Source organism: Argiope bruennichi, chromosome 7 (genome assembly GCF_947563725.1).
Source record: "Argiope bruennichi chromosome 7, qqArgBrue1.1, whole genome shotgun sequence".
Lineage (NCBI taxonomy): Eukaryota > Metazoa > Arthropoda > Arachnida > Araneae > Araneidae > Argiope > Argiope bruennichi.
The window spans coordinates 72,946,977-73,091,155 of NC_079157.1; the positions used below are offsets into that span (position 1 = coordinate 72,946,977).

A 144,179-nucleotide genomic window follows, 5' to 3' on the forward strand; every position below is an offset into this window, starting at 1 on the left:
CGATGATAGTTTATTTCTTCACATATGTTTAACCCTTTGCACTCTTATGGCTCCTCTCAGGCACCATTCAAGACGATGCATCATTTTGAGATTTTATGTATTTATTTAAAATTTGGATTGTTAGTAACACCTACAAAAGGAACTACTACTACTTGAAAGACTTCCACTTAAAACAATTATATATATTTATTTTTCGAAACGATAAAAAAAAGTTTTTATATTAGGTGAATAATTATGCATCGAATTACTTTTCGGAGTGCAAAGGTAAACTTTCTGTTCTTGGCGATTAATATAAACTTTTGTCTCTTACTAGAAACTTCAAAGCTTTTCAACAATATATCGTTTAGATTTGAATATTATTTTTCAAAAATACTAAATTATTCGATAGCTATATAAACATTACCTATGGTTGCTTCAATATGTAATATGGGTGGATCCTAGCACAGCCCACCTCTTGGCGTCTTTTTGAATTCTCGCCAAACGAGTGGCGATAACGTCGCCAATGTGGCAACATAGTCGAATTTTCTTAAATGTATTTTTATTTTATTTTATTTTTTATTATTTATTTATTATTATTTCTGGCCTTCAAGTATCGTTTTTTAATTGAAAAATAATAAAAATAACAAATATTCAATTAGTAGTCAACTTGACGAGATTTCAAATAAGTCGCCAAGAGGTGGGCTCATCTAGGATTTTACCTGTAATATTTCATTTTTACTTTATTGTATACGAAATACAGAGAAGATATTGTAATCGCCAAAAAAAAACTAAAACTCGAGATTTGGCGAATCTCCACGTTTTAGACCTTCCTGAATTCCAAAAACACATTTTTGGCATTATGGCTGCGACAAAGACAACTCAAAACCGCTATGAGTTCTATGAAAACATTTTATTTAGAATATATTTATTTAATTGGAAAATATCAGTGGCGGATTTCCGACGAGGCAGTAATCTAGGACCACTGGCTGAGAGGGAGTCGCTAACAAGTCCATTTAAAAGATATTAATAATTTAATTTACAAATAACTTAAATTATTAAAAATGCAAATTCTATTAATTATAAAATATTTGGATATAATCAACACTTTAACGAGTATAAGTGTTCAGATCTATCCTTTAATTGCGTCTATTTAGTCGTGACGGTGTTTATAAACACGCGTGTCTACTAGTATCGTGTACAAACATAGAGGTAACCCCACAATAAATAATAAAATTAATCTAACACAAATCATTAACGTTTTGATTCAGTTAAAAATGTAGTAATTTTCTAAACTGAATTGATTAATTTATTAAAAAAAGAAACTCGTATTTTGCATTACTTAAGATTCAAAATGTTTAAATCCGCACCTTTTAAAGACGGTACACATTTTTTGATTCTTAATTACATGATATAAGAAACTAGCAAAAGCTTGAGAACTAGATTACATATAATTTCCGCGTCTTCATTCCTATAATTTTTTTCATTCATTTTTTTTTTTTTTTTAGATGAAAATGATCTGAACCAATTGAACATCCCACTGTAACTGAGTTGTCAAGAGTTTTTCAGCTGCGCCAACGCACGAAGACATAACGTTCTAATAAAGAAAATACCACTAACGTCACTCGGTTAGACCATTGATTTCCAAAATACCATTCCATACATTCAAGCATATGCTCATAGTTTAATACTGTTGAGTAAAGAAAAAGAAAAATATAATAAAAACCGCGCGGCGCCATTGAATCGTATATGAATCGTAAAGTATTTTTTTCTCTCATCCGGGGATGAAGGGGGTTTCATATAAAACCTAAAAAAAGAAAAGAAAAATCAAAACACACCAAGAAATCTCTAGATACGGTTAGGGAGTGGCTTCGGTGATACACGTGTCCAATGATATCTTTTGTTTATTTATTCACTGCTTCGATTGCTATGTTTCGTTCTGAAGAGCAGATGTAAAAGTCGAACGTCAAAGAATGAAAACGATTCGCGGCAGATCTGGAAAAGAAATCGTCTGTTTAAGAGCATGATTGTTCCGACGGATAATTATAGAATTGGTGCGAAAAATGAATATAAATTCGTCCAGGAAAATGGGCAAAGAAAATACGGACCCCCTATACGTTGGAGTGGATCCCCACCTCCGAAGGGGTGCGAGATTTTCATCGGAAAGTTGCCAAGAGATGTTTATGAAGACGAACTGATGCCACTTTTCGAACAGATTGGTCCCATTTATGAGTTTAGATTGATGATTGATTTTAGTGGCACTACTAGGGGTTTTGCTTTTGCTATGTACACTAATAAAGAGGACGCTAGAAAGGCAATTTCTCAATTGAATGGGTACGAAATTCGTCCGAACAAAAAAATAGGTGTTCTGCTGTCGGTGGACAATTGCAAATTATTTGTTGGCGGCATTCCCACCAGTAAAACTGGAGATGATGTCTTTCGAGAAATAAGTTTTCTCACAGAAGGTGTGATGAAAGTTTGTGTTTTGCCTTGCCCGTATGATCATTCGAAAAACCGCGGTTTTGCGTTTGTTGAGTACGAGTCGCATCGGTATGCGTCAATTGCCAGAAGAGTTCTGTGTTCGGGTAAGCTTTTTAATAAGGCCATAACAGTGGATTGGGCAGATCCTGAACCTGAAATAGATGAAGAGAGTTTAAAAGAGGTAAGATGCTTTATTAATTAATTTTAAATTATCAGTAACTTAAGGGAAGAAGTTTTACCTATAGAATTAATAAACCAAATATTTATTAGTTATTGATTATCAGTTACTATAATCTTTTATTCATATGTTAATATTTCAGAATAAACATCCACCTGATATCCAAACAGTTCAAGGATTATGTCATTTAAAAACCTACATGTATCTTTTGATTCAAACATAAGATGAATTGGTAAAATAATACTTTTAAATTGTATAAAGAAAAATAAAATTTAATGTTGTTACTTAATACAATGTTTGGTGTCTTAGGTAAGAAAAAAGTCTATATTCTTGCTTTTTTTTTATTACAAATTGTAAATACATTTGTTAAAATTCCGTTGATTACCTTATCTCATTGATTAAATCTAAGGGAAAAATGTTTTTACAAGTTAAATACAATTTTGTGATGGTGTATCTAAATGATGAGATACTGTTACTTGAGAAACCTAAATAAAATGTTCAAGTCATTTTTATTTCCTTCGTTCTATGTCTGTAAAAGAGTTAATGATCTTGCTTTGACGTGATATGAAGTCATTTAATATGTTGTTTATATGCAGAATATGTGAATAGATTATTATATTTTTATAATGTGAATTGCTGTTCACAATGTTAAAAATTTCAATATAATTGCGAGCATCTCTATTACGAAGATTTTCAATTCAAATGATTGAGTAATTAAATACTTACATTGATCTCTAAAATTTCCTATCAATATGATGTGAAAATGTTGTTCATAAATGTAATTTATTTTGCCTTAATACGAAATCAGGATTTTGATTTGAAGACTTGTGTCATGTTGATAATTTTACTGTTGTGATTTTTTTTGTTAAATTTATATGCTATTTTATTGAGACTGACAATTTTTTAAAATTTAAATTGCGATTGCCTTAAATATAGTATTATTACTTACTTTATGAATTATTTGCCATCTTGGTGAACAGTTCACTCGCCGGGAGGTTCAAAAAATTTCAAAAATATGTTTCAATTGTCTTATTATTTAAAATTTCACATAATATTCCAATGTAAAATATATTTAAACATCCAATTTTGATAGATGTATAATTCATACTTATTTAGGGATCCTGCATAATTCTGATACACTCACTACATTGTACTGATACACTATGATTCAGACTATTTTAGAAGCTTTGCACCGTTCATTTCATTAAGTTATACATTTACCTAATTTTATATCTATATTTTTAAATTATAATGGAATGATCGCACTTTAAAAAATTTTCGTTATGATTTAATTCTGAAAACTTTTAAGTACAACGAAATTTCATAAATTTTATTAAAAGCACACATTATAATGATTGATACCTATTCGGCATCGAAAAAATAAGCCGAATCTATAGTATTGGCTACAGTATTATATTTAATTCAATTTTGATCATCAACATAAATGAATATCAGTTTTAAGTCTTAATAGCAGCAAAAATCGGTTGGAGTTTCATTTCAACAATGAAACATATTGTTGCAAAACACACTTTAAATGTTTTTAAAAATTAAATATTGGAAAAAAAAATTATACTGCAAAAAATGAGTAACATGGGGAAGATATTTTTTTGAATTATTGGATGATGTAAAAATCATTTTTGTGTTTTAATATTTTTTGGATGTTATTACAGGAAAATCAATAAATTTCGCGTATTTTTTCATGAATGAACATTCTACAAACACACGAACTGTAAATATTATTAACAACTGTTACCTGACATTTTTTTTTGTATAAAAAGCAGTGTTTTCTAGTTGTTTTTCAGATCCATTTTTTTTTTTTTAATTTGGCATTTTTAGAAATACGCTGTGTTTTATGGTCCTGTCAGCAATGAAGGGACATATTTTTCATGTAATGTGATGCAAGATTGTTATTGTATAAGAACATAACTAATGCTAAATTGTGTGAATTAATAGTGACAAAATTTCCCGACGTAAGAAAGTTAAGCTAAAAAAAAAAATTAATCCAAGTTAAAATCTAAACGTCTTAATTCCGTTAGTTGATATTCTGAAAAAATAGCAGGAAAATTATTAAATGAATTTTACATTTCCTATAATTAGTTGTCATATTTTTCATTTCATTGAAGTTGTAGCGACAGTTGAAAGAACAATTCCGAATTTAAATTTTGAATTATTCAGAATTAATATAGTTATATTTCATATTAAAAAATATGATGTGATTTTTAATATTAGAAAACTTTTTACGTCATTTGTTTATATATAACTTTGTTGCCGTATTCCTTTTAAATACCCATATAAACTTCAAATAATTTGTTCATCGAATATCTGTGGACTGAAAATATGTATTGATCCAATTTATGTGAGAGGAATGTGATAAACTGGAACAATAACAGATAGCTGATTCACTATAATAATCATGTTAAATTATACCAAATTTTTCAGATTTTTATCGAAATATTCACATTATTTATTTATGCTGTTGTTTAAATATGTATGGAATACGGTGATTATTTATGCTGTTATTTAAATATATGTTATTAACCCTTATAGTTCCATTTTTTACTAATATTATGTTAAAATATTTTTAGGCTTGAAATTAGAATAAGAAAACGGATTCATTTAGCTTATTAGATAAACTTAATTTGATTAATGAATTAATTTGGTTAATTAATAATTATCAAATAAAGACATAACATTTTGTGTAAAATAAAGAACTAAAGCATCTAAGTTAGTCTTTCTAAAAAAATATGTCAAAACTTATGCCAACCTATATAAATTCATACAAAGATTGATAAATTTGGTGGGAAGCATACTTCCTACGGCCCTAGAAAAGGTTAAGCTATATATGCAATTGAAATATATATTGGATATGAGGAGTAGTCAAAAAATTAGTGTGACTGCTTAAGAAAATAAAACAAGATCAGAATTTTACAATAACTTCATCTTAAAATTCCTAATAAAATTTACTTTTCTGAGCAATCACCCATTATTTAAACATTTGTCGAAGCTTGGCATAATTTTTTTTCTTCTGCAAAGAAAACCCGTTCAATTATCTCAGAAATTGTCGCAGTTTTATTTCAAGCTCAGCATCATTAATATCTTTATGTCCATTCTCTCCTGTTACACCACTTCGCGATAACTTGACGTGACAAAGCATTTTCATCCTTCATGCATTTGACAATTGTTTGCAGTACAGTTACAGTTTTACTCGCTAAAAACGAATTAGTGCACGTTTTTCCAATTTGAACTTCACTTGCAGCAAGTGGAACTTATTTAGAAATAATCATCAGACAAACTTATACTGTCAGATCGTTAGACAAACTAATAATACTACATGAAAGCCGCTAGCTCGCACGATAGGGACAGATATCTGAAATGTTTCCATGAAATTTAATCAAAATGGCCTTTCACTTAAAATTTTTACAAATAAGTGGAATTAACTTTTTAACTGACCTGTAAAATTTTTTTATAAAATATGTTATCCTTTTTATGAAATAACGGATGAAGTCGATAACGTATATCATAAAACTAACAATTCCACTCTTGAAAATAATTATAAGGTAAAATTAATTTATTAATTTGTAAATTTTGTACTATACAGTTATATTATGAAATCAGAATTTAATAAAAACAGTAGGATAGCATGTTATTTAATAAATAAGGATAAATAATTATAAACTATTTTTGAGGATAAATAGTTATAAATAAGGTGAAACGTTATTTAATAATCTTTAATAAATAACGTTTTTCTCATGATGTGCTATGTGCGACATGACATACTGTTTCACTTTAAAATTCGCAATGGATTGGATTTCAAAATTATTTTAGCAGCGCTCATTTTACATGAACATTATTTCACTTCAACTCTTTTTACGAATAAATAAATATATAACTGTTAGTTTTTTTCACATTTACATCATGAAGGAATAGTTTAAATCTTTACTTTTTTTTATAGGCATCTTTTACAGAATTCGACAGGTTATTGTTTTATATACAGGTTAGTTTAATGATTTAAATAATTAAAAAAGTTGAAACATTACTGAGAGATTACCATGTTATTTTACATTTATATTGTATATTTATGAAATGAAATAACAAGATCTTTTGTGGACTAACTGATTTATACTTGCAATACTTTTTATTACAAATTGTTACTCGGATTAAAATTCAAATTTTCTTACAAGAACTGAATGAAATTAAGGTGTTCAATTTTTAAAATTTTGTCTACAAAAAATTATTATCCGTATCTGGTAACTATATCAATTGTATTTACAATCATTTACGGCAATACTTCATCAATAATTGTAATTACAATTGTAAATTTATTGTTATAGAAACTGTAATAATAATAATAATAATTAAAAACAGACAGCAGTATGCATTTTAATAGAACCTTTTTTTAAAAAGAAATTGTTGCATTGAAAGTTATTCAAAAAAGTGTTAATTACCAGATGCGGTATCAGCTGCTTTCGTTGTTAATGTAGTTTCAAGTATGCTTATATATTTGTGCATTTTTTTATATCTGGATTACTAAAAATATTCATTAGGGTACTTATTTAAACTCTCACAGAATTTTTTTTTCTTAATCTGTAAAATTATATTCCGCCTTCCCATTATCGAAAGATAGCAAAATATGACGGTTCGGCAAATTATTAACCTGTCGTGGTTTGTTAGAAATAGCGACATTCGCAAAGATCTTAGCCTTGCTACGTTAAAAAATTTCCATAAAAAAAATATCAACAAAATTCTTTGATAAATTGGATAGAATTGACAACATTGTTATTAAAAAAATTGAACCATATAACCCCGAGCTTTCTGAAGAATGTTAAGAGACAGCCTTAACTTATGAAACTTTTCTTAGTTTTACCACGCCGGCATGACTCCTAACCGATTTTGCTGAAAACACTCTTTGTAAAATTCTGCCTTTTTTCACGAAACATTGTTAATATTTTACTATTACCACGCATTGTATTTACTAGTAACTATCTTAATGCACAAGCACTTGCTAAGTAATTTCCATGCTTTGTCCGTACCATTACCATCTTTACCATCGTAGGTAACCCCCCGGGGGGGGGGCACCTCGAAATGAGGATGAGATGCTTCCGGCATGGTGGTTGGATCTCGCCACCTTGGAGGGTACATTAATAGGTGGGGGGATCTGACTCCTCCTATCGATGACGGGACGTACTTTTTTCGGGGAGGGTTGTACCGTGGCCGGTGACGGTCCTTAGGACTCAACCACAGTTCCCGCCAATGTTGCTGTTGCGGCGGTCCGTTCATTCAATGTTATGGTTTAAATCCGTGTGCCTTCGTGGCGGGTCGGAGAGTTAGATGATTGACTTACCATCGTAGGTTAAGAACTTGGAGCTCGAGAACTCCGTGTCCCATTCCTCAAATTGGCACTCATTAGATTATCTAATATTACTATTCATGAGGAAAGAACGATTTCAGCTTTAATGTATATTTCATCCTTTATTTTTTTTAATGTGTATGTTGTATGCGAAATAAATCACCATTCGAATGGTTAAAGTATTAACTGTAATTAATTCTTAAAAATTTAAAGTAATATTTTGAAAATTTTAATGGATATTTTTTTCTGATTCACGGAAAATATCTTTAAGCTCATTTTGAAGCTAATAAAAATTACAAAAAACATAAAACACCGCGCTTTTTTTTTTTTTTTTTTTTTTTTTGAATTACGAAATGCTTTGCTGTTGACTGAAACGTTCATAAAGAGTTAAATATGAATACTATAAATTGTTCTTTCCTTTCTTCCTTCTAAATTATGCTTATAAATAATTAAAAAAAAATAAAGTCGAAGAAAAAAAGGAATTTATTTATCTTTTGCCATGGCGCCTTATAGTCGTCAAAACAATACCATGATATCGGATGTGAAAGATACATAAATAAGATTGTTGTCGAATTGTGTTTTTAAATATGCAATGCACTTGGACTTTTTTTATTATTTAATGTGAATGAATCAGATACTATTTATAAATATGAGCGGATGTTTTTTAGTATGAAAATGATTTTTTAGAATAACAATATTTCTGTAAATTGCTCTGCACATGATTAAAATCATCAAGAATGGACTTACCGACACGTTTTTCAATAATTTATATTAAATGTACTTGAGTATTTTTTAACCATATGCCATTGACGAAAAAGTAGTAATGAAAAAGGATATTTTGGATTAGCGATTAATCGCTGGAATATGGTCACTGCAAAAACAGCAGAAAAGCTAATTTGTATTTTGAACTATTTTTTTCGACCGATTAAACTCAAAATTGGACGCAGAACAACAATTTTAGCAACAAAGTCATGCACCAAATTTCATATGTTAAAGACGGTGCGTTTTTGAGTTATCCCAATTGCATGTTTATGGAAGTACTGATAGGCAGACGGTCAACCCTTGAACGGATTTGGTTTCAGATCTGATGCACTTTAATTGAATCTGAGTACTTAAGTTCATCCATATAGCTCTCCCTGTGTTTGTTAATGATTGCGTTAACTTATATTTCGATAGTCAAGACCATATATACCAATTTTCATACATCTAGCTTGAAACATTTCTGAGTTACTGACAGAGTTTATGGACTTAATTGTAAAAAGTGTTTTTCGGACCCAAGGATGTCTGGAATGTGGAAATTAGCCAAAATCTTGGATTTGAATTCCTTGACGATTGCAGTACTTTCTCTTTTATTTCCTTCATATACGAAGTAGTATAAAATTACTCGGCATTCTTCAGAGCAAATCTGATATGTTATTGCTTCTTGGATAATGTGTTCTAAGAAAAAGACTTTCAAAATTTAAAGTAGGTTTTGAATCAAAATTAATCAGAAATGTGACCTTTTTCACTCTATAACTCCGAAACATATCGACACTATTTTTGCACTCTTTTAAATTCAAATTAGGTTTTATTTTTTTGTTTTATTTCCCTACAGTTGTTTTCAAATTTTAATAAATTTCTCAACTATTTTTAAATATATTTTGCCACAGTGGATTGTTTTAGTTACTGCGTTATACACGTGTGCTTTGAAAAGATACTTATACATTTTTGGTACATCTAATCCTACTATATATATATATATATATATATATATATATATATATATATATATATATATATATATATATATAATATAAAGCTAACGTCCGTGGAACAGAAATCGCTTATATTACTTAATATTAAATGACAGCAATCAAATTCAAAGAGACCGCCATATGACAGACGCTACATTGAACGTTTTCACAGCAAAATGTAATTCAAGCTGCGCGTAATTATTTAATGAACTATAAAATATTATTAGAAACGTATGGGAAAGTATGTCATTAAAAACTCCATTGATTCAGAGATAAGAATATGTAAAAAGAAAAATCAAAATAATAGAGATAACATTCAAACAATGTTAAAATAGACCCAACAGATTAATAAAATTTGTGGTTTGTCTGTAGAAATTGATATTCATATATTTAAAAACTATTATCTTGTTTTATTAAATATCTTTTACATTAACGTAAAATTAAAAAAAAAAAACATGTTTAATAATATCACTTTCATCTTCCTACAATTTTTCTTTACTTTTAATAATTTTTTTTAATATAATTTGGGTTATATTGTTTTGGTGACATACTAACTCATCCATCGAAACCCTCAATCGTGTGCGATTTTGTCAGTGTTTAAATTAATAATCAAAATAATTGCTTTCTTTGGACATAAACGCGGAAGTAGTATTTTCGCTTCGTTTTTATTTCGTAACATAGTATATACTTCTTACTTTGCACTCACAATATTTACAATAGATTCATTCGATTAAAATCATGTCTTCCAGTCGTTTCAAATAATAATTTGAAATTTTAAAAAGGTGCATTCCATATAAATAGTTTAACAGTCTTAAAAAAATTTATTAGCTGAGCCAACAAGCTGTTTGCCAAAAACTGCTAACTTAAAATAAATTGTAAAATTAAAATATAGACTAATTCTGAAGTATCATACTGCGAAGTTCTGGATTCGAATCTTATTTACTTTTTTTTCTTTTCAAAATCAGCGAAAATAAAAATAAAACATTTCATAGACCTGCAAAACTATTCCTCGAAAATAAATATATGGTTAGCAAGTATTTATATATAAAATAAGTTATAATGAACAGTTATAATAAATAGTTTTATATAAGTTATATATAAAATGTTTATTATATAAAGTGTTATCTAGAAAGAAACTGCATTAAATCGTCAGTGAAAAAGACGTATTAATGATGTCTAAAGCGGCGTTCCTACGACCTGTCCAGACGGCAGATGAGGCACGCGTTCTCCCTTCGACCCCTCTTGTGGTTTTCTGGGGTGCTTTGATGTTTGTCCAGTTTAATTGTCGGTAAACTAGACAGGCATCAAAGCACCCCAGAAAACCGCAAGAGGGGCTCAAGGGAGGAACGCGTGACCCGTCTGAAGATCCCCCGGTCGTAGGAACGCCGCTTTGCATTCCAAATTAGCTGGAACAGTTCCGGCATTGGACTGTTAGTTCTTCCTCATTAAAAAAGTGCGGGGTTAGGCTTTTTATGATTTTAGATTCATCTTTTAATGTAGTAATAATCTACATATTAGTAATAAAATCCTTTTTAAATGAATCGTGTAAATGATCATTAACTTAATTTTTTAGTTTAGTTACTATGTTAAAATGTATATGCTTTTTATTTATATTTTATGACTCAAGATGGTGCTGTAAGCGCCATCGTATACAATTATAATCAAGCAGACTCTTGATGTTTATATATATTTACCAAATTAGAGTGATAGAAGATATAAGAGCTTCGCCGATTATGCTTAACGATGAATTATTTATTATCAAATGATTTTATAATTCATAAAGAATTATACATTTATTACAAATATAGTTATCTTACAACTAGATCATCAATATTCTTTAATGGATTTGCGGATGTCCATTACTCAGTCTTGTGGCTTTGGATGGCTCCCTTACTGAAAATTCAGAAATGTTTTTCAATAAAATTTCAGAGTTTTTTCCATTGTCAGGATTGATTTTCAAAAGTAATCTAAAATTCGTTTAAACGTTTAAAAAAAAATTTGCGAATAAATAGTAATGTTCAAAAAATTTTGAAAAAGCATTTTGTAATACTTTTTAAAGGTTACTGCTACTGAAAATTCAGAAATGTCTTTCAATAAAATTTCAGAGTTTTTTCCATTGTCAGGATTGATTTTCAAAAGTAATCTAAAATTCGTTTAAACGTTTAAAAAAAAATTGCGAATAAATAGTAATGTTCAAAAAATTTTGAAAAAGCATTTTGTAATACTTTTTAAAGGTTACTGCTACTGAAAATTCAGAAATGTCTTTCAATAAAATTTCAGAGTTTTTTCCATTGTCAGGATTGATTTTCAAAAGTAATCTAAAATTCGTTTAAACGTTTAAAAAAAAATTTGCGAATAAATAGTAATGTTCAAAAAATTTTGAAAAAGCATTTTGTAATACTTTTTAAAGGTTACTGCTACTGAAAATTCAGAAATGTCTTTCAATAAAATTTCAGAGTTTTTTCCATTGTCAGGATTGATTTTCAAAAGTAATCTAAAATTCGTTTAAACGTTTAAAAAAAAAAATTGCGAATAAATAGTAATGTTCAAAAAATTTTGAAAAAGCATTTTGTAATACTTTTTAAAGGTTACTGCTACTGAAAATTCAGAAATGTCTTTCAATAAAATTTCAGAGTTTTTTCCATTGTCAGGATTGATTTTCAAAAGTAATCTAAAATTCGTTTAAACGTTTAAAAAAAAATTGCGAATAAATAGTAATGTTCAAAAAATTTTGAAAAAGCATTTTGTAATACTTTTTAAAGGTTACTGCTACTGAAAATTCAGAAATGTCTTTCAATAAAATTTCAGAGTTTTTTTCCATTGTCAGGATTGATTTTCAAAAGTAATCTAAAATTCGTTTAAACGTTTAAAAAAAAATTTGCGAATTAATAGTAATGTTCAAAAAATTTTGAAAAAGCATTTTGTAATACTTTTTAAAGGTTACTGCTACTGAAAATTCAGAAATGTCTTTCAATAAAATTTCAGAGTTTTTTCCATTGTCAGGATTGATTTTCAAAAGTAATCTAAAATTCGTTTAAACGTTTAAAAAAAAATTTGCGAATAAATAGTAATGTTCAAAAAATTTTGAAAAAGCATTTTGTAATACTTTTTAAAGGTTACTGCTACTGAAAATTCAGAAATGTCTTTCAATAAAATTTCAGAGTTTTTTCCATTGTCAGGATTGATTTTCAAAAGTAATCTAAAATTCGTTTAAACGTTTAAAAAAAAATTTGCGAATAAATAGTAATGTTCAAAAAATTTTGAAAAAGCATTTTGTAATACTTTTTAAAGGTTACTGCTACTGAAAATTCAGAAATGTCTTTCAATAAAATTTCAGAGTTTTTTCCATTGTCAGGATTGATTTTCAAAAGTAATCTAAAATTCGTTTAAAAGTTTAAAAAAAAATTTGCGAATAAATAGTAATGTTCAAAAAATTTTGAAAAAGCATTTTGTAATACTTTTTAAAGGTTACTGCTACTGAAAATTCAGAAATGTCTTTCAATAAAATTTCAGAGTTTTTTCCATTGTCAGGATTGATTTTCAAAAGTAATCTAAAATTCGTTTAAACGTTTAAAAAAAAAAATTGCGAATAAATAGTAATGTTCAAAAAATTTTGAAAAAGCATTTTGTAATACTTTTTAAAGGTTACTGCTAAAATTTTGCCATCCTGATGCTTAAAATGTAAAGAAGAAATATTCCTGTCTTTTTTTTTTTAATTTGAAAGTGCTTCGAATCATGCTTATATCTACATTATCCACTAGGAAGATTATCCAACTTTTAAATAAATTAAAAGCATGATTTAAATTTTTGAAAAATTTAAAGCAGTGTTCTTATTTTTGTAAAATATTTTAAATGTATTTTACAATAATAAATTTCATATTTTATGTAACATTGAAATTGCTTTCATTTTTGCTGCTAATATTTCAGCCTGGCTTTTTTACCATTTTTGATGACTTTCTTGTAATTAAGTTTATGAAATTTTATTGTACTTGCAATTAAGGTGCAATTTCCGGATCAAGGAATGATTAAAAATTTTTTTAATGCGCCCATTTTTAATAATGCTGTTTTTTTCATAATAATAATATTTACAAAACAGTGCATAACATAATGAATAGAATAATCTGAGGCTTTTAAAATTATGTCTTCAAAAATTTGAATTTTAAAACTATTTCACTTATGAAGCTCTTAATACCATGTTTCGTTGAATATTTAATTGAAATTTTTAGCAACCATTAACCAAGGTGAATGAAGTGATCGTCAAAGGCGACTAATTAATATTAAAAAAAAAGACATATAACACGAAATTTAATGATAATTTAAATTTGGGCATTAATTATCGATATTTTGCCTCAGCTATTTTCGGAAATTGAGGCAGAGAAACATTAAGAACACTCTTAATTTTTAATTAATTTAAATTTTTAAAAAAGAGTCGCTTTAAGGGCACCTTTTCTCTTTCTAAAAATATTTGCACAGTCTATGGGACGACGAAACCCAAACATTTCCTTTTATAAGTATAGATTCTTGATCTTTTAATTTATATTTGCTTTATTTGCAGAAATAACTTTTAATTTGGATATATTTGTCCTTGTGAAAAAGCAACTACTCTACATAATCCTTTAATGTTTATTCAAGATAAAATTGTGAGATTGTAGATATGAAACGCTCCAATTATAGATGGAAATATATAATACTTCAACAGTATTATTATGTAGTAATCATTTCTTTGAAAAAGTTTTGTGGTTGAAGTAACGATGGGATCGATGATTGTATTAATGTTTCATTAATTTCAAAGAACAAAGTCAATAAAATAAACTTTACAAGACTGAGAGAAAAAAAAAAGTATGGTAGCAACGCGTATGTAACTAACCTCTTGTAGTAATGGTATACATATATTAGAGAAAATCAATACATAAATTATTGATTTTTTGGGCTACAACTCAAATGATTGTCAATTTAGTAAATTAAAAACTTGTTTGATTTGAATTATCTGGCAGGAAAAAAAAAGCATTTTTTAATTTCGCTGATTTGTTTCGATCAGTGTTGTTACCAATCTCTAATAACACACACAATTTTTTTTTTTAATTTTCTGATTTGTTCAGATTGATGAGTTTTTAAATTATATGAAAGAGAAAATATCTGTTATATATTCATCATCTCTTTGTTTAAATTAGTCATAAAAGCTGTATTTGGAATCGAAGCTGCTCTTTGGGACTTACTTCAAATATATTTATGTTAGTTTAACTGATAAGATGTTCAAATGAAAAGCGGTTATTACTAGTTGATTATGTAATCTTTTTTCATATCATGGCTTGGACAGAATCGAAGAAAAGTAAACGAAATGAATGCGATGAAATACTGCTGATTCTGAATTCTTTTTTGATAGTAGGGATACCATGTTCTGATGAAAGTCCTTCGAAGTTAAAAATTGTCCTAAATAAGTTACTAAGCGCATTCTATCATATCGCCTCAATTTACATTATAATTATTAACACATACTATATTTTTATAAATAATTTTGAAAGCGAAAACTTGACAACAAGTTCCAACTTTTTGTTGGTCACTTTCTTACGACTCTATTTGATAATCAAAAGAAGAACTATTGTTGAAGTGTTTTTGAAGCTACAATTATTACATTCCACGTATAGAAGATGCAAATGGAAATCTTACAAATGGTGGATCATTTTAGCTGTTCTTGTCAGCTATTCGACCGGAATGATTTTATTATTATCCTTCATATTTGATGAGCCAGAACAAAAAAATGAAAGGATGAAATTTTTCATGTTTGGTTACTCTATTCTTGGAGATTACTATAATTACTACGCATTTTTATCATCCCTTGTGGTGGCGGCAAATTCATTTATTTTAATGATAACAAAGACATTAACTTTTGTATTGGTTTGTTTCATTTATAAATATTTGTCCTGCATAATATCCGATTTCAAAAAAGAAATTGTTTCATACTACCCCAACACAACTCCTCAAATAAGTCATAAAATCGCTCAATCTTTTAAACACCTGTCATTTATCACGAGTAATATCGATCAAGCGATATCTCCCTTAGTTTTTGGTTTGTTATGTTTGTTTATGCTTCAGATTCTAGTTTTAACGTCGTTTTTTATGAAACAGAGAATTCTCTCACAAATTATTTTTGGGGCGTGTCTTGGTGTTCTTCTCATTTTGAAACTTTTCTTTCTGGTCATCTTTGGTTCAAAGGTACATGAAGAGTTTGTTGAAGTTCGAACAGCCATTTTCACCTCTCCACTTGCGGATGAACGAATTCATGACAATTTGTCGTCAGTGTTAAATCACATTTCTCTCTGTCAGCTGGTAAATACCTTGATGGACAAGACAAGCATGACTGCGATGGGAATAATCAAAATAGAAAAGGGTGTAATCCTTTCTGCTTTATGTGCTTTCATTACGTATAGTGTATTGTTGACGCAAGTTTATGGAAAATAACTACATTTTTTCTCTAGAATCATTTATTCAAACACGTTACACACGAATTAGATGCCTAAACTTCCCGCTTTAAGCTTGATTGTCTGTCGCGAACTTTTCTAAAAATTGGAATTAAATTTAATTGCCCTAAATTTTATATATTATTAAATAGGCATGGAATAGTATCTAAATAGTTCTAATATCTAAAAGAAAGAGTCTGTGAATGTGTATGTCGACACATATATGTAATGATGTCTCTTAATCTAATTTAAATCCTAAATAATTTCCTAATTTTTATTTTAATTTAGCCCATATTAACTTCATTCTAAAATGATCTCTTATTTCCTGATCCAATTCCCACTTTGTATTTAATTATTTTAAACACGCGCTGTAAAAAACTGCTCACTTCAGTATTTTCCCACGCTCCGAGTGAAGGGATAAAATTCCTTAATGCTTGGCACATTCTTTTAAAGATATTTAAATTTCCCTTTCCTAATACTACACGTGTCAAAGAAATCCCTAACAAAATTTCTTACTAAAAGCCATTGAAGGGAAAATTTCGGTCTTTTTTTTTTGCACTTGTGTCTCGATGTAGACGAACGTCAGTTTGATCATCGCTTCTTGTAAATAATATGTCTCCTGGATGAAATAAATCGAAGTTTTAAAATTTTCAAAACTTTCTTCTATTCCTCCACGCAACTGCTAAATAATGTTTACATATTTATTTTGGAAGATGAGAGTGTGCACTTCAAAGTAGCTTCTTTTGGAAATTTCAGTTAGTTAACAAGTTTAAGTAAAATTTTAAGGTTTTCCTTCCCTAACTTCCATACAAATTCAGTTTATGCGCAGTTTAAATAAATTCTTTTAAATGAACACGAATGATTGTCACGCAGATTTTCTTGAATATGAACTGTTTTTTAAAAATACTTTTCTTGTCTAATTTACAATATGAAATTCGAACCTTTTCATTATTTTATCAGATATTTAATCGTGTTATATTTCTTTCTTTGTTGAAACTTTAAGGAGAATAATTCTGCTAATTTTTTACACAGTTTACTTGAAGAATCAGGAAAGGGTTTTATATAACCTCAAAAAGGACAATTTATAGCTTGAGATAAATACCAAGAGACAAGTTTTTAATGAAACCATGATGTCCTGGGACTCGCCTTCATTAATTGAACTTTTACCATGTTGAGAGAATCATGATCTTCAAGCTAAGTATACGAGGTATAATTTAAATCAAACACGACCCATGTTTCCAGCGAACCTATTTGATGTCAAAGACAACTAATTTTAAAGTTAAAAAAAAAAATCTTAAATTCACTTTAGTAAATGATTTAGATATTTTGAGATTCGATAGGTCTTCTCTGCCACTGTAAAAACAAAAACTTGCATTTAATGCATTGATTGAACTAGTAGATTGAATAAATGTTTGTAAATACCAGCAGAAATATCGTCGTCACCCTTCAAAAAAGAAAAGCATTGCTAAGCAAAATGCTTTAAGAAAATCTACTTTATGAAAGAGAATGTACTTTTTTTGGATAATGAAAATAGCACCAGTGAGTCGCAATAAGTTTTTTAACTTTTTTCATTCTTGACTGATACAGGCAATATACATGGAGAAGACTCATAGGCATTGAAACAAAAACTCAGACACATTTTTAAAATCTAAAATAACTGTTACTAAATAATCCGAGCGAAGTATGTTTCGGGAAATCATAATGGTGGACGCTACTCGTAACTAATGTCGGACCTCTCTCGCTCGTCTGACTCGAACTATCGCTTGATCTTACCTGTCTTTTTTCACCGGATAACACTATTAAAAGTGTTTGCACATCAAATCAGCAACATATATAAATATAATCTGGCGTTGTATCACGCTAACATATGAATAAAGCAAAAATATTTCATCAAATTAAAAATATTTATCAGTGCGATTACTGTTTTGTTTCAAAAACTTCGAAGACCAGACTGTGGACGGCAAAAAATCTATCATAAGCTCAGCAGTAATCATAAGCTGAACAATATATAGACCTGATATAATCACAAGCAGTAAGTTACTATCAGGGCATAGCCATCAACTCTGGAATCTAGATAACATTTGCAGGATTTTAAGTCTTTTCGTTTTTAAGTTGCATTGAGCCGTGGCTTTTTGAGGCTATCTATAAAGCCAGAATTAGAAATATTCCAATCAATTTTAAATTTGAAGAGTTAACAATTTTAACTCCACAATGTTTTAAACACATTTATTTACTAAACAAAAATAGGGTTTTGGAATTCTTAACGTATGAACAGAGTCCTGTCGCTTCAGAAACTTAAAAGAGATAAACCTACCATCATCTTGAATCGCTGCATTCTAATTTTAGTGAAGAGTATACATAGTTTTGCTCATATTGCGCTTTGGATTTTGTAAAGGCAACACATCAAAAGTAATTGATTAGACTAAATGAAGAAGGGGATGATAAATTTTATTGATCTGCAACATATTTATGCATTCATCAAACTAACGCCATGATATTACCGATGGAATTCATAGAAAATGAAACTTTGTAACAGTTGGAATAGGTTGTAGCCATTTTTGATTCAACTTCTAGAGATGTCTTCAGAAACTATATGTTATAATGTAAAAATATGGAGAAATGCTTATCTTTTCCTAATTAACATTCAGCTGTTAGTTTAAAAATGTCCCCCAAAATGTTTATTTTAATCTCTGGAGGATGACTAACTTTCACTAAATAATTGATTTATGACAAAAGAAATAAAGAATAAGTAATGCGCTTTAAGTGCGAAGCGTAAATTATAGCTAATGTGATTAGAATTTACGAAAAAAAATCGTTCAATAGTAATGGGATATTAAAGCTTGCATTTCTAAATATTCTTTGATTAGGGAATACTGTTCAGATTTGCAATTTCATCACCATTTTTCACCCTATTTATGCACTATTCCAGCATGCGCACTAAATTATTTTCGAATAATTCTGTTATCGAGATTCGATTTTATACTTAATACTCTATCGACGTGAGTTGAGATGTCATGGAAGGACAAGCGATATTTATCTTGAATACCTTAAAGTGATATATTTTTTTTATGGAAGTGAAAGCTACTGTTCCACAACGGATTCTGAGACGACCACATTTCGAAGACTCCATCTCATTAAGGAGTGAGACGCCGAACGATGAGTGCATTTCCGGTATTACCTTTGACCTTGGACTTACCCTATTAGATACTAATAACCGTAAATGTAAACATCTCCTTTCATCTTTCCTTTCACCCCTATTTTGACGGATTAAACCCACCCTAAAGCATGCGCAAATGCTCGGAGGGTTTTACAATCCGTTGCTGAACAGTAATTTTATGTTAGTAGAAGAAATAGATTTTGAAATGATTGCAGGAAATGCTGCAGTTCCAAGAGCCAATACTGAAGACATTTGTTTAAATGAGTTCCAAAAGTATACCATAATGCTTTTTTTACATGTAGGATATCTCTTTGTGATTCAGTGATTAATTTCTTAACCGTTAAAAACAAGCATTACTCCCAGATAAAAAAAAAAAAAAAGCTATTTAAAATATAATAAAGAATTATATTCTATGTGATGTTCATTCAGTAACTGCTTTTTAAAAAATTAGAAAATCTAAATTTTTATGTAGTTTTTCCCAGTCCTATTAGTCATTAGTAAAATATTCAAATTGCACTATCATTTTAACAAATAAAACAATTTTATTTCAAACAAACTCCTTTACTATCAAAATTATTTGTTATAAAGCTTTGAATTTCACTTTTTAGATCAAACAGCTGCTACTTCAAGCGTATCTTGGCCTTTAATTAGATGATATTAAGATGATGAAATGTAACCCAATTTATATCTCCTGTGTTCACAAGCCCATAAAGAACTTAGATAAGAAATAACAATAAATTGTAGTTGCTTATATTAAAAAGCAAAAGGCAATTTATTATAATAACAGATTTTTAAAAGGGAGAATTATGAGTTAATATTCAGTTATTTGGGATATTGACTGCAAATATTGCTGAGCCCATTTCCTAACAGTTCAGTCAGAACGTTTTAAAACCTTAAATTAATAGTAATCTGTAAAATTCACAATGGCTGAAGGAAAATTATCCATCCTATTTTTGCTTTCCATAGAAAAATTATACGAGGACTTAAATATGAGATAGATAACTGATAATTTTATTGGAATTTTAGTGGGAAAAAAGTTAAATATATTAGTTTCTTAGTTTCGTTTAAATATATTTGTTAAATTATATATATATTCTTTTTTTTATTAATATTGATGATTTAATGATTATTTAGACAAGAATAAATAATGTATATATTTCTTTCTTGTAATAAAATTTTTATTTAATTGCTCACTTTTTGTTTTGTTTTGTTAGTCCTAATCTTTGATATGTCCAATCTGCAAAATCAAAGTGTGTGACTATACTGATGAAAAATCCATACAGCATCGCATTGCCACTTAATGCAGTCTTGAAACTTTTGTAATGACTTCTCTCGCTTAAGAGTTGAGAAAAAAAGATTTTTTTTATGATCTTCAAATCGCAGATCATGTTGCGCAATGATTAAAAAGTAGTCTGGATGTAAGCTACAAAAAAATATATATATACTGTGCCATTTTCGCAGTTTTCGTCCGTACAGGATCAGTCATGAAACTGCATGCAATGGAAATTAATTTTGAAATATTTAGAAATATTTAAATCCAGAGTAATCATTAATATATTTGAAATAATTCGACACCCCTCCCCCCAAAAAACCCCATTCTGCTCTGTATATATTATCAATTTTCGTCTACCCCAATCCCGATTTTCGAGAGAAATCTCAAAAACTGTAGTTGATTGTATAAATTCTCTTTAGAGAAAAAAATCGATAGAATTCCAGTCACACTCACTGCACGGATTTCGTCACTTTTTATTACATTTGGAAACCCATAACCCCTGTATATGCATCTATGTCTGCTCCTCCTTCACCTGGTCGCTGTTTTTAGGAGAAAGCGACAACGCATTTCATTTTCTATTAAGTAAAAACTTCGATACAAAACCCCCAAACATAGCCACTATACCGATTTCGCTCATTTTTCTTTCTTTTGGACGTTTTTCATATTTAGATGTATCATCAATGGTCACATGCCCTACCAACTCCCAGTTTTGAGATATGTAAATAACATAGCCCCCTTATTGAACAACTAGATTGATTTCGCCAATTAATTTCCTCACTTTGCTTGCATAGTTAATCAGTCAGAGTTGTCTATGTTTAACATACGAATATGATTTTAAAGTGTATTTTCATTTGCCGAGATAAGATGTAATTCATCAAAGTTGGTCACCGAAAGTAGATGGGTGGAGCATTTTATTCAACTTCAGGATAAAAACTGGGCCTGTCGCGAGTGATTTGTTATGTGTGATCACATTTTCTTTAATAGAATTGCGTTTCCCCCTCTCACGGTGTGAATTTTGAGTGACCAATACAACGGGTCCATAACGGTACATAAAAAACATTAAATATAACTGTAATATCGCTTGCAGTGGTAAAATAGAAAAAGGAATCTTAATTTATTTGTATACGAGTAATAAATATTTGTTGAAGAGTTGTTTAATCCTTTTTATCATCACGTAATTTGCCTCTCTGCGACTCAATTTATAAAAGAAAATGGTGCGCGCGTGTCTTTGCGGTATCCAGAAAAATCTTACTTTCTTATTTGGAGTATAAGTATTCGCATTGGTTATTCAGTTCAAGCTCCATTTTAAAAATTTAATTTAAAATTAAATTGGTTTAATGTTTTAAACTGTTTTTTATATAAATTTTTGCACATATTTTCGTTAATATTGTTTCTGATGATTTTAGAGAGAGAAAAAAAAATCTCCACACCTGCGAAGAGAATTTAACAATAGAAGTTTCACTCTAATAAGGCAGTAGCTTCCGTATGACAAATTCATTTAACGCTAATGCTGTGTTCCATTTTCGTCAGATTTTGAAGTTTAGTCAAGAGCAAATGTCCGTAGAGGAGTTTCTTGCGAAAGAGAACCATGCGTTATAAATTATAAATTGTGTTATTATTGTCACGTAGATACTTTAGTTTGGAACTCAATGACACACACAAGAAGTAGAGCTAAACCAATTTCTTAACTCAACTCTGAACTGAGAACAAACACAGTGACGACAAATTTTCTGCTTTTATACTAGCAGAGAAAGTTCCAGAATACTTTTCTGGAGACAGTAAGAAAAGTCCAGAACACTTGTCTGGTAAACTAAAGAAATGGCCAGAATCTTTTGGAACATGAAATAAAGGGAAACATAAAATCAAGAAATTAGATATTTACAGAAACTGTGAATCGGATTGTCTCTAGCGGAATTCTCACTCACTATTTCTTGATTATCAGATCAGTGCTATGACCATTCGGCCAGGGATAGTCGACTGCCTCTTTTCATTGCGGCATTATAAAAATATTTTTTTTTAAATGCATAGCATTATCTTATTTTACATTGATACCTTTGGAGAACATTGTTTCTCTTATAAAGTGTTACGAGTAAGATCCAGGAAATATATAAATATGCAGGTGTGCATATATTGTAAATAGTATTATGCTCATTAAGTGACTTTCCTCTGTGTAATAAATAATTTTGAAAGCTAAAATAACAATTATACATTCATATATTAAATTAAGAGTAATAATTATACATTCAAGATTCAAATTTTGTTATCCTTTTCAAATTTTTTTTAAGTATAATTCAATTTTATTCTCAGTTAAAACACGAACAATCAATATATATATTTTAAATTAAATGAGTTTCAGAATAGTCCAAACTTTCATGGGGGGATGCAGAGGATTTTATATCTTGACTGACTTGGTAGAGTGCCAAATGAGAAGTAAGGTTTCAAGAATCATGAGAGAGAAATAAAACGAAAATAAAATAACGGAAATTGTTTTGATATTTTTAATTTAAAAAAAAATTAGCGAATGTCTGCCAGGAGTTTGGAACTTTTAAGCTGTAGGCTTATGCTTTAAATACCGTTTTTAGATTTGAGTATTAAAATCCTTTCTCAACTTTTATCCATTTATTAATAGGTTATTGGTTTCAATTTTGTACTTGATTTTATTATTCTACGCACAGATTTTCTAAAATTTCTTTTAAATCATATATTTAAGCAAATTCATTTCTAATAATTGAGAAAAGTTTTACTAATAAACTTTTAAATTTTGCGAGCGCCATGATGTAAGAAACGAATCCAAAAGTTAGCCCCCACACCCCTATCGGAAGATGTATTTTTATTATTTTATTCAATTAATGATTAATGTTTGTTTTTGATACTATTTTCCTTAATTCTGCTGACCAACAGATACTAGTCAATGGATCGTTTGATTAATGTTTGATGTTAATAATGATGTCAGATTAATGTTAAATGATTGATCAGATTAATGTTTTATGTATTATTTAATAATACATGACAATTTATAAAAAATAAATTTATTTGGAATAAAAAATATAAAATAAATTAATTACAGAAAAATTATCAACGCATGCTGTTTTTAATAATGCATCACGACGGATAGAATGGAATAAAGATAGAAGTTAATGAAAATTATGAAATGAAACTAGAAAGTAATGAAAAAGTTGAGTCGTTTCTGCCCTGCTACTGATCAATAATATCTCATCACAGATAATTCTAGTAAAACCAAACTAGAAGTTTGAAATCGTGTCAGATTTTGCGTTGTAAAGAAATAAGGAATTATTTAAATTCTTTTATTCTGGCTGATTTTTAGTAACGTTGAATTTAAAAAACTCGACGACTGTGGCAAGGTCTCGTGTTAAAACATATACTGAGAACTGAACTGAAAAGTATTTTTTAAGAATTCTGAAAGCGGTTTTTGCAAATAATAAAAACGATAAAAGATCTAAAAAAAATATTTTAAATTAAAATTTTATTCAAAGAAAAATATTTATCATATAAATAAACTATGACGTACATTCTCAGAAACGTAAAAACAGAAATCAGTTTAAATTGTTATTATCTAGCATTTTCATTATAATGAATTTTTAATTTAGAATTGTATACTATCTTAAAGGCATAATTTGAAAATAATAAAAAGATCAAGTCAGCGTCTAGTTGGGATATATTTTTTTCCCCTATAGTGTTGCAAAATGAATGAATCTATGAGATTTTATCTCTCTTTCTTAGCAACTATGACTAGGATGTGTCTTTTGTTAATCTATAGAATTTTAATGCACACTTTGGTTGTGCAGAGTAAGTATTAATCAGGAAATTTATTATATCTTATGTTTCTTTTTTATGAAATATATAGAATGCTGCACAGTTTTTAAGAAAATGTTGTAGAGCTGTATTTAAATTATAAGTAAATGGCTTCTTCATAGAAATATGATTTTTTATATAGTACATTTTTCTTGTTGTCATCTTGTTTCCCTGTCCTGAGGTGTTCTCTTCCCCCCTCCCCCAAAAAATTGTTATTGTGCTATCCTTTTCCTATACTATCTGATGAATTTAAAACTTTGCAATTGCCACAACTAAAGTGAGACAAATATCTAACTAATTTTAAAGGTAATTTTATGTAATTGTGGTGTCAGTCATGTAAAATACTTGTAAGCTCCCCTATCAAAACTTATATATTTTTAGCATTTTGCAACATGACTCATTTCTGTGGTTAATTAAAAATAAATTTAATGAAAAATTTTAAAACATTGTTACTCCTATGATAAAAAGCAGAATTTTAAAAAATTTTCTACTTAAAAGTTTTAATTTATAGTACTGTTATAAAAATATTATAGAATCTTTGAATAATTTCTTTTTCCTTGCTTCAAATTCACTACCAGGTAGTTCTACATTTATTCATGTTAAATTATAATATTTCTTTTCTCATATAAGTAAAATTTCAAAGCTGTAGCAAGAATATAATGAAAAATAATATCTTCAGTCAAAGAGTATAATAAAAATTGATTTTTAGGAAATGAAATAAGTCTTGTATATATGCATATGCTTATATGGAATGATTTTGAAATGAGGTAAAGATAGGTTTTATACAACTTGCATGACTAATTTTATTTTTATATCATTTATTTGTTTCATATTGTGTTTAACAGTTTGATTTTTATTTTAAGAATTTTCTTTTATTTCCTTTTTAGACCTGTACATTGTATGCGCGCAATATTCCACTAGAAATAGGTGAAAGCTGTTTAAAGTCTATTTTTTCTGCAAATGGCCTTGGACCTGTTCGTAAAGTTAGGAAGGTGAAAGATTTTGCATTTGTCCATTATTTTGTGAGAGAAGATGCAGAAAAAGCTTTGAATCAATTGAATGGTAACTTTCAATCTTGTTTCATTAATTAAATTTTAAAAATTATTAATAATTAACATGTTACTATATTTTATTTTATTTGAAACAGATGGCAGTTAGAATTGCTTGTTTCTTGCACAAAATAAATATTTCTGTTTTGAAAACTAAAATTTCTTATAATAATGAAAATTAGCACAAAAAAAATTTCTATAATTAATTGGTTTATATTTCAACATAAAATGAATTTTCTAGAATTGTATTCTAATTGTTTTAAAAATAAGGTAAGAAAATTCAAATCTTTAGTAAAATGGATCACTAACTTGGCAAAAGATGCAATATTCTGTACTATAAATCCAGAAAAGAGTATTTGTTGGAACTGCAATATTCTGAAAGTACTTTTATTTCAAAACCTCATTTTTTTTTCTTGCTTATTTTCATAATTTTTTTCAGCTATTAAGAATTTATGATGTTGTTTATATATATATAACCTACTTGTTAATTAGTTTAAGCTGTTTTAAATTGAATATGAAAGCCATTTTCTGTCCATGGGGACCATCGTCAACAAAGAAGATACTATGTTGCTTAATTGAGGGGGAAATGGCATTTTTCAAATTGCTAAAAGCTAAGACTTGTCTTAACTGTCTTACTTCGAATAATAAAAGGAACAATTTTCTTTCTGCTTTTTTTTTTTTTCAATTCTTGTCAGTGTAATGTTTTTATGCTTAATTTATTTTTTATAATTTTGCTTTAATATTCATCTGAAGAAATTTTTCAGCATAGCATGTACGTATATAGAGATTTTATTTTTCTTTATTCTCATTATTTATCATCTATCAAGTTAAAATCAACTGTTAGGAATTTATTTTTAAAGTACAAAGGTAGATTTCCTATTTTGAGTGATTCTTCTGCATCAGGTGGGGAGGAGATAGGAAATTCATCTATATTTCAGAAGGTTTTGTTGGTACATTTACTTAAATACAAGTTTTTAAATACATTAAAAATGTATAAGCATTAAATGTTATTTATTTAATGTAAAAAAATTGTTTTTAATTGAATGTTAAATTTTTTTTAATTGAATGTTAAATTTTTGTTCAATAAACATGCTTAGTTTTTGGTAAGAGAATATATTTTTGTTTTGCAATTTATACAGAATTTAGATTCAATGAGCTGTGCTGTGAGTGAAAACAAATATTTAAAAAGTATTCATCTCTAAGTTTTGCTTGCTGTTTAATAAAAACTTAAGTTATCAAATACTATTTGTACAGCTTCATTTATTAGTGTTTAGCATCGTGTTTTTAGGACAGTTGCATTTTCACAGTCACAGTAAATCAGTCATTTTTTTTTCTAATTAGTAAATATGTATTCCTAGGCTGTTTAGCAAGTTTCAGCTAGCATATTTCATCCATTACTAGATTTCGAAGCATATTTTTTTTACAAATGTATTTTTGTGGTAACGTAATTGAATTTGAAATCTTAATTTTTTTTTTATATTTCCTATTTCTTAAAGTTCTATTATTTCTTATCTTTAAAGAAGTTTTTTTAATACTTTTTTGTTTTATAAGTAAATATTGTATTTATTTTACATATTGTACTCTTCAGAAAATTTAAACTTGAAATTTTGACAAATCTTCACATTTTTGACCTTGTGTTCAAAAAACATTTTTAAAAATTGACTTGTCTGTCTGTTTATCTGTTTGGTTCTATGTGACATAGTTAATTAAAAAAAGCTTTGAGTTAGATGTATGAAATTTGGTATATAGTCTTTATACTAAATTTATAGATTTCTATCAAATTTTGAACATAACTACTGTTTGAAAATACGGCTGTTCGGGTTTAATAAAGGATTTTTTTAATGGAAATAAATCCATTATCAATAAACAGTTATCTTTATCTTGATGTTTTCAATCAAATGTAAAAGAATTTTTCTGAAATATCTTGTTTTAAATTATTTAGAGCAGTAGTTATAGTTTGTTACAATTTTTTTTATAAATGACTATTTTCTAGGAACTAATTTAATTGGACATGTCATTGAAGTAACCTGGGCGAAACCTAAGACAAAACATGCTGAAGGCTCTGTTATTGTTCAAAAGAAATCCAGAATTAAGAAAGAGATTGAAGAATGGAACACTAGGTATTGAATTTTCATTATATTATTTGTAAAGTTCTTTTAGACTATTATTTTTCTTTTCTACTTATATATAAATCATTATATATTTTAATTCATTGGGACATTTTGAACAGTGCTTTAATTCTTGGGGGCACTTGTTTTAATTTTGACATTTTCTTTTTGCTGTTGGAGATAAAATAGGGCATTCATTTGTAGTTAGTTTTATGTTTATTATTATAAGTAATCAAATGATATATTATTAAATATTAAGTACTTCTTAAATTTAATTAATTATAGTTTTTAGATTAATCCATTGACCGGTGACTATTCAACACCTGGACATTTCTAGAATGAGATGCTTGAATGAAATTCAATTTTGCATTTCACCAAGGTTTTGGTGCTTATATTTAGGCTTTAAATCCAAATATCTTGATAATAATAGTATCATTTTATGGCCTTTCCCCTGCTCTTACAAAATACATGCTTATTTTTAGTGTAGGCTAGTTAGAAACGTTTTTTAAGTAGGATTTTTTTCCGATTGGTGACATATTCAATTTATCCACCATAACTTGCCAACGAGAAAAGGTAGGGACAAGTTTGCTATAGTATATTATTATCCACATGGTCTCTATGCTTATTTGGCAGATTAAACGAGGCAGGATGCGAGATTAAATCAAACTCGCATTGTATAATAAACATTTATTTTGAAAATTCTTACATGTATGCTGCTTGTTGATATATGCATAACTTTTATGATATGCAACACAAGACTAATTACATAAAATTAAGAGCACATACTGGATAACAGTGAATTGAATATAAAACACAAATTAGCTTCCAATTAAAGGTAGTGTCATACTTTTGTGTATATATATATATATTTATTGGAAATTAAGTAGAATTAGAAATAAAACTTCTGCCTTCTACTAAAAACTTTATTTGTCTGCTTTTTATAAGAGCAAGGTCTTTTATTGTATCGCCAGTGTTTATATCATCACATGCATCTGCACACCGGCTATAAATTTTTTTAATCTTAACACACTTTGCCTTGACCTTGACCTTAGATAATTTTTTAACAATTTTGAAAAGATTCTCTCAAAGCTGACATTGTTTTTGACTATTGGAGGAATATTCTGAGCATCATTATAATCTTGGGAAGAGTATCTTCCACCTCAGATTTCACAATAAATTGTTACAATTCATGTAGATCCACATTAATTCCTTTTCTTTTGCATATGGCTGCTATGAAAACCTGTAGTCAAACTCAATTGAGCTGGTAATTCTCTTTGTCAATTTTGGCAAATGCATGCCTATATTATATTCAGTATTCTTTTAGTCTAGTAGTATAATAAGCATCAGACAGGCAAATTTTTCTGCCAAATTCTGTTGCTGCTGAAACCTTTTGCGAATTTCTACAATTATTCTAGTTCAGAGTTAATTTTTAGTTCAGATTGAAGTATATTATTATTTACTGTGAAATTTTGCCCCTTCTAAAAAATGCTGCCAGAGGCTGGCCTGTTTTTAGAGGCTGGCCCATTGTTCGTTTTGTTCCAATTGGTTGAAGGATTAAACAACAGCTATGTTCTGGTGACTTATGTGCTGATTTCTCGTAGTAAGTTAAGCTTTAAAAATGGTCCGACATGTCTGTGTGAGCGAGGAATTTTGCAAATCAGTAAAGTAAAAATTTAATGGAATCTGTTTAATTTTGGGGGTTCCTTTGTATTTTGTGTCTTGTTTAAATTGTTGAATTGTTCTGCACTCTTTTGAAATCTTTACACTCTTATAAAATTAGACTTCTTTTTGAAGTCTAATTTTCTTTAAAAATATAAAATAAATAAAATATTATGCCATTTAATCAGATTGGTACTCCAAATCTTTTGAAGATCAAATCATGATCACTAACTTGTTACAAGTAATTTTAAGAGCAGTGATGTGGGACTTGAAAAAAAGATGCTTCTGAATTTATTAGAATAATGCCTAATGAATATTAGTAATTCTAATATTGATTTTTGTGAATAATGTTTTATGGATACTTTTTTTATTGGAAACTTGTTCAACCTTTTGAACTACTCCTTTAAAAAGTAGCTGAATTATTACTTTATCCAAAATTTGTTTATATTAAATAATTGATAGGCTCATGTAAGCATTTTAAGTATATTGGATATTTTGGAGATTGAGCCAAAACTTTAGTTATTTCATGATGATATTGTTGTGTGTGTGTGTTACCAAATTCTAGTTTTGAAACTGCTTATGAGTAAGAATGTATTAATCTTTTTTGTAAAATTAGATATCTACTGGCTATTTCTCTAGGCTAAAAAATGTATGATTGAAAGCTATGAATACTCATTTCAGAGTTTGTGATCTCTATTTAATGAAACTTGTTAAGAACAATGTGTTTTCAGAAATAATTAAATTAAATTACAATATATATATAATCACAAATTACTAATAAAAATATATACAGGAAATGATGTATTGTCTGTTTGTGTCTTAAAACTGCCATTCTTTTGTTCAGCCAATTTTCATTTCCTAATTCTAAATCTTTTAATACTAATGTTTTATTGCTCCTAGTAGTCATAATTCCACAAAAGTTTTGATCTTGTGGTCCAAAATCTTGAGAAAATGGATGAAAAAAGTTATTTGTATTTATTTTAAATATATTAAACTTAAGCCACTTTTTTATTATGTTCTCTAAATTATAAGTTTTAAGTATGATTTTAAATATGAGGATTAAGTTTCTTAGCATATATATATATATATATATATATATATATATATATATATAATATGAAATCATTCATAAGGATTGGTGATTTATGATACACAATTACTTTTTTTAGTTGCTTAATTATTTTTTCTATGTCTTTTTATATATGTTACAGTCAAATAATTTTAAAAATCTTTTTTTTTTTTGATAAATTTTTTTAGATAAATTTTTTAAAAGTATATTCAGAATTTATATTTATTATTTTTTAATTTTAACATAATTTTTATAAGTTGGCTGAAGTTGATGAAAATTTGGTCCTTGAATTTTGGTCATTTTATTTTTTAATTATATTTTTATTATGATAACAACTAATTGTAGTGATCGTTTTTCTTTTATAATCCAAAAAATGCGTTAGTGTGTGCATAACCAAGGAAAATATTTTCATCTATATTGTATATTTTTTTTAAAAATCTATCTATAAACCTTGTTGAAGCTCTTTGTATTTTTAAGTGTAATGTTCTTTTTCTTTATCCTTTAGCCAAGAATGTCCAAAGCATGTTATGCCCCAGTCATTTATTTCTACAATAAATGCAGTTCAAAATACACCTGTTCAGGTATTTTCAAATGATAACTTATTTTATTATTTTGGGAACATTGTTTCTTTTATTGCATTGTAGAAATGAAATCTGTGTACTTTTTTTTTCTATTTAAAAAGAACTATATGAAAAAAAAAAAGATATTGATGAAATAATGTGTAATGTGACTTTTTAAATAACTGATGATTTTATTATACTAAGTAATGCAATTACATTCAAATTATTAATAACCTAATGGAGAATTATTATTATAAGAACCTAAATTAAACCATATTGATCTAACTATTTTAAGATTTAAATAACTTTGAAAATAAATGTTTAATGATAAACAAATTAGAATGAAGGTTTCTGGTATGAAATGTGAATTTGTTAGTATTTGGGAGGGTTTATAGAACAAACTCTAATTTATAATAATCTTTTGCAGTGGATATTCTAATTATTGTAAATATTCAAATGTAGATATATTATTTCAAAAAGTATTGAAGTTTTCTTGAACTTATTTAAAGAACTTGATTATACTTCAGACAAATGGTCTTAACTGTATTAAAATATATTTTGGATATAGTATTAAAAATTTAACAGTTACTACCTTTTACTAATTTATGTACTTTTTATATTAGGGAAATGTTTCGTCATAATGTAAATTTTGTAATTTTTATCAACAGTAATTATTTTGCAAAATGTCTATAGCTTGCTGTACTCACAATTTTCCCAGTTAACTTCTGTTTAGTAAAATCACGATTTTAATTTTTCCAGGTGTTGGAATATGTTTGTATACAAAGTGGATATGGGGAACCTTATTACCTAATATACCAATCAGCAAGCAGTGAAATATTGACATTTACATCAAAGGTATTAAGCAATCATATGCTTCTTATAAACCACATTTCTATAGATGAAATTATTACTTTAATTGTGTACCTTGAAAATAAATAGTTATTAGAGATTAATTTTTTTAAAACAACTTAATGATTGAATTATTACCATTAACATAGTTTTTGAAGGCAGTTGATCTTATAAAGAATTAATTTAGCCATCTTAATTAATTTTGATGAATTATATCTTATTATAAAGGAGCAGCTACAGTATCTTTGCAAAAATTGCCCAATGATGATATAGCATTTTGAATGATAGCTCTACTTGAAAATAGTGAAATCGTCAAGTTGGTAAAGAAAATTGACGTGAATGAGCCAGTTATTGTGCAAAAAGGCCAGTATACAAGTTTTATTTTGCAATATCTGTCAAAATGGAGATGATAGTTGAGATGAATATTGATGATGTATTGAGGGTGTCACAAGCTTTCACATGAAATGAAAATTTCCTATCAAGTGGTTGGGATATGAAACTCTGTTGCATGTTTTCCTCTAAACAATGTGCATATTGAAACAGAACTTTTTAATGTCCCTCCAAAATGGAAAATGGTAGAAAACGGACAGATGCTGATGATGTCTTAGAAGTCATTATTTTTTTTAATGGTATAAAAATTTTCAAAAACAATCTAGTGGTTGGATTGGTAAGAGTTGTCAAGGATTTTCCTCATAGACAATGTTCAGTGAGATTGTGTTTTTTTACGTCTCTTGAAAATAGAGAATGGAATAGGGCAAGCAACCACAGAAAATATATTTTGAGGTCATAAACTCTTATATGAAATTAAAATGTTTGTAGTCAAATGATTGGAACTGGAAAACTTTGAAACATGTTTTCTCCAAAGACACTACATGAAAGTGTTAGTTCAATTTTTCTCGAAAATGAGGATGGAACATAGGCAACACTGATGGTATGTTTAAAAGTTATGGGGTTTCAAGTGAAATTATATTTGTCAGATTCATATTAGTAGTATGGCTGGGTGATTGGTTCCATTGATTTTCCTTATTATTTAATATATAGATATTAGTAAAGTTCTTTTATTTTGAATAAAATAAATATTTTTTTATATTTCTTTTTTGTATTGAAAATTTAAATTTTTTTTTAATTCACTGTATTATTTACTGAAATTCCCTGATCATATTTGCTTCTAAGGCCTTGTGTATTCGACAGAGACATTTACTGTGTGCACTTGCAAAAATTTCTGTTATATGATGCAGTTATAAATCTATTTTTAAAACAGAATTTAGGTTTAAAAAAAATTATTTGCATGATAAACCACGAAATCATAGTTACTCTATTAAGAGCTATAATTAGAGACATATTTTGATGAATATTTGTGTTAAAAATATTTATATTGGTCGCTGACAGATCTTCCTGACTTAAGATTGTCTATTTTAATAAACCTTGTTCAAAGTTAAATTAATCTATCTGATAAATAATTTTAATGCTATTAAAATGGATATTAACATAACTTATTACACTATGTTAAAAAATTTCATTAATATTGAACTTTTGTTGAAATTTTTGAGGGTGGTTTGAAGAATTTCAGTAAAACTGCGGTGAATTGATTATATGCAATCTACACTTTAAAGGAAGAAGGTATATACAGTGGCAAAAGTAAATGAATTTGTAGGTACATAGATTAAGAATGAATAGATTTAGCTGCAAGGTTATTCAGCTCAAAGATTGAAAATGAATGCATTATTGTATCTTAAGAAGATATACAGATTTCCTGCCTTCTTGAGGTATTAGAAGGTCCTTGGAAGTCTAAATCAATTTGTCTGAAATTATAATTATGAAATATTATTTTGTTTGCTTACAAATTTCTATTTTTATAGTAAAAAAAGTAGGTTTTTAATTTTCCTATTATTTACATTGAGTGTATGATAATTGTAAAAAATGCATACATTTTAAATATTTAAATTGGAAGTTAAGAATATTACAAAATTTTGATTTGTAATAATACATAATTTTTAATAGAAAAGTAATAAAATTCCCAATTTTCTTTCTTTTTTTCATTAAAACTTGTTTAAGAGTAGTATGATTTACTTTTAACTTTTTTTTATAGTTAAAAAAAATGGAAAAATTTTTTTAGGTTTTTATTCCTTATTTACCATTATGGAAAAATGGTTTTCTATCTGATGGTGGTTTCCCATCTCCATTTGAAGCTAAATGTTTTGCTGCACTGAAAGCACTAAAAAATATTGGATTCTCTGATAATGGTTAGTTTTTATGTTTTTGTAAAATTAATCCCATTTTGTAAAGTTTAAAATTAATCCCATTTTGTAATGTTAAAGATGTAATGAACTGTTGTTAAAAATTGAAGTAACTTATGAATATTGCTAACAAACATTTTAATTTTAATTTTGAATGTTTCATGGAATACAGCAAAAAATAACATGAAACATGGATTTATTATTTGTTATTGGCTTTTTAAAACCCTAATTATATTAATGAAAATGTTAGTATTTCCAGAATTGTAACACTTCCATTTTTAATATTAGTTTGCTGAACATTAATAGTAGCATTATTTTTCTGAAATTGAAAGAAAAAAAATATTAAATGTTTCCATAAAATTATTAATTTGAATTGGAAAAGGTTACATTATAAACTTGCTTTAGAGAACACATATTATTAAATCAATTTTTCAGAGTTGTTTTAAAATTTTCAATTTGGAAAGAATTAATATTGGTTGTTAAACTTTTCTGTGAAAAGAATTTAATGCAAAGTTCTTTTGTGCTTTCATTATTATGTGCACTTTTGTCCCCCCCCCCTCATTTACTCTCTTAAAATTTCCTGGTTTTTAATATTGGCTATGTTTATTGTTACAAAGAAATCCTTGAATTATTGAATTTATTTCATATTTCTTTTAACAAGTTGTCTTATTTATAATAGTACATGACTATTATAAATAGTCATACTGAATAATGTGCACTGCCTTGGAATATTTTTTATTCCAAGGCAGTGCACATTATGAGGTTTCCTTTTCCCCTTTTTAATGAGTAGGACAATTTAACTTCTCATTTAAATATATTTTTAATTCAATCCATATGTTAATTATTTATTATAGGCCAATTTTTATTCATTTTTTAGTTTTATAAATTGTTGAAAATGTATATATTTATTCTTTATTATGCCTCTTGATTGTGCAGCATTCATGTTTACATACAATAATTATTGAAACATATGCTTCGAGTTTATAAATATCGCAATGACATAATGAACTTGATGCAGAAAGTTGAACCTCTGACAATTATATTAGTTATAATACTAATATTTTATGATTCATGGTATTTATATTTTTTATGATTTAATAATTTGGCAATATTGTTATTTTTGTTTTTAAAAGTTTTTTTTTTTTTTTTAAATTAAGCTGTAAAGAAATTGCTTTTATAGTTTTATTTGTTTCTTCATAAAAGCACTATTTTTTAAATGCTTACATTAAATTCATGTCCAGGGAATGAAGCTTTTGTCACCGTAATATTGAAATCAGAAAAATGAGAATGTATGATAGCACTCAGAGCTTATATATCATTTTTAAGATTGGGATTTAATGATATTTAGCTGAACAGTCATTTGTTTTAGCTACATGATACCACAGTTCACATTAGACTTTTGAAATTATAGAAATGTGAATTCTCAAAAACTTAGCAGTTGTAAAGACCTCTGATTTTCCTATCTCCCTGCATATAAGTTCATCAAGATAAATATCCTGGTGATATTCTAAAAAGTGTTTCTTCACCCCCCCCCCTTCTGTCGTTCTATGTAATAACCAATAATTTAAAATGTAGATCTTTATGCCTAAAAAAAACTTTGCCACAGAATAATACAAAATTAAAAAATAATTTCTGAAATATTCAAATCTGCCTACCAAGTTGGACATATCTAAGAAAAACAATCTTGAAAGTGTGTGCAAAAAAGAAAGCTTCCATTTTTTTATATACAATGAGAGTGGGATAAGACAAAAATATAGAAAGTAATTCCAGCAGGTATATGAGTCGAAAACTAATTTGATATGTTATTAGTTGCTCTGTAAAATATCTGTAGTATTTTCTTAAAAGAATTGCAGCAAAAATTAAATGTATAAATAATTTAAAGTTGAAACAATACTTAATAAGTACTTTTTAACTTGTTTCTTAGTTTCAGTGAAGAAATCTTTTAGATGGTCCATTTTTTAAATTTTATTTTTGCTTTATTTTATTTTATTGTTTTTTTTTTTTTTTTACTTTATTTCTTTTGGTAATTTATGCTGATTTCCTGTTTTTCTTCTTTTTTTATTATAGATTTTATGGTAACAATAATATTAAATAATGTATCCACAAAGTTAAAAAAAACTTGCTTTCAATCATTGTTGATTTAGTGAAGTCTAATGGAAAAATTAACATATTTTAGCATATCTATTTATATTGCATTTTTTAAAAATATTATTTTACTGCACTATGATCTTACCTTTTAATCATTTATAGGTAAAATAATTCTGAAGAGCAAATTTTAATTGATAATTATTCTTTTTCACAGATTACCATATTTCTGAAGATTCAATCATTCCAGCTATAAAGCATACGTCCTGTTCAAGCATTGCCTCGATCCCGTATTCTTGTTCCCCAATTGGTTTGAATGTTGAACAGGAATCTGTATATTGTCAAGAACTTGTGAAAGCTTCAAGCACATATTCTGATCGGTGGAATTTTACAAAAGATGATGAAATTATTAGCAGTAAAAAGTGTAAATGGATTTTTTTTCTTCTTACCTTAATTTCTGATAATCTCAATCGTTTTTTACAATTTCAAAATTTTAAATTAAAATATATTTCTAAAATCAGTTATTAATAAATATCAAATATTTTTTAATTGAATGTCTTAAGAAATTCCAGTTATAGAGCATTTTAATACTATAATTGATGATTCTTACTTTAAAAATGTTTGATTATGGTCTTTTTATATTTTCAGCTGATTCTGTAAGCATTTATGATCTTCTGGCAACTGCAGCACTTTTGGCTAATCATGAATTGCAGGCTTGTTCTAGCAAGCAGAAGTAAAGATAAAGTCTTTGTTAAGTGAAACAGGTCAAGAATTATTTTCAAACTTGATTAATGCATCAGCATTCAATAAAATTACATGAACTTTTGAATTATTTTTTGTTGTAATTGTTATGTTTTAGAAATCAGTGTATATTTTATATAATCACTGTTTTGTTTAGTTAGTTTTATCAAATTATCTTTTCTAAAAAATAGTGCCATTTTATGTCTCTTTTATCAATGTTCTATCTGTTTAGCTACAGTTTTGTGTATATTTTTTCCACTCTTTTATATATTATTTTTTTTTATTTTGATAAGTGTACATCAATTTAATTTTTTATATATTATATTTTATAACTGAATGATATAATATGATTATTCTTAAATCATATCTTTATTAATCAATCATTTTAATAATGTGGAGGCTGGGTGATTGTTGTAGAATTGTTTCCCAGCACGATTTATTATATTAAATTGATTGAAAATCATTTGTTGATTTTATTGGCATTAAAACACATTAAATGTATTGTCAAAAAATACTTTTAAAAATTTGTTAATGAATTACGTGTTTCAATACCCAAAAAAATTCAAACTATGCAAATAGAAAACAGTGACGTTTGAAGTTATTGTAGATGTACATTTAAAAGAAACATGTTTGTTTGCTAACTATTATTCAATAAGTAAAACACATGAGCAGATTTTCTATAAAAGATTGCTGTATAAAGTTTCCGTAATTCCTTTCTATCAGTCATGTAATCAGGTTTTTGAATTCTATTTCACCCCACCCATTCTTTAATCTGGATTTGATTCATTGATTAAATATTATCAAACCCTTTGTTCTGAAACATTTCACAAGTTGTCTTCAGAATTACTTTAATGAGAAGTAAAAGTATCTTCTTTTTTTTCTGTCCCTCAAATAAATTGTGATTTATTTGTTCCTTTTGAATTAGATATGAAATATATTTATTCATTCTACTATAATATAAATAAGTTCTTATCCATTTTTTTTTTTCTTCTTTTTCTTTTCTCTTTGATAAGATTCATCTGATTTATTATTTGATAATTATTGGAAGAGATATGATTGTATTAAAATCAGTTCTTATTCATAAAGTCTTAGATGTTTTGCTGCCTGTGTTTTGAGGAAAGGATAGTTAAGTGCTTACATGATATGAGTTATTAATCAGAATAGTAGATGATTATTTTCAATTATTGAAAAGATACATTCGAAATCAATATGAAATGATTTCATTTATTTTGATATGAAAGTAATAATCAATGCATAAAAACGGCATAAAAAAATAAAATTACATTCTGAAATTATAAATGTTGGAGGAACATTCATAATTTCTTCTACAGTTGATTTTATGCATAGTTGCCATGCATTTTTTTACTTACTTAATCCAAATAATATTCTTTAATAAATAAATAAAAATGTGAATAAATTGTTAAATATCATCTTGAAGAAATGTTCCTATATGTAAATGTTATATACAATGTGTTAAGTTCCTTTAATGTTGTTTCCAAAGTATTAATCAATAAAAGTTATTCTTTATCCAAGTCTTGATTTTTATAATATTTATCAGAAAGATGAATCAAACATTCTGTTGTTTCAAATTTATAAGCATATAGTTGGAATCTATAACATCATTATAAGGTCCTCTGTAAATTGTTAGGGGCTTTGGATTATGAAACTGCTTGCTGTCTCTAATTATAAATTCTTCACATATTGGAGATGTTAATCATATGTTAGAAAACTTAAGAAAAAAGGAATTTATTTCGAATTTATTTGTTTTTATTATTAAAAATCAGCAATGTTTTAAAATTATTTATTTCGAGTAAAAACTATTTATTACTTCAAAATTAAACATATGGCCTGAAGGATGATCAACTGATTGTAATGTAATCTATCATGTTTTGGTTAAACATTGAAGATATGTATGTCAGAAAAGGGCTATAATTTTATTTTGTACCAGATGGCATGGCATCTTATTTATTCCATTAATTTGTTTTCTATCTTGCAAGTAGGATGGCAAGATAGTCTTTGTTCCATCTAATTTTAACTCGATAGAGGTCAGGCATCATAAGAATGTGAACCCTTGATATTTTTGCATCTTGCCACGTATACTATGCTATTGTATATTAACGATATTTTAATTTACTATATTTTTCTGTCCCAAATCTAGTGAAGAAAATATTAAAAAAAATATTATTTAAAAAAAAGTTTTTGTTGTGTATTTTTTCTCCCCCTTCTTCTATCTATATCAATAATAAAGATGAATGTATGCATTTTAGCGTTCTACAGACCAGACCACTTGACTTCTAACTACCAAATTTGGCAAGTGGAAATGTGCCTTCTGGAGCTATTTCTTAAAAAGATTTTAAATAATTAAAAAATAAATGAAATTTAGGCATGTTTCCGTAGTAATATATGGAAATACTATCTCATATTAATGAACACCATTCCAAAACTTAAAAAAAAATTATCATTTTAATGATACCAGTTTAATAGTCATGCAAATTTTTACTAAATTTTGTTAGGGTTTTTTTGTGTGTGTGTGTGTGGTTTTCAACAGGTTTTTATCCTGAAGTTCAAACCATTTCCATTATTTCTTCAACTATCTGATTACACGATTTTCTTCCATTGTTGAAAGCTAAGGAAAAAAGATTCTATTTAATATCTCTGTAGTTTACAAGATGAGTAAAAAATGAAGTTACAATACTGCAAAATTTTGCCATTTTCATGCAATAGCATTCGAAAATAGTACATTAAAAATGACTCTTACATCATCTGAAAATTCAAAAATTATTTTTCATTGATATGCATTTTTTAACATGTAAATTAAGTTTTTATTTTCAGTGAATTTTTAAAATATAATTTAAACATATTACCTAGAATCTTTTTCACTCAAAATAAAAATACAATTTGACTTTCACATGCATGTTATGTGTGCATTAGTAATATTAGCCTTTATCAGTATGTTGCTCTCATATTAATAAAAAGTAAAATTAAAAGATTATGCTCTCTTACTCAAAATTATATTTAGAAAGGTGTAATTTTTAGCATGTTTTAACAAAAAATGAAATTAACATGAAACCGGACGTTTCCTTTAAAAATGCAAGAAAAAGTTACTATGATTTCTTTCAAAATATAAACTAATTCTGTACATTTTTAGCTAAACTTTATATGCATTCATTAAAATAACGGGAATGCCACAAACAAAAGCAAGAATCTCTATTAATAAGGTAAAGGACCATGTTTGGTTTGCAATATAGCTTGGATTCACCTGGAAATCCTACAGGTATTGAGTGGTCGTTGGAGGAATATTGTGTATCAAGCTTCATGAATATATTACAGGGGTGTTTGTGCTCCGGGGAAACCCCGGAATTCCGGGGATTTTGAACTTCGATACCCGGAAATTCCGGGGATCGTCGTTCAAAAGGAAGTAGGAATAATAATGAATTATTTATTTTGATCTGGGTAATTTTGTTTGCTTTGAAAGCAGAAAACGCAAGGTCAGTGTGTGTGATGAAAACTTTTCCTTTCTTTCTCCAAAGGCAGTGATAATGCGTGAAAAGGGGGAAAAAACTTCTTTTTTGTTCTTTCCTTATTGCGAGTTATGACTCATTCCCCCGGTTCTCGGACATTCTCTTCTGGATTCTTTTCGGCAAGTAGGCGCGGCAGAAAAAAAAGGGAGAGACTTCGTTCGACCAGATGTGCGATCACGTGACCTGGGTTCAAAGGTCTTAATTTTGCAAAATTAATGGTTATTAATTTTGCAAAAAAAGTAATTCATTGAACTTTTATAATTAGGTTATTCAATACTTCATAATCGTAATTTTTCATTTCTCCCCCCCCCCCTTCTCGAAACTCCAAAATGTCGGTAGTAAGTCCGTAAAAGTTTCAGGGGATTTTTTGGGGTCCCACAAACACCCCTGATATTAAGCAAGTTCCAGGAGAGATACTCGTGGAGGATATCGTTTCTGGATTGAACATCCTAAATTACACCTTAAAAGTTCAGTCTTGCATGTTGAGGTCAGGGTACCTACTGTAAGTGCCAGAGTAGATGTTTCACTTTATCCTCGTGTTCATAAAACAATGATTGGTCAAGTCTCACTGCATGGATAGTAGAATTATCATCCTGGAAAATTCCATCTTCTGTAAGAAACAAAGTTATCATCATAGGATGGACCTCTTCATCTGAAATTTCTTTATGCCTTGAAACTGCTCGATGCCTTTATCCGAAACTTCTCTGTGATCCTTCCTTGCAGGGTTAAGATTTGGGCCACCTGAAAACCATGACGTAATTGCCCATACCATGACAGATCCATTTCCATGCTTGATATTCGGAAGGAAACAATCACGATCATGTACTTTTGCAGATGTCCTCCAAATGTGCTCACACTTTTTCCACAACCCATGGAAAAAGATGACCATATAACTATCTTCCACTTAGTTGAAAAAGTTTTGTGGTTATGGTATTGCTGTAGATGACTTTTGGTATTGACATCTGTGGCAAGTGCCTTAGGAATGTTGCACTATCTTAAATGTTCTGTTTATGAAGGTGTCTCCTTACAGTAATTATTGACACTGGAGAGTCCAGATGCTGACTAGGCTCTTTTATCACTTTGGCTGCTATTGTTTTCTTTTTAGACTTGACAATCCACATCAAAACCTGTCTGTCTTCTCGCACACAGCTTCTCCTTGTCCACTATTTTGGAATGCCTGAAAGTTGGGATGTTTTGATCACAGTTACTCCAAAAGTTGGGCTCCTACAATTTGGCATCTTTGAAAGTCTATGAGGTTTGGCATTTTATGTTCTTGACAGAAATCCAAGATATCTAAGTGCATTTATAACTTCAGTAAAGTTACCTCATACTACCATGATATATATATATTTCTTATATAAAAAATATATATTAATGCTTATGAAGTGCATTCTAAAATGTCACTTTTATTCACAGGTGTTCTTTTTTTTTATTATTCTTAATCACCTCTTGTATATACAGGATATCCCGTTTAAGTCTTGGAATATGCTATGTTAATATTTGGAATATGTATCTAATAGTTTAAAAAAATGGTATAAATGAAGTAAAAAAAAATTATGCAGTTTGAATCAATAATTATCCTAATTAAGTACAGTAATTAATTACAATAATTATCCTGATTATTAATTTAATGCTTTTTAACAGATTATCAGTCCTATGAATCATATTTAGTAAAATAATGAGAAACTAATATTTTAAATTTAAAAAAAAGAAGATCCATTCTTTAGAGACTAAAATTGATTAAGCTATGAAAATTGGAACGTTGCTATCTTGTATAAAAACGTGCGATTTTAAACTACTTCATTAACCATTTCAAAGTAGGTATGCCAATGAATGTCTAAAGTTTTCTTAAAACTAATAAGCCTAAAATTATGAAATTGTTACATGTACTACAATAGTGATATTCGAAACTTCATAACTCAGTCAGACTTGAAACTTTTTTTTTTATTATTATTATTATTTATTTAAAAGTTAATGCGTCAAGAATGTTTCATTGAATATGCTTTCTAGAAACAAACTATAAAATTTAGACTTCACATTTTTTCAAAAATACATTTTTTGACTGAAACAAAATATTTATTTCATTTTAACCCTTTTGAAAGTAAAATTAAAATTACAATTATATGATGAATTAGAGAAATTTTTAATGAATATTTATTTGAAATATTGCACAAATTATAAAAACTATTCTGAAGTGCACATATTATTAATTTTGTTTTCTATACTCATGTTTTTTTTTATATATATTTTTTATTTATTTTAAACTTGCTTGGTTTAGGAGGGAGGGGGGGGGGAGGACTATTTTGTATTAGTTGAAGTTTAATCACTTCCACTTTAATTTAAAGTTGAAATTTTGCGTGAGCTGACAGAAAATTAGAGAAAGATATATATAGTGCCACAACTAGAGAGGTTTAAAGCTTCTGTAATTGTATGAGTTATATCACTATCAAAATTTGAACATTAAGAATATTTTTCTTAGTATCTATTAAAAAGCCAGTTACATAAAATATTGAAAATTTTAGCGAGCATTAATCTCGGCATACCAAGGTGCCAAAGGTTATAATAATATTTGTCGTAATGTTTTTCTTACAGATGATTTTGTAATGGCTGATTTTTTTATAGAGTGTTTTCTGGGAATGGGTGTTTATTTATTAAAACTACTATACTATAGCTTCAATTCAATTTAATATCAATTTCTTTTGCATTACTTGTTATTCTTAATGCTTTCAGCCAAGCAGATAAGAAATAAGAATTAAGATAGAAATTTAAGTGGCGTTTTGCTCTTTACTTGCATAAACCTTCTTAATGGAAATTGGACATATGTCTGCACTATCTAACCTCTAATTACACATTGTCTTGCACTTTCTGATTCAGCTCAAAATCGGTACTTCAGTTGGCTTATGTGAGCCCTTTCTACTTAATATTATCTTGAAGACCTATAGCCCTTTCTTCATATTATCTTTATATTATTGATACATGCTAATAAAAAAAATTAAGAATGCTAAGAATAATAAAAGTTTTTACTTGCTAAATTTAAAATCTTAGTGGTCTATATTTAAAAATTCAAAAAGAAATAAAAATAGAAAGCTAATATTTGTTATGACGTAACCAAAGAATTTTAAAATAATGTGAAATGTATGTGTGACAACAACAATGACTGAGTATAGTTTCAATTGAATTTTTATCAATAATTGGACATCAATGGTTCTTTTAACTAAGTTTTATTATTAATTTTAAATTGTGTTAAAATATAAAAAGTAATTTTGCACTTGTTTTGATAAATGTTAGATGAATTATCCTAATCGCATCCGTCTTACACTTTCGTATTATGTAAATGCTGCATTATTGGCCTCAACATTTTTTTTTTATTCATATATACGATTGATACCAGCATTGAAATTAAACATATAGAAAAGATACCAATCATAATCATTCATTTATCTAAATAAATATTTAATACCTTATAAAAAAATTATATGAAACAACAAAAGAAAAGAAATTCATTGCAGCATTACCTGAAGTTTAGTATTATTTTTGAAGATTCTGCTAATTTATTCTAAGTATTTATACGATTAAACTATCACAATTTTATTGCAGTGAAACTAATTATAAAATGCACTAAAAATATTTTTAAAATTTAATAAAGTTATTTATTATAATTAATGAAAATTTTACAGCTAAATTCATGCTATTGAGAGAGTAATATGTATATATTTTTTATTATTTTCATGGTAGTGTAGAAATTATATTCGTATTATAATATTTCCGGAAGCTATTGCCGCGGAATATAAAAAATTCACTTAATTTTTTATCAAACATTTTTAAAAAAAATCGTTTTATACGTTCTAAGTATTTTGGTAAATTTTTTGACTTTGGGCTGCTTAGGAGAGCCTTGGCGTATACACACATTTTCCTTATTCGTAGCACAGAACCAAAAATTGGTTTTTGAAGTTGCTCATTATTCATACATTTGCTATTGGAATTTGTTGTCTTCAGAGCTGTAAAGGATAGTAACCAATCGCTTGTTCGTGGCGCCATCTCTATATATTTTCGAGATTTAGAAACGACAGAATAAAATTTTTCCAATAGCCATAGAGTACTTCGTTAAAGAAATTGAGGCCTCTTCGTACTCTTCAAATTTTTTTTACACAGAATTTATAAAATATTTTGTGACAAGAAGCTTAAATTTGAATGGCTTTCAAATTTAAACTATCAATTAAATTGTTATTTAGTTTTATTTTTTTATTCGTGAAATGAAATAAATGTAAGGAATGAAGGATGCATTAATTCATTTATTTTAATATAGTTGCAGTGAGCTTTTTTATCACATTTTAGCATCATTTGTTTTATTATTTTTTTCATATTCTTTTGACATTATATTAGCATGCCTAATATTACTGACCCCCCCCCTTCCCTTTTTTTAGCGAAAAAACATTTTTTAAAAAAATTTCAAGTATCGAAATTACGCATAAAACATTTTGATAAAACTTCGGAATTAAAAGATTTACAAATCTTAGATATAAAAAGCAAAAACAAATTGGAGATGATTCGCTTTCGTAGGAAATAATAGTTTCTAAATAGAAACTTAAAAATAAAAACGACGAAATAAACAATCTCCAATTCCTGAAGTTTTCGTATGGGAAGGGTGGGGGGGGGGAGGTTGTGAATTGTTTTGCTAAATATTATATCGAATTAGAAGAGGGAATAGACCTTCTTTTGAAGCAATAAACCTTGGCATATTATTTCAACAAACTAATTTGGGAAATTTTATTTAGATACAAAATAATTCTGTGGAGGATTTTACAATATTTGTCTGAATCTAGTACTACTCTGGTTTGAATGAATCATTTTTATTTTAATTTTATTAATATTATTAATATATAGTAATCCGCTTTAATCAGTAGCTATGCTGAGACATCTTTGCTAATTATGTTTACTTATTTTTATTGAATTTAATGTGTAGCAAATATTATAGCTATAAAGTATTAAAATAAACTGATAAATATAACGGAATTGAGCAAAATATATGATCAAATTTTGGAGTTAATTTATTATAAAAATATGCATATGTTTATATCTCTGATAGTCAGCAGTACTTTTGACCAAGAAAAATTTTTCTGCAGTCCAGTATCAAACTGTTAAAAAATGTCGATTCATGCATCATCTATTTTCATAATATATGCAAATAAGGTTAAAGTACTTTAGAAGTATTTATCTGTGATGGGCGGGTATCTGTTTCTGATTTCTCAGTACCAATACTACATAAATACAGAAGTAGATTTTCCCCAAAGGAAATAGAAATTTGCCATTAAATAAGTTATTATTCTTAGTTAACACTTGTTAAACCAGTGTATTGAATGAAAATTTTCAAATTGATTAGATTTTTTTTTTATATATTCTGGGCATTTTTTATTAACAAATTTTTTTTGAGTGAAATGCTTTGAATGGAAAAATGAATTTTTGTGTAAAGTCATTTAGTCTTTGTTTTCAAAATTTAGTCAATGTCCGACGAAAAAAGCAGTTTTTGATGCCTTCTTTCATGAAATATTTAGTTCCTTAATTTAATATTCTTCTTCTTCACCCTCCTCAGCTCCTTCGGTTGAATCGAGTCCAACCTCCTCGTAATCCTTCTCCAAAGCCGCCAAATCTTCTCTGGCTTCCGAAAACTCGCCTTCTTCCATTCCTTCACCAACGTACCAATGGACAAAGGCCCGCTTGGCGTACATCAAATCGAATTTGTGATCCAATCTCGACCAGGCCTCGGCGATGGCGGTAGTATTGGCAAGCATGCACACGGCCCGCTGAACTTTGGCAAGATCTCCGCCAGGTACAACAGTGGGAGGCTGATAATTAATTCCAACCTAGAAATATATCAATTTCCAATGCAGATTATTGGTAATAATTTTTAGAAGAACGACGTATATTGTAGCAAATTGTGGGTATTGTAGCAAATTGAATTTGTCACCAAAACATTGATTTCAAATACTATCTGAATGGAAATATCAGAGATACATTATGAAAGAGTTGTGAAATTATAAAAGTTTCGTCAAAGAAGTATAAGATTGTTATTTGATATATTTTAACTGGCAACAGAACCGTTAACAGAAAAGTATTTAAATCTTCAAAATTTACTTTTTGAAGTATATCATTTGCCGACAAAATACAGAAATTGCCAGTTGTTATTATTGTTGTTGTTGCCTTCTCTACTTCCCTAATATTTCAAGAATACTGAATTGTCTTGACAGCTGTACAAGAACATCAAGAAATTTAGTTTTCTTATTTGGATAGAATTCATGATATTTAAAAATGAGATTAGTTCACTTGGTGGATACATAAATAAAAGAAATCTAGGTGCTAATTATGAAACTATTTTATACGAAATTTTTTGTCCTTTTTTATGAAATGTCATTAAAATCTAAAGTTCTAGAACTAGAATATATAAAGCATGGCCTGTACTTAATGGTACTTTTCACTCAATTCTATGAATATTGTCTTTGTTTTTTAACCTTCGTTCTGGAAAATGATATTTTGATATTCAGTATTAAAAAGAATTTTTGATCTCTGTCAGCAGGGCTTTTCGGCTCTGAGACTTTTCTGACACAGGTCAGAAAACTGACTTTTTTCTGACACAGACTCTGAGACTTTTCGTTACCCACTGTTTTTTTTTAAATACTTTGAATCGCCCATCTTATACAGGAATGAGTGTGATATTGTTTGTTGTCCACTATTTTCTGCTTACCTTGAATCCAGTAGGGCACCAGTCCACAAATTGGATCGTCCTCCTGCTCTTGATGGCGGCAATGGCTGCATTCACATCTTTTGGTACAACATCTCCGCGGTACAGGAGGCAACATGCCATGTATTTTCCATGTCTGGGGTCGCACTTCACCATTTGATTGGCGGGTTCGAAGCAAGCATTGGTGATTTCGGCCACGGTCAGTTGTTCGTGGTAAGCCTTTTCGGCCGATATGACTGGTGCATACGTGACTAATGGGAAATGGATTCTGAAAAAAAAAAAATGCATTATAAGAGGGCGATGGCATATACGGGGATATACTTTTCTGGAGGAATATTTTGATATCAACTTCGTTGGATTACCCACTTGGCAAGTAGTTTCTTTGCCATGTTACTACACTAATCATTTGCTATGTCCGGAGATTAAGAATTTTGTGTTCACGTACTCCGTGACCCATTTTTCAAATCGACAAATCGCTGGATTGGATAATAAATGCGCCCAATCACTGGAAAGGGCATGAATCAACCACTTTACCCTAAATGATATATATATATATATATATATATATATATATATTGCAATTTTTATTCAACTTAAACTCAAATCTGAGCCCTGTACATTTCATTCTTCAAAGATTATATCCAAAGAAAGAATAAAAATTTCTTTATTAAGTGTTTCCAATTCTCTAATGAAAATTTTCTATTACATTAAGACATATAAAAGAAACTCAATTTTATTGATGATGATTTGTACAATTAACTGGTTAATGGAAACATTTTACAAATAAATTAAGAATGATATTTCTTTGGACTGCTAACATTCAAAATTCAAGATTATCGTGTTGGACTTCCGTGATTCTATGGCAACATTATCTTTGTGATCAGAACAAAGTTGTTTAGGACCCTTTTCACCGGGACCCCGCAATTTTGCTAGAACAGATCCTCGTTAATTTTTAGGTTAAAAAAAAGTTTTCCATTTTGACTGTAATTTGGAAGTATGAAGAATGAGAGTTTGACACTCAAAGGTCCTTCCATCTCTTGCAAGAACTATAAAATCTGAATTATTCTGGAGCTTCAGGCAACATTCGAGCTAGCTGAATTTAAGATCATATCAGATATGTGACAATATTTTGGTATTTTTTCCTCATAAAATTTTTCATTATGCTACTTACCTTGGATACGGCACCAAGTTGGTTTGAAATTCTGTCAAGTCTACGTTCAAAGCCCCATCGAATCTCAGTGACGCTGTTATAGAGGAGACGATCTGGCCGATGAGACGATTGAGATTGGTGTAAGTGGGCCTCTCGATGTCCAGGTTTCGACGGCTAATGTCATAGATTGCTTCATTGTCCACCATAAAGGCGCAATCGGAATGCTCCAATGTTGTATGCGTGGTTAGAATGGAATTGTAAGGCTCGACAACGGCGGTTGAAACCTGTGAATGAAATGAAACTCTTGCTGTAATCACAAAAATCCCATTTATATATATAATCTTATTTTCTGCTGCGTTCATTAGGTATTATTAGCAAAATTTATCTCATTATGCAAAATGAAATTTGTAACTGGAAATCCAGGATTCAAATATCAGATATTTAATTCATTTTTTTTTAAATCAGACATTCGGATAAATAATTCTTCAGATCAAGTTTAATTCTGTTTACAGTGATGTTACTTTTTCTTTTTCATAACTAATTATGCGTTTTTTTAAAAATTTGAATGCTCATGAATTAAATTTTTATTCGTGTCTGTAGTAATAATAAAGATGAAAGTGCGTGTTGGTAGTCTACAGGACTACTAATCTTGATATGACTTAGAACTACTTATCTTGATATATATCTATTAGAGAGTAAAAATGTGCACCTTGAAGCGATTTTTTTGAAAAAAATTTATTAATTGAAAATTAAGCGAAATTTTCGCGCTTTTCTGCGATAACTTCCGAAAATATACAAAAATAAATGTTCACATTTCAAAATTTAACAATTTGCCTTTTTGATGACACTAAATTTCATAGTTATGTGAATTTCTCCTGAATTTTCGGCAATATTTTAAAACTATTTTTCCCCTGAATTCCAGCGATAGATTACATCATTGCACTAAAATTCAAACTGTTTTCACTGCTTCATTAAATAATTAATCTCGAATTTTTTTTTTCCATTGTTGAAAGCTAAAAAAGAAGAATGCTGTTTAATATCTATATAGTTTACTAGATAAATAAAAAATTGAAGTTATAATATTGCAAAATTTAGAAGATAAATGAACTGGACTTTTACATTTTTCATAACGTTATGATGCTATCTTCATTTGAAAGACCCTTGCATACGATAAATAAAACTTAAGTAGGACAATTAAAATAAGATGGCAATTACATTAAATAACACAAAATTGAACTTGTGATTCGATTATGGAACAATTGTTGCTTTATTTATAATTCACATAGTTAAAACATAACTATTTTTAGAAAGCTTATAAAATAAGCTGTAAAATTAAATTATAAAAAGATTTCGATAATCTGACTGAAGAAAAATTTCCAACATTATTTATTTGGTACTTTTGTATTAACCGTATCCTATGATTAACCGCGAAGGATCGCACACTAGATTAAATAGAATCGTTAGACTCACGACACTTCTCGTAACTATTGTCGGCCGGTGACACAAGTACTGTTTTTTTTTTTTACTACAGAATGAAGCACAGAACTGTCATTTTTATAAGACTATGAAAATAAATATCTGAGCACTCTTGGCATGCACTGCCTTGCCCAAGGTCCACAGTTTTATGCCAGAGAGGGGAGGATGATATTTTGTTATTAGAGAGTATGTGAGAAAATTGAAGAAATTATTTCCACAGGTTTTCTTGGAGATCAAACAATTCTATGAGCAGCAATAACTTAGTTTCTTCCATTCTAATTGGTCACCATAATTAATTAATTAGAAAAAGTAAAGAAAGTTTTTAAAAAAATTTCAAACTAAATAAATAACTTAAGATAATTACATTTTTTACATTTTGTCTAATGCCGGTGAATGGAAAGTATTATTTGTTATAGGCATAACTTTTTATGCAAAGCAGCACAGAAATTGCAATCTCCATATTTAAGGACTATATTTATATGCAAAAGCGATAGAAAAAGAAAAAAATTGAAAATAGGTAGGCAAAAATAGCAAACTCTTGATAAGAAAATAATTGTTCGGCTTACTTGAGGAGCTGGATAGATGGCGAATTCCAGTTTCGACTTCTTGCCATAATCTACTGATAGTCTTTCCATTAACAGCGATGCAAAACCGGACCCAGTTCCTCCCCCGAAACTGTGAAAGATCAGAAATCCCTGGAGTCCCGTGCACTGGTCAGCCAGCTTCCTGCACCTGTCCAGTACTAAATCGATGAGCTCTTTGCCAATGGTGTAGTGTCCACGAGCATAGTTATTGGCCGCATCTTCTTTGCCAGTGATGAGCTGCTCCGGGTGGAACAACTGGCGATACGTGCCTAAAAGGAAATTTTCGTTACAATATTAAAAACATCATGTGTTCCCAGAGCGATGAATTGCAGATTACATAGGAAAGCTATTTTGTTTTTGCGGCAACTACGATGTCGAATCCGTCGTCAACCGCTGTTGACTGTGACTTTTTTGCAGATCGACGTAGCTTGTCATGAGTCGAAGAAGAATTGCAGATTGAAAGTTTCAATACTTATAAAGCTACCGCGATAAATCACCAAAAAGTGCAGACAGTCACCAACCAAATTGTCAAAATCTGAACAACTTATATATATAATAGAGCATGACGATTTTGGCGTAATCTTAAATAACCAAGGTAAACCCGGCGATGTTGCCATTTTGTCATCTTATGTGTAATAGAGTTTAATGATTTAGGTGTAATCTGGAAATCGTCAAACAAACCAGGAGGTTTTAAAAATAAACAAGTACCAAAGTCATGTAGCTATAAATGTAATAAATTTCTATTGTTAACTATTAGTGTTCCTGCAAGTAAAATTGGAATCCTGATTGATATATTTTTCTTGACTGTTTTGATGCAACTGTTTGACATTATTAGTTGAAAAATGTTGCTAAGTTTAGATTTGTAATAAGTTAAGGCAATTTATTATGACAATCTAAAAAAAAATCAATTATGAGATGACTTAGAACCCTTTTTAAAAATTTATATACTTTTGTAATTTTTACTGATAACTTATTACAATTTTTCGAATTATTTTTAATAATTTGTAAATCCGCGGTAAATTTGTCGGCGCTGTACAAAGGTATCCTTTTAATTCATTATTTGATTTATTGTCTTTTTATGGCACAAGAATCAGTACTGGTCATGCTGGGCCAAATACAAGTGAATTTGAAGTATCAATTTTAAAGACTTATCGATATAAAAGAGCAGTATAGAAAAGTCAAAAGTGAAATAATAAGACTGAATGCAATGTGAAATTAAACATGTCAGAGAGGATTTTTATCACATCTAGAGCTTGTTTGAAGCTGGATCCTAATAAAATAGATGATTATGAGTAAAATATGTATGCCTAAGGTGAATTCTTGTTAACTTGATATTCAACAGTTGTGATAATCAGCTTAAAATTCAGTAACAAAAGGTTGGATTAAGCTCAATTTATTATTTAGTTTTTAATCTCACGAGCGTTACAAAATAGAATTCCCAATTTAAGTAAAAAACACAGTTTTTTTTTTTTTTTGGACTATTCGACGCATTTTGAACAGAAAATCTTCGATATTAATTGTACAATAGATTAGGTGAAATTTCAATAATTGCATTGTGCTTGTTTTGCGATACTAACCATTCTTTTGAAAAGCTTAGTCCTCCAGAGCTAAGTGTTCTACTGTTCAATAGATTGTAGGGCTAAAACATCTGTCATAGAATTTTAAAATCATTTTGCTTGATAGGATGTCCTAATTTGATTTTAAAATATATTCTCATATTAAGACATTTTGTTAAGGTCTAAGTGTTATGTCAAAAAAAAGCTTTTTTTTTGTGATCGTGATTACTCAAAGAGAAGATGAAAAACACATCTATACTACTCTACCACCAGCTTAATGAAACTTTCACCACCATATGTGTGTCGAAGAGTACATCTACTATAAGTATGTTTACACTGGAATAAGCTATGTCAGCAACAAAATAATAATAATAAAAAAAAAGAGTAAAATTCTTCACCAGTTGTTGATCTTTGATAGCCTAGAAACACGTCTGTATAAATCTTTCAAACAATGAACTCAAAATCATTGTCCAATATGGCTGTACTATGGAAGGGATTGGACAACAACTTTCTGATATATCTTCTTTTGACCAACTTGCACGTGTGTGTCTGTCCTTGTTGATCAAATTACCAATTGTGGAGGATAATTTACTGTTCTATTCCCCTTGCGTAATTATTTACTTTAGTAACTTTATTGTTTGGCGAAAATTATTTATTGCATCTTGACGCCCATTTAAATTATCTTAAGTGGGATCTTAAAAGAATTTATATCGCACAGAATTTAATTTTAAACGTCAGTTATCTATATTTTTTGTAGTGGAGCTCTGAATTTAGGATTAAAGCTTTTAAATTTGACGAAACTCTTTCTGTAACATTGATAAACGTCTAAGTACATATTTTTTTTTCTTTTTCTCGGTCTTTGATCATTTATAGCCTTTTCCGTAGCAGTTTGAATTGTAATAAAATAGCAAGATGAATTCATAGAATATCTGTTATAAAACGACGCGTGGAGTCTGCGAGATATAGTGTATAAGCTAGGATTTACATAAATGTGAATAAATCTGTTGTGGAATTTAAAAATTACCATTTTTTTCTTATTCATTCGATTGAAATTTACTTTGGTATGCTTTTTCCCGTTGCCAAGCATTCCAACTGCTAGGTATCCAAAGCAGGGGGTGAAAAATTGAGCAAGACAAAAAATTAGTAAACAAATCAGCAATACGGTTGCTTCAATAACCACTTCGCTTACTTGTTGGTGTGCCATCCTGGCAACAAACTCAAGAGGCACATTAAAGATTTCAACCATTCATTCATTTTTCACCTTAAGTATTTTCAATAACACTCATTAAGTTTCTAACTTTCGTTTGTTTTTCATTTTTGAATTGTTAATTTGCTTTAAAATGCAGTTTCTATTAGAAAAAGTTTATCCATAAACGTGCTAATCTACAACATACTAACCGACGAGAAACAAATTACCCACCTGTTCGGACTTCATCAACAACAGTGGGTTCTAAATCGATGTAAACGGCTCTGGGTACGTGTTTCCCGGCACCTGTTTCGCTGAAGAAGGTGTTGTAGGAATCATCACCGCCGCCCACTGTCTTGTCGCTGGGCATCTGTCCATCCGGCTGAATGCCGTGTTCCAGGCAGTAGAGTTCCCAGCAGGCATTGCCGACTTGCACGCCAGCCTGACCAACATGGATACTGATGCATTCTCGCATGATGGAGATTTACAGCGCAGCAATCTGAGAGAATGAACAGATACCCAAATTATACTTTCTTAGGTTGTAAAGTATTTCAAAATTGTAATCGTCTGCAATTATGAAGTCTTCGCTTTCTTCTGCAATACCCTACACTGACGTTTAAAAGTATGCAACAATAAAATGCAACAAACTGTCCCAAAGGGCCCCTATTTAAAAATAGTTCCATTCCGCCAAAGTTGAATGTTTTCAAAAATTTCTTGCCAAATGTGATAATCCTGCTAATTTATAGTAATCAGAGATTACGAAGTTTTGGCTAGCTTTTGGGGAGTTGAGAATCGATTTTAGCGATTGTGGTGAAAACACAGGTACAGTTCGTATACCTTGTCAATGCTTCAACTAATAAAAGGAAACATATATTTAAAATATTAATGATAAGCTATATAAAATATTCCTGTTTTACCTAAATAGTTTTGGTATTTGTTTATTTTTACGATCTCCAAAATTTATCGCCAACAATTGAGAGATATCGCCTATATGGTTGCATTATGTATAACGGAACCAGAGCTGCCGCGTGGGTATTAAGCGCCCTTGTTCAAATTGAAATTTGGCGCCCCTTTATGGGATTCTGTTGCACTCTTATAAAGTGCTGCAAATTATAGGTGAAATACTCTTTTATAGTATTCAAAATTTGACTTTCGAACTGAAAAGCTTTAAAATTATAATATTAAAACACTTTTGTCTTATTGTTTTTTATTATTACTTAAATTATTTTATTGTTTTTTATTATTTCATAAATTTTAAAAACAAGACAAGGATAAAACATTTTTTTAAGTAAAATATAAGAATTAGAAAATATACTTAAATATGGATTCCCCCAGCTTTAGCAGCTACAAACGCTCGTATCAATTCCTTTATATTTAATTTATCCAAAATTTCGCTGTCTATGGATATAATTGACAAGTCCGGTAAGCTCTCCTGCGCATGGTAGATCGCATGTAGTTTTTTATAATTTTAAGTTCTGAAAAACTTTGTTCTCCAGTAGCCACCGATGCTGGAAGGGTTAAAGAAATCCGTAAAGCTATTCCAATATTTGGAAATGTATCGGTAAGATTGTTTTCATTTAAAATATCAATAGGTGGCATATCCTATTTGGTAAAACATCAGAAAGATAAGGGTATTCCCTGTTAATTCACGAGCACACTCACACGGAGGTGCCGCCACCATCATTACGAAAAAAAAGCAAACTAAACAACGACGTTCAGCCGCAACAGCTCCACAGCACATAAAGAATAAATATATTCCTATACAAAACATTCCCAATTCCTGTTGTTACATGTTACAAATTCTTATATTTTTAACACGTTCCGTGTGGTAGCACGAACTCTCCACGGGACGTGTTTTTATTGTTCGTATCGGCAATCAAATTTTATTTTACACAAACGAAAACAACCCGCAGGAACGAAAATGAAAATAAAACTAAATTAAAATATAAAATAAAAATTAAATCTCATTTTGTTGCTTAGAAAATACAAAACATGCAAAATTGCTAGCGTGTAATTAACAACTTTTATTTAAGTAACATTAAATAAAAAAAAAACTATAAGTACTATAAATTTGGCGCCCCCCTGTCCCAGGCGCCCTTGTGCTGTGAACAATTTTGCCAACCCTACGCGGCGGCCCTGAACGGAACCTAGCGTAATCTAAAAATTGCCAAGTAAATCGGGTGTTAGCAAAAATAAATAAGAAAGAACCATAATGTTTTTTTTTGTTGTTGTTTTGTTAAATGAATTTGATCCTCTTTCAAATTCAGTTTTGTGACTGAATATTGCTGGTTTTTATCTATTACTGAATGATATAAATAAAATACGATTTATTGCTATTATCTATTCGCCAATACTCATTTAAAGTGAAAATTTCGCAAATTTGTGCCCTTCTCAAGATTCTTTTCCCCTGCTGGTGTTATTCTTAGATACGGCGTACGTATGTTCTGTAAAAAAGAGGAGTTGCATAATATGGCATCAAAATTTATACCAAATGCCAACGTTTGACATGATAAATAGAATGATGTTTGCTCAAAATTTTTTTACCAAGAACTAAAATGTGCGAAATTTCTTCTTCGAGCGAATATAGATGGTAGTAGTATCGAGTAATTTTTTCCCATCCTTCATCGCTCAATAATACGGTTAAAAACCAACAATTCTGTTCACTGGATCAAAAAGAGTTTAAAAATCTTCTCTAACTTACACACACATTACACATTAACTTACACACATTAAACCATTACACATTAGTACTGGTTTAAATCTCTCTTTTGCCTTATTAGTTGAAGAGAGAACTTAAGATCAGTGCCCGGTTTCTCAACAAGAGTGGAGAAAAGAAAGAGTCTAGAAGTGGTCGAAAAAACAATCAGCTTTGGCGACTGGACAATGTTCTTAATTGAGCCAAAATAGTCATAGATATTATTTATAAATGATATATAAAATTTAACGATATATAAAACGTAGGCCGCGGTGGCCTGGTGGTAAGGTCTCGGCTTCGGAACAGGAGGGTTTCAGGTTCGAGACCCGTTTCCACCGAAAAACCGTCGTGTAAGAGGGTCCGTTGCACGTTAAATCCGTCCTGACCAAACGTCCTCCTGCTGGTGTGGTGTGGAGAGTGGGGGTGCCAGCTCAGGTGTCGTCCTCGTTATCTGACCGCGGTTCAAAATTACGAGGTCCGTCCCAAAATAGCCCTAGTGTTGCTTCAAACGGGATATATATAACTAACGGCTTCAAACGGGATATATATATAATATAACTAAACTAAACTAAACTAAAACTAAACGATATATAATTTCATATCCTAGGATATACTGATAAGACATAACACTAGTATCCGGTTTCTGGTCAAGCACGATAATATCGTGCCAACTTTTTAAAAAACTCACCAAAAATACGCCTTCTTGGATGGTCATAAAATGTGTTAGGATCTACGTTCGACGAGAAGTCGCCGAAAAAAAACAACTTTGACGACTGGACACTTTCTTAATTGAACCAAAATAGTCATAGATATGATTTATAAATGATAATTTATAAATTATATACAAAATTTAACGATATATAATTTCATATCCTAGCATATATTGATAAGACAAAACATTAGTATCCGGTTTCTGGTCAAGCATGATAATATCGTGCCAACTTTTTAAAAAGTCTTCAAAAGTCCGCCATCTTGGACGGCTACAAGATATGTCAATTAACAGCTTTTAGAGTTGTAATTAAAGATTGTTAAGCTTACATTAATCTAAAAATTTGTCTTAAAAAATCCTGCTTTGGCGGATGGATATTAAATTGGACCGATAAATTAAAATACAAATTTTTAAACGTAACTTCTGTAGAATTTCGTCGATTTTCAAAATCATTCTAATATAAATTAACTATATTTTCGTCTTCTTATTTAACAGAAATGTTTTATCACAAAATCTAATACTTACGATATTTTGACCAAAATTTCAACAAGATTTTTTAAAAAATAGAATTGAACAAAATAGACGCACAACTCAATGTCAAAGTTCCAATAAGTTTTTATTTATTTAAAACATATTTAATAAAATGATAATGCGTGAATTGTGTCACGTGAATCAATGCAAATATATTTCATGATCATCATTTATTTATTTACGTGTGAAAATAAATTTAAACTACAAACGATATATATATATATATATTTTTTTACTTGTAAAAATAAATTGTTCAGAAAATCTTTATTTTTTAAAATTTATTCTGTAGCTTACTGTGTCATGATAAATCATACTTAATTTTGATATATTTTTATACCTTAGTTTTACACATTCTGAATGACTTGAGAAAATGGTAGATAAAAATCTTTTCTTTAATACCAAAGTATTACTTTGTGGCTTGACTGTAAGTAGATAATTTCGTGACACAGTGTGGCAACTCTATTTGAAAATTTTTCTTAATCGTTAAAGTATTTTTAACTCTTAAATACTTAAATTTCTGTGTTTACGTGATCCATTTTGTAGACAGCGGTTAATTTTAAAATGTAATGATTTATTAGATTTAATTCAAGGATAGTTAAATTTTAAATATAACAGATGCAATTTGGTTAATAAAGATAGGAAAAAAAAAGTTCAAATATTACAAATTACCATTGCTCAAAAAAATAAATAAAAAATAAAAAAAGACTGTAGAAATTTTGGATTTGAAATAATAATTTCTTTCCATACGACCCAGTTTTTTTTTTGTTTTTTTTTGGCAGGTGTAAAATAATATTATTTACAATAAATATTGATCACTTTAGTTCGTAAATATTTTACTCGCATGTGAGGAAACATAAAACATACTAATGATTATGTAAATCGTTAATACTTAATAGTAAATTTTTACTTATGCTTTCCTTAATGTTATGACTAGCTTTTCGTATGCAGTTGTTGATAGCCTCTTCTTTTCATTTCAGAAATTAGCAATATTCCAAAAAAATATCTAGCAAAGGATCACAGTTTTTTTAAAAAATATTTACTTATAATTAGCCGAAGATTTATAATTTCAAAGCCAGATATTTGAAATGCCAAAGCTCAATACATTTCAAAAATATTGATTAACCAGAATATGATAAAAATTCTTTGTAGTTTTGTTAAAAGGAAATTATATGAATGTTCAAGTAATGATTCAGCAAATAAAAGCACAAGTATCTCCTTCCACCGTAGACTTTCGTTCTGTCGACTAGATAATACTCGATCAAAAAGGAATTATCAAAAAAGAAAGATGCACAATAAATGATCTGCAATGTTCATCGTTTTTTACATGTAATAATTAATAATAATTTTATGAAAAGTTACATCTGAACAGCGTTTTAGAAAAGCTACCCTCATACCTTTTTTTTTTTTGTTTTGTTTTCGGATATTCAATAAACTAAATGTGTTTCTATCCTAGATAGCAAGAATCAAAAGCAAAACACATAAAATTAAATGAGAGAGGGGGGATCTTGAGAGAATGAAAGCAAAGTTAGAACGGGAGTGGAAAAAAATAAGGAATTCGGAAGGACAGGAATCAGTTTGCTGCACTCCAAGCCTGGGCTGGTCTGACTGAACGGGTCGCTACTATCAAAGTTTTCAAATCAAGTAATGGATTGTATATGCAGTGGACTTTCATGGGTTGCTCATCGACAGCCATAACATGCGTTTTCCTTAATTGTTGCTTCATTTTCTATCTTGTTTCCACGCTTTCGTTACTCCCCCCTCCCATCTTCCTTAATCTTCGAACCCTCGAAAAAAAGAAAGCAAACAGCATCAAACTCTCAGAATAGGGAAGTAATCAAATTAAATGACTAAAAGAAACGAAAATGCAACTTAAAAGAACGTTCAAAAGATTCGACAGGCTCTATAGCATTAATGGATAAATCATCACTAGTTATAAGAATTGCATATCTAGAAAAGGGATTCTTTTTGAGATTTTTGATAACATCGAAGCGATTATTAATTATTTTTATCCTTTTATTTTCAGTTTTCGAAATTTCTCTCCAGTCCCGATTGGCGAATATTCTGAAACAACTAGGACATGTTTCGGTTTTTCTCTCACATAAATGCAATAGAATTTTTTCAACTTTTTCTAATTAGACATAGCAAGAAATCGATTTCATTTTTCTTTTCAATATCATCCCCATATTAGGGATGGGAGGGGATACAAGTTTTTGACGGAGTAGCTGTTTTTTTCATTTGTAGATGGGTATTTTAAATTGTAGGGTCGTGTTACTTTCACTTTTATGAAGGAATGCATCTCCACCAGGAGGATTTGTATTGCTTCAGGTTAATGTCTTTAAGATTCAACCTTAGTTATCACTTCCTTAGGATTAGACGATGACCATTTAGCTCAGCTTGGATTTTTAAGAAAAGCAGGGATGACATCGATTTAGGGATCTTTCAGTTCTGAAGTGAAGATCGACTGATGTTTTATGTTAAAGGACAATTACGCGTTCATTGAATTGCTTCAGGTACTCTACGTGAAGCGCATGCATCAATCGATACATAGTAATTGCATCATAACAAGTAAAAATTCAAATTCGGCGCTCTTTTGAATTGAAAGAATCGATAATCGGGACTGCAGTGGCTAATACGGAACACTTTTTCCCCACATTTTTCTTAATGAGAGAGGATATTCATCTTCTTTTACAAAGAATAGCAGTTCTAAAAACTATTTACTCTTTATGTCTAAATTTTTTGTTGTGTGTTTCTTGGAATAACGCATGATTTTCTATCATATAGCTCTTTGTGCTAAATTCACCGAACAATTATCCATAGCATTTGCCCTGAATGTCTAAAAGAAAAGAGATAAAGGTTACAGAAATACATATAATTAATTTTATGTTCTTATCCCTAATATTTGCAACAAATAAATATCCAATGAATTGTTCCTATTGCCCCTTTGTAATTCTGCTTAACTAATGGCTGGGAGAAAGTAGTTAAAAATATTGTGTGATATATATAATTTAAATTTCGTTATATTTCATAGTATCGATATCAAATTAATGAAAGTTCCTTTTCTGCATGAAAACTTTAAATATTTATAGTTAAGATTATATTTCTAATATTAATATTTATTCTAGTTATAAAACATGCTTTCTTCTTTCCATTGAACTATACTAGGCCAAAGTGGATTTCCGTTCGTACCCTAATTCCATATGCCCTTTGTTGGCTTATTATTATTATTTTTTTCCTTCTACAAATGATTCTCGAAACGCATTTTTGGTCTACTATAATTCGTGATCTTCGATTTTTTTTTTTTTTTAACACTGAAATCGATTTGATGTGATGTAAACGGCGGAAGCAAATTTCATAAATATAAATTTGGAGATTTTAATACTTTGTGATCCTAAAAAAAAATGAGAAGACCACAAAAAAAGGTTTGTAAAATTTGAGAAAATGTTAAAAACGGGAGCTTAACCCTTATGTTCTTTTTGTATAGTATACCATACAAATAACTTTATATAACAATGTATTAATAATATAATAACAATATATTAATAATAAACAATAATAATAATTTATATACAACAATTAATAATATAATAATATATTTATAATAAAAGAAGCTACCTATATACATTTTTTTTTTTTTTTTTTGCTTTTCTTCAAAAAAGCAATTTTGCCACGATAAGGGTTAAAAATGGTGAAGGGGAGTAATAATAAATTTTTATGGGGGAAAATATCCAAAATATGCCCTGGATTTGTACGCGTAAAAGTCTAATAGACTCAATAACAGATATAGATACTCTATTCTTTATGAAAACATGAATTCACAATAGAAAAACACAGACGAAACAAAGCACGTTCGGTAAGCAGCAGCAAACAAGCGGCAAATTGGTAAAAAACAACCGTAACAACTCAAAGCGGTCAGAAAGAATTCGTAGATCAACAGAAAGATTTTGAAGAACTATTTATTCCCCTTGAACTTTATTTAGCTACTATGACTATCTTACAGCATTTTATAGCTCCTGTGACAGTGCAACGAATGTTTTAGAACAAATACTGGAACTCAAATCCTAATAGAGTTTTCGTCAAGATTCTCGAATATTTTGGGTTTTTCATTTTTGTCGCCAAAGTCCCCAAATAGTTGCTAACTTTATCGGTAGCTATTTGGGGGCCAGGAGTCATTGCCTTGGCATCCATTCAGCATCAATTCGAATTATCCATAAAATTTCTTTCTTAACAGGAGACTAGCTGCGCAGGGGAGCTATGTTATAAATTTGACATATTATTTATTTTTAAGTGAAATTTGAAATAAATCCGAGACACTTTTTAAATCCAGAACCATAGTTAAAATTCGGAGTTATCGGCTAATTTAGCACAGCTTATCAGTTTTGTTTAGTTTAAAATATTTTATTCTAAACATGTATGAAATAAATGATATGAATTTCTCTTGTCCTTATTTATTATTCTCACAAAAGAAAAAGAGAATATATAAATTATTCATTCATCATCTTTCGTCAGTAGAAATAATGAGAGGAGTTATTAATTATCCATTTCCGCAGTTCTAAATGTCTTTTGTCGCTTTACATTTAAAAAAAAAATTGAAATTATATTAATGACATACTACTAATGTTTTTTTTTCAGTAAAACGAGAAATTTTCTTTCATTGTTACTTGCTAATTAGTCTTATGTTTCATTGAATATAAACAAAAGGAAAGTTAAAAAAAAATTCTTTAAAGTCTTATTATTTTTTTGAAGCAAATGCTTTTTTAAAAAAAAAGCGGGCTGTTTTTCCACCCGCATAACTTGCATATTTAGCATTGTTTTTATTCGACGCATGGTATGCAGACGATTTTAGAAAATGTGCAGACGATCTTCTGTATAAAACGGCGGCACCCATTCTTTGTCAAACGATAAGTCGGGCATAAAGACATCAAGTGTTTAAGAAACGCCCATGGTTTGCTGCTAGTTGTCAATCAGATCAGCTCCTTGACATAGAACAAAGAGACGCCAATGGTATTGAAGATCGTTTAAAAGTAGATGGAAACATCTGATTCTCGAGTATTTTCATTTCATTTCATTTCTTTTTGCTTCATCTGAAAACTTCATTTGGTAATTCATTCTTCCGAGTAAAAGAAAAATGTGCTTCTTTAACTTGTTTTGGTTGTTAAGAGCCTTTTAAGTATTGATCGATCGTTGCTTTGTTTTTGTAAATCGTCTGTTTAAAGCGGTTTCTTTCATAACACAACGAAACCTCTTGAGTACGTCGCTCGTTCATCGCCTTGACATTGATTCATTCCTATTCATATAGATGTTTACAAAATATTTAAATTGTTGGAAGTGTTTAATAAAGTATCGCTTCAAAGAATGCAATATAAATTAAATTCACAATGATATCATTTGAATCCGAAATCAAATTTCATGCTAATCGAAATTCACAATCCTTTTTCAAAGTAAAATTAAAATAATTGCATTTTTTTTTTTTTTTTGCAAACTTTCCTAACACGAGGGTGGAGGGGGGGGGGTAAAAATTTAAAATATTGAAATACATTTAATAATGAATAATAGGATTTTAATACATGCTCTGTGATAAAAATTTTTGAAAAGAAAAAAGTAGAGGCTGTTTAAGAAGAAATATTACAATCAGTGTTGCATCACTACGTGTTTTTTTATTATTTAAATAAAGTTAAAAAATTTTAGAATTTTAATATAAAATATATTAAATATTTATATTCTCAATTCTATTAACATTATCCAAACGAATAAACATAATAATATACAATTTTTTTTCAGTATTATTTAGTATCAAATATTTACCATTATTCTGGGCAGCACTTAAAGTAAGTAGTTTATCGCATTTTGAATCAAGATCCAGTGGCTGTTCAAGCATTTATTATCTTAAACTGTCTACATACTACATAATGAGGTTCCTCTTTTAATAACTAATTTAGTTTTCCATTTAAATAATACATTTTTATCTTAATCAAAATTTTAATTATTTATTTATATATTTAGTGGCATCGTTTTTTGAAAACATTGCTTATTTATTTACGACTGATAATCATCCATGTCTGCACTCAGTTTCATTAATAAGCAGATTATAGTTCTAATTAATCAGTAATCTAATAATTAGTTGAACGTTATGAACAAGTATGCCTTGATAAAGTATTATTTTCCTAAAATTTTATAATTCATAGAATTCATATTTTTTTTAAAAAAATATTTATTTGAAAGCTTTTCAAAAAAAAATATTTTAAATGAACTACTTGAGGCTCTTCTCAAATCAGAGGTCCTAGTCAGCTGCCTAATCGTAAATCTCCCGCTGCCAAGCTCTTTTAGAAAGATGTTCTCTATAATATGTCACTTTTTTTAGAGGGGTTTCTTAAACAACACACCAAAGTGCTTTTATTGTACAATCGGACAATTTTTATTTTTATGCAATTAGTAGTTCAATCATATTTACGTAATGAGTATTTCACATTTATATGAATCGATTAAACAGCTTCTTCTAATTAACTAAAAATAACGGTTTAACATCTACAACATATCTTACAATCATATATCGAAAGATGTCAGTAGTGCCAAGGCGAAGAGATATAGAAACTAGTCTTTAGATAAAATTAACACAAGATATTTGTACGTTTATTTCATTTTTCAAACAGGAGCGGAAGAGGGAGCAATTAATTCCTTATCCATGCTGCATTATTCCTTGTAATGATGCTGGATAGTTAGAGTAATAGCGCCATCTCTTATCAGATTCCTAATTATAAATAGACCGGAATGTAGCGTATTACCAATAAGCAATTTCCCTGTTATCAAAAGAAATTCTTATTTTAACAGATAAATAAGGATTATTGCAATGATAAATAACTATTAATTCAATATTTCAATTGGTTTCCCAACAAAGCTCGTCGAGGTGAAATACATTGAATATATGCATGAATGCGTTTTCTTCTTTCTTTTTTAAACAAGACAAGAAAACTTCTTCAAAAGAATGCGAAAGTATGTGGGGCAAATCCATAAACCCATCACCGAGACAACATCTCCAGAGCACAAATCACCAGCTCAAGCGTGGTATTTACATAAGTCTCAGTTCAAAATCTCCGGGAAGGGAGCACGTGGTCCGCCATTCATTACCTGTTTTCATAATCCCTGACAGGGTGCCAAATCGTTACACAGTATTATTATCTGCCCATAGTGCTACGCAGGTGTTAAAACAAGGCTTGGTTTGTCACGCAGAACAAACATTGGACGAGCTTAAAGAAGAGGAAGGGGGGAGGGGGAGGTAACAAAAAAAATATACACGTGATTCGGTAAGATGCCCTCTTCCATAGCAAATCGCAAACGGACCGGGTTCTTGGGTGCAAGTCCAAAGCAGAATTATAATTTGTCCGCCATTTTTGGACTTGAAAAATACTATTGAAAGTCGGCAGAAGAATATGCATTTAGGTATGTGACTGTATGCTGGATGAATTCTTTGAAAAACATTCGAAAATAGTTATGTTTTTGTATATTTGCAGAAAAAATTTTTTTTTGAAGAAACATCTATGAAACCAAAATATGCCAGTTAAGGCAAAAGTTTTTTTAAAAAAAGACTTAAAAAAGACTTAAGCTACCTCGCAGCACTTGGTCGCTTTTTAGAGACGAAAATAATAAACATCTTGATAATTAATAACTATTCAGAGAAAAGGAGTCTCTTCATATTATTTTAAAATTGCATGATGAACATAACATCACATGCCATCCAAGGCGATAACTAAATGTGGCATCATATGCCACTGTGAGATTTATATAATACTAGCCGCCTTTGGCGACCAGCCGGTTCACCAATCTTAATGTTCGTTAAAATTTTAATAATTAAATATTTTATGTAACTCCTATTTTAATAGCTTCTTCATCAAAATATTTTAAAACTTCAAATTTTGATAGTCATATAATTCACTCATAATATTATAAAGGCCTTCAGTCATAACGTGATATGTATCTCTCTAATTTTCTGTTACCCCTCGTAGAATTTATGCTTTAAATTAAAGTGTAAATGATTAATCTGCGATTAATATAATAATATTTTTTACTGAAACAAAGCATTTTTTTAATAATATGATTACTGATAATAGAGTCACTGAGCGTTTAAACTCTATGGGCACAAAAGAATATCTTTCTTAATTTATGTAATCTCTCAAGAATTTGTCAACAAAATTTTCTCAGATTCATCATGAAGAGATCGATTCATTAACAATGTTTAATTTTAAATGCATCAAACACTAAGAAAATCAAATGAATCGTTTAAAATAATCGGTCTAAAACAGGTTTAAAAAAACGATGTACTTAAAACTATAAGCATATACAAAAAATATATAACTAACATAAATAAAATTTACTTACAAAAACATGCAACTAACCGAAAAATAATTTAAATCATCCGTTGAGAATGGTTGTCATGACAACAATCAGAATACAATACGCATGCGTGAATTTTCTTCGCCAGTTGGGGTAACGCTATGCAGATTATACATTTTTAATTTCCTTTATTCTGTGTTATTTTAATTCAAAAGTACTTCAGAAGGAATCTGAAACATGGATTAATTAACAATGTTTAATTTTAAATGCATAAAACATTAAGAAAATAAACAGAATCGTTTGAAATAATCCGCCGAAAAATGTTAACCCTAGCCTCATTACTGTTGGGAGAAAAGAAAACTGAAGCCTTACTCATTTGGCGGTGGGGAAAATGAAAGATTATTTTGGCGAAAAAGTTGGCGGTGGGGAAAACGGAAGATTTTTTGGCGGGAAAGTTAGTTTTTAATTAATAATTAAAATTCTAATTAAAATTTCAATAAAAGGGAGCCCAGGTGCACATTCCCGACCTCTAAGGTATGCATGTACCAAATTTGGTAGCTGTAAGTTGAATGGTCTGGCCTGTAGAGCGCCAGCACACACACACACATTGAGCTTTATTGTAAGTATAGATTATATTCTTTGCTCACATTGTTTCACAAAATATTTCTTGAAGATTAAAAATGCATTATTATTGAATGTTCTAATACAAAAGCGAAGGAAAAACTTTTTAAAGAAAAGTTTTTCAAGTGCTGATGAATTGGGGTTGAGATATTAAAAAAATGGTTGTTTCTGGTGACTAGCTGATTTGGTGGTATTGTTAAAAAAAAACTGTTCTTTCTTTTTTTGAAAACTATTTTCCTCAAAATTAGTTTTAAATTGCAGTTGTGAATATTTTTATACGAGATATACTGAAATCAACATTTTTGAAATTGATCTGCGATTAAATATTTTGCTTTTCAGTTAATAAAAATTTGCTACTGAAAAAAACTACTTATATAAAAATTATATTAAAAATTGATAAGAAAATTTGGTTTTGAAAGTTTGGACAGAAGGAGGGGGTGGTTCCGAAATGTGCAATAATTAAGGGCCCTGGAAAATTTACTCCAGCCTTGAAAATACTAGGGCTTTGTAAATTAGGATTCGCGAATCTCAAGAAACAATAAGATTGGTAAAGTTTTCGAATGGTTTTTCAAGCATTTCAATTCTACAGCGCGCACACACACACCTATCCTTATTTGAAAGATTTAATTAACATTTGATGAACGGATATTTTTTAATTAAGTGTCTTTATAATTATCATTGATTAAATGTTTATTTTAGATATATATATTTCAGTTTTGAAATTACAACAAAATTTTCCGTTTGAAAAATTGTCGCGAATGGATAAAAAAATGATAAATAAACAACGATATATATATATATATATATATATATATATATAAAGGTTTCAAAGGCGTTGAAGAAAAAATTTCCGACGGATAAAAAAAAGAGTTCATACACTATAAAGACTAGACTCATTTAGCACTTCAATAAACAAATGTTTCGCAGGGCGATAAACAGTAACTGGTTAAAAATGGCATCTTCATGAAGAGTTTGGTATTCTGCATGTTTTCCTTCAAAATTCTGAAGCCCCTCTTGCAAGTGTGACCCACAGGTGGCACCTGCGACCCCACAGGGCTTACGAACTCGTGAGGAAGCGTGGGTGGCATGTAATGAAGTGCCGTTTTTAATAAGAGTGCTGAATTTATGTGAACGCAGCAACAGATGGCATGCGAGCTTCCCGAATCCCATGTTTAATGCATCGGCTCGTGCAGAGGCGGTTTCCATACTTGGGGGTCAGTGCTACGGCTTGCGATATCTATGTTTATGTAAAAAAGAATTACCTGCAAACTCTCCCACGTATTGACGTATATTCTAATATACTATTCTCAGGATTAGAATGCGATTTTTAAAAAAAATCCTTGAGTAGAATTAGAAATATAGAGCAAGAATCAAGATTTCCACTTCGTTATAATTTCATTGGAATTCATGAATTCTGAATTAGAATTAAGGGAAAAGGATAATGTATAGGCTGGAATTGTAAAGAATAGACACCTGTTTTAGTGCTGGATTTTTAAAGTATAACTCAATCTCCGACCGAAATATTTTTCATGTAACTATGCTAATACTATTTAAACCAGTGAGAGTGGTCAACAGAAAACTTTCTCGCATACTCTCTAATAAACTTGTCAAACCAAAGAATACTTTATTGTCATTCTTGGCGAGTTATTTGGCGATTAATCTCTGGCATACGTTAATAGTATTGAAAAACCGAATATCTGTTTTAGACACGTTTTTCTCAACTGATTGAAACAAAAATTTAAAACAAAACTGCATTTATAGTCACAAAGTCTCATACAAAATTTGATACATTTAAATCATTGCGTTTTGGAATGATCGCGTTTACATGTTTTTGAAAGTAAAGACTGACAAACAGTCAACCCATAGTAGGATTTGTCTGAAAATTTGACAGGTGTCTGCATTGTAACAGATTTTGCACAAAATTTGCTAGAAATCTGCAAGTGTGGTGTAAAGACCTTATACCAAATTTCAACCGTCATGCTCAAGGCGTTTTTGTGTTATCTTTGTGACAGACACACAGACATTTTCCAAAAGTCTGTTTTTCGAACTCAGGGATTTAGTTTTTTAGTTTTGGTTATATTAACGTCCCGTTTGAAGCAACACTAGGGCTATTTTGGGACGGACCTCGTCATTTTGAACCGCGGTCAGCTGACGAGGACGACACCTGAGGTGGCACCCCCCTCTCCACACCACACCACATCAGCGGGAGGACGTTTGGCATGACGGATTTAACGTGCAACAGACCCCCTTACAGGACGGTTCTTCGGTGGAATCGGGTATCGAACCTGAAACCCTCCGGTTCCGAAGCCCAGACCTTACCACAAGACCACCGCGGCCAATTCGAACTCAGGGAGATGTGAAGATTCGTCAAAATCCCGAGTTCTAATTTTTTAACAATCTGATGGACGTAGTATAGGGAAAGTATAGCAAAAGTACATAGTTTCTTTCGGAATCTAGGAAACATGAAAATTCATCAAAATATCTTGGTTCATGTAAAAGTAAAAACTGTCTAATTAAATCAATAACATACAAATCTAGTGGAAGTAAGCGAACAAAAATTAAAAAAAAAAATCTTTATGCCGTGATTTTTTTTCCGCTTTTTGTTTGCACGTTCATTGTAACTACTCCTAAAACAAAATCCCGTTTGAATATAATAAGAATTTAAAAAAAGTCCCTTAGTTTTCGAAAAAAATTCTTTAACCTTGTCTAATGTAGATCATTGTTATTCTCAATAGGTCACCTTGATACTCTCGCTGAATGTCCAATTTCACGGTTTTGTAATGACCTTGAAACTAGATGGAAGAAGAGAAAGCATTCCATGTCCTCGTTTCCATACTTTTGGCCCTTACTGAACCAAATACGATAGTAAGATAGCCTCAGTCACCTACTTACTGCGAAATGGAACGCTTTTTGTCCAGGTTTTCCCCCCTTCTACATAGTTCCGGATGGTTTCTTTTCTTGGTCATTTTCATTGAACTTGACTTACTAGATCAGAACTGAACCATTTTATAGTTATTTATAAACCACAATATTAAAAATACTTAGAAAATCATACAAAATTGTTAAAAAAAAATAAGAAGAAAACCAATTATACCTCATATAACTCTACTACTGTTACAACCATGATACTGAACGTTTTATGATACTGGCAATGGCGTAGAAAAGGTAACTAACTTTAAAGGAGTGTACGGTGCATAGTATGGTAATTTTACACCTACCAGTCATCACGAATAGTTAAGCAAGTGCAAGTAGCGTTAGGACCTTGGCACCTGATATTATTTCTTCGCCACTTATAAATATTTATATATTGACAATATGAAAATCATGGCAGAGTTCTTTAGCCTCTATTTTTGCATCGATTGCTAGAATTTGTATTTCATGTGAGAGCACGTAACCCCTGTTCATAAATATCCTCATAAGTATCCCTGTTCATAAGTAAGTTCCTGTATCATAATACATAGCATACATAAAATATACGCAAGTATATATAGCATAAATACACAACAAATAATAAAAAGTACATAATACGTAACATAATAGATAGTATAACATGAAGTATATCAGAGTAAAGTGAAGTATTATAAAATAAAGTAAAGTAATAATACATAACATTAAGTATATCATCAATTCCGCCTGTCCTTCCTCCTCATATTTGAGAGAAATGTTAAAAACACTAACTCACTTATGTTCTCATTGTCGGGAAAAAAGCATGATAGTTCCCTCCCCCCCCCCCTCAAATTTCTACCACTGTAACGATTCTGCGTGTTTTTATTTTATATGAAAACTCACGATCCCTAGATAAGTCTCCACTTCCAGTTTCAAAATTCGTAAAATAAATCCTTGGCGGAGCCTCCAACTACAGCAGTTAGAGTGATTTCTCCCATTTCATTCGCCAATTGATTTTATAAATTTAAAAATTTAGGTAAAGAAACAGAATATTCTTTATTTATTGAGCAAGAAAAAGTTAAAATAAAACTTTCTTTTGTTGTGATAAGCTGCATATTTAAAAAAAGAGGATTATTATGTCTAAATTAGTACAGTTAATATGGTAGGTGAACAGCTGTTTTCTACCGGTGGTTAGTTTTGATGTAAAAACAAAATACATTTATAGTTTCTGCAAATAACATACATTTATATAAGCCTAAATATTTCCCTCCATGAGGAAATATTTAGGCTTATATATTATTATTATTGTGCTACTATGTATTATTATTATTATTATTTTAATAATACATTGTGCTTATATATTATTATTATTATTATTATTGTGCTACTATGTATAATGATAAGCCTGGCGATTAAGTGGTAGAATCTCAGATATGTGGATCGGAAGATCAAGACCCAATACCTAAGCTTGTTGCATGTTTAAATCCTCACAATTTGATTTGAAAACGGTGACTTGTAGATGACCTCACAATAAATAATCTGAGACTCAAGACACAATGCCTAGACACAGAGCATGTTAAATTCTCACAATTTGATCTGAGAATGGTGATTTAGTGGTTGAATCGCAGATTAATAGATCGAGAATCAGGACCCAAAACCTAATCCTGAAAGCCTAATCCTATTGAATCCTGAAAGTTTGATTTGAGCACGATGGCTTGATGGTAGATCTCAGATTAGTTTATCGGGAGATCAAAATCCGTTGTCTAGGCTTGGCGCATGCCAAATTCATCGCAATCAAATCTTCTTCCATTGTTTAAGTTTCCCAGCAGAGTGACGACTCGGGAATTATTTTTATGTGACTATGGTTCTAAATCATAATCTTTTCCAAAATTGAGTTCAGGCAGCATAAAAAAAATATATATATATATAAAAAAAGGCATTAGTCTGCGATGGCATGGAGAGGGATCTTGAGCGTGTCTCCCTCCAACGACGAAGCCAAGTATCTGTTATTAAACCATTAGTTAGTTACCACTCTTCCATCAGGATAGGACTGAAGGTCAAAAATATTTGTCTTGAAAGATTGGATCATTTAATTACCCATTATACCCGATATTTTCATATCTGACTGCATATTGTAATTGCCGTAATACTTGATTGTTGGCCAATTATGCAGAAAATTTGTGTTATGGTTAGACATCAGGATAGCAGCCTGAAAACGCGCACGTGCCTCTTAAAAATCCCACCTTTTGTATTATTCCTGTCACAGCGTATTGGCACAGCGGGTCTCACGTATACATTTCGACTTCAGTTAACGAAGTTGATGGCTTCATGTTGTGAGAAATTTTCAAAAGCGATCTGCAGGCTTTTAAACATTTTTGTAATAATCCTCATTTCCTAGAAAAAAAAGGTTTTTATTTTATTTTATTTATTTCTTTTTGTAATTCCAAAAACGTTTTTTTTCCCCTTTATCTTTAAAGCTTTCAACTGCATACCTAATGATTTAAGTGGATAAATGGATTCATTTGACTCTGGCAATTTTAAACAAAATGACAATTTTTGAACAAAACAACAACAAAAAATGGCAGTAAAGATTTATTTTTAATATTTAACAGCCTTAAAAAATAAAACAAAAACAATAAATAAATAAAGGGTAATTGTAACAAATAAACTAATAGCATTTATAATTTTAAAAATAATAAATTAAAAATAAATAATTCTTAGATAAGTAAATTTAATAAACAAACTGTATATAGAACTGCGAATTCTACAAAACTACCAAGGAAAAAAAAACGAGTAAAAAATACAGCTGATACAAAGACTGTTTTTAAAACATGAAAAATTTTCTATTGTTTTCTTATTTACTTACAGAGAGTATCACAAAATGCTACAGTGAATTAAAACATTAAAAAATATATATATTCACTTACGATCATTGAGGACACAAAAAGCGAACTTGAATAAAAATAATTCAGAAATAAAAATTAGTTTTTACAATGTTTTGTTTTGAATGCGAATTAATTAAAATAAATTTGTATTATGGACGATATTTTATTGTCATTTTGAGAAGACAAAAATTCAAGTGACCAGAGGAAAGAATCCAGGAAGTCGCTGACCTGAATTAAAAACCTTCAAATTTGCTAAATTTATTGTACATGCATAGAAATATGAATAGAAATATTATCATCGTAAAAGTATTTGAATATAAAGAAGAGATCTCCATTCAAAGAATTTCCATTTAACGATTTTTTTTATTTAACAAAATTTTCTACAGAATCTTTACTTTGAACGTTATTTACTCATCAGATTACTCATTACGAAAAACAAAAAAAAAAGTTTCTATTAAATGAAATTTTATCAATTTTAATGCAGTATTTTTAAATTCTTATTTTTTTTAATTCAAATAAAAATAAATCAACCAAATATGGCGACACAAGAAAAGGCAGTATCTGAACATGATCCTCCACACCGTTTAGGATGCATCTTAACGACAATAAAATAAATCACTAAATTTCAGTATTCGCTATTTTTTTTTCTATCATGAGAACATGATGTTGTTTTGGTTAGGGGGTTTTGAAGCTCGAAATCGCGTAGGCAATGAATATTGAAGCTCGAAATCGCGTAGGCAATGAATAAAGCATAAATGGCAATTTTCATCCTCATCTTTGAATAGCAAATATTTTTTTACCTGCTTTCATCAGTATTGCATTATTATTATGTATGCTTCTTTGAAATCAGATGCGTTTTTAAAAGGTTGATGTAGAACTATAACATTATAGCTGTTATTTCATCTCAAAATTGGTCGAGTTCCAAAACTTTGTTTGCCATCTAGAACAATTAAAAATGAAAGTTTAAAAAAATGATCATTATATATATACACCTGTATTTATAGAGAGAGATAGAGACCGATAGAGAAGTCTCGTGATTGTTTCAAACCGGTTTAAACTGGTTAATGACTTAAATTAATTAAGACAAATAAGGACTTAAAAATAATAATGTTCTCGCATGATAACTTGAAATTTGCGATCGTAAGTTTCATTTTAATTTTATATTCCACTTTACCTTATATATCTTGACCTAAAAGCATCACTTTTTTTTTGTATCATTTTTCTAACTTTAATAACTTTCATTTAGCTATTTTTTTTTTCCGAAATTTTTAAGAGAAATGACGAAACTTCAATAAATAGAGATTTTTTTCTATTTATAAATTTTACAAAATAAGCCGGAAAAAATTAAGAAATTTTAATTATACATAAAAATAGAAATAACCTTACGAAATGACTAAAAAAAAATGTCAACTACTTTCGTATAATTGTTTTCTCATATACGAACTGTACAAAGAGAAAGGATTGTGATCGTCACAAAATGTGACCTCCAAATGTTCGCTATCTCCACATTTCCGAAAAACACATATTTGGAATCATATCTGTCTATGAAGACAATAACTCAAAAACGATTTAAGCTAGATGGATGCAATTCGATATGTGGCCTATCAAAATCGGTATGTACTTATATCAAATTTGTAGATTTTTATCAAAATTTCAATGGAATCCAACTACTGGTAGTTTGTCTGCTTGTCCAAGTGCAAATAAACAATATAACTACAAAAGGCAGATTTTGAGGGATAAAATTTAGTATACAGTTTTAAGTATCAGAAGGGGAAAGATCTGTATCAAATTTAGAATCAAATCCATCTCCTGGTTTATCGTCTTGTCGGTTTATACATTCGCATGTATATAAACCCATAGTTCAAAACCGCAAGCGACTTAGACAAATGAAATTCCGCATGTGATCTTGTAACTAAAATTTTAATTCTGTGTCGAATTTGGGATTATTCAATCGACAAAAAGTTGTCCAAAATGCATATTCAGTTTCCTTTGTTATATTGGGAAGCATGCAATACTCATCTGCAGGACGAAAATAAAAATATGAACACTCGTGCCGGTAAGGGTCTAAGTCCAAGTTCCACAATTTTTAAACAAAGGTAAGAGAGATATACGAGAAAGTTTCGGAGAAACCACTCCCGTTGGTTCTTATAAAGTAAAAGGATAAAAATAATTGATAATTTAATATTTTTTTTTCCCAGCCTGCAAGGTATGTATGTCTTGTGATTTCATATTTGATTCAGGAATTGTGATCTTTTATCTCCCCCTAATGCCTTAATGATAATCCTTAAACTATAATGGAGGATCATCTGGATTATTTATTAATTTATATAATCATATAAAAGGGCAATAAGGCTGTAATTGTATCTAAGTTTAGGGTGACTCGCTTTTGATGTCAATTTTTGCTGTCCTACGACAACGGCAACGTCGTGATGTTTCGGAGTTCCGCGGTGTGAGAAAAGTGGTCACTAGAACCTCCACATCCTAATTTGGAATAATTACTTTATTAAATTTAATTGAACTAGTTTGGACGAATGCAATAGAGCTCTAACGGCTTGAAATTTGGTAGAATTTTTAGATTTCAACTTTTAAGTTATAATTTTTAATTTAAAATAATATTTAGTTTATTTATGGGGGAAATAGAACTTTAATGGAATTACGTTGCACGTGCCTTTTTCTATGGGGACTGTATTAACTGTTTTTTGGACTATTTATTTTTGCTGTCCTACTAAAGCCCAGTTCCAACGACCTGTACTTGTCGAGCACACTTTCCCCTCTCTTTTGGTTTTCTGGGGTTATCTGATGTCTGTTCTTGACAATTTGAGGAAAACTCCGGATAGCCTCCGCAGGCGGGGGTGGTCCAACATTTGGTACGGCATTCCACCCCAACACCGTGCACGAAGCACATCGTTGGCTGGGGTGGTCCAACAGTGGGGCAATTGGAAGATTTACCACCATATCCGTAAAAGCCACAGGTCGTTGGAACGCGGCTTAATACGCGAAGTAACTCGAACAATTTTTAAATACGGCACGTATTTGCAGAAGAAAAAAAGGTGGTATTCTATAGCTCAAAGTGACTCATTTTTTTTAGAGATCACTTCACACCACAAAAACTGCCATCCTACTTTTTTTTGGTTCATCCATTTACAGTCTGGACAATGTCGGCCAATCAACGACTGTTTCACTCCAATACCCTCTTTGCTCCCACTCCATTCCCTTCAACTCCCCTTCTCATTACGCACCTTCAAGCTCCTCCCCATTCACCTTCACTAAGAACCTATTCCAAATTGCTCTGTGAAAATGGACTGGTGAAAATTAAAATAGGTTGGATATCCAATCTTTCATTCACTGCCATGCTAGTTCTGGTCAGTTTTCGCGTCGATGACTGAATATGGAGTGGCACCACTCCATTGGGGTGACGTGGAGTGATAGTGAATATCCGACTTAATATAATAGGGATTTAGAAGATGCATACCATAATGTTTATTTTATGACTGATCCCTCGTAATTTGACTTCATTCGTTCGATTTGAAATAAGGAACAAACTAGTAACAATCGTCAGGAGACTGGTTAAGGATCAAGAGTCAGGAAGCTTTATATAAGGATCATTTATAAAAGAAGCTTATTTCATTCATAGAAGATGACAGAAAAATTCGATTATTTTGCCATTTAGGTATTGATAAATTATATAAACATTGACCATTGATATTATTATTAGAGCAATGATAAACATGTAAAACATCAAGCGATTAAGCGTGAGAATAGACTATATACTGAAATTCTATTTTAATACATTTCTTGAAAATATCTTGAATGTCTTCCACAGTATCTTAACATATTTCCAGGATATGCATATATTAAAAGTTATCAATTGCTCATGAAAATGGCAAAATCTTTGAAACTGCTGGTAATTTCTTAAAAAATAATTTACATCCTATAAGGGCGGTACCGAACCACTCGAATCATTTAAAGCCAACCTCCATGATGTCAGTAACATTCATATCCTCCCGCGAGTCCTTTTTTTTTACAAAGAATGGCAAAAACAGCTGCGAGTTCTCATTTCTCCATCGAGTTAGCTATGCTTTTACTGTGGACAGCGTGACTAATCTGCTTTTCTAAAGATCAGTTCCATCTGAGATTCGTCATTTCCATCCTCGGGGTCATTCACCAAAAAGCGTTTGTCTTGGGAAGCAAGAAATAACAGCAAAGGATTATGAGAAGAAAAAAAAAAATTATCGCGACCATCTTTTATCCATTCCATTCACTATTGTGCTTGTTTCTGGCGATATTTCATTTCTCTCCCGCCCAGTGCGTGCCTTTTTGTTATTATTTTTCTTTTCCATCTTCGAGATGTTTGACGAATTTCTTTTCTCGTGTTGTGTTTTCTGGGAGGTCTCGATGTTCGGTTTTCAGTCACTTTTCGGGGTGGTTTTTGATTTGGCTCAGAGGTATTTGCGTTTCGTTGGAGTTCCCGTTACAGGTGGTCTTCCGCGATGTGTATGGGAACACGGAGTTGGCGGAAAGGTTGTGTTTATCACGTTTACGTCGGTGAGCAAAGTTCGATTAATTTTGTGAATCGGACGAGTTTGACTGGCATACCTGGAGGGTGTCTTGGCCTGAGAAAATATTATTGCTAGAAATAGTCTGATGTAATACCTCATTTCTCTGCATAGAAACTGTACTTCATTTTTACTCGTTGCATATAAAGTACGCAAAAAAAAAAAAAAAAAAAGGTAACAAATTTATTTTCTAACATTTTGAAGAAACACCACATACCATGTCTAGTAGAAGCAGAAAAAAAATGAAATCCTGCCAATCTTTCTAAGTGAAAAATGGAAAACGCTAGAGAAATGAAAAGAAGTATTTGGTAGACTTGGAGATATATAGTAAATTTAGGCTGATATCCGACAGCTGCAATCTTGTTCCCGTTCGTGTGCCTGCAAACACAATAACTGAACCAGCGCCAGCAGTCTTCTCAAACTTTCTCGCATACTCTCTAATAAATTTGCCATGTTAGATAACGCCTTACATGGCACTGGCGTACAAAAGCTACGAAATATTAACCTTTGGCGTGAATTTAGTATTTTTAGTGAATATATCGTATTATCCTTGGCGAGTTATTTGGCAATTAATCTCTGGCATATGTTAACAGTATCCATAAATCTAATTTGTATATTAGACATGTTTTTCACAACCGACTGACTGAATCAAAAATTTGACACAAAACTGCACTTGTGGTCGCAAATTCCCCTACCAAATTTGATATATTTCATTGCGTTTTTTGAATTATCGCGTTTGCATTTTTCTGAAAGTACAGACCAACTGACAGTCAACCCTTTGTTGGAGTTGACTCAACATTTGACAGGCGACTACACTATAAATCTTAAATCTATGTGTCGAATTTTATTTCTGTAGTTCTTTTCGTTTTGTAATAATCGTGTTAACTTATTTTATACAGCCGGAAATATGGACTTCCTATGAATAGATGTTCTCAAATTTTGATATAGGTCTACAAATTTGTTGTAAAGACCATATGCCAAATGTCAATAGTCTAGCTCAAAGTGTTTTTGAGTTACCTTTCTCGCAGACTGATATTTTCTAAAAATATGTTTTTCGAACTCAGGTATCGTAAAAGTACCACACGCACGTAGCCACAAAAGCAAGAGTTAATCAGCTACCGACGCACTCAATGTAAAATCGCTTTGTCACACTAACCTATGAATAACACGATCTGTGATTTATGAATATCGTTTCGCGCGTGTGTGGCTTTATGCTATTTTCTGTTTGAAACTATAGAGCTAGTTAGAGATAGTTATTTACTTTCACTGATATGGTGTATGAAGTTTTGCCGTCAAAAATTCGAATTCGAGATTTTGACAAATCTTTACGTTTTAAACCTCCCTGGATTGAAAAAGCAAATTAAAAAAAATTATATTTGTCGCAAACAGAAAGGGAACTCAAAAAAAGTTTTGCGCTAGATGAATGAAATTTGGTATATGGTCTTTCAATCAAATTTAAAGATTTCTATCGAAATTGAAATAAAATCTGTTCCGACAAAGTCTGTTAGTTCTGGTGTTCGAATACATGTCAACAATATAACTACAAAATGAAGTAAGCTAGCTAGATAGATAAAATTCTGTAAACAGATTTAATATCTATAGTGTGGACACCTATCAACTTTTGAGCCAAATCCAAAAAGGGATTAAACTTCCGTCGGTTTGTACTTTTAGAAAAAAAAAAAAAAAAAAACCGACACAATGGGGTAACTAAAGTTGCAATGACTTAAATATAACAAATTTGGTACGTAATTTTGTGACTAAAATTGTTATTCAGTGTCAAATTTTTATTTCAATCGATTGGAAAAAATACAAATTCGATTTTAGAGTATTATCAACTGCATGCCAGAAAGATTCATAGCAAAAAAAAAAAAAATCGCAAGAATGGCGCGATAGATTGAGTATAAATGCTAAATTTTTGTCAAAGGTTAATATTTCGTAAATATTGTAATCTTATTAGGCGTTGTTTGCCTTAACAAAGTGCACAATCTTTTGTGGGAGGATAGCACCTTTATTAGAGAATATGAAAAAAGTTTTGGATAGACAATTCCCGCTGATTTGATTCCATCTCCTACGTTTCAGAGAAAGTATAAAGACTCTGCTTAGAGAAAAATGATTTATTACATGAATAGTAGGGAGTAGCACATTATACGAATTCTCATTATTATACATTTGGTAATTGGTAATTTGTATGATGAACGCTAATTCGACAAATGAAATGTTATTCAGAGGACCGAGATCGGAATCAATGGCAGTGGGTTCGAGAATGCCCAGTTTCCTTCTACATAAGTTTGGTGTATATTTCCCTGAGAGTGAACTAGATGGATAAATTCTATTCATTTTTTCATCTAAAAAGAATTATGTGACAAAGTTAAATATTAATCTAAAACCCTGACTGTCAACAAATGGAGAAACAAAATCAGCCCTAAAGAATGAATTAATACTAAAAAGAAAGATAAGTTTCATCGAAAATTTCAATGAAATTTGGCCAATCCGAGAGATTTATAAAATGCTTTTCATTCCTAATATTCTATAATTTGGTGGAAACGAGCAATTCTGTTAAATGCTCATTCCCCATTCATTCATATATATCAGGAATTATTAAAATGCTATTCGTAGCTCATAATGAGTTAATTTAGAATAATATAGAAGATGGTATGTTTACACAACGCTTCCTTTTAAATATTCTTTTTTTTAAAGATATTTCCTAAAAATATACAAAACTATTAATTAAAATCAATTAATGCTTTATATTCGCTGCTTTTCCGAATTTCGATACAAGATGAGATTTTTCGGCCGAAAATAGGGTCTCAGAAATTTTTTTCATAATCAAAAAGGCCATGAGTAGAAAATGTTTCTTATATACATAAGAAATTTCTTAGGTATGTGAACCCATTTGAATATGGGTCAATAATTCAAGAGATAATATTTACAGGGTGGCATACTATCCGAATATAATCCGTAAATTAAAAGATACTTTACAGGGCAGATCGTTGAACTTGCATCTATCAATCTGGATGTTAAAAAACTAAGAAAAGTTTTTTTCAAAACATTCTTTTTAGAAAAAAAAAATTAATTGGTAATTTAGCTATTATTGAAAAAATCTTTATATTAATATAAAATTTAAAAAAATAGTTTTCATTACATAAATTTTATTTTTATACAGTTTTTTTTTTGTAACCTCAATAATTCTTTCAAAATATTTTAAAGTATATTTTGCAATAATCTTTATTATTGTTTTAGCATGTTCTCTTACAGTAATTTGTAACTACACACAGGCCCGATTGTCGCATGCAACGGTAATATTATATATAAGTTCATGTGGTCTATTATATTAAGTTCATGTTAGAAATTAGAGTAAATTTTTAAAAATAATAGAAAGATTACTGAATTGATCCTAAAACATAATCATGGTAAAATGTTTTGGAAAGAAGTCTTGAATTTCCTTTATTTATTTATTATCCATTGCTTTCTACATTGAAAAACCACTTGATAAAACAAATTATTTTTTTGATTTACTTCATTTTATAAAAGATTAGCATTTTATTTAATGAATATTCAGCTCCGTGATTTTCCACAATAAACTAACTAGCAGCTCGTTATAATGCACTTTGTTTGTAATTGCATTGTTTATTTTTCTACATTGAAAAACCTCTTGATTTGAAATAAGTTATTTTCACCAATTATTTTTTAGATCTACATAATTTTATAAAACATTAGTTTCCTTTAATGAATATTCAGCACTGTGATTTTCTATATTAAACTAATTAGTAGCTCGTTCTAATGTACTTTGTTTGTAATTCCATTGATTATTGTTTTACATTGAAAAAATTCTTGATTTTAAATAAATTATTTTCACCAATTATTTTTTAGATCTACATAATTTTCTAAAACATTAGTTTCATTTAATGAATAATATGGAAAATTGCGGTGATGAACAAACTAATTAGTAGTTCGTTGCAATGTACTTTGAAATTGCATTGTTTATGCATTATTAATTTATCTGCTCTCTATCACAAAAATACCATCTGCTCCAAGGAATGATTTATTTCAGTGCCTTACCTTTATTTCAGTGTCAAAAATATTCGAACCTAAGATAAATAATGTAGGCAAAATAAAAGCCTCGGAGATGAAGTCAGCACACATAACCTTTCACCTTTTAATAATAACCCACTAAAACACTTTGCAAAACACCTGTTTTTCGGGTGCCACACACCTATGGGACAAAAATTAGGCATCTCCACCTGCGGAGACCACCAAGGGAAACAAACATCCAAAGCAAAAATAGAAGAAATTACGTTCGACATCGAACCCTCCCAGAACTAATGAGAAATCACCTCAAGAGTACCAGGTTTGTCGCTTCCACCAACAAATCAATGTGTCATAACTTACTATTCAGGTCTTCTAACATCTCAAAGCATGCACTTCAAAACAAATCCTACCATCTGGCGATGGTTTTAACTTCGGATAACAGCTCAATTTGTGCTCCAAAGGGCCATTAAAGATGATAAACCGTTCTGGACTAAAGCAAGATTTTAGCCCAAAAAGTTATAATCACAGGGAAGTAAAAACTTGCTTTTTTTTAAAGATCATCTTGAGCATTCTACTAATTATTTGGGTGGGACCTGGTCGCGGAAAATCGTTCGAAAAATGGGGATCTACCTACCCCCTCACTAGACCCCCAAGGATAGCTGTTTGTACCACCCATGTTGAAAGGGGAGGTACGCCTAAGAAAATGTGTTTATAAGTGACCCTCCTTTGATGTTGCCGCCGCTGTCTTCATTGGTTCTTCGCGTGCTTCGTTTTAATTGGAGTAAAATTTCCGTTATTGAGTACGGAGTGATGGATTGAGTCGTTTATGGGAGCAGAAGCTCAATTATTAGAAAATAATAGCCATAAAGCTACTAACAAATTGGAGTTTTCCTTGCTTTAAGTAGCTGATTTGCATAATGGAATGGCAATTGGTTGTCTCACAGTGTGCTTTATTCATTAACCTGGCCATAAGTTATAAGGTAATACTTTTACGATTACCACTCACGATATGAACTCGCGTGCGTGTGTTCGTGGTAAGGAGGCGGGCCTCAGAGAATTACCAAAAGGCAATTATATGCAAGAAAAAGGAAAGTCTTCAGAAGATAATACGAAGGATAAATAAATTGCAATGAGTTAAAAAGAAATTTGATTAATGAATTTTATACAATTAATTTATTTAAGTGTTTTTATTTAATACCAATTTTTTTAATTCTCATACAACCTATTATATTTTTTTTTTAATTTAATCTCCTGCTTAAATAAGTTTTTTTTTTTTTTTTTTTTTTTTTTTTTACTAGATTATATGCTATGAACATACAAAGATTCTTTTATCTTAGAGTTGCTGGACATTTTTTTTTATGATTTCAGCTTATATACATAGAAAACGTATAAGAAGGTATTTTTGAGGTTACTTTCATGGAATAAATTGGTTCCTGAAATACCAAGTTCAATAAATTAAATATAAATAAAGTGGATTTCTATAGACATCCCTTTACCAGAGATTTCAATGCGCTGCTAGCTTGATTTAAAAATAGCTAAAATTCTTTATTTGTTGTCTGCGTGTTTTTGGAGAGGTCACAGACTGATTGATCGAAATAATATATCTGTTTATGATAAATTATAACCAGCGGAAATAGTCTTCTAAAAACTTTCTTCCAAAACGCCTTGCATGCAATACGTACAATAGTTAAGAAATATTAACCTTTGGCGTATAGTTAGCATTTTTACTGAATCTATTGTGTGATTTTTGGGGAATTTTTTGGAATTTAGTCCCTGTATGCGGTTAATAGTATTCGAAAATCGAAATTATGCTTTAGACGTTTTTTCTCCCAACCGATTGATACAAACCTTTGACGCAAAACTTGTAGTCACAAAATTTCTTGCAAATTTGATATATTTAAGTCTGTGCAATTTTGGTTATCGCATTTACATGATTCTGAAATTACAGACTGACAGACGGTCAACCCATTTTTAGATTTGCCTCAAAATATGATAGATATCTACACTGTTGATGTTAAATCTGTGTACTGAATATTATCTGTCTAAATCTCTTATTATCTGTCTTTATTTTGTATTTATCGTATTAACTTATATTCAAAACAACCGGACATAAAATTTGGTAGAAATCTACGGATTTTTTTGTAAAAAACATATACTAAATTTCACCTGTCTAGCTCAAAACATTTTTTAAGTATTTTTGTCACAGACATTTTTGAAAAATGTGTTTTATGAACTCGGGAAGTTATGAAAAATAAGGAGATTAGTCAAGATCTCGAGTTCGAATTTTTGGATGATTACAATACTTTGTCTATACTACGTATACGAGAAAGTAATTAGTTTAGTTTAGTTCTATTAACGTCCGGTTTGAAGCAACACTAGGGCTATTTTGGGACGGACCTCGTAATTTTGAACCACGGTCAGATGACGAGGACGCCCCCTGAGCTGGCACTCTCCTCTCCACACCACACCACACCAGCGGGAGGACGTTTGGCATGACGGATTTAAGGTGCAACAGACCCCCATACACGACGGTTCTCCGATGGAATCGGGTCTCGAACCTGAAACCCTCCGGTTCCGAAGCCGAGACCTTACCACCTGGCCACCGCGACCTGAGAAAGTAACTATAGAAACGTTGAAATTATACATAAGTAAATTCAAATACAGATTTCGTTCTTGAACCAAGCCATTTTTTGATGCGTTCATCGCAACTACGAGATAATTAATGACCGCTGTATTTCTATAAATTAGGTTTGTCAGTCAACGTTTCAACCATTGCTTACAGCTATTACAACATCTACAATTTAAAAAAAATAATAATTTATTTTGTGAAACGTCCAAAAGAAAATATCCGTCGCTCCTATGCTTTGATGAGAAAATAATTTCATGAAAATATAATACGTCCGGAATCCTGAATTAATACAATATTAAGAAAATCAGTTTTATAAATTAATCTTTAAAAAAACTTTTTGAGTTATTTCTAATATGCATCAAAATCTCTCATTACCAGTTAACAATTTTTGGATCATTCTAATTTGCTGATGGACTGTGAATTAAATCAGAAACTAAAGATTTATAAACAAACCTGGGGGAGTGGCCTCTCGCATACTCTCTAATAATCATTTCATGCCGGATAACACCTTCCTTATGGCACTGGCGTACAATAGTTGCGAAATATTAGCTTTTAGAGTGAAATTAGCATTAAATCTATCATGCTATCTTGGCGAGTTTTTTCGCGATTAATCTGTGGCATACGGTTAACAGTATCTAGAAATTGAATTTGTGCTTTAAACACGTTTTTCTCAATAGATTGTAGCAAAAAATATGACATAAAACTGTATTTATAGTTTCTTTTATCCCATATCTAGTTTGATATATTTAAGTCATTGCGTTTTTGAATGATCACGTTCACATGTTTTCTGAAAGTACAGACTGACAGACAGTCAACCTTTGGTTCATTTTGGCATCAAACTTTGAAAGTGTCTGCATTACAGATGTTAAATCTGTGTATCAAATATTATATATCCAACTCTCTTCCTGCTCTAGTCAACGTGTGAACTTATATTCGAGCAGACGGACTTCCTCTGAACAGATTTTACCTAAAATTTGACAGAAATCTACAAATTTGGTGGAAAGATCATATACCAAATTTCATTCGTCTAGCTCAAAGCGTTTTTGAGTTATCTTTGTGACAGACAGATTGAAGGACATTTTCTAAAATGCATTTTTCGAACAAAAAATAGTATTACAAAAAACTATACAAAAAAATTGAGAGTTGCAAAAATACTATTTATTTTTCTTTATTTCAATTAATTCATCTGAATCGATTTTATTCTGACGAAGAAAAAAAAAAGTGCTGAAAGTAGATAAAGATAACTAATAGATAACTAATATAGATATAGATAACTAATCTAATTGCTAAAATAGATAAGTAGATAAAGTGCTAGAAATTAGATAAGGCATTATACTTCGAACATGATTTAAATTTCATTTATTTTTCAAAATTTTATTTGCAATTATCTTTAAATAAAACGAACGTTTTATATGAATGAACACTCCTAAATAGTTTAAATACATGAGCGTCAAACAAGACAAAGTTGTCGCTATTCATTCAAAACCCACCCATTTTAAGTTTATCAAAACAACTTTTTTCGCACTAGATACAGATGTCCAAAAAAAAAAATCTAGTTTACCCGCATCGGAATTCGACGAATCTCGTAAGCTTCATGCTTTTTTCACACCCATAATGCTCTGCGGCAACACCCTTTTCCTCTTCCAGAATGCTAAATAAAATAAGAAGCGAGTGCCATTTTCGACTCAGAAAGTTCAAACGATAATGGTTTAAGTCGAAAAATTAAGAAATCCGGATAGTTCTGGGTTAGCATTAGTACTGAAGAAATGATGTACTGGTTTCCGAACAATAAGGGGAGAGGGAATAAAAAAAATGTTGATTTTTGAATTTTGTGAACTGAGTTAGAAAAGGTTCACTTTTCCACCTATTATTATCTTCTTGAATAATTTTGTAAGTAAAATGTGCACTCGCGTGAGGAACATGAACTTCCAAAGACTTCCAATTGCCAAGTGCGCGTGTCAGTTAAGCCGCGGTCCAACGGCCGGATGGTCTTCACAGATGTGGTCATAAAACTGTCACCCTTCCTTCGTGGTGCCACCCCCGCCTGTGGCAGCGGACCCACGACCAGAGAAATCTTCAGACGGCACGCGTTCCCCTTTCGACCGCTCAAAACCCTCAGTTTCTTTGACTCCCTTCCCCCCCATAGCCCAAACAAATTTTCCGGCTCTTTGATGTTTATCCATCTACCGACATTTTGCGGGAAACTACAGGCGTACTACAGGCGTACCGCGGGCGACGGGGGAGTGTGGTCCCCTAGTGGGTTGGATGTCAGATTTATGACCAAATCCGTGAGGTCGCAGGTCGTTGGACCGCCGCTTTAGACATTTCATTTTGATGGCGTTGTGTGAAGGATGTTCGATGTCTCTCCTTTGGGAAGCGCTCTGGAAATAGCTGATCTATCTGGATACCACTTTTCAAAAGTTACAAGAGGAGATATGAAGACAGCAGACATCTTTAAACCTGTTTTAGATTAGAGTTCAAAGATGTTAAACAACAGCAACTCTACCAATTTATATATCGTATTTTGTTGTAACATCGCTTCCAAAATATCTATGAAATTTTTTAAAAAAATTGGCGATGTAATCTCACCCCCCCCTGATATTTCGTTAATTATGGATTAGGATTATTATAATATCTCCTGTATCAGTATTTTCCCAATTTTAAAGCTGTCTCCAAAATTCCGGCTGATTTAACTTTATATTATCTTATAAGTGTGCACCATATTAAAAGAAACACTGAGATATACAATAAACTATAGTTATAATTATATCTAAATAACATATAATTATAATTGTATCTAAATAATATAAATAATAAATAAAAATAAATAAATAATAAATAAAAATATTTATATTATTATTATATAAAATAAATAATAATATAAAAATAGGATAAAATTATAGGGTTTGAAAATTATAAGTCAATTATACCGATAAATTTTAATTTTAAATTAAATATACTGGCAAAATTCGTGTATAAATTTTATTTTTCACCAGTTTTATCCTAATGAAATTAGCAAATGTTTAAAAATAATTAATATGTTATTAAATTTTATTATATGTCAGGAAATGAGGAATTTTTTTTCTTCTTTTTTCTAATTTTTTTTCACATTTGGACAAAATGAACTTCTTAACAACTATTTTTGGTTACAATTAACAAAAAACTTGGAAGAAAAATATCATATGGAATTTTTGATATTCCCGATATTATTTTACTTAGCTTTACTTCTAAGTGTGACCCTTAATTAAAAAGCCCTGTTCTAATAGCGAATTTTCCACTTAACAGAATAGGCAGCTGTCTAAATGTCAGCAGACTGAGAGGGGACCAGTAGCAAGTTGATAAAAAATATTTCCTAGTTGCTAAATAAATTTGGAAAAAATACAAATTCTATGAATGATAAAGTACTAGGATTATATTAGCACCATATCACATATAACTGAACAAGTTATTTGATTATATTCACATAGTTATTAGTATATAATATTTTTTTAATATTAGTATATTTATAAGAAAAATCTGCTTCAATAAAATTGTGCACAAATGAAAATGCTGTGTAGTTTTGAGTCATAATAGATAAATATACACAATACATATTTCTAAAGTTCAATAAATATTAATATAAAATAAATTATTAACATGTTTAAAACGAGCTGAAACGTAAAACTAAATTGACTAGTTTATTAAAAGAGGAAGCTCATAATATACATCGTCTAGATCGCAAAGTGCCTATATCAGCCACTATTCTGCTCTATGTTAATGACTTGATTGCACCTTTAATATAACAAGCAGCACAAAATAGAACATTTGAGCTGGCAGTTAAAATAAGAATTAATTTTTGAGATAGTTACATTTGAAATAAAGACGATAGATAGATTTGAGATAAAGACGAATAGATTATAGACGATAGAAAGAAATAGATAGAAAAAGAAAGAAATAGACGATAGAAAGAAATAGATAGAAAAAGAAAGAAATAGACGATAGAAAGAAATAGATAGAAAAAGAAAGAAATAGACGATAGAAAGAAATAGATAGAAAAAGAAAGAAATAGACGATAGAAAGAAATAGACAGAAAAAGAAAGAAATAGACGATAGAAAGAAATAGACAGAAAAAGAAAGAAATAGACAGAAAAAGAAAGAAATAGACGATAGAAAGAAATAGATAGAAAAAGAAAGAAATAGACGATAGAAAGAAATAAACAGAAAAAGAAAGAAATAGACGATAGAAAGAAATAGACGATAGAAAGAAATAAACAGAAAAAGAAAGAAATAGACGATAGAAAGAAATAGATAGATAGATTTGAGATAAAGACGAATAAGGCGACAGTTAAAATGGCTGAATAAAGGTAAACTGAGAAAGAAAACAATTCTTTCTCATTCTTGAAACCGATAAATTTGCCTTGTAATCTTGGATTAACTTCTCTTAAACTTTTGGCTTTAGCTGATGGCGGTCGATATGGCCATTGGGAAAATCAGTTGGGTGAAAATCCTTATTTTCACTTTAAACTACCCATGTTTTTAAGGGAAACGGATAAAAAAAATGCTGATAGAAATAATGGATTCCATCTTCAAATGGCCTATTTCTCATATTCATAGGAATTTTTTTAATACTTCATATAATCAAATTAACAAACTAAAAAATTTAGAGATGTCCGAAAATCAATACAAATTTAATGCGTTATATTACCAATACGTTTTATGAATGTCATTTTGAGACTGAATTCTGAATTTTGAGTCATCTTCAAATATCACTCTAAGGCTTCATATTATGTCCCAAATTTCCATACCAAAGTGGAGAAGCAATTATTAAGTCAATAATAGTCTCCCTTTAGTGATCAATTCGAAGAATATTTATAAATAAATCTCCTTTGCATAACTTAATTATCATTATTCTGTTAAATAAAGAAGAAGTTTGCCCAAGAAAGTCAATTCCCAAGACATCATAGTGCCACTGTCAATGTCAAGGTAATCTATTTCAAACTGCAGGTTGCCTATTATGATAAGATAATTTCGTTTATTGTTTCTTGGTGTAAATTACACAAAAAAATAAAGACAATTCTTTTTCTTTAGTATTTAACTATGGGAGAAAATCACGATTTCAAGTATTTGATGAAACAATGAAAACACTTTAATTTTCACTGGAACAAAAATAAATGAATAAAAAATCCACTGCTGTAAACTATGTTAAAAAATAGTTTTAAGAAATTGCCAAAATTCAGAAATAAATTGCATGAGAACAAATTGGTTAATTTAATTTGTTTTAAATTCCAATTTGCGCAATAATAATATTAATAGTTATCGCTGATAAACGCCAAAATCGCGCTTAATTTTTAATTAATTGATACTTGATTAAAAATTTTTAAAACTCCGCAATGTAAAGCCCATTTCCATTCTGTATGTTTAGTGGCCTATCCAGTAGAGAACCACACACATATTCTCATATTATTAGTGGAATATTTCAATAATTAGTAGAAAAAAAATCTTTATCTCGGTATCATTCTGGGTAATTTAAAAGTTCTTTCAAAACGCCCAATTACGCCATTTAATAATTTTGATTATTTTATGAAGCAGATATGTTATTTGATAAATAGAGAGAGAATTTGTAATTTTGAACCATACTCAGACGACGAAGATAATATTTGAGCGAGCAATGCCATATTCCAAATTACCATACCAAAAACAGAAGAAGAAACATATTATTTATACAATATGTCATTTCCGTACATATTGCGAAAGAAAAAAGAAAGACTACCACAGTCTCATTCAATATGATTCAAACAGTCGTGAAATCTTCCATTATGCCATTCAATATTTTTGAAATTCAATTATTTTCCAAAGTAGACTTAGTATTTGATAGTCATCGTTCGATTAATTTGTCATGAAAGATAAAGGAAAAGCGCTGAATTTATTAGGCAATGAATTATTCATTATTCAAAAATTTAAATATTTTAATTCCTTAATCAATTAAAAATACGCGTTATCTTCAGACAGTTACATATTTTAAAAACTGACAAATCAAAGAAAAAGAAAAAAAATCAACCTAGTTTGCATTTTAATTGAGTAATAATAGGCCAAATAGAATTCGAAATGAGTAGGCCAGTTTGTCTTACTCTAAGATATTACAAGTCGGAAGATCAAAAGAAGCTTGTGTAAGATGTGTAGGCCTGATCAATGATTATAGAATAATCATGTCTGGACATCCCAACACTGTTCTTTCTACACAAAATAATTTAATGAGAGAGCTTTTAAATCTTTCTTTTAAACTAATTGCATAATAATCTCATTTTCATATCCAACTAGAGAGAATGCCTGCATATTTTTGATATTTATACGATAGATGCATTCCATTTTGCGTTTAGCTTCGTAGCATTTTAGGAAGGAGAATTTGGCATGCATTTTCATACTGGGTATACACAGTGATTAGACTCAAGATTTGATATTGAGTATACCATTTTGATGTTGCGAAAATATACAAAATTCGTATACTTTCGTTTTACTTGCAGTGTTTTTCATTCATCTTATTCACATTAACCACTTAATTGATTTGTCCGTATACCGTAGGTGCATCGATTTATCGAATTTTGACACTTGTAAGCAAAAAATAAACCCTTCATAAGCAATTATGTAAAATTAAATAATTATATAAACCATATAACTCAATAAAAATGACCTTGAAGCCATATATATGTCAAGTATTCTATGGATTTCCATTTGAATAATAATAATAATAATAAAAGAAATATTCCCAAAAAAAGAAGGTATCATCTATTAGATAGTAAAGAAAATAAACCATTTAATTGGTTAATGCATATAGAAATTCAAACAAATTTTTGGGTGGATCCTAGCACAGCCCACCTCTTGGCGTCTTTTTGAATTCTCGCCAAACGAGTGGCGATAACGTCGCCAATGTGGCAACCTAGACGGATTTTTTTAATTTATTTATTTTATATTAAATTTATTTTATTTATTTTTTATTTTTATTTATTTATTTTATTTTATTAGCAAATAATCAACCTAGACGGATTTTTTAAAATTTTATTTATTTTATTTTTTATTATATTGATTTTTTTGTTATATTTATTATTATTTCTGGCCTTTAAGTATCGTTTTTTAATTGAAAGTTAATAATAACAACTATTCAATTAATAGTCAATTATCAAAGATTATCAGAGATTATCAAATACTAAGTCGCCAAGAGGTGGGCCCATCTAGGAGTTTACCAAATTTTTTATCCGGGCATTGATTTAATCCAAAGATGGATGTAGATTTATATTTTTGATGTAAAGATCATATGTTAAAATTCATTCATTTCATTCATCTTGTTATATTTTAAAACTACCTCGTTATGCATATAAATAGATAAGTCGACAGACAACAAATAAAATGACGGATTTAATTTAAAACTTTTTTTTCATATCTATATTTTTCTAGCTAAATTGTACGGCAAATTTTATTTTTATAGCTTATAAGAGTCATCGATTTCACTTACCCATAGATGAAAAGAAAATTTGACAGATGTCTTTTATTTAGATGGGCGCTTTTTAGAGTTTTCGCATTTATAAACGTGAATTCTAGTTTAGTTTAGTGAAATAAACATCCCGTTTTTTTAAAGCTACTCAAGAGCTAATCTGAGAGCGATTTTAAGCCATGGCCAAATGATGAAGACGACACTGAGGTTCCGAATTTTCCTCTCTAAATTTCCGCAATACATCAATGGGGCGATGCTTCACCTTTGACTGGTTTAGTTTGTGTGAACCCCATATATACGACGAAACTTCCAAAGAATAGTATCTCGAATAGATATTTTTCGAAAATGGATCCGCTGTTTGATATTGTAATGTCTTGATCTAGACTGATCAAGGAACGAATCAGAATTTCCAGACAATTCTTTATTTCACAGCCCTATATATACAAAGAACAACTTGTTCTAATCTTGGTTAAATTAATAGTTATTTACAACTGTAGTAGGAGATACAACAGTCAAAGTCGAAGGGTTTCTTGATACTCAGTTGGTTCACGGACTCCGAACTCGTGGGCGTAGTCCAACAGTCTCTTGCAATTCGTTTCTTTTCCCCTTCTAAAAAAAAATCTCCGCACTTTATTTCGGCGACAATCTCCGCCTCTTAATTTACATTGGTCATTTGAGCTCTCTTTCGGCCAAATCGGCCAAACATCTAGCATCCAGATGTTTGGATACCCCTTTGTCTTTGAAGGTACTATCAATACCTCTTGGACGAAGAATTCCACATGTGGTCTTTCATTGTAGTCGCTAATGAACAGATGCGAGACCACCCAGGTGAAAAGATCCACCATCTGGCTATCTCGAGGAGTTTAGTAAGTAACAGTGACGACACAGCTGGCTGTAAATGTCCTATCAGTACTGGGAAACGGGGAATGTTACAATATCCTACAGATTAACAGAAACACAGACATAATTCTGAAATCAAAAACGTGTTTTTTTTTTTTGACTCAGGAATGTCTAAAATGAAGCAACTCTTCAAAATGCTGACATCAGATTTTTTTTTTTACTTTCTTATATACGAAACAGACAAAGAGTAAGTACTATAATCATCATAAAATTCGAGATTTTGATGAGTCCTCCAGATTTTATGCCTTTCTGGAAAAACACATCTTTGGAATCGTAGTTTCCTGTCTATGAAAATGATAACTGGAAGACGTTTTGAGCTAGAAATATGAAATTTGATTTGCGGCATTTTGTCATCATATTTATAATAAAATCTCAAATTTTGAACGAAATCTTTGAACAGAAAGTTAGTTCCAGTACAATGAACACGATAACTATAAAACGTTAAAAGCTATACAGATAAAATTTGGTATGCAGATTAAGCATCTTAAATATAGAGCCGTATCAAATTTTGAATAAAATCCGTCGAGAAGTTGGCCGTCTGTTGACCTATGCATGCATATAAACACTATAACTGAAAAACACAACGACTTAGATTATATGAAATTTAGTAAGTTTTTTTTTTTTGATAAAATTTTATATTACATTTTGTGTTCAATTCTTGAAAACGGTAGGCGTTCAAAATGCATACTCGATTTTTTACAACTAGACTACGAAAGCACAAAGTGTTCATGCGTAGGGTTCAAAAAATGTAACATTCGTGGTGATAACATTCTTATTTATGGCCCCGAATTTTACACTTTTAATAAGGAAAACACTTTTAAGATAACATTTATTAGGGAGAATGAGAGAAAGTTTCGGGGAAACTAATTCTGTTGGTTTGATAGTTACATCATTCATTGATACGGCAGGATAAAACATATTCCGACGGAATGATCTAAAGATGGTAAATGGTGTTTAAGTGATATGTGATTATTTCACTATACCCCCCCCTAGGTCATAACCAGAGGTTTCGATAAGGATAAATGAGGGCTAGAGTATTATTTTATTTTTTCATCCCTCTATCACAGAGGTTCCCAAACTTTTTTTTTCTCGTGGACCACTTTCAAAGTTTTACTATTTTCGGTAGACCCCCTGCTGCTAAAATTTCTACTGTATTCTCAAAACTAAAAAATATCACCCTAAATTGGGGGTGTTAAGAAGAAAAAAAAAGTAGCACATTTTCAGTTTCAAAAAGTAGCACAGCTCAAGTCGCATTTCATCCCTTTGCAGGTCTAAACAAGCATCCCGGACGAGTGGGCGCACGGGTGGCACTTTGGAAGTTTCGACATGTGGTGTACACTTGTACTATTATCTATTGTTCTATTTAATTCTGTGTTTGAACTGAGTCCCGAATATTTCTGAGTACCTACCTAGTGAATGATGCTACCTACCTACGTTCATAGATAAATCCAAGCCAACATTTTTGTTCTTTATTATGAAAACCAGAAAATTTTTCGTGGACCCCCACTTACAGCTTGTGAATCCCTGTTTTCTTTTCACATCTACGTGGACCCTCGTGTGGTCTCCTATGGACCCCTGGGGGTCCACCTGGACCACTTTGGGAACCTATGCTCTATCACATTTGACTTCAAAATGTCTCATAAATGCACTAATATTTTGCCTCCATTGCGCCTTGAGCACTTATACCTCCTTACCCCTCGGTTGTCACGCCACTGCTCTAACTTGCACCACTGTCTCCTGAATCCGCCAAAAGTGAACAACCCGATCAGTGTAGTAGGTGGTGTATCCACGTGGTTCGAGTCAAACGAGTAGGTAAAAAAAAGCCAGGGTGTTTGTGAGAGTAGGATTTACCCAGTGGGCCAGTCGAGTACAAACACTCATCTGCTCTCGGACGTAGGTTGCGCAACACACGCACTTCTGCATTACCCTACGCCTCCAATTTACTACTACTCAATACTCCCATTCACATGTTGGGATGCCCTTTTTTAGACAAACGTGCCGGTCGGTTGTTTGCAGAATTGACAGAATTCGCCGCGGAATTCATCAAAGTCGTGAGTGTCAATCGTAGGACGCGGTCGACACCTGTTATGCGACGCTCGACTCTGGTGATTGGGTCACGGGCGGTCGTTGTTGGTGGGCTCAACGACCATCTGGTGTTGATCGATTATTAAACTCTTAATTATCGAGGTTCAGATGAAGTGAATGCCTTTTAACATTCAACATAGAGTTGGATGATGGTCTGGAATCTGTGAGTGAACGATGCAGAAACCAAAATTTTTTTAAATATCACTAGTAAGCTATTTGATCATATCGGATTATAGTTTCTCTGTAGTAATAATTTCAGAAGTCACAAAAATAGTGTCAATAGATATTTAGATCACATAATGTGGCTTTTAATAATTAAATTTATTATTATTATAAGTATTGAGACAGCAATGTACCAAAACCTAACGGTATAAAGAAGATTGGCATAGTTGTCGCCAAATTTTGCAATTTCAAAGAATTAATTCTTTTTTCACAGGTCATACAATGAATCTAGATTTGTTATCTTATATTGATAAAACAGATTAAAATATTGATTCAGTTTAAATTAAAATAATTATTATTAAATCAATCAAAATCCCTCAAAATAGATATATTTAGGAAAAAGTATGTATTAAAGGGTTTACTGTGTTAATGTAATATATTCGACTGAAAACGAAATTAATATTTGAATCAGCATGATTCAGATTACTATATGTTATAGCGATTCTCTGACGTGCGTCTAATATGACCAATTTCTTGAACTTCCACCCAGGATACTTAAAAACCCGTATTTAGGATCGCTACTAAGGACATATATGAGGGAATATACCGGATAAAATCAAAAGATGTGTAAATATACAGGGTGTTCATTAATTATTGTCGGGGTTTCCGTACCTCATAACTTTCGAATAAAAAACATTACGCAAAAACCGATTACGTATTCGTAAAGTACAACTCAAAGAATTTTATTAATGATATTAAAGTGTAAAGCTTGCACAATTTGCACTTTGTAGGCATTCCGCTGAAGGCGATTATGTATTCGTAAATTAAAACTCAAAGAATTATGAATACGTAAATTACAACTCAAAGAATTATGTATTCGTAAAGTACAACTTAAACAATCGCGATTATGTATTCGTAAATTACAACTCAAAGAATTATGAATACGTAAATTACAACTCAAAGAATTATGTATTCGTAAAGTACAACTTAAACAATCGCCTTCAGCTGAATGCCTACAAAGTGCAAATTGTGCAAGCTTTACACTTTAATATCATTAATAAAATTCTTTGAGTTGTAATTTACGAATACGTAATCGGTTTTTACGTAATGTTTTTTATTCGAAAGTTATGAGGTACGGAAACCCTGACAATAATTAATAAACACCCTATATAAGTAAAAAATCCGCATTTAGTATCGCTACTAACGACATATATGAGGGAAGATACCGGATAAAATCAAAAGATGTGAAAATATATAAGTAAAAAAGAAAGAAAGGATGAAATAAGTAATTGCTTATAAAAATAAGAATAAATGTAGCAACATCAATTATGTATTTTGATTTTACTATTTTTCAATCAGGATGATTTATTAATACTGGTACGATCAAGTAAACCTATTTCAACTGCAGTAAATAATGGAAAAGGCAATACTTTAGGAATAAGTTCTTAAATTAAAATATAATTAAATTAAATTAAAAAATAAGCCCAATCCAATTTGAGAGACTTTTACAATCAAAAACTTTAAAACCAGAATGAAAATCTAGTTTAGTCATCCCGATTCAGAATGTCTAATCATTTTATACCCATAAGCTAATATTTTTACATTCTATATACGGAGAGTATAGAGAAAATATTGTAATCGTACAAAAATCTACCTCTAGATTTTGATTAATCTTCACGTTTGAGATTTATCTGGGTATGAAAAACATATATTTGGAATTATATCTGTTTGTTCGTAAACACGAAAACTTAAAAAAAAATCGTATGAACAAGACGAATGAAATTTGGTACATAGTCTCTATTCCAAATGTGCAGTTGTAGCAAATTTGGAATAAAATCCATTTAGAGAAAATCTTTGTCCAAAAATAAGTTAAAACGATAATTACAAAACGAAAACAGCCTGGAGGATAAAATTTGGCACGTAGATTTAAAATTTAATACGTAGGTGTGTATCAAATTTCGAACTGAATCCGAGAAAAATTAAAACTGAAGACATTTTTAATCTAGGGCAGCAGTATTTCCAGCAGTATTTTAGATGAAGATTTTGTCCGAATCCATTAAAGGGTTGATTGCCTGTGCGTCAGTCGATTCTTATATTTGAACTGGATAGTTAAAATTCGCATCAGATTACATAAATGAAATGTTGTTTGAAAATAGTAGTTCTTTGTCGGATTACATCCTGTTAGTGAAGAATGCCATCTGATCCAATATGTATAATTACTTCTCTTCATTATACTACGAGACATGGCACAAAATGTGCTATGCAATTTAATACGTTAAGTGTCAAGCCTATTTTGTCGTCCTTTCCTTCTTGCAATATATAATTTCATTGATATACTGACAATCAGAGGTTATGTAAGGTTCCTTCCCGACGGCCCGTGCACGCTTTGAGTCCGGCGCATTTGTTCTATTTCCTCTCATTTATGGTTTTCCTAGGTTCTTTGATGTCTGCTCATTTACCTACAGTTTGCTTGAAGCTCCCGATCGACGTCCACAGGCAGAGGTGGTCCTACAATGGGTCAGATAGCAGATTTACGACCATATACGTAAAGTGAACGAGCTGTAATATCTTGATCTAGACTGATCAAATAACGGAGCAGAATTTCCAGACAATTCTTTATTTTACAGCCCTATATATACAAAAGAACAACTTGTTCTAATCTTGGTTAAATAAATAGTTATTTACAGCTGTAGTAGGAGACACAACAGTCGAAGTCGAAGGTTTATCTTGAAACTCAGTTCTCCATCAATACGGAGAAACAACACCAGAGGGAACAAACAAGTTTTTAGTCAACACGAACACTCCAGGGGTAGTTCTCGGACTTCAAACTCGTGGGCGTAGTCCAACAGTGTGCCTGCAGTTCGTTTCTTCTCATCTCCATAAAAGAAATCTCCGCCTCTTAATTTATATTGGTCATTTCAGCTCTTTTTCGGCCAATCGGCGTTCAGCAATATGCTCCCTCAGCGGCGCCAGTAGGTCGTGCGAAGGTCCTTTTAGTGATGCACATTTTCTAACTGACTGTTCTGGAACACGGAGTTATCATAGCCCTTTCTCAATGTGAAAAATTTAGCATCCAGATGTTTGGACACCCCTTTCTCTTTGAAGGTACTATCAATATCTCTTGGACGAGGAATTCCCAGATGTGGTCTTTCACTGTAGTCGCTAATGAACATATGCGAGACCACCCAGATGAAAAGATCCACCATATGGCTATCTCGAGGAGTTTAGTAATTAACAGCGATGACACAGCTAGCTGTAAATGTCGTATCAGTACTGGGAAACGGGAAATATTACAGGACCGTCGGAAGGGGGCTTAAGGTTGCGATAAGAATACATAGATTTAGGTTCATCATTTTATAATTTCCAGATTAAAATTTATTTAAATTATATAATTTTTTAATGCATATCTTCAGTCAACAATGACTAATCCAGCCTGAATTAAGATTATATTGTCAGTCAACAGTCACTGGTGTTTGACATGGCGCTTAATATATTCAGCACGCTAGCAAACTGAAGGAAGAAGTCCCTCACTGATTTTATGATTTGCAATAGCTCCACTTTGAATAATTAATATTGAATTTTTCTATCCATCCAAAATATTTCTATTTTTAAATTAATTAATATTCTCCATTTGAACTACTTTGATTTATTTACTTGTTTTAAGGGTATAATTATTATTATTGACAAAATGCACATTTTCAATACTGCCTCACTTGTACTGTTGTATCCATTTTTTGCTTGACAAATAACAACTGACTCAATACCCTTTCTGCTTTATTTATGCTTCATGATGAAACGGTTATGTTAATTAAAATGTAAGTTAATTATAGTTTAGTTTTTCTAATATCATTAATTGGGCGTTAAAATGAAATTAATTATGCGTAAACGACATTTTCCTATGTTTCCTTGACATTTTTTGATCGTGGGCTGCTATCCTTGCTTTAAAAAAATATATGGGTGTTTGTGTTTGAATGTTCTTTTCTTGCAGTCCTTGATAAATTTGGTGTTGGAACAATTTCGCCAAAATAAAGATTTAAATGAATTAACTGAAATCGCCAAATAAACTAATCATTAAGTGTAAATTATTTAGAAGGAAACTGAAATCTATATTAATTAGATATCCACCAATGAATGGAAAGCTGCTGAAGTAAAACAACTGTTTATAAACTTTCTAGTATTTATAAGATAAATGCAGCAAAAATTTGTATTAAAATTTTAATTTTATTATCTTTCAATAATTAAAGAACTCGATACTTTCTCATACTATTTGTAATCCCAAATACCCATTAAAATGTCGGAAAAATTAAAATTCCTACTATTTAAAAGTGTAATATGGTCAGAATTCAAAAAAATCAATATTTAATTTCCATCATAATCAAATGCCGTTAATAATTAAATATTAAAAATCACTAATTAATAGTTTTAATCATTAAATCATATAAATTATATTGAAAATCAATTGCAGGCAGGAAACTTTTTCTTAGTATAATTCATAATTAGCTGCCTTTGATAACTAGCTGGTTGGCTGGAAATATTGGTTATATTTAATTTCAGGCAATTCGTTTAAATATAACTTTACGTGCATGATTCCGTCAAATTGTTAGATATTAAATCTGTGTTATTTTAATTATTTTACATGCTTTTCGTTCATTATGTGCATGAATCTTTCTGATAGAGACCACTCCGATAATATCATAGCGCTATTAAAAATATAAAATTTTTGTTCATTTGTCTTCTAAATTTCATGATATTTCATTCATTTTTTTATTCGCCTTATAAACTACACAGATATTAAGCAGATCCTTTCTTCTTTAACTTTCAACGATAGGCAAAAAAAAAAAAAAAAAAAAAAAAATCAAGCGATTAAATATTTGATAGAGGAAATGAAAACGGTTTGAATCGCAAGCAAAAATGCAATCTATTGTTAAAAATTGGGCAAAAAAAAAAAAGTTTTAACTTCTAGAAGTTAGAAAAAAATTTGCATATATTAAATTAGTATAATTGTAAAAATATATATGTTACCGTTAAAGTATGAAATCCGTTATTTTATAGAATACCTAGTTATTCCATGAAATAACTGATCGTGTCCGTTAAAGTGTAAAACTCTCTTGTATTTCATGATTTAACTAGTTATTTCATAGAATAACGATCTGCAGCCCGTTAAAGTGTAAAATAATCTATATCATATATCTCGCACGACAAATACATTTACCTTCCACCCCTACTGCACTTATGTTTTTGTTTGTTTGTTTTAGAAATAAAAAATGTTTTTGTTTTAAAAATAATGTTCTTTGTAATTCCAAGTGTCATTTTAGTAATCCTTGTTGTAACAAATGATTTTATGGTATGTTTCCATAAAATCTCATATACGCTGCATAAATGAGATAAATTGCTTCTTTTTCATTTTAATTGTCTATCATTAGTTTAATTTCATTTTAGATAAATTGTTTATTTTACACTTTAACTGTCTCTCATTAGTTAATTTATAGAATACCTAGTTATTTCATAGAATAGCTAGTTAAAGTGTCAAATGAATAACATATTACACACTTTAACGGACACGATCAGTTATTTCATGGAATAACTAGGTATTCTATGAAATAACTGCATTATATACTTTAACGGTAATATATATAATTTTAAATTTTAAAATGACGTAAAAATGAATTTTATGATATAAAATGTTTGCAAGTTATGATGGAAAAACGTCAAAATTGCTCTTAATTTATAATTAGAATTATAAAAAAATTTCAAAAAACTCTCTCCGTGGTATATATTTTCATTCACCAAGATATATATATATTCCATATTCGGTAGGTGTAGGTGAAACGGTCTGGTCTGTTGAACGCAAATCCCACACATACCCTGGTTTTTTCTGGTTCCTTAAATTTCTTTTTAATATAAAGCTAAAATATACTGTAGCACGAAGTTAAGAAAAAAATGAAGAAAATCATTCTCATTTCTAATGTGGTTTCTAACTTAAATCAATCCATCCGTACTTAGTTTCCTGAGTGATCGCAACTACGCAATTACTTGAGGCCCTTAATTCTCTCTAGGACACACTCTAGGATTGCTTTAAATCATATTCAATGAAACAAAAATATGTTTTAATTTTTTTTTCAATTTTTGAAAGCGTTAGATATTTGTTTTCTCACTATTATTGTTCGAGCAGTCTTTAATTATTTAATTAAAAACTACTCACTTTTAAAAAAAATATTTTTAAATTATTAAATTTTTATTATGTTTATCAATATTACTCAGATATATTAAAAACAAAAGGGTAAAAATAATAATACCAAATCAAAATGTATCATAATTATCACTCTTAATATAAAATTTAATTATAATTATCAATATAATCATATTAAATACCAATATAATTACAGAAAATGATAATAAATTATCAATATTAAAATTACTTGCTCTTTATTTTATGCATCGTTTATTAAATCTATAAAAAATAAATTTTAATTTCCATTCTTAGTTTTTAAAAAATTGTCGTTTTCTCATTGGCAAAAATTTTTTTAGATTAATCGAATTTTTATTGCTGCATTGTTGGCTTCAAACTAGACAAATTCTAATGTAGTAATAATTTGTTCTATTTCTACAAGATCACACTGCGATTGTGTGCACCTTTTTCGACTGCCCATAGAATTTGCTTATACCACTATGTATGTAGATAAAGGGTGCGGTACGGTTACGGTTAATAAAATAAGAAAATGTTTCCAACATCGGATCGGATCTATTTCGATCAAGTATGCAAATCATGCATGAGGAAGGAAAAAAAAAATCCTTCCTAGCAACAATTCTGTTACATTCAAGGTCATCTTAACAATACTTGGGGCGCAGTCTTCAAAATTAATCGAAGATGCTAAGAAGAGCCATACGCGAAACAGAATTTAAAATTAAAATTAGTAATTGGCTCGGGTGGTCCAGCCTTTCCCGCTTACATTAAAAAAAATCCAGCCTACTCCCACCAGATCACAGAATGACAGACAGCCAGACTTGACCACCATGTCCAATAAAGAAGAGGCGGTGAACTAGAACCATTAATTAAAGTATCTCTTAATCGAAATCAGGGCAGATTCCAAAATCGGATTGGGATCTGGGACACGCAATTACCTCGGAATCTGCATAATTGAATACGTGACAATGGGCCGAACAATGGGTGGGCTACCGGCAATTTTTTTACTCTTTGTTTTTTCGGCTTTTGTAGGCAGGGTAAGGGTATTTTGATCCGCGAGAGATTGTATTCAATATTTTACACGCCCCTGCCACAATGGGATGTGCTTCGTCCCACACGTTATGCAGACAACAACGGTGAGAATTATAATTTATTTAAAGAACGTAATTGAAAATTTGTAATTTGATTACATACTGAAAGGATGATTAATTATTGCATTAGACTCGTGCACCTTTAAATCAATGTTTTTTTTAATTTCAGATTTGACTAAATTTTTATGTAGTAAAATTTTTCTGTTCTTTTTTTTCTTTGATTTGAAATTATACATATTCATGAGTATTTTACTTACAACGGTTAGTTAAAAACCGAATTTACTTAATCCTTCATTGGGCCTTCATACGTCAGATCGCCTTCAGAGATTTTTGCTTTCCTTCTTGAAATAATTGGCAATAGATTAAAACCTTTTGATTATTTTCCTAGACCATATATGAGTAGGGATGACTGAAGTTTCTTTTTGAAACAACCATCGCCAAATCACAATTTCGATTTATCAGATCACCAAACACTAAATCCCAAGATTTTCTTTTTTCTTTGGATATTTTATTACATATTGATATAATTTAATATGATGCAAGTTTAACACAGTAAGCGATTTCTTTTTCTTTTTCGGAATTGTGAATGATTGTCTAAAATTTTCGTGACTCATGCGAACCCTTTTTTACTTTCTCGTATAAAAGGTATACAAAGAGAAAGTATCGCAACTGTCAAAAGTTTTAAATAAAGTATTTGACAAATCTATATGTCTCAAATCACCTAAAGCTCGAAAAATAAATTTTTGGAATTATATATGTCTCTCTGTTTCTGAAACAGATAACTTTAAAGCACTTTTAATTAGACAGATTTATTCGGCATATGGTTTCTATTCCAAATTTGTACAGTACTATCAAATTTTGTATGAAATCCATCAAGAGAAAGCTTGTTTGTCCGGCTAACTGAATATAAGTTAAAACGATGACTATAAAATGAAGAAACGAGATAGATAACATTTGGTGCACAGCTTTAACATCTGAAAAGTAAATATGTATCAAATTTTGAGCCAAATCAGTCAGTGGTTGGCCATCTGCTGGTGTATACTTGAGCAAGCATGTGAACGCGATAACGCAAAAACGTAATGGCTTAAATAAATATATGAAATTTGCTATGTGATTTTGTGATCACACTTATAATTATGTATGAAATTTTAGTTTTAATCGGTTAGAAAAAAAGACGCCAAAATCCGCATTCAATTTTCTGGCATTTGTGTATTAATCGCATCTCATCCTCCAAAAAATCGCCAAAGATGGCATGCTCATAAGTTTTTTCATAAATATTGTTCGCCTGTGGCATGTAGTACACACAAGTACATTTATTAAAGAGTATGAGATGTTATTGGTTCTAGTTTATTATTAACATTATTGAAACAAAATAATGTATGTAAGAATATTATGTCACTCGCTGCTTGACAATGGGATGTTCATCTTCTATAACGTTACACAGAACAGTTATGGAAATTTTAGGCATTTATATATTTAAAATAAATAGGATCAAAATAAATAAAGAAAATCCCGTAGCAGCTCAAAGGTCGGTCATTTTTGTTTAATTTTAACTTACAACCCTCTAAATACTCCCTCTCCCTCCTCCTCTTCCACCACCATTTTAAAGATGAATCTTTAAAAACACTACATATTCTCTGAAGGGGGGGGGGCTGTGACGGAGTTCCCCAGCCTTAACCAATTCCGCCAATTTCTATTTCATTTGAAAGCAATTTGTGTTAGATATTTCCTTAATATTCAACTACCTTTCCTCTCTGTCTTCCAGTTTTGAGTAATTTCGCAAAATAAAATTTTGACGCAGACCCCCAACTTTAACGACTTGACCCATTTCACCAAGTAATTTCGCCACTTAGTGTGCTTAGCTAATCCATCGGAATACTCCGTTGGAATTGTGCAAGTATAGTTAAAAATAAAACTATTATTTGGTGTGATAAAATTTAATTGATCAAACCTGATTGACATTACATGAATGAGTGCTTTTTTATGTGGTGAGCGAATAGTAGGCCTAATCTAAGACAGATAATTTAATTACAAAAAGTAAAAATAAGAAAGGAGTTTTAATTAATAAAGTTTCTAAGAGAAACAATGAGGCTTTGTTAAACAGAAACTCGACTGCATTTAATTAAAATTAGACTCACGTTAACTTATACTTATTCTGATTGAATTATTATGCACTTATAAACAAATAACAATTAAAAAAATATATACAATATTTTACTAGAACAAAATATATATAAAAGCATTTTTGTGTTATTTTAAAATTGAAAGCTTTAATCATAGAAGTTTGATTTCCATGCCAATTTTTGCCTTCCACATTTTTTTTCTAATTATTTTCCTTTAATTATAGTCGCGAGAACTTGCTCTCGAATAATTATATTCTTCTCTGAGAGATTTGGTCTACAATCTGATACATATATACAATTTTGATGTCATTATTACAAAACAATTTTTTCCCCAGCTTTCTCTTTCGATTTTTGAGTCATGTATTCACATATATAACAGCAATCAGCCCCCCCCCCTAAAAATATACCCGAAAAAGAAGAAAGTGAAATCTGAATCATCCAAATGCATTTAAATCCGATGGCGAATTTTCTTTGCAAAGAAATTAAAAATAAAAGTCAAAGCTTTACGAGAAGTTAAACATTAGTATTGTTAACGCTACTAACACAAGTTAAATGAATTCTCTTTTTAATAATTATTTGTAAAGTAAGATTTACTGTACCTGTATTCCACAAGTCTTTAAAAAAAGTTGGAACTGCACTGAGTATTCTCTTTATTGCTCTGTATTATACTTCATCTATTTATGTGAAATCTATCAGAATTTTTACAGGAAATTTACTTGCAAGTGTACCGGAAAAAGACAAGAAAACATCTGCTTCCTTTGATAACATTACCTGTACAATCAGATGTGCAAACAGGAAATTTTTTAATAAAACACTGTATCTCTTCCTTCTAATTATAATTAATGCATTGTAAAAAATTCTCTTTAATAGAAAATATATAATTTAATTTATTTTTTTATATTTTATGTGTGAATTATGGGTACAGATTTATTTCCACGGCGACCGCCATAAACCATCAAATCATGTAAAAAAAGCAGCCGAAAATAGCCAAACTAAGAGCAACTATACACACTTTCGCTTTGGGTTTCTCTATGACTTCACAAACTAAATGCGAGTAATTCCAGTTTGGCATTATTCTTGGCGTCATTTTAATTGCGGTCACCATGGAAATCAAGATATTCCAAGATATGTAGTTTTTTTAAAATTCAATCTAGTTATAATGAATTCCAAAAAAACATCTATAGTATTATTACATGACATATTCGAGCATCTTATGGTTATAAGCAGATGCCGATATATTGATTTAATCTATTTATTAAATTTTAATTAACCGTCATTCTTTTTATTAAGGTCATTAAGATATGATAATTTATTCGAGATTTTTACCTCCCGCAAAAAGTTATTATCTAAGGACAAAATTAGTATCTGATTTTTGCCTCAAAACTTTATATTTTTGTCGAATTTTTGATCCAAAAAGTGAAAAGGGACAGAGCGACAATACATGTTTGATTCTCTTCTCTATATGATGAAGATAAACTGAAAATGTGCCGTATATTGTAACTGTTTGAGAAAACCTAGGGAGATCAAACATTCCCACATACTTCAAAAAAAAAAAAAATGCCGTTTTTAATGATGTAGCACAAAAAATGAATGCAAAGAACGATTTCTTCCGTGCAATTATTGGATAGGACAAACGTGATCTCTTTTGGCGATATTTTGTTTGGCAATAAAGACAATTTCACCATGACCATATAAAGTATATATGGAATGATATCTCTTAATCTAATTTAAATCCTAATTAATTTCCTAATTTTTATCTTAATTTAGCACACATTAAAGTCATTTTAAAATGTTATCTTATTTCCTGATCCAGTTCGACCTTTTTATTTAATTAATTCTGCACGTGCTCGGTAAAATTGTTGGTCTCAGCATTTTATCACGCTTCGAGAGAAGAGATAAAATTTCTTAATGCTTATGACATTCTTTTAAAAATTTCCTTGCTTAAATCGATATGTGTCAAAGAAATCCCTATCAAAATCTCATGCTAAAATCCCCGAAAGAAAAAATTTCTCACTCTTTCGCCCTTGTGTAGCGATGTAAACGGACGTCATTTTAGCAGCACTTTTTGCACATAATATCCCTCCTGTGATAAAATAAATCGAAGTTATAAAATTTTAAAATGTTTCTTCTATTCGGCCACGCATCTGATAAAATATATTTTATATATAAATCTAATATATAAAAATGAATTTTTGTTTGTTCGCATTTTATGCGTTGCCGTACCGTTCATCCGATGATTGCGATAAGACTTAGCCGACTTATTGTTTACACTTGCGCGAAGGTTATAGGTATAATCCAATTATTAGCATTTATTTCGAATAGAAAAAATTGACAAATAAATCATTTCTTGTTAATTGCTTCTTCGAAAAATCTGCCTCCCAAACGTTCATCACTTGTTAGATCTACCAGCGCATCACGTATAAATAAAGATGCTCACAAGTTGGATAGTCAAAAAAATTTGTTTTAACTGAAGATGGAAAAACAAGAAATAATTATCTATTTTAAAGCACTTGAATAATAAAGTCAAAAAAATAGAATAAATATCATTTATATTGCTCGTTTATATATTATTCGATTTCAATGAATGTATTCATTGTCGTCAAAAAATAAATATGATTCTTTCTTTAATTTTTAATTAAACAAGGTAGCCATTTCAAATTTCAAACGATATTTCTAAAATTATTTCTTCTGCGGCAGCAACGCTCCGGGTACCACCAAGTATTCCCTCTGGTATGGTGTGGCGCGGAGAGGGGGGGGTACCAGCTCAGGTGTCGTCCTCGTCATCTGACCGCCGTTCAAAATTACGAGAACCGTCCCAAAATAGCCCTAGTGTTTCTTTACAACGGGACGTTAATATAACTAAACTAAACCACCTAGTATATACATAAAAAAAAATCGCTACATGGGGGGGGAATTGAATTGCACCTGTATTTATTCTATTCATGGAATCTTAATTTCTAAATCCTTATTTACTCACATCTGCTTCGAATATAAAACGCTTCATTTCCGAAAATACTAATTGAATCGAAGAACTGATTTAATCTATACTTTCAACTCTAAATCTAGATTAAGTTTATTTATAAACACTAGCAGCCGCCGAAACGAGAAACTCTTCAGTCGCGAACTTACTCTACGAACTTCAGAACCTGATAAATAAGAACACCACCCAGGATGACAGCTCCCAGTTTACCATTTAATCCGATTGAGTGGACAGCATACCATTTGTTGAGGAAGGCGTTTGGTATATTCCTCTTTGGGAAAATCCGCCACTACAAACGTTGCCGCCGTTATCGAAAGAGGTCTGTCTTCCAAGAGTTCTTACCCACGCAAAGTTATCGAGAAAGTAGTGTCTTCGCATCAACGCCGACGCTAGATGGTAAGAAAGAAAGAAATAAAGTGACGTTTTATTCCACTACTTATCAGCAACAGCAGGGCAAAAAGAAAAGCGGATAGGAAATACGTGTTAGGTTGTATCCGTGAGAGAATATCTGTCATTTTAATTACGGCGGAGGACGATTTTAAAGACCATACATTTTTCCTTTTATCGATATGTATGTTGGTGGCAGGTTTGATAACTGAGTTATTTATTGATGGTAAACGCAGGTAAGTGTTTGAAAACAGAACAAAATATTATGGCTTAAAAGTCAGATACGTTATAAATCTTTACTTAATTGACGTATGCATTTGTATGTCGACGGGCAGATTTCTGTATGTAAAGTCATCCTCGAACTTCACAGCTGTGATTGAAATTCTATATTCGGGTATCTTAGAAAGGAGAATTCATATGCGAAACATTCACTTTACTTTCTATTTTGAAACATATTATATATGTTATGATATCTCTTAATATAATTTAAATACTAATTTATTTCCTAATTTTTATCTTAACTTAGTCTACATTAACTTTGTCCTAAAATGGTTTCTTATTTCCTGATCCAATTCCACTTTTTTATTTAATTAATTATACACCCACTCTTCAAAGCTCTTCACTTAAGCATTTTCTTACTCTCAGAGTGAAGGGATAAAAATCCCTAATTCTTACAACATTCTTTTAAAGATACCTAAATTTCCCTTTCCTAAGACTACATGTGGCAAAGAAATCCCTATCAAAATCTTATAGTAAAACCAGTGAAAGGAAAATTTTTTGGCTCTTCTGATCTTGATGTAAACGAATGTGGGTTTTATCATCGCTTCTTGTACATAAAATGCCTCCTGTAATGAAATAAATCGAACTTTTAAACGTTTCTACAATTTGGCCACACACACACACACACACACTTCTATGAATGCACTAGAATTTAAATATTGTTCTTAATTTCAATATTTTTCTTGCATATAGTCTCCGTAAATTAAAGGAAAACAAAAATTGCACATACAATACATAAAAAATGTTGCAAAAAAAAAAAAACAAAAAAAAAAACATGGGCCTTTAGAGCAAGAAAGTTGCGACTACCTAATGCATTTTGTCTAATTGATAATTCAACCACTCCTGTTACTCAGAAATGGGATGTGTTAAATAAATGGATGAAATTTAATATAAAAATTTGTCAATAAGTTTATAAGTCTCTCTCTCTCATTTTGAATTAAATACTTTAAATTGCTAGATATTTGTCACTCTATCCGTCCAGGTAGACATAGACGCAAAAAGGCCTAGAAATGAAATTTTATATGCAATTTGACACCAAAACTTTTTTATTTTGGACGCAGTTGTTGAAAAAGTTCCAAAATAACTTTCGATTATTGTCACTACATACGAAGCCAAACAGAAAACGTGTCATATTATTGCAACTAATAAGAATGTTGAAGAGAGCACATTCTAAATCAATTCCCTTTTATCTGCCTCCACCCGTCCTCTATCTACTAATCATAGCTGACCAATATCAAACTTCAAAGCATTTGAATTGAAAGCTATGTACGGTAGATGCCGTTTAATAGGATTATTTCGGGACTTAAGAAATTTGATAATATTAACCAACTTATAAAAATAATCGAATTCGGAAAAATCAAAGAAAAGAAAAAAAGTTATAAAAAAACGGCATTTATCCCTGAAAATTAAAAAAAAAATTTTTTTTTATAAGTATTGCTTATTGACAATCGCTCCTTAACGATTCATATTATATATATTCTTTGTACTTGAATTGTAATTTATTAAAATATTTGTTAAACGATGCTATATGTCGAGTTTCAAAATATCAAGTAATTGACTCATTCTGGCTGGCGTTCGTTAGAGAGTTTTCTTGAACACATTCGTCTTCGTCGAAATCATCAATGATTATTATTGTCTTTCTATGTCTATATAACTATTGTCTATGATCTTTCTCACAGAAGTCTTTTTGTCTTTAAAACTCAAATCAACTTTTTTTAAAAATCCATCATGCTATCGTAATTCGATAGAGTATAACAATGACTGTTCGAAAAATTTGAAACAAATCTGATAGTTTAGTTGTCCGTTAAACCAATCTAGACTGCTCAGAACCAGACAAAAGAAGGTGAACTCCATCACAAAGATAATTCCCAGGTGCTTTCTTACAAGGGGTGCAAGAAATGTCACAAATATCTATTTTTGATGTTGACTGAAGATGAATGATCGGTTATTTATCTACTTTAAAACTGGGAACATCAGAAAATGAAATTACACTTAAACAAATATTTTTGTGTACATTTGAATATGTCGGTTAGGTATCAGAGGTGAATCTGAGTTTTTTGATAATATAAACTGAAAGTTAACATCAACCAATCATATTAAGCGGCTTCCATTGTTATATTAGATCTTTTAGAAATGGCTGAAATTTATATTGCTCTATTTAAGGTATATAAGAAACTTGTTATTGATGTCAATAGCAAGTTTCATATCCATTATGGTTACTTATTATTGATGTCAATAACAAGTAACCCTATCCATAATATCTACAGTGATTGATGTCAAATCTCCCATACCCAAATTTAGTTCGATTCGAAAATGTTTTAGAATTATGAATTTAAAAAGGATACAAAGTATTTACACACCAAGTATGAAAACGTTTTGCAGTTTGCTTTGTCTTTTTTATCTTGTCGATTGTTTGTCATAAAATGCATATGAGGAAAATAAAGTTTTTTTTTTAATATCTTGTCGATTATTCCCCCCCCCCCTCTTTCAAACCTGGAGGGAGGACTCGAAAAGAGGATGAGATGCTTCCAGTATGGTGGTTGGATCTCGCCATCCTGACGGGTACACAAAAAGGTGGGGGATCTGGCTCCTGTCATCGATGTCGGGACGTACTTCGTTCGGGATGGATTGTACTGTGGCCCGTTATGGCCCTTAGGACTCAACCACAGTTCCCGCCAGTGTTGCTGTTGCGGCGGTCCGGTCATTCAGTATTCAAGTATTCTTTATCCGTGTGCCTTCGGGCGGGTCGGAGAGTCAGTGATATGACTTCCCCCCCTCTTTCAACAGATGGACAATGAAAAAAAAAAAAAAAAGAAAAAAAAAGAAAGAAAGAAAGAAGAAATAGCAAATTTAGTAATCTGGAAGTAAATTGAGAGCAGAGAATCTATAAAAGCTATACAAGTGAACTATAGATAATAAATTTAGGGTAATAAAGACAAAAATGTAAGTTTTTATATAAAAAGATGAAGAAGAAATTGATCTTACTGAATTTGAAAATACTCCGTGCCAATGACAGGTTTCCCCCCCCCCAAACACTATCAGCTATGAACTTCCCCAACATATAAAAAGAACAAGGTCTATTACAAAACTTCGTCGAAAAGGCCTCTAAATATCACACCTGTATGGCAGCCATATACATACATTCCAGCAAAGTTTGTTTGCTTTATAATTGGCAATGTGTGTCAGACCAGCCGAACTGGCAAGAAAGTTATTTTTTATTTTCTTCTTTCTTTTAAGTTTTAACTTTTTCTTTTATTTCAGTATTGAAGATTGGTGGCAGAACTCCCAACTTTGAATGTTCCCTGATTTAGCTGTATTCAAGCACTGTTTTTAACTACGTCTATATAAAAGGGGCTGAACCATATTTATACACCAAATTATGTTTTATGACAAATGTCACAATCAGTGATTTGCCAATCATATTATTTTCGACGCACTTTTCTTTTTTCCCCCAAGTGACACACGACGAAAATAATTAACAGGAAATAGATACATGTTGAAAGAATTGAAAGATACATGTAGAAAATAATTAACATGTTAGATAGATACATGTTGGTAGATAATCTTCATCGGCATGTTTTCCCATGAGAAATTACCATCATAAACCTTCCCAGAATATACGAAAGAAGAAAATGAAGCACTTATTGCACAGTCTAATCAGATTACACCTGGATGGCAGCTAGCCTTGCAGCATATTCCCAAGGAATGTCTTGTTCGTTAGCACTGTCGTGGGCAGCGTGTGACAGTCCAGGCTAAATTTGCATGAACATAATTCTTCCTTTTCTTATGTTTCTTAATTTTCTTATATTCGTTATTAAAAATCGATTTTAGGTTTTCCAAATTCAAACCAGATTTCGTTGTATTCATTAATGTTTTAACTACAACTTTTTACAAATTGCAAAAACATTTTATTATCCATTCATAAGTGTTATTATGGCAAAGACACAATCAGTAATTTGCTATTTATCTTGTTTTCGACACATTTTTTTCTTTTTATCTCCTCTCAACGGACAACGAAAAAATTAACAAAACAAAACAAAACAAAAAGCTGTTAACAACCTTGGTAGATAGTCCTCAACGACAGATTTTCCCACAAGAAATTACCAACTCTAAGCGCTCCCACCAGACAGAAGAAAAAGAAAGACCCATTGCACAACCTAAACAGATCACACCTGGATGGCAGCCATGAACATTCCCAAGAAATGTCCTGTTCTTTAGCACTGTCGTGGGTAGCGTGTGACAGTCCAAACGAACCTGACGAAACGTTCGTTAGAAAACGTTAAAGGTGTGGAATGAAATAAAATTTTTCGGCCTCCAACGGACGATAATTGATTCCGCATCATTCCATGGCGATTGCGCTTGAAAGAGGTTAATGCCCGTCTCTCGCAGGCACGTCCGTCTAGAAAAGGATGATCCATCACTTGTTGAGCGTCCCACACCATCCGGATATCAAGAATCGTCTGACGAATTAGTAAGGGGATATTTATCAGAGGTAAATGCTGGCTTGCCTCGTTGTTTGCATAGATTAAGTTTGTAATAGAGTCGGCTTCTTACACGGTAGCGGGTTGTCGTTGTTTTACCAGTAGCTAGGGAAGTTAAGTGTTTATAGAAATCATGGCCTTGCTTGGTAACTTTTTAATAGATTTGCCTTGCGGTATGAAAAGATTTATTAGGGAAGAAAATATATTTTGACAGATTATAGATTTATTTTGTAACAATGTTGTCAAGGAGTATTACTTGCAGAGATGTGTTAAAGTTTTTTTAACAGCCAGTCCCGATTCTATTGCCGATTATATTAAGTTTAATTTCTAGCCCATGTGCCAAGGTTTCATGCCAAAAAGGGAGTGTGGCATCCGCTGTTGCTCGAAGCGTCATTAAAGCACCCAAGATATAAGTTGAACTGAACTCCAATGTATAAAGTGAGATTGATTTCCCTAGAGTACTTTCAAGGGAAACTGATCCTCATTTGTATGTTATTATTATTAATTCAACGGGAATGAACCTAGTTAATAATGTTCAAAATCAAACAAAAGAATCACCCATGCAAGAAAAAATAAAAATTAACGTGCGAAATATTCTTAAATAGTTCACAAAGAATTATCTTAATGATTATTGAAGAAGTTTAAGTCTTTTTTAGACACTGAGGACAGCATTCCTTCTTTGATGTAGAATCTTGATAATGATTATAATGCGGGACAGAAATTTTTTTATTAATAAAATTTTGAACTAGATCGATAGATTCCGAATATTGAGTTTTCAGATATTATGTATCGATTGACGGAAAAAACCTCCTGTCACTCAAGTCGCAGATCGATCTATTTATTCATTGTTGAAACATACATTGGTCTACCAGTTTCTGCATAAGCCAGAGGAGAGAACCCATAGTCTTCTTCTTCATGTTGTTCCACCATGACATGTCTTAACCCACTGGAGAGGGTTTTATGCATGATAAATCTCATTGAAGGTGAAATTTTAGAGATTGCACAGTGTGGAAGTTCAGAAAGTGAAGTCTTGTAGTTGTCTTGATTTTCTCTCATTTACTCATGCACCTCGAAATGAGGATGAGATGCTTCCGGCATGGTGGTTGGATCTCGCCACCCTGGAGGGTACACTAATAGTGGGGGATTTGACTCCTCCCATCGATGACGGGACGTACTTCCTTCGGGGAGGGTTATACTGTGGCCGGTGATGGCCCTTAGGACTCAACCACAGTTCCCGCCAATATTGCTGTTGCGGCAATCCGGTCATTCAGTTTTTATGGTTTAAATCCGCGTGTCTTCGTGGCGGGTCGGAGAGTTAGATGGCTTACTTACCCTTATTTGTTTCTTTTCATCTCAATTATTTCTGGTTTCATTAATATGACAGTAATATAAAAAGTTATAATAACTTTAAATAATAATAAAGATGAATTTGTGTGTGTATGTTGGCGTTCTGCAAGCCAGACTTTTGTCCTAGAATTACCAAACTTAACCCATATTAAACTTAAAAAGGCGGGAATGTGCAACTCGAAATGATTCTTTTGAATTTTTATTAGCATTTTAATTAATTAAAATTATAATAATATTAAAAATTAAGAGATTTTTTGACATTTTGTCTTGAACGTCTTCAACTTGATTTGTACGTCATTTTAAAATTAAAACAAAATTATCATTTCAGTGATACTATTTAATATTCCAGCAAATTTTTCTTAGTTTTGGTGATTTTTGAAAAAAAAAATATTTTTTGCCTAAATTTCAGCCGTGGATTGCATTGTTGCCCTGAGATTTAAACCCTTTTTATTATTTCAAATATTTAATCACTTGATTTTCTTGATTACAATTGTTGAAAGCCGAAGAAAAAGGATTCTGTTTAATATTCGTGCAGTTTACAAAACGGATAAAAAAGTGACATTACAATACCGCGAAATTTAGAAGATGGATGAGAAGAATATTGTAATGTCCTGATTTAGACTGATCAAATAACGAAGCAGAATTTACAGACTATTTTTTACTTTACAGCCCTATATATACAAAGAACAACTTGTTCTAACCTTTGTTAAATAAGTAGTTATTTACACCTGTAGTAGGAGATACAACAGTCAAAATCGAAGGTTTTTCTTGAAACTCAGTTTTTCATCTCGTCAACACGACCATTCCAGGAGTAGTTTCTCAGACTCCGAACTCGTGGGCATTGTTCAACAGTTCCTTCAATTCGTTTTTTCTCTCCTCTCTAAAAAAAAAAAAATCTCCGCGCTTTATTTCGGCGACAATCTCCATCTCTTAATTTACATTGGTCATTTGAGCTCTCCTTCGGCCAATCAGGGTTCAGCCATATGCTCTCTCAGCGGCGCCAGTGGGTCGTAGGAAGGTCCTTTCACAAAGAGAAACATCTAGCATCCAGATGTTTGGACACCCCTTTCTCTTTGAAGGTACTATCAATACCTCTGGGACGAGGAATTCCATATGTGGTCTTTCATTGTAGTCGCTAATGAATAGATGCGAGACCACCCAGGTGAAAAGATTCACAATATGGCTATCTCGAGGAGTTTAGTAAGTAACAACGATGTCACAATGAATCAGTACAACACAATGTCTTATCAGTACTGGGAAACGGGGTTATTTATGTTTTCAATAGTGCCATGATATCATGGGATTGTTTTTCTTTAGAAGTGTTCATACATACAGTGAATAGATCATATGTTATACAGTTAAATAACAAGGCTTTAATATCAGACAATTTGACGGAATCTTTGACATGAAATTACATCTAAACGTTACTTTATACAAGTTCATTACAATTGAAGTTAAATAAAAACGGTATCACCAGTGAGCTTGCTGGTCGCTAAAGACAAAAAGTGATTAAATAATTGAAAACTGCATTCAATTTTCTGTTGTGTTTAGCACGAAATAAATTTAACCAAATGACACATCTGTGAAAATATTATATACTAAAAGCAAATTCTGATTTCTGTTCTTCTAAAGTGTTTCTTTTATTTATTATATTATATTTGGTGAGGACGTGGAAGTTAGGGCATAATGAGTTTTCGCCTTAGAAATTTATCTCGTTATTACGTTGTCAGATCAGCCCCCTTAATAAACATGGAAATCACTAACTATAATAATTGCTCAGTATTCCGTATCCTGTTCGATTTGAGTAGATATCTCATCTTTAAATCTCGTAAATCTCTATTTAATATTTCAAGTATATTAATTCTTGGAATAAAAATATTTCCCCTATTTCACTTTCTCACATACAAAGAGAAAGCACTGTAATCATAAAATAATTTGACCTAGAGGGTTTGACGAATCTTTTCATTTCAGATCTACGTATGTTCGGAATTTTTTTTTTTTTTTTAAATAATATTGCTGATGATTGAAAACGATAACTTACAGACGTGAAGGCCCAGAAAGGTGAAATTTGTATAGTTTAAATACCAGATTTATTGGCGACAAATTTTGGATCAAATTCGCCAAAGTGTAGATTGTTTGACAATCTTTCATCATAAGGCATCACAAAAAACACTAAAAAATGCAAACTTAGCTGAAAATTCGGTACGAATTCTTGCCATCAAAATTGAGGATCTATATCAAATGTTGAACTAAGCTGGGGAAGGACAGATATAAAATAATACTCGCACCCTTCCATGTTTTATAAAATATAAAATACTCCATATTGTGTAGGAAAAAGTGCAGGAAACAACACTTCCGTCAATAAAGTATCAAGATGTCTTCCAAATTAATAATTATGTATTTAAAAGCGAATTATAGATGATTTTCGGAATGCTTCGAAGAAATAACTACAATCGTTTGTTCACCTTTCAAAAAGAGGTAAGTGTGACGTCTGGCATCGCAGACAGATTTTTTGCTTTATTGCGTAACAAGAATCTATGCCTTCGTGAAAAGCGTGGTTTTACTGACACTAAACTTGATGGATCAGCTCATTAAATGCGATTTTCTTGCGAATTGATAATAAATGCAGGCATCCATGATAACGGAAGTTCCAATTTAATCAGATATGCTTGTTCATATACAAAAAAACGACACTGCAGTTACAGTGGCTTTCATCTTAATCACTAAATCCAGAACACGTTATTTAAACATTTTAATTAATAATTTTATTTTATTTGACTTGTTTCATGTTTATAAAAAGAACATTTTATAATAGTTGCCTCAATTATTTACTGAATGAGTTAGAGGCTTCAAATTTTGCACGCTAGCGTTTTTTGGAGGATTCTATATTATTTTAGCACTTTCAGATTTATATATTAACCATCAATTAGATTAAATTTTGTTTCTCATCAGTGACGCCCCGTAGCAGTAAGTTTAAAAAAATTCTTCAGAAGATACAAAAAAAAAAAAAAAAAAAAAAAAAAAAAAAAAAGAATTAAGATAAAAAATTTTACTTATAAAAGTATGTTTTTAAAAACTGTTTTTAATTATTGAAATTTAATTTTTGATCCAGCATCACTACTTCATTAATAACTTGATAAATTCATAATTATAAATAAATTCTATGTTGATCTGTTAACATAGAAATTCTATGTTAATCTATTTTATATCATAAAAAAAATCTAAAAATGGGCAATTTTTTAAATTGAATTTATTAAATTATAAATTTTATTGACATAGTATCTTTGAGCAAAAGGTAAGCAGTTGAATACCATAGACATCAATAGATGCATAATGTATTGCTACGAAAAATCATTTCTTACTTAATACTCCCCAACCGTGTTAATCTCATCACTGGAAAGAGAAATTTCCAAGAGTTTTTAATTGATGTAGACTGAATACCAAATCCATGACCCTGTATCTTGGCGACAAACTCTAACAATTTGGTATCTTGGCGACAAACTCTAACAATTTGGTATCTTGGCGACAAACTCTATAACAATTTGGTATCTTGGCGACAAACCCTATAACAATTTGGTATCTTGGCGACAAACCCTATAACAATTTGGTATCTTGGCGACAAACCCTATAACAATTTGGTATCTTGGCGACAAACCCTATAACAATTTGGTATCTTGGCGACAAACTCTATAACAATTTGGTATCTTGGCGACAAACTCTATAACAATTTGGTGTCTTGGCGATTTTGGTGACAAAAATGAAGGCTCTTGCAAGTGCAAGAATTGTGGCTCTGTCTCTTTTAAGAACAAAACTCTGGAGATCCTTCAAGAGAATTTCATGTGATGCCATGTCGTGACAGAAAAACCTACATAAATCCGAAAGCCTGAAGAAAAAGCATTTTTTCTTAGGAATTTTGAGGCTCTTTACCTGTGCATTTATTACTTTCTAATTACAACTTGTAAGTTTCTACAGATATCATTCTTTATTCACACCTAGACTGCTGTTGTATTAGTTGGGTTTCATCTTTTTATTCAATTTTTTGGAAGAAAGTTTTATTTTCCATCGTGATGGATATTGTTCACCGCACATCAACTGGTTCACCACAATAATATTCTAAAACCATGAATCATGAGTATAAGATATTCTGAACTTCAATCCGAGATGCCTACAAGAGTTCTGGTGAGGATTGGATTGGGCAAAATAAAAAAGAATGATAATACTTAAATGAATTTAGAAACAACAGAATATATAATTAATTTAAAATTCAAAAAGTCGGAAAAGATAATGAAATATAAAATTTTTCATAACTTTTACTGTTTACCCTTTATACCAGTTCATCTGCAATTCCTTTATGAGGTTGCATTATTTTACGAATAATATATATTATGAAGAAATATTCCTCTGAACTTAATATATAATTAGGAAGTTAAATCTTAGAATATTTTTATATGCGCTATTTTCTGACCAGTTAAACCTGAACTATCTGCAAATTAAATTTAAAATCAGGACATTTTCCCCTGCCGAGACAAAGAATTGGAATATCATTACTGCATCAGTTAACCGATTCTGATTTTCAGCTCCTTTATTTATTTCTTAAGATTAAGTAAAAAGAATTGATTTTTATTAAATTTTATTTAAAACTTGATTTTAGCTTTTTGAAAAATACATCGACTTGATCTTTTATCGAATTGTGATGTATTTCTTGTAATTTCAAGATAATATAGAAGATTTAATTCAAATTCGGATAAATCCCGAATTTTTTTCAACAGAGACAAGCGGTTAAAATTTGGAACCCTCCCGGGTATTTCGGAATATCTGATCATTTTAATCATATCTTCAAATGGAAGTATGCAAAACGACTTTGGTGCTATGGAAAATTTTAAAACATCCTCCTTTTCGAATTTTTTTACTCTTTATCAGTATTAACTGTTGATAAAATTGAGTTGACGGCACATTTTAATAAAATATGCTGAACATAGCTCATCAATTATTTAAAGCTTGTTTTCGAGTTTCGCGTGTAGCTGTGTCTGCAATACAACTTCCTTCCAAATTTAGCAATACCCGGAAACGAAGAACCGTTGAGTTCAAATGCTTCGTTAACCCAACGCACTCCGATATCATAATCAATTTTCTATTCTGACATCGCAACAAAATTTTTTGGAAGAAAATGTCATTGATATTTTTATTTTAACATGATAACATTTTTAAGACAGCATACTAACTATGAATTGCGTGATGGATGATTGCTTTTCCCCAACTTACAGAAATCGACGTTTCGTTATTTTTAGAGCTACCAACTTGTCGAGTAATTACTTCTTGAGCCGTAAAGACACACTAAGAAATTTTAATTAGCTTTGTAACAGCTGCTGTAGCTTTAAACATTCACAGAAATGTTAATATTTTTCCTTCAAAAACAAATAAGGAAAGATTGGCACACAAAATCAATTTGTGTTCAGCTTGAAAATTTTTCTAATTACCTTTTTGATGATATCAGTTTTACTGACGAGCAATGTTTTCTTTAACTTCCGTAATTTTTTCAATATTAATTTAAACACAATTTGTCATAATATTTATTTTTCTTAATGCTTATTGAAATTTATACCAATATCATTATTACATCAAATCTTTCGGTCACGCGATTATTATTATTATTCATTTTTTTAAATTTAATTTAATTTATTTATTTTTGTATTTTCTTTACCATTATTAACTTTATAATAACGAAAAAATTTCTCTGGATATTTCACATGATAATTTTTAAAGATTCCACTCTTTCTATAAATTGCACGGTGTAAAAAAAATCGTTATTAAAAAGCAGTAACACAGAATACAACTTTTGATCAATCAAAGCAGATGATAATAAGGCTAGTGAATCAAGCCTAAAACATATCAGATTACGATGTTTTCAACCAAATATTCAATTTTTCTCTTTCCTTTTTTAAATTATTCCGAATGATAAATACCATTAATATTTTTCCATAATACTTGCTAGAATTTCTCACAATTTTTTTCAATTGCCAATACCCTCTTTTGCATCTCATGCATTAAAAAATTATTTTTTATTATTATTTTGTACTAAATTAACTTATTTTTAATAACAAGTTTTTAAATGGCATAATTTGATTCGCATTTTCATTTCTGGTTCATATATCTTTGAAATTATTGATACATTAGACTTCGGTTTCATACCTGGAGAGTTTCAAGCTCAAAATAAACTCAAGTTTACCATAGATATACTTGTGCACGAGTTTGTTGTATGTTAAAACCATAGAGCAATCAGAGTCATTCCGCTAGGTTCGCATAGAAACTTCAGATAGGATTATTATATCATTCAAGTATTGACGTCGTCATCTGATCACGACTGAAAAGGACAATGTATGCGCATACTGTGCGATACCCCGACCTAACAAGAGGCCCTGCAGGAAAGAAGAAAGTATGTAACAAAACTGCTCTCGTGTTATTTCTTAAAGCGACTTTGATGTAATTAAATTGAATCATTTATCATTAGCTATTATATCCTTACAGCAATATCATTTATATTTGTGAACTCAACAACTACGACTTTTTTCAGAAACTTTAAATTGGCGTTCAACCGGAAAAAAAAAAAAAAAAAGAAAGAAAAGAAAACCCTAGATGAACTAATAATTCATGGGAAAAAAAAAAAAAAAAAAAAAACAGTTAAACTTTTAAGCTCGAAGAAACAATTCAGTAATTTTTGTTTACCTACACTAAGGAAGTCAGCCAGTATAAGCCCTGATTGTTAATGTTCCAATTACCCCACGCTACGTTATTTGCATAACACTTAAAAAAAGTCATTAGTAGCCGATAAATTGCTTCCTTATGACTGACTTCACATTACCATTCTACTATGCAATCATTTCCTTGCTGACCTCCACAAAAAGAGCAGCACCTTCAACTGAATCTCCAGCGTAAACTTCTACATTAATTACCACATTTACCACCTCACACTCAATTTCCCAGTTCCAGTGAAATTCCGCTGACACTGGTCAACACCTCTTCTCCGTAATCACAGCAACCATCTTGCCACAAAAGCAAACGGACACCAAGCCGCCAATTCTGACGCCCCTGGTGCACGTGCCGCCATCTTGGCCCATCCCAGAGTCCTGACGCTCCTCTACCACCTCCAAATTTAAGCGGACACTTCGTCCATCGTTTAATGATCGCGGAGGGACCTGGGTTGCAGTCGGGGAGCGAGTCAGGGGCGGTCATTGGCAGTTTTTTACTGGCATATGGTCAGTAGGATTGTTGGGGCGCACCTTCTCGCAGTCGCCCCCGTAGGTCAGACCGCGGGCGTCTTGAATGGCGTGGTCGAAAATACTTCGAGTGTTGCTGAGATTTTGATTTACAGGTGGTTGTTTTCTCCTCTCATTCGGTGTAAATGAGATGGAAATGCGAGCAGGTTGTGTATTTTACTAGCTTCTTTCTTTCGAGCATTTCTTTGAATTTTTTTTTCTCCAGTTTTCTTATTTGTTTACTTTTTCGGTTGAATCTGGAGGCATATGGTTGTGGTTTCCGATGCCTCTTGGGTGTTGCCTCGTGTGTTTCTCTTCGGTATTTATGATTAGCATGGGCATTTCCTTGCTGCTAACGATCTTAGAATTGTTTGGTAATGTGGGAAGAGTGCGTTTTTTTTAGTTTTTGAATGTCAAAACGCAGCGTGAGATTGTTTCGGATTCACCTGAAGTCAAATGTCAAGTGAAGCAAATAAAATATTCACGTCAAAATGCGTCTTTTTTCGTTGTTTATAACTGCATTTTTTTTTATACACGAAATTTAGCAAAAAGAAGAGTATCCTCAAAAACTCGACCTTGAAATTTTAATGAATACAACCGCTTAGATCTCCTTGAATGCGAAAAAACATCTCTGTCAAAAATGTAATACTTTATATGGACGAAATTTTGTTTGTGCTCGTTATACAAAAAAAGGAAGAATAGATTAAGTAACAATTAAAATAGATTCATGAGCATTATTTTAGCTTGTAAATAAAATGATTAGTTGTCATGCCGCCAGGCGATTCTGCATATCTCCTCTACGAACTGAAGCTTTGATAAGCAGAATATGACATGCTCAGATATGCGCATAATACGAGTGATTGATGTTCGTCGTTCTAATCAATGAAATAGGTACGATTTCTTATTTATTCTTCTTATCGTCATTCAGATAATTAACACTTATAGCATATTTGTAATGCATTTTGGGATACATTACTCCAAGGAGTTTATGAATGTTTCAAGTGTAAAAAGGTAAGATTTTTTTTTTAAATCGAAATTAAAAAAAAAAAAAAATTGTTAGCTAAGAAATAGAAATTAGTTTTTTTAATAAAAAAATCTGATGGTTAAAACATAGCTTCGTGAAAGCATAAAATGTTAAAAACAATACACGAAGGAAATTTAGCCCATAGTGAATATAATTCTAAGAAAATTAAAATGTATTCATTGTGGGAAATTTAGACTATATTGCGAATATGATTAAAGATCCAATTACATACGGCTCATACATTTAGGGTTTTTTTTTTTTTTTGTTTTGTTTCAACATTTAGATATTTACTTAAAAGAATTATTTTGTACATTTTAGCTTGCTAATAAAAGCGTGTATTTTTTTAAGTTTTTAATTTTATAATCAGCTAATAGAAGGTGCAATTTAAAATGATAATAAAAAAATGGTCATTTTAATTCGCAGCCCATCATGGTACTTTCTCAACTTCACTATACATATACGTACTAAAGTAAAAAATACCTTCATTTTATAAATTTTCGACCCTTTTTAATTTGGGATCGAACAATGAAATTCACTTTTTTTTTTCCATTATGAAGAAAAATAATATGAGTTTTACTTACTTATGTTACTGTTTTGGAACGACACTGAGGTTACTTTTTGACGGATTTTGTAATTATAAAAAATAGCCTGTTGTCGAGTACAACGACATCGGTGCCAGTACCTACCATACAAACTCCCGTACTGCATTTTTTAAAAATTACTGCAGGTTATTCCGTTACTACAGAACTAACTAGGGAAGGTCACGGGGTTGAAATCTGAGATCGGGATGAGATTTAGTATAATGATAGTATACATTTAGAATGTTCATTCATGAAAATATTAAAACGCAATGGCCAGTCAATTTCGAGAAAATGGTCATCAAACTTTTGGTAAGGCTGATATACTGATAACTTGATTCCCCTTCCGATGATCCCGATGGCATGGTTGTCTAGATAACCGTCTCGTATACGGAAGGTCGGGGTTTTAACCTGGCTAGGATATTTCTTTTTTTAATAACTTTTATTCAATTCAAAATTTACAAATACTCTTAATCAATATGTTTTTAATTTTTTTCATCCAAAATATTTATTATCGAAATACATAATAATAAAATTAAAATTTTAAAAGAAAAAATTATAAATACAGATGCATTTTTTAAAAAAATAAAATTATTTAAATTTAATTAACAATTTATAGATAGTTTTAATTAATACGCTACTTATTTTTATGCAAGAAAAATCTTTATTGTTTTAATACTGATTGTTACGCTCATTACCTATCCAGCCTTTGCATAAGAGGACAGTGGAAAAGTTCGAAGAATTTTCAGACTGTTAGTAAAAAGCTAGAAATCTTTCCCATTTTTTTTAATGTTTTTAAATTTTCAGGCTATTGTAATATTTTGTGAAAAATCATCACTATCCATAAGGAGTCTTCCTGCAATTTCATTGAATTCGACGCATTGTGTTATGTAGTGTTGCACCGAGCCTATTTCCCCATCTATACATCTGTTGTCTTGCACCATCTGCATCTGTAGAAGTATTCAGGAAATCTTCCATGTTCCTGAAATAATTTCTACTAACATTAGGTGAAATATTCTTTTTATAATTTTTGGTTCCGATATGAATTTGCATGTTGTACGTCCTTTGCACGACCTTATCTATCTTGCCACTGCATAGTCATCTATCTTCTAATATCTTTCTTTAACATTTGGAATGATTTTGGAACTTAATATCTATTTAGTCTTTTTGTGCAGCCGTTTTTGCATATTCATCTGCTCTTTCGTTTCCGCATATTTCAATGTGAACCTTAATCCAATTTAATCAAATCCATTTGTTCTCTTTAGTCTTTCACAAATTTTCTTTAATTTTCCAGATTTCTCTATTTTTGGTGTTCGTGGATTGCATTGCCTGAAGGGCCCCGTACTGCACTAACGGGTGAATATTCATGAGATTTTTTCATCAGATTTAATGTACGTCAGCACGAATGCACGACGATACCCAATTGGTGGAACCCGGTTTCAAACAAAGTCCACCGATTTCGAAGCCGCGACCTACCGCCGGCACATTGAAGCCTAATAGCATATTCATAAACTTATAAGGAGAGTTAAGGATAAATAATGCTAAATTAAATCATTTATTGCGTTACAATTCAGAACTTCCGAAAACTATAGGTACTATTTTTTTAGGTCCATCCTTTGTTTTTTCTTCCGTTTTTATTTAATAATTAATTCCTCAGATTGAATAGTTTTTATTTAATCTGTCAGTCAAGTTCTTAACGAAGATTCATTCTGATAATGATGGATTGATAGCTCCAGATCTCTTTCTCTAAAAAGTGATATGTTGCTTTATAATCTTGCCGTTGTTGACACCCCCCCCCTTTCCCCAAATGAGCATATTTCCGACGCTTTCCTCTTGCCTTTCCCCACTAAAAGCATTGCAACAATAAACACTTAATAATTAAAATTGCTTATTATACAAAACTGTGCAAATTAAAAACGTGATCAAAATTATTAGTATTACGCAAGAACGAAGATTAACAATAATTTTTTTTTTCTTTTGCGAAAAAATAAATTTATTTTATATTTAAATTAATAGCAAAATTTTGCTACTGTATTCAAGGTTACGCTTTTTGAATATTAATTTTAAACAAAAGAATGCGGGAATATGAGACGATTTCTCCACTTAAAAACTTAAAAATGTTCAGAGCTTTAAGAAACAACGCTACAGCATTTTTAACAGGAACAAGAGCATATTTATTTTATACAAGAATAAAAAAAATAAAAAGATTAACAGGAGAAGTTGAAGTAGCTCTTTCGAGCTGTGAAAGAAATATTAAGTTTTTGCCGGCCAGATTACATAGTGGGTAGTGAAACAGCAGTACCCACAAGAAATATGTTCATAGTTATTCTCCTAGACCCCCCCCCCCCCCAAATCCGCAAGTGTTGCAGCAATAAACAGTTTAGAATCAAACATTTTTTTTTTTTTTTTCAATTGTATGTGAAATAAAAACGTGATTAAATACCTAGTTTTATGCAACAAAATTTTACACATTTAATTACATTAACATTTACACATTAATGCACATTTTAATTACCACCAAACTTTTTCATCACTAATCAATATTTCATTTTTTTCCAATAAATATTATTTTTAAATAATAGAAAATATGCCCTCAATCGTATTGTTTATTATTTGAAATGCATCTAAAAAAATAGTGTGATATTAAAAAAAATAGATATCTACATAATACAAATAATCCTACTTCATAATTAGTATACAAGAATTTTTGGCGATGAAAACAAAACATTTCTGGCAGCGGTGGGATTCGAACCCACGCCCCCGAAGAGACTGGTGCCTTAAACCAGCGCCTTAGACCGCTCGGCCACGCTACCACAAGCAACATTTGTTAGGTAACTAAAACGTCCAAGATGGGTCTGGAAGATTTCTTCCATAATTCATAAATACAAGATAAATTTGAAACCAACTGTTAACGTTTCGAGGAAAATGTCGAACACATAACAATTTTATTTTAAAATATTTGAATCAATACAACTGTACTAGGGAAAAAACAAACAAACAAAAAACCAGCAATCATATTTTGTGCGTCCAATTACATAAAATTTTTTGTTACAATATTTCTTTTTTATTTTCAAAATATTTCACTATTAGATGCTAATATGATCATGCATTTTTAATAGGAACGAATAATTAATAGTACTTAAAAACTTTCCTGCATTTTTGTAGGAGGAAAAAAAAATGTTTATTAAATTATTTACACCTTTAAATTTAATTATACAATAATCTGTAATATTAAAATAAAACGAGAATAATTTTTAACTAATAATGACAGATCTATAGCTATTCCTCTTTTTTTCTAAAATCTCTACATTAAAAAAAAAAAAAAAAAAAATCTCTGCTTGTATGGTACTGGAGGGTAAAGCTCAGTTTATTCACTAGATGGCAGCATGAGCGCCTTGTTTCCCACGGAATGATTATTTTTTATTTTTCATTTAGCAAAGAGTAGAGAGAGAGGGAATGGATCCGTTCAACTTTTGACAGTTCGTGATTCTGTGAGAATTTGAGTAAAAGTAAATAAATATAAAAAGGAAAGTTATTTTGATTTGTAACCAACAGTGGCTAATGCGCTAGAATGGAATGCAATAACTTATAATGTATATTGTATCACGGTGCGTAGTGAGAAACTGTTACGAGAATTAAGTACTTTTAAGCACCTCAGCCCCCAAAATTAAGCACCTTTGTATATAAGTATGCATACATAAACTGCGTATTTTCTAAGCATAATGTTTTTTTTTTCTGTTTTATTATAAATTCTTAAAAATTAATTTTAAAATCTTATTTTTTAAATTGTATTATTTTTATCTGTATTTGCACATCTTCTATTGTAAAATTATGTCTTTTTGGATTAGTCAAAAACATAGGAATGATCATAAAAATTTAATAACAAAAAAATTAAGTCAACTCTTAAAATAGTAACAATAAAGATCTGTGAGCTTTTTCAGCATTTCTTAAAATTAAAATATCAGATATAACATTTCTGAAAATGTGGATAGTGATCAGCATGACCAAAAATTTTGTATTTGATTTTTATACAAGCAACAACAATTAAGATCCAGCATGGCTGGGATGGAAATAGTAAATTTCTCCCTACACTGACTCATTATATTAAGTAATTTTATTCGCAATCCTATAAAAGGTAAGAACTAAAGCATTCATATCCTTATCATCAAACGACTGTCAAAACTGCCAGTGGTATAATAAAACAATATCATGTTCAAAATAAGTTTTGAAAATCATTTTCGAATAGAAAATAGTAGCAGCGTTCACAAATGATCAGAATAAAAAGAAATTGTCTTATCGCCTCTCATTTCTAAAGTGTAGTAAAGTCTTTTTGAACGTTTAACGTTCCTAAAATTTTATGACAACCTGTTTTTTAACCTAAAAAAATGACAGAAGAAACGTTATATATAATTTACGAAGAATTTGCATTAACAAGTCCTAATTTTCATAAGAAACGGAAACAAATCAGCCAAAGAGTCTTCCCAAAACTTTCTTGCATATTGCCAGGGAATGAATGCCTTGTGTGGCATTGGTGTACAATAGATGCGGGATGTTAACACTAGGTGTGAATTTAATATTTTTAATAATCCTATCATGTAATTGTTAACTAGTGTTTTAGGATTAATCTCTAGCATGCGGTTGAAAGTACCCAAAAAGAGAATTTGGGTTTAAGACGTATTCTTTTTAATTGATTAAAACAAGAATTTGGCGCAAAATTACACTTATAGTCACAAAATTATATACCAAATTTTATATAATTCACTACAGTTTTGCGTTATTGCGTTTACATATTTCTGAAAGTACAGACTGACATGCGGTGACACCCCTCCTTGAATTTGGTTCAAAATTTGATAGATTTTTTTATAATAGATATTAAAAATGTGGACTAAATTTTAACTATCTAGCTCTCTTCGTTTTGTAGTTGCCATGCTAACTTATTTTCGAAAAGTCGGACAGAAACAAATTTTCTCTAAACGGACGTTGCTGAAAATGGACCGAAATCTACAAGTTTGCTGTGAAGACCGTATACCACATTTCATGCATCTAGCTCAAAGAGTTCCTGTGTTAACTTTGTCACAGACAGACATTTTTCGAAAATGTATTTCCGAATACAAGCAGGTATGAAACGGAGAGATTCATTAAAGTCTCAAGTTCGGACTTTTTGATGTTTGCAATATTTTATCTCAATTTTGAATACGAGAAAGTAAAAATGCCAATTGAAGCTTTTTTTTAAAATAAATCTTTCTTGAAGCCCGCTCGAGACAATATATCGCATTGCTATGAAAATTTAACAAAACTTATCAAATGAATTTTATATATTGAGCAGCTTTAAAATTATTTAAGTTTAAATAAAAGCAAAGAAAGCATTTTTTTTTTCTTTTACTACGATTTAACGGTTGCAGAATAATGTGATTTAACGATTGGTAGAAGCAATATTGTCTAAATTTCATTATAATAAAAAATTTCGTTATAAACTACTTCCAAAATACTTTCTTGGAAATTATTTTTTAAAAATTACATTCAACCAAACAAAATTTTTATTATTCAAAAGTTATTCTTTTTTAAGTGTTAAAATTTTAAACTTTTATTTAAATTTTTTTATAACAATTATTTTTATTTTATTATAACAATTATTATTATTATAACAATTATTTTTATTTTAAAATTTAAGTGTTAAAATAATTTATATGCCATAATGGGCTTTGATGTTATGATGAAAACCCATTAAAATTCCATTTTTTAATTAAACTTGAAATTAAAACTTTGAGAAATCCGTTCTTAATGTGCATCTAATGCCAAAAAACTTCCCGAATTTCATGTTCGAAACTTCAATGACTTCATGTTAAGCGTTGTTTTGGACTTATATATATATATATATATAGAGATTTGTTTGGGGAAAAAATTTCTATAAGAGCCATAAAAAGAAAAAAAGTCATTATAAAATGATTAAACCTAAATCCTAAAAAAAAAAAAAATTGTAAAATACTTTTTTTTATTTCTTAAAAAACATTTAAATACCAGATCCAGCAGTTTCTTTTTTCTTAATCAAAACCAATTTGGAAAGATGAGTTCGACAAATAAAAATGTTCAAATGGATGGGGACATTAAAAAAAAAAAACCCTTTAAAGATATCATGATCATTGAAAATTTAAGGCTTCAAGTTAAAATGTCATCATACTAGATTTTACGCGATTGACTAACGTAATTACACACCGCAATTAATTACAATTCAATATGGTACAGTTGAAAACTTGTAGCAAGTCGTTCAAACGATTGCTCAAAAACGACATATTAATGAGAATGATGATCGAATATGTTAGTGTTTTTAAAGCAGCTTTTTGCATGTTCGATACATCATTTTGTTGCATCCATTCTGCTATTTTCATATTTTTCTTTTTAACAACACATAAAAGTTTAAATATGTACTTATCAGGCATAACTTCAATAAATTTAAACATCTATTACAACATTAAACATTATCTTCTAAACATTAAACATCTATTTACATTAAAAATTGAAATTGGAATGTTTTCCAATTCGCAATAAGTATGGCAGAGTACGCATTTCGTATTGCAGCTACGAGATAACTATTCCAGTATTTTAATAAATGGCGATGCACATTGTTGAAGAAAAAGGGGGGGGGGAGTCGGAAAGTGGGGAAAAAAATCATTAAATATGTATCTTAATGTGCTAGAATCCTTGGAATACTTCTTCAAATTCATCCCTTTTGTTAGTTTTTTTTTTTTTTTTTTTTTTTAATACATCCTGTAAACATGCCTTTACGATCATGATTTCGAATTTTCATATTCAACTTGTGGGAAAACAAAACAAATCGAAAGCCTTCACGAGAAAATTAAGCAATTTCTGACCTTTTTATGAAAATTAAGCACTTTTAAGGTGATTAAAAATGGTTTTCAAATGTAAGCACCTTTTAAACACTTTTCATGACGCTACGCACTTTGTGTATAGTAATGAATTTCTTTATAAATTTGCATAATATATTTCAATTAAGCCATTTTTAGTAATTCGTTAATATAATTTAAATTAAGATTTTTGAATTTATGCAATAAATTATTGGCAAAGAAATTATAACTAATGGCGTACTAAATTAAAGTTAGTAAAAAACTGAATTTCAGAATATATTTTTCACTTGTTTTTTTTCTTGTATTCTTCACTCTCATTTAAGATTTATAGAACTGCGATTGGATTAAAAAAAAGTATAAGGACTAAAATGAATATAATATAAATAAATTATTATCGTATGCATCTGCAAGAAAAATACTATCGCACAGTATTTCTTAAATAATTTTTAATATGATAATATTTATAAATTGGTTACCATCTGTGTATTGTGAAGCGAAGAATGAAAAAATTCGTTCAAAACATTCTACATAACAGACCATTGGACCTAATGGAACTAAATTTAGCACATAGTTACTCAACAAAGAAACGATTTTTCAAGTTATTAATTAATTCCTTAATTAAACATTTAATGAAATGTTAACAATCAGTCTACTTATTACAAATGAAATTGCATATTGTTTCCTCAGTATCTTACAATTAATTTAATACAAAAACATCATTCTTACACCACTATATAATTAAAAAAATGAAACAATCAGTGATGCTCATTTTATTTCTGTTAATTTTTTTTACTTCTATTTTTGTAAATCACTTAAAAATACTTTTAAATATACCTTACAGCAATACTTTTTCTTATTTCACTTATATATTTTATAGGATGTATTCTCATGCTCATTAAACATAAAATTATTTCTAATAATTATAGTAATGCACTTTCCTACAGCCCTATTAAAACATATTTACATGGCTATCGCGCATGCGCAGCAGAAGTAAATCAAGACTGAGGAATATTGCCTTTTTTTCAGAAGATATTTTATATGCATTCCTTTCTGCGAAAAAAAAAAAAGGTGTTATTTGCGTTTCTGAGGAAATTGGCAGTACTAAAGCCCAAATTACATTAAAGTGCAGATGAATTTAAATATTATGTGCATAATTAAATAAATTAGTGATGCACTAAAAACGTGACGCTGAGAAGACTACAGCTCTGCTTTGCTTTTTTGTTTGGTCGTTACTATTCCGATGATCAATGCCGTTCTTGGGTGATTTGCTTTATTTTTCGTCGCTTCTAAATACAATAGATCATGGAAAAATTGATATTTTTTTCAACTGGGAAACAATTGTCAGCGATAAAATTTAAGAAACTTCGTATCACGAACGCGAAAACGATACATTTTTTTAGAAAAGTTTATGAAACGCACACTATAATTGTTATTAAAATTTCACAATAAATTATTTTTCTGTAATAAGAATAATTTTAAAGCAAAGTAGCTTAAATTAAAATGACCATTATAATGAATACGATATTTTATATAAATAATATATACAAATTTTTATATAAATGCTATGTTGTAACGTCCGTAATTCAAAAATATTTTATTTAAAATAGAAGCTTACCAACTTTTTTTATTCTTTCTTGTGTTCGAAATACTGTATGGAACAATTTTATAATGGTCAAAAACTTCAACCTCGGGATTTTGGCGATTCTCCATGCTTTAGATATCCCTGAAAGAGAGAAACAAAAAGCATGTTAGGAATTATCCCTGTTTGTTTGTATACACGATAACTCAAAAATATAACTCAACGAGATAAATGAACGAAATTATGATCTTTATTCAATAAAGCTGTTGATTTGTATCAATTTTGTAAAGAAGTTCATCGTCGAGAAGTTATTTCTCTTTATTCTTCTGAGTGTATATGAAAGCGATTAATTAAAACCATTAAAAGATAGAAGGTTGAATTTACATGAATGATCTTTGCACCAAATTGAACATAGGTATCCAATTTTGATTTCAATCGATCAAGAGGGAGAGGTTCAATTTACATGGACGAATTTTTTCATTATATTATGAAGTTAAGCATAAAACGTGCCAAAATGAGTAAACATATGAAATAGTCGTGGGAGAACGGCTCTTAGAATTATCTTTTATTATGTAACTCTCTTTTTACAGCAACGTCCAGGGGTGAAGAAAGAACTTTCCGTCAGCCAACCACACCTTAGAAAAAATCTAAACATTGGGTAAATTGTCATACTAGATTTAATAATTCTAGATTTTTGTGAGGCATTCGCTTTCTCATTCTTTTTTTTTAGGGGGGGGGGTTTCGAAGGTTTCAATTTTTTTTTTTTTTATTTAAATATTTTTGTACTATAACAGCGTGCTGGAATGGAACCTTAGAAAGCAGGCCCTTACGTTACTGTAAGATTTTATGGATCTTCCTTTTAGACGATTTTTCGCATTTTAAATGAGATTTAAAAAAGCTAAAAACGTTTTGCTCTAAAAAAACTCATACGATTTTATTTCGATGTATATTAAAATACTGAAATTCGAAAGGAAATCCCTTTAGATCATTGTAAAAATAACGTTATTTTTTTTTATTTATTATTTTTTTTTTTTACTTTCTGGTATACAAAGAACAAACATTCGTCCAAGTATCTGTCCTTGAAATTTTTATAAAATTTGGAACTTTACACCATCATGAGTCGAGGGAGGAGATGATTAAATTTCATGTATGTCGGTGTATGTGTGAATATGATAATTCAAAAATGCATTGGTAAACAAATTTTATTTAATATTATATTTCCACACAAAAATTTAAATCTATAATTTTTTTTATTTAATTCCGTTAAAAGAAGTACGATCTTTTTCGTAAAACATACTCGATTCTCTTTATTATGCTATGAAACTACAACCAGAAAGCTTTTCCCATCGACTTCGCAGTACACTTCTAGAACATGGAAAGTTTCGTATTGAGATTCATCCTATTCATGAGATTTTGTAAATGAAATCTATAGATTTTGGGCTGATTCTTGTTGAGCGCTTTGAACCAAAATTTGGAAGTGAACAACAATATTGTAAATACGTAAAAAGCATGCACCATTTTTTTTTACTTAGTTTCTTTCATTTATGAATTATTAGTTTAGTTATATTGAAATCCCGTTTTTAAAACAACACTAAGGTTATTATGGGACGGATCTCGTAATTCTGAACCAAGATCAGATGACAAGAATGACAACTGAGCTGGCACCCCCTCCAAACTTCCACACCGCACCAGCGGAGGGCGTTTGGACCGATGGATTTAACACTTACCAGACCCGCTTACACAACAGTTCTTCAGTGGAATCGGGTCTCGACCCTGAAATTCCCCGGTTTCAAAACCGAGACCTTTTTACCACCAGGCCACCGCAACCCACTATGAATTATTTGGAAAGACAGTTAACCAATAAACGCTTACAAGCAATAATTAAAAATTAATTTTTAAAAAGTATGGTAAAATTAAAGCAAGCGGAGGACGGTAATTAAATTCAAAATATGCAGCAAACAGCATTTTAATTGTTGGACGTATTGTTTTTTTTTGGGGGGGGGAGACGATAAAAGGTATTTTCGGGTATATTATTGCTGTAAATCACTAAAACTACAAAATAAAAAGCAATATTGGGAGCAAATTATTACACTAAGAAGAAGAATGTTACAGTATTGTTACAAACGTGTAATTTTGCTTCCCAGTACGAATAGTATCATCATAATAAAGACTGATTTATAGTCATCTGTATTGGATGCTGCCGGATGCCGAGCCAGAAATCTCAGACAAAATGGATAATGCTCGAAACCTCGAGAATTTTGTCGATCCGTCCATTAGGAACCGAGATACGCCTGACTGGTCTAGAAGATTCTAACCCCGTCTCCCGAGAACTATAAAAGGCCGGCACTCTCAAGCTGCGGGTGTGTTGTCGTCGAGAGTTGAAGCATAGCAACGAGTCTTCCAGAGAATAGCGAAGTAATATCGAATTACAAGCATTGTGTGGGGCGAGTATTGAACTGCTGTGTGCCGAATTCTGTTGCCTACTGTGGAGGCAGCGTCGTATATTGTGTGTAGTAGCAAGTTATGATAAGTAATGAGTCGGCAACTAAAGCGAGAAGTTCAGCCTTTGGAGAGACCGTAGAGCGAAACTCAAAGGAACCTCTCTCCTGCTGGAATCTGTCTGGCCGCTTCGTGTGCTGTGAACGATTACTACTTGTGTGCTACTGTCTGCTGTCCTGTGTTCATCTCTGATGCAAATATTTGTCTTCTGTGTACTCGATTTCTTTGTATTAATGTCTTCGTGTAAATAAACTTCGTTGTGTTTTACTGAGGCCTGCTGATTGTGTGTTCTCTTCACCATACACCCACTATCAAAGGAACCCAGCGGTGAAGAGAAAAATCTGTAACAGTATTTTTTATTGATGCCAGTCGAAGCTGTATTTCATATCATGCAAGCCCAATAATTCAAATTACATATAAATGCTAATACATATTTGCATCGCGAGCCGTTCGATTATATTATTTTCCCAGCAAACCACCCTCAAATCATGAAAAAAAAGGCGAACAATTAATTCTCGCTTATGAGTTGCCAGGGGATGCACTTGCTGTCAGGTCTTCGAGTCAGGAAAATTATTCAATTCCGTGATATCTCCAGAAAGTATTGTTGCAAAAAATTTATTTGAACCTCATTTTAAAATTTAAAAAACGTATCTTTTTGACTGTCGATTAAATTGTCTCAGAACTTTTTTTTTCCAGAATTTATTTTTAAAAAAATTTATTTCTAAAATTTTGAACGACTTTTTTCACAGATGTAGTGAATCCAGTAGTTAATCAAAGAATTAACCTTTTTTAAAAAATTGTAAAATGAACAATGTTGGGAAGATTTACATTTAAATAATCAAATTTCGTTGAAGAAGTGCCTAAAAAAGAGACGTTTCGTGTTAGAATTGTAGTATTACAATAGGCTACTCATAGAGCCCGTAGAAGAAATATCTAAATGGGTTACTAAAAGTTGATAATGGATGCAGTTTAGAAATAGCACTGTTAGACACTGAAAAAATAAGAGAGTAATAGAAACTCAAAGAAAAATGAAAGGAATAGTGAGAGGTGCTATAAGCAGCCAGTGGTCTCCCAAAAGCATTCTCGCATACTCTAATAAAGTTGTCAGGCCAGAGAATGCTTAACATAGCGTTGTTGTACAATAGTTTCCAAATAGTGATTTTTGGCTCAAATTTATCATTTGTTCGGAATCTGTCGTGTCATCCTTGGCCAATTATTTGGCGAATAATCCTTGGGGTGCAGTTAGTCGTATCCGAAAATAGAATTTATGTTTTAGACACGTTTTTCTCAATCGATTAAAATAAAAATTTGGCACGAAACTGCATTTGTAGTCACAAAATCCCGTTTTTGAATGATCGCGTTTACATGTTTCTGAAAGTACAAACCGGCAGACGCTCAACCCGTTGTTGGATTTGGTTCAAAATAAGACAGGTGTCCACACTATAGATGTTGTTGTGTTGTTGTTGTCGTGTCTATGCATATAGTGCTAGTGCAAAAGATTTAGAGTCCTCCAAAAGCCTTGGTGACAAGATCTGCAAGTTCTGGAGCCCGATGGCTATGGAGGATTTCGATTGGGGGTGCTCCAAGTTGAAAGAGGGAACCGATAATGGCCTGGCAGTCAAAAACATGATCTAGAGTTAGTTGCGAATGGAGACAGTACTTGCAGATGGGATAGGATTTTATATTGGTTCGTGAGATCTTCATGCCTTTGAAATGTCCAGTACGTAGCCTAGCTATTGTAGAGTAAAGGTTTCTTGGATAGTTTAGATCGGGGATTGTTGCCTTGCTAAAATGCTGGTTGTAGATCCTTCGCCTGGCGGCAGCATTCGCATCTGCACAGGTCTCGTACACTATAGATATTAAATCTATGTACCGAATTTTTTCGATACAGCTCTCTTCATTTTGTAATTATCGTGTAATTTATATCTGAACAGTCGGATTTCCTCTGAACAAAATTTTCTCAAAACTTAGCAGAAATCTGCAAATTTGGTTTAAAAACCATATACCAAATTTCGTCTGTCTAGATCAAAACGTTTTTCAGTTATTTTTGTCACAGACAGAGAAATAGACGGACTTTTCCCAAAAATGTGTTTTTCGAATTCAGGGCTGTCTAAAATGTGAAGATTTAGATTTCGAATTTTTCGACGATTAATATACTTTCTCTGTACTACGCATGAGAGAAAGTAAAAATTTAATTGTCACAAAATCTATTAGTAAGAAATAACTTTGATTTTTTTCCTCCTCTATTTTTGATTGAATTTTTGTCTCAAGTTGAAATTTATCATCAAAATTCCACAGATTCTATTCCAGTCGAATAAGAAGATCACTTTTCGAGAACGGATGAAACTTCAAATCTGAGACTAGAGCTACAACAGCAGAAAATCGTCTTTTCTCCCCACATTACTCGCCAATCTCTCCTCAAGAACGAAATTCACCCTCATTTACAATCGCAGCGACGCGTTCATAATTGGACCTCAAGAAATAAAAATGAAAAAAAAAAAAAAAAAGTATCGCAATCCGAGATAGCATCCGACCCCTCCCTCCGTGCAAAAAGGCACTTAACCCTTTTTTCACTTTCTGGAACACCACCTGGTCATCATAAACCTCCGATCCGCTTGGACGAACCGGGGATTCTTTTCAATTTCTTTGGCATTTCGCTCTTTTTTTCTTCTCTTTTCTTTTTTTGGGATTCCTGACAATGAGGCACACCTGACAAGCGGCAGGTGACTTCGAAATCTCTATCGGAAACAGGTTTCTCGCTCTCTCTCTCCTCGTGTCTATATCCTTTCGGACGTTCTTGGGGAGATAGTCTTCGTCTCTTTTTTTTTTTTTTTTTCTTTTTTAATGTCTTTTACCGTTTTTGTGTTTGCATGCTGAGGTTTTGCAGCTAATTTTACAGCCCAGGGGCAGGGCAATGCAGTTTTTGGTGTTTATGGATTCGTTTGAACGCTCTGCTGACTGCGAAGTCAAAATAGTCAACCATATAATTTTTGTTGATCTACAGTAGTTTGAATGGATCTTTTTAGTACCACTGGAAAAAGAGCGGTTCTTTTTTATTCCATGAACTGCGAAGAGTCTCATTATGGTGTCGCTTAAAATAAAATCAACTTCAAATAGCTACCATTAATTCTTTTTACAGATCTTTCTCTGCTTGAATGCTATCCCAGCATCTATTTGGCTGCTATCATGCCAGTAACTGACGAGACATGTTTTTATCTTAATTCTTTAACATATGACACATCCTCGGGCCAGGCTGGTAAAAAGATCGGCAAATTCTGTACTTTTGACTCTCTCACACACAAACTAGGGTATAATTAAACCCAAGTGGGTCATATAAGTTTTAAGAGTCCTCTCTTCAGCTTTTATACACAAAGATTTTTTATTTTTATTTTATCTAAATTTTTTATAGATAGTTTCTTAAACAATATATATTTTGGCGAACTAAAATACACATTTTAATTAAAGACAGTCGTTGGACGCAATCCCAGATTGCAATACTTTTATTTTTGTATACTTTTTTGCATCCTTTTTTATTTTTTTCTATTCACTTTTTTTCAATATTATACATCACACATTAACTCTCAACTGCTCTGTGGCGGAAACAGGAATTAAGATTGAGACCTACGGGCCATGGGCAACGGCAACGTCGTGATGTTTCGGAGTTCCGCGATGTGACAAAGTGGTCACGAGCACCTCCACATCATAATTTGGAATAGATACTTTAATTTGTTAGTTTAGGGAAAAGTTAAAATTAATTGAAACTAGTTTGGACGAGCGCAATAAAGCTCTAACGTCATGAAATTTGGTATTTAATTCTTATTATCATTATTTATGGTATAATTAATTAATTAAAAATAATATTTAGCTTATTTATGGGGTAAATACAGATAATTTTAATGGAGTTGCTTTGCACGTGCCTTTCTAACTATTGGGACTGATTTTTTGCTAATTTACTGAAAAGAAAAAATTTCAAGAAATTTCACGCGTGTAGCTCATTGTAGCTATCTGGGGCTAAAACAAATAATTTTGAGAATTTAATCTACCAGATTGGTAACACAGTTAATTAGATCTCAGCTTTTTAACTGAGGGAAAATTTATATAGACGATATCAATCGCAGCTCTCGGTCGTTTTCTCGAGTTGGATACTGCTGGATCATATGCAGGTAGATTAAGTAACTTGCTACGAATCTGGGGTAGTTTTTCAAAGAATTTAATTAATGTTCTTCTAATAAAGTCCGAAACAGGTCTAATTTTGAGATCGTCATGTAAAATTTTCCTCCTGATATACCAGGGACCATTTACAATCTTCATCAGGTGCCTATTTTGAAAAACTTGCAACCTCTGATGTTAGTGGCGGAAGTCGCCCCCCCCCCTCCAAATTTGGGAGCCGTACATTAGAATTGGTCTTAAAATAGCTTTGTAGAGCAGAAGCTTGAGCCTAATCGATAGCTTGCTCCTAGGAGAAATTAGCTGTTGAATTTAATAATCATTCTAGTAGCTTCGGCCAGGGCTGCTTTAATATGATTATTAAAGCTTAATTAGCGTCTAAAACTAACCCTATGTATTCATTTACGAAGGGGACGGGTTGGAAGAAAATTTGGATAGGGGCTAAATCAGGCACGGGCCATGGTACAACCCTACTCGTGGGAAGCGCTTCCTGTCATTGGTAGGGGTTAATCGACCCTACACCATCAGCCTGGTGGCTAGAACCACCTACCATGCCGGAAGCTTCTTATCCTCATACTTGATGTCCCCCTGGCAGGAGACAGTATTATCTATACAAAATATTTTTTAATGAACCGGTGATTACGGGATCATTAAAAAAATTTTTACACTATCTGTTCTATTTAATACAAATTTTTTATAGCCATTTATTAGTGAGTTAATCGTCCAAATGCAAAATAAATAATTAAATAAAGGTTTACACTGTTCAACAGGCGAATAAGAAAACACAAAGAAAAAATCCTAAAAATAATGCTCTGAAATTAAGTGAGGCGAGTTTAATTTAAATAAATACGAATGCATGAATTTTGTAGATTAAGTGAAAGCACAGATTTAAATTACTCTAAAAATAATAACCTAAACATTATGGCCTCAAAGTTACAGGACAAAGCCCATTTTACTTATTTGATATAGCACACAAAACATATTAGAGCGAGACACTAGTAAGGCTTAATCGCACCCAAAAATTAAATGTGACAACATTGCACCAAAAAACAACGATGATGATATTTGATAAATTATGTTTAATTTATTAAAAAATCTTTTATTTTACCAACAGTAGACTCTTGCTAGGTAATAATAATTATTATTATAAATTTTTTTACAACTTTAAGTGCAAAAAAAAAAAAAAACCACAATAGTTTGATGAAGATTAATGAATATGTGAAGTAGTACTTAATGATTTCTATTTTTCACCCAACAATGTTCTAAAAAAATTATACTTTAAATCAGTATAATAAATATTATTGCAGTATTTACTTTCTTATAATTATTTTCAAAAATGTGAAGCGAGGAGTTTAATTATATTACCGTCTTGTTGTAAAGCTAGGGCTAGGGCTATTTCTATTTTACTAGGGCTATTTCGGGCGGTTACTTTTGAACCGCGGTCAGATGACGAGGACGAATTCTTCTTTGTCCACGAATTAGAATTCTTTTAACCGTAAAAATTAATAGTTTGACTAAAGTAAATATTTACCGTTTTGAACTCGGAGAAATAATACTCATGGAAAAATAATCAACACTATATAGAAAATACTAAATAAATTTTAGAATTCTGTCAAGTCTTTAAAAAATTGTTTCAGGAATTGTTCAGATTCTTATTCATAAAAAAGTAACAATACCAATTATATGTAATAGTACAACAAATAATAAATTAATGTCAAAAACAGTAATATAGGTAGTAAGTCAACCATCTAACTCTCCGACCCGCCCGAAGGCACACGGATTTAAGCCATAAAACTGAATGACCGGACCGCCGCAACAGCAACATTGGCGGGAACTGTGGTTGAGTCCTAAGAGCCGTCACTGGCCACGGTACAACCCTCCCCGAAGGAAGTACGTCCCGTCATCGATGGGAGGAGCCAGATCCCCCACCTATTAGTGTACCCTCCAGGGTGGCGAGATCCAACCACCATGCCGGAAGCATCTCATCCTCATTTCTAGGTGCCCCCCGGGGGTCTAATATAAGTAGTAAAGCAGTAGTAGAGTAATATAGGTAGTAAAGCAGTAGTAGAGTAATATAGGTAGTAAAGCAGTAGTAGAGTAATATAGGTAGTAAAGCAGTAGTAGAGTAATATAGGTAGTAAAGCAATAGTAGAGTAATATAGGTAGTAAAGCAATAGTAGAGTAATATAGGTAGTAAAGCAATAGAAGTCATTAAAACACTGCAATTAATTCTGACTCACATTTTAATAGAACAACAAAAATAACTCAGCAAAAGTTTTCATTTGCAGTTATTTTTCTAACTAGAAAAAAAAAAGCAATTGTATTAGCTATTAGATTTAGTGACTCTACCATCTGCCATCTCCATGCAAAAGATGCCTTCTTGTCATTCTGAATACCTGAACAACAATTTTAGGAAAAAGTCTGCGTATAATAAATTATTCAACTGTAATTGTCTAAATGCTATTCCACGCAATCTCCATCTCTAAATCAAGGATCAAGTCCAATCCAAATTCTTCGATAAAGAGCTTTTCCTAATTATTTTTGACCTCTTAAATGAATAGCAGCTCCCACTCTCCTTATCAGTTTAATGACTCGAGTGCTTTTATCTTCGACTAACGCGTTGCTTCTAGGGAATTTCAGACGTATTTTCCAATGTATTCCACACATTAGCCGTTGAATAATTGCCATGTAGTTTGTTCCGACACAAAGTTTGTCCTCAAAAACCGTGAAAAGAAAGATTTTCTGAGTTACAGGGTTGCCATATTGGCTTTCTTAATGCCAAATTTGGAGAATTTTGGCTTTATTTGAATAGTATAGATCTTGCAAATTTTTATTTAGCATTTAAGTCAATTTTTGTACATTTATGGTAATACTATAAATAAAATTAGAAATTCATTTTTAGTACAGTAATAAATTCTGTTCTTGCTTTATAAATATAAACATTCTATGAGCTCTTGGGGTTCTTTAAAAATGTTTATTATTCAAAATTTCAAAAAAAAAAAAAAAATCCAATTTTTATCTTTTTTTTTAAGACATGCGAGAACATGCAGCGAACCGACAACGGAAAAGACAACTCTCTTATCGGAACTCTAGACAACTCTCTTACCTAGATCCTGAACCAGAGCTGGTAAGCTGAAAATTTGTGAATAAGCTTTACATTAAATTATGATTCCTGACAAATTTCCAACAAAGAGTAAATTATTTGTCTGTCTTTGACGAAGCAAACAATTCAGAAGTAAAGCAGGTTACATGAACAAAACTTCGCACACGATTTTTATCATCAGAAATATACAAGTGCGTCAATTTTTGACACAAATCCATCCTTACATGGAATATTTCTATTCGTATAAATTCGAATATGATGGTTTAAAAATACAAAAACGAAGCCTAAATTCTAGAGTATGTTCTTTAAAAATGTGGATCAATGTCAAATTTTATCAAATGGGGTAAAAGAAAAATTCCAAATTAGTATTCGACTGTTTTCTTTACACTACGAATCTAAACATAAAATGTGCTGTAAAATGGTGGTGGGCTGCTGGGTTCAAAGATCTTTGGCATTATTTTTTTGCATTAGTTTGGCAGCCTAGAGCAGCAAGAACATGCTGCCACCTTGGCAGAAATAATCTCTTTTTCTTTATTTTTTATTTCTTTAATACCCTACCAAAAAGTAAAGTTGCGACGAATCCATTGGAGTGGCTTATCTTGCAGGTATTCCGAAGAGATTTAGGTGAATCTTAATGAAGATTTACGCCAAACAGCGGCTGAGAATGCGACGTAATTCGGTCGTTTGTCGGCATTTCTGCAGTCGGCTACCGAAATGATAAGATTGACGGACAAGTTTTTTCAAACAGCTTCTTCTCTCTGAAGCTGCAATGAACAGTTTTCAGAAAGTCGGTTCGTCCATTTTAATGAGTGGATTCCTGCAATATATAGGCTGCAGTTGTTCTACCTTTCTCTCTTTTTAGTTCTCTTTAATCACTTGTACAACATCCACATAGCTAAATATTTAGTTAACATTGATATGTGTAGTCACAAGACCACATTTTTATTTAGTTGCATGAAGCGTGGGTATTTCTACCGAATTTAAGTTTCCGCATTTTAGTTATCTATCAATAGGTCATATTGAGACACGACGAATTAACTAAATTAAATTTTTCAAAAGGTTGCAAAAAAAGCTAGGAGCTAAACTGAAATATGATACATAATTCCTTGACCTACGAATTTACTTAATCTCCTAATTAGATGATACATCCTATTTGGGATATTTATTGTTATTTTAATATATATGCATGTATATATAAAAAAATATTTTAGCAGAACTTGGCCGAGAAGAACAAACTTTTGAGATTTTAACTTCGATTTAGTTTCTTCCTGAGAGGCATGATTTATACAAGAAACATACGATTATAAAAGATGCGCGAGTTTACATCGCGACCGACCCATAAGCAAAAGAGACAGCAATTTTTCCCTTCAATGATTTTACTATGAGATTCTGATAGGAATTTCTTTGAGACGTGTTAACTTAGGAAAGGGAATCTTAGGTGTATCCTTAAAAGAATATTGTAGGCATTAAGGAATTTTATACCTTCGCTCAGAGCATGGGAAAATGTTGACGTCTGTTTTCTAGAGCGCATGTTAAAAATAATTAAATAAAAAGTGGGAATTTATCTGGAAATAAGAGAATATTTTAGAATGAAGTGAACATAGACTAAATTAAGACAAAAATAGGAAATCAATTGCGATTTAAATTAGATTTTTAAAATATCATCACACACACACATATATATATATATATATATATATATATATATATATATATATATATCGTAACTGTAACTGTTATTTTAATATCTACAACGAATCTGAGATATTTAAGAGCTTAAATACTTTTTGCAATTTAAATTTTAAATTATTCAATACTTTTATAAATTTAAAACTAAAAAATTCAGTAATTCGTTGCTCGTGTAAGAGACGCATTGAAAAGTAAATAAGAAAGTAACCATTTCTGTAAGAGCTATTCAAAAGATATATATAATGTATGTGTATCAAGCCTTCCAAAATTTATTGATTCTTATCGGCTTTTGTGAACTCGTGTTTTTATTCCAATGTCGTCTTATGCACTTTTTTATATTGATTTTCGGATAGGTGAGAGTTTTTCTTCTTCATTATATCAAATTTGCTGAAAAATTTTAATAAAATATAATAATTACTCGAATGGATGAACCTTGTGAGCATTATATATTTTCTGAAATAATATATTAAATAGGGCCCGGCTATCCTTTATGATTGCAACTGCCGAAAATTCAGCTTCACGTAAATAAGAATTAGAAAATCTGATTTAAATTCTTTCAGCTCTACTTTTCAAGAACGGATATTCATCTATTACTGACAACCAAACATCAGTTGATTCTGAGCTACCAAAACTTTGTTTTAATGAATTTTCAATGACATAACTTAAGCAGAATATTTCTTTTTTAACTCAGCACTAAATATAGAGATATGACATTAAACAGAACTTGAATCCATGTAAAATTATTTTTATTATCATTCTGAAAATATATTTATCCAGTTAATATACTGTGATAATTTTTTTTAAAAAAAGAACATTATCTATAAAATTACATTTAAAATTCAAATAAATTTATATAATATTTCGTTATACTCATTTTGAGGAACCACTGGCATTAGTAAGGTACAAAGTTCTTTCTACGTGGCTGCTTAAAAGCACCAAGTGAAAAAGGTTGTATATAAGAAAACGAATAAAAAATAATATAATTTATTTATTTTCCTTTGAATTGATTTTTTTCTCAAATAAGATTTCACTCTTTTTACAGCAAAAAAAAAAAAGTCTTACAATAAATCTAACTATGGAACATAGATTGTATTTATTTCAATTAACAGATATCCTGCTGCTGGGATCAAACTGGGTCAACGAAATCTTAAGTTCTGCAAATGAACATCTACTGGCATATACAATTTTTTTTTTCTCTTCTTATTGGATTGTGGAAGAAAAAATCTGCAACAATACAAAGAACAAGGCGGTGCCCTTAAATGCCAAAGAAGAATGGATTAAATGAATCTTTGAAGCTTTTTGTATCCCTTTTGTTACAGAAATCAAACTGTCTTATACAATTTTGATTGTATAATGACAGGTTCAAGTAAAGAACGCCTCTTTTTACGGAAAATAACAAAGACCAATTCTTCTTTAGTATATATATTTTTTCCAAGTAACAAGTCTTGTAATTCCATTGTTCAGGTTCTTTATATATATTTTCGGCAAATAATTTTTACTTGATTTCTATATTATGAACATAATCAGGAAAGGTGCATTAATCAACAACCCGGATTCTCAGACAGAAGAGACTACGGTTGTTGTTCCTGTAAATTGTTTCATCTTAATTAAAAAAATTTATAAACACTTTCATTTGATTTGACTTGTTTTCTGAATGTAAAGATAGTATTTTGTAATGGATTTAACATATAATTTCTGACGTAATATAATTTTAAAATCTCTCTCTCTTTATATATATATATATATATATATATATATATATATATATATATATTCTCAATATTTTATAAAATATCAAATTTTATTATTTTACACATTTTATAAATATTTTCAAAATTAATTATTAGTGAGTCGATTAATTTAATTAAAATCAGATTTCATACATGTGGTGCCATCTGGTAGGAAATTTGAGGGAAAAAATTACTCAAGATTCTAAAATATTTAATTTACTGCATTACGAGTTTAAAACTAAAAAGTTAGATATTTAAAAGAAAATACTGATACTACTTTTTAATATTCTAATAAAAGTGAATTCTTAACATTGTTTCTATTTTTGTTTATCTGAAGCGTTAATTTCCCCTTTTTATGAAATAATTTTCTATCTTTTTAACATATCTTCTCTCTACTCCTCTGAAACACAATGGGCTGGTGAGAAAATTTGGGCTCCGTGGTAGAAGAGATTCAATGTTCGAAACTCGATTTCACCGAAAATTGAAAAACACCTTGATGCGGATCTGGTTAATTTAAATCCGTCGGAGCGAAATGTCCTCATAATTAAAATTAAAAAAATGTAATTTAAATAGTTGTCAAAAGACTAACCATTAAAAAAAACATACGTATGTGGGCTAGATGCAAAAGATTAAGACAGCCAAAGAAAAAAAAAGAGTACAAAAAAAAATAAAGGATCTGGTATAAAAAGAAAAAGTGGAGAAGGTCTGAATGAATCAAGCAATAAAACCAATATAATATTCAATATTAATTGAATCACTTAAACATAATTAGTAAATGATAAAATTTTACCAGAGATAGGCCGTTTAAACTTGAAAAAACAGAAAAATAAATAGAAAAATTAAGAAGAAAATAAAATAATTTTAAAGAAAAGAGAAAATATATAAATTAATGGAAAAAAAAGAAAGAAAAATAAATATATGCATTGGCTCAGTCTAAGGTCCATGCTCGGGAACAAAAAGAAAAAAAATTCATTTTTTTTTTTTTTTTTTCCCTTCTTATACTCACAAGATACTATCCACTTTTAACAGAATTTGACTTTCTCTATGCGTACTTTGAAGTTTAGTTTAGTTTAGTTATATTAACGACCCGTTTAAACACTAGGGCTATTTTGGGACAGACCTCGTAATTTTGAACTTCGGTCAGATGACGGGGACGACACCTGAGATGGCACCCCTCTCTCCACACCACACCAGCGGGAGGACGTTTGGTCACGACGAATTTAATGTGCAACAGACCCTCTTACACGACGGTTCTTCGGTGGAATCGGGACACGAACCTGAAACCCTCCGGTTCCGAAGCCGAGGCCTTACCACCAAGCCACCGCGGCCCTATGCGTACTTTGAAAGATTAGGCAATGGTAA

General features: G+C 30.6%; 2 protein-coding genes and 1 non-coding gene across 3 annotated transcripts; 1 reads left to right on the forward strand and 2 right to left on the reverse strand.

The window, feature by feature from the left end:
- The first annotated feature begins 1,851 nt into the window (after positions 1-1,851).
- On the forward strand, positions 1,852-36,977 carry LOC129976198 (probable RNA-binding protein 46). Its single transcript, XM_056089647.1, has 8 exons — positions 1,852-2,638; positions 25,304-25,478; positions 27,459-27,585; positions 30,807-30,882; positions 31,621-31,716; positions 33,827-33,953; positions 36,250-36,456; positions 36,681-36,977. The coding sequence occupies exons 1-8, from the start codon at positions 2,000-2,002 to the stop codon at positions 36,767-36,769; spliced, it is 1,536 nt and encodes a 511-aa protein (XP_055945622.1). The 5' UTR covers positions 1,852-1,999; the 3' UTR covers positions 36,770-36,977.
- Positions 36,978-45,359: 8,382 nt separating this feature from the next.
- Positions 45,360-103,541, reverse strand: LOC129976437 (tubulin alpha chain, testis-specific-like). Its single transcript, XM_056090006.1, has 6 exons — positions 103,458-103,541; positions 53,217-53,481; positions 50,223-50,509; positions 48,202-48,464; positions 47,034-47,298; positions 45,360-46,155 (listed from the first exon to the last, which is right to left on the reverse strand). The coding sequence occupies exons 2-6, from the start codon at positions 53,455-53,457 to the stop codon at positions 45,856-45,858; spliced, it is 1,356 nt and encodes a 451-aa protein (XP_055945981.1). The 5' UTR covers positions 53,458-53,481; positions 103,458-103,541; the 3' UTR covers positions 45,360-45,855.
- Positions 103,542-123,918: 20,377 nt separating this feature from the next.
- Trnal-aag (transfer RNA leucine (anticodon AAG)) lies at positions 123,919-124,000 on the reverse strand. The gene has a single exon. It is a non-coding gene; the product is annotated as a tRNA-Leu (tRNA).
- Between the last annotated feature and the right edge of the window lie 20,179 nt (positions 124,001-144,179).

Excerpts from the sequence above, each read along its gene's own strand:
- LOC129976198 (XM_056089647.1), top strand. The coding sequence starts at position 2,000 with ATGATTGTTCCGACGGATAATTATAGAATTGGTGCGAAAAATGAATAT. Across the intron at positions 2,639-25,303 it reads ATGAAGAGAGTTTAAAAGAG|ACCTGTACATTGTATGCGCG; the intron begins GTAAGATGCTTT and ends TTTCCTTTTTAG. Across the intron at positions 27,586-30,806 it reads ATTGAAGAATGGAACACTAG|CCAAGAATGTCCAAAGCATG; the intron begins GTATTGAATTTT and ends TTTATCCTTTAG.
- LOC129976437 (XM_056090006.1), bottom strand. The coding sequence starts at position 53,457 with ATGCGAGAATGCATCAGTATCCATGTTGGTCAGGCTGGCGTGCAAGTC. Across the intron at positions 50,510-53,216 it reads TGTTGATGAAGTCCGAACAG|GCACGTATCGCCAGTTGTTC; the intron begins GTGGGTAATTTG and ends ATTTCCTTTTAG. Across the intron at positions 46,156-47,033 it reads GGTGCCCTACTGGATTCAAG|GTTGGAATTAATTATCAGCC; the intron begins GTAAGCAGAAAA and ends ATATATTTCTAG.